We start from the raw sequence: 123,292 nt of genomic DNA on the forward strand, positions 1-123,292 counted from the left end.
TATTTATTTCGCCAAACAAACCCCAAACCACAAACCAAAAGCTGTTAATTGAAAAAGTGAACTTTGTATTGTTTGTGTATACTGAGATGTAAATAGAGTTCGTTTGAGGCGAGAAGATTTCAATTCCCAAGAGGTATCAGTGAAACAATTCGAATGCAAAAAATGGAAATGAGAATGACTGTTTATTTCTCATGTGTTCAACGACCACCTCATGTTCGACTTCTGTATCACAAAATGATTCTACGAAACACTTAAGCCGAATCTATATCAGTACCAAAGCAGCAGAACTGAATAGATGCGCAGAGTGACTCAGTTGAAAATGCCTCCCTCAATCCCTCAGGCACACAAACCTATAGTTGGGTCAAAACGACATAAAGCACGGACAGTTAGCACGGACGTAAGCGGTTGCGCTCGAACCGGTGCGGCGGAGCATAGCGGTTGGGATCGTGTAAGGATCCTCGCTACTGCCACTCATTCCTGTAGTTCGCCACGGTCCCGCCACGGTCCCACCGCGATTCCAACCACTGTATCCACTGTACCGCTTCGAACGCAGCCGCTCAGGGAAGTGTCCGTGATTCATGTCGTTTCGACCCTACTGTGTCGTCCCAACACGACCTATTCGAAGGATATACAATTTCAGATTTAAACAAAAAGAAATAAAGATTTATTTATTACACATTGAACGAAATAAAACATGACAAATAGCACCCGTAACTGTAAAGAATGACAACAGAGCACTTTGAAGTATCACTGCACATATAATACATAGCAAGTTAGTACATAACATCAAAAACGTACAAAAATGAGCTGTAGTCTCAGATTAACCGTTCTTCCGGGGGCAGTTTGATCATAGAGTTCATCTAAAGGAAAGAGATTCTGTTAGGATTACGGTTTTGCCTGGAAATAGGCGTATTAATGCAGCGCAGCTGGGGACAGACTGCGACCGCGAAGGTGGAGTAAAGGGAGGATCGTACCGCGCAAAAGTGTACTAGAAATCCGTCGAAAACGCAATACAGAATGCAGGATGGTGATCCCAGACTTCCAACTACGCTACGCATCTTGTTAGCTGCACCGTTCCAGTTTTAAAAAAAGCTACACGACTCACTTGTAGTCGAGCACCGTTCCGTTCTTGATGGCTGGGACTGTAGTGACCATGGAGAGCACGCTTGCCTCGAACGACAAACGCCAACAAAGTGCACCCGAGAATCATAAGCACTGTTAGTACTGCAACCATTGGTCCAAGGATGTAGCTCAATGACAGAACTTTGCGCTCGGAAACCTGGATGAAATTCAGAATTAGGTGCAGGGAATTATAAACACCATTCCCTAAGTATTGGTCTCATCGTGACAACAAAATCCAATGTTGCAGATGATATGCGAAACTACAGCGTTCCCACATATCAAACATAAAGCAACTGAACATGACAGCGACTAACAGCTGTAGTCACTGGAGAACTTTAAAGGATAAAGAGTCTGGCGTTGATCAATCCGCTTGGGATCCGCCACCACGTTCACTTCAATTCAGAATCGTTTGAGGTGTACGAACGTGTATCTGGCCCATACAATGACTTGCGGTGGCTAGCCGATGTGTCAAGTCAGTGCTTTTATCCTCCCAGACAAGTCTGGTACCAATTTATCGACCCCGGAGGGATGAAAGGCTTTGTGAGCGCTATGGCGGATTCGAACCTCCGATCGATCGTGCAGGAAGCGGAACCTCTAACCGCTACACTACACCCGCCCTTCATTGGAGAATAAAATCGTGAATTGCTGACGTCCTCTCTTTTGTAGGATAGAAGTATGGTAGAGTCGAAACGAGATGAAGCGCGGCGTAATTGCGTAAGTGGTTGCGCTCGAAGCGGTGTAGAGAGCAGTTAGAACTTAGGGGAGGAGGCAAGACTCTTGCTGACATATATCCTTCTATTCTACAAGAGAGGGGGGAAGGAAAGACCGCAATAGGATCAGAAAAAAAAACACCGTGAGTGAATAGTGCGTGAACTTAATACAGCTCTAAAACTGATTCTATACTCACCAGCGTTGAGCATTGTGGTCCTGTATATCCTCGATTGCATTTGCATTCGTGCGTGGAAGTCTCATAGCCAAAATGATCCGTCTGAAGCAATACGTACCAATAACAACACACTACAAAAAGAGCAGTCATCTCACCCACTAATTCTTAAAAGAGCCATAGGACACCCGATTTTATAAATTCCTAGAGCTCCGGTACATCGAAGCTCTTAAAATTACAATCCAAATGCCAGATATTTCGTTTTTCGTTCCTTCGCATTCCTTAAGATATCGGGAACACTAATCATTTCGTTCCTTCTATCTTCCATTTAACCTCATTTTCGACTCTACGAAAAAGCATCTCGGGTAGTGGTTGCGTTGAAAATGCTCACGGTCAATTTTTTGAGTAAAGAAGTCTTATTGAAGGACTTAGGTGTATTCAGTAAAGAAGTCTTATTGAAAGACTTAGGCGTATATCTAATAGCAGAAGCACTTGAGAATTTGTGTAAAAAATGATGATAAAAAGGAATGACTGTACAAGAAAATAATCAAGCTTGATGACGTAGGGAAAGAAATATGCAAAACAACGCATGGAATAACCATTATAAGGTATTTTAAAGCAAGGTCCAGATCACAGTCCGAGCGTCCACCGGACTGCATTTAAATTCTGGACCCTCCTTTTGTAACAGGCGTGATAATAATGGCGGTGATATTTTCCAGTGTGAGACGATGAGAGATCGAATCATGTGTTCTCATGCTTGTATTTTTGATAGCTACTTCACACCAATTAACTAGCAAGGAAATAAAGCTGAGTGAGAAGGAAACGTTACTGATCGTACCTTCACTCCTGGATTCGTACATTTTCCATGGACGCAGCTGTGTGTCGTTCTATTTAATGCATCTGGTTGACAAGGATCCCTAATAGAACACCGTCGACCAATATATCCTGAAAGTCACAGCGTCTTTGGTTGGTATTGAACGCAACGCACTAAGATGTTGGGATCTGCGCGTGAGTAGATAAGTGTAGAAGTGTAAATCATGGTATTTTCATGCCTTTAGTGGCAGAATATTACAAATTTGACGACGTCGAGATCTCTTCGCAAGTAAATAGGTGGTGTAGTTCACGAATATGAGCATGATGACCGCAAATTCCCCTTGGTACTGCAAACTGTGGGAATGGCTCTGTGTGTCTCAACGACGGAACTTATTACGTGATAGAACGCAAGCAACTCCGCCATATTCCCACGTCAGCGATCCAACTATTATGACCGAAATAAGCAGCAACAGCCCCGCCCACTCCGTAAACCCACATGCACAATGCCCGCGTTTCATCAAACGTAATAAATTGCATCGTTAGACACGAAATCACACAAGGCTATTTTTGTAATGTTTTTTCTAGATTACGAGAGAAAACTGAGCATCGTAACGCCCATATTCGTTAACTACCCCACTATCCTTGTCTATTTCTCGAGGAATAAAATCTGTTCTTGATACGCTGCCTGTACGACACCAGCTCAATGTTGCGCTACACGGCAGAAGCCGACAGCAATATTGTGGCGAGATGAAAGGTGCATCGAGGTACCACCTACCAAATTCACAGTCGCATCTGTATCCTCCTATAGTGTTCGTACATAAGCCATTTAAGCAGTTTGATAATGATGCACATTCGTTGATATCCACGGTGCAATTCTTCCCTGTAACCAATTTAAAGTTAGCATTTTCGACCAGTGCTTGCCAGGTTTACTTTCGTTATTCACCAGTGAATCCTGTGCCTTCGCAACTACACTCGTAGTCTGCAACTCGATCCCGACAAGTTGCCCCATTAGAGCAATAACCCAGTTGGCACTCGTCAATATCCGTCTCACAGTTCACACCTGCAAGAATATTTCTCATATATTCTACCTCATCGGAATAAAAAAAATCATATCTCCGAAAACACGTTGAGCTATTATCAGATAGTTCGAGTACTAGGTTTTTCTAATAACTTAAAGGCAGCACACCACCAATCTGAGGTGGTGCGGATTTCAGGTGGAGTATCCGTATACGGGGTCGTAGATTATGGAGACGGTAGACGTTCCGCTCATCTTTCCCTGTATCACTACAAACAGCTGCCTCCAGAATGCTGTTTTGTACAACGCCATCCCCAACGCTCCACCCCTTGCACCGCCTCCGCCCTGCGATTCGTCGAAAATCAATTCAGACTGCCCCGATAGGCAGTAAGGGACGCTACGCGTGCAAGGTTGGCGCGCTGCAGTAGAAGACATCTTACAAAACAGCATTCAGGGGCCGGCTGCTTGCAGTGATTCAGAGAAAGATGATCGGAATCACCTCGGTCTCCATAATTTACGACCCTATATATGGATACTCCCCCTGAAATCCGTACCACCCCAGATTCGTGGTATGCTGCCTTTAATCGGATTTGTTCCAAGCCCGAATGGGTCTAGTCTGTCTGGTTCAAGTATATTATTTTTCTATCATCTTCAATGATCTTTATATATTTCATTATCTTTATCTTTATATATTTCAACGCAAAATCGATTTGTACTTACCAGTGAAACCCGTGATACAATGGCATTTATGTTCTCCTAGCAAGGGTTCACATGTCCCACCGTTCAAGCAAGGGTTCTTTTGGCAGTAGTTTATACGAACCTTTAAAAAAAAGTTTTAAAAAAATCTCGGACGTGCTGGGCGAATATTTAGTTACATGCAAGTGGGAAGCGTTTCCACACCAACCATAACAGAAAGCGACAAAAAAAAAGCTGTCAGTAAAGGCGGCGTTTGGAGAGATTTTCGACTTTAGGAACTCTTTACCGGTAGTTGGAGGCCATATCGTGATTAACATATAGTTCACAGTAAAAATACGCAGGTTCCAAAAAAAAATCAGGATTTTGAGGCATAAGACTGCAGCCAAGTATGGTTGCGAAAACAAGCTCGACGAAATAATTTGTGCGCTTTCACAAAGTGAGGACGTGTACCTTGTTAGAGCGGTATCCAGAACTTCATCGTAACTTATATACCAGTTGTTGACTTTTATCACATGCTTAGAGAGATATAGTAGAAATTCGTAAACTCATGGGAATTTCTGGATACAGCCACTGGTTTATATTTGTTTGTGGCAAGAAAGAAATGTCATACTTCGCATCTGGTACCGTCATATCCCTTCGGACAGCTACAAGAATGGCTATCATGCGTGAGCTGGAGACATTCACCGCGTTCACAGGGATTCGTCAGGCAAGAACCGAGAACTTCACAGCGATCACCTAAGATCACATGAAGTAGTTGAAGTGGGACACCAACACCTCGAATTCCACTCACCCATATAGTATTTCAAACAATGGCATACAAATCCGTTTTCTCCAGATTCACATATACCATCATTATCGCATGGAATCTTCATACATTCATCAACCAACTGGTTGCAACTCGCACCTCGCCAACGCTAAAGAACTGTAGTAGTGCGACAAAAGGTAGTTTGCACTAGTTTTACCGTATAAAATGGGCGTAAATCACACAGCTTTGCAACGTAAGTCATCAACTTCTTCTTGTAATAAAAAGAAACAGTAAAGCAAAATTCACTTTGTTACAGGTACAGATTGTTGAATTCCATACTGGAGAACATTGTCCGTTGCCGTTGCACGAAGTTTTTGTGCACTTGTCAGTGATTTCAGTGCACGTTTTGCCAGAATATCCTAAATTAACAGATGCAGTTATTAGGAGTTCCAAAGCTGAGTCAAATCAGAAAAAAAGTACTTAAAACGAAAAATATGCCTTCCAAAGGAATTACGTCGCGAAAGTTCTGGAAAAACTATGGATCCAACAAAAAAAGTTTAGATTCGATGTGTAATCTGTGCATTACTCTTCATAAGGTTTGTTCCAACTCATGCAGACTGTGTAATCCTTCTACAATGGTCCCCTTATCGTTTCGAATTTCAGAATATTCAAATAAATTCTCCCCAGAATTGGGACTATGCAAAAGTTTCAGAACTGATGATTGAATGAATAATTTCACATGACTCCTTTTTGAATGTTTCTTATATAATCGTCCTGGAACAGATTAGTAAACAATGTCTCTCACCTTCTTCACACTCGCACTCAAATGATGTCGTCTTTGCTTTACAGTACCCGTGTGCACATGGTCTGTTTTCGCAAGGATTTTCAAGCTCATCACAGAAGCGCCCGGCAAACCCTGGTTGACATGAACACGCAGCACCGGAACCATTCTTGAATGAACGAACGATTGAATGATTATTAGATGACTAACATCAACTCTGATCCTCACATTTTCACAAGTTCCACCATTTCGACACATGTTTTCAGTGCATAGCGGCTCATCCTAGAAAATTCCGAGTTCGTTAAGAAAGTTTCGCAACAGGAATAACTTACTCACTTGGATTTCACAAGTCTTTCCTACCCATCCATTTTTGCATTCACATTCGAAGGTTCCGTTCAAAGAAGTACAAACGGCTCCGTTTTTACAAGGCATTGTAGCGCACATATCTATTTCAGCATCGCATGACTCGCCTGTGAACCCAGGATCGCAATGACATCTGAACAAGCATATTCTGGTCTCTCGTAAATGTTTCCTTCACCCGGAATCTTCGGAAGAAAAAACTCATCAACACCTTGATTTACCAACACCATCCACGCAATAGCCGCGTCCGCAATCCACCTTCACACAGTCGTCTACGTTAACTTCACACAGCGCTCCCTCAAATCCGGCTGGACAAATACATGCGTATGCGTTCCATAGGTCGCGACATTCTCCACGAATGCAAGGAGATGCGCTGCCACACTGTGGCGAAGACAGACATGTCGTAGCCACCTATTTGGAACAAATTAGGGAATCAGCAGACAATAACTTGAAACTATCCGGAATTTTCACTCACCTTTACGCGCTTCTCAACAGACCAGAACGTGACATTGCCCGGGTGTCCAGATTCTTCCTCTCTATAAAACGACAGCGGAGGCAAGTCGCCTACGGAGACATCTCTCAGACAACCTTCAAAGGATGGCACACCAGCTGAGCCGAAGCGAAGTGATCCTGACCAAATACGGTCCGGCAACTGGACTGCAGGTGGCAGACCTAAACACTAAAGCATCCTCGAAAACGTTTAAAAAAAGATCTCGGAAAAAAAGAACTGCATTTCATGACGGGATACTACTACAGACACATATTTAGATATAAAAAATGAGCCACAAATGAAATGAATAGCGCTGGTAAAACGCTTTATTCTGTTTGAAAGTGGCTTATTTGTTCTATGCGATATGCTAGAATGCCTCAGTCTTTTCTCTATTTACTTGGTATTTATATTTGATTTTTATAATAAGACCGAATGTCAAACAGGCAAAGCAGCGCATTTTCAGCAACATTTGATTTTCCATATAATCGAGGTGTTAAGGTGCCAAAGCAGCTTTAGAGATTTGCGCTCTTTATAGAGAGCATCCGAATGGGACATAAAATACAAAGAACTGGAAAAAAAACAAGCGTTATGGGGCATCGAAAAATGCGTTAAAAGATGGGAGGAAATCGCGAATAAGAGCGGAGAGCATATCACCCACGAAGTTCTCGTTGTTTTTTCCCTTTAAATAAATATGAAAAAGCTCTCATAAATTATTCTTCAACGCAATACTTTAGAAAAAAAGAGCGAAAAAAGAGAAGAAAAAAGAGTGAAAAGATGATGAGTTGCAGATTCTGCAGAAGCCAGTTCAAAGTAAGCTGAGTAGCTACAGTATAGCGTAAGGAAGAAATCAGCTAAAAGCACGTGGAAAAAGCGAGGTCAATACTCTTGGAGAATTTTTTTCGGAATAAGTTTGTTCTCCGGAAACACAAAAATAAATATCCTTATTTCATACAAACAAAGGCAATCGGCTTCGCCTGAAAAAAAAACGCGCAGCTTTTCTGGGAAAAGTGATGGTGGACCACACCATTGGCGCTCTCCACCTATGCGCTTTATCATCACGTCTCAGGATGCCTGAAGGAGGAGCCATAGTTAATTTTTAGGAGAAGCCTTAGTTAATTTTGCTCCACCCACTTCCGTCCCCATCTAAAAAAAAAAACCCTTTACATGCTATATCTTTTCTAATAAATTTCTAATAATAATAATTCTTCTAATTGCCTCATTCCAACTCACTTATTTGATTTTAACCGGTGTAGAATGAAAAAAGCGCCGTGGAGATTTCTGCGTCAAATTCCATTCTGCATCTCCTTATACTTTTCGTTTTTCGCCTCTTGGTCATGAAAAACTGTGGTCTTCAAAATGATAACATTCAAATTTTCATGCCGAACGTCAAATCTTAAATTCTCAGGGGTGACGAAACTTCTTGGAATCTGCTATACAGACATTAGTTCTATTCATTCCAATGCATTGCGAATTATGCCTCACTGCTTGGTGATTTTCTCTCTTAACAAAGATAGTCAACGATTATTTGAGGAAATTTCAGCAAGTAGCAAAACGCGCTCCAACTGCACATATGCGCCACACGTTCAAAGATAGATAGTTCGTAATTATTTTCTCACTCGGCATTTCTTTCCCTTGTATTATTGGATACAGGTGAAAGTGGTCACTTCGCCAATCCTCAAAAAGTGAAGGTAGTCGGTGATCTGGCTCCAACTCTATGCTTTAAAAAGCGTGTTGGAATACTTCAATGTTCTTCATTTCTTTGTGGATTTTTTAATATGAAGAAAAACCTCGTGGATTAGTCCTCGACTCAACAGACTTGAATGGATTTTGATTTCGGCAGGGAAATATAGCATATACAATGCGCCACGTCAACTAGCTTAGATTTCCGGCACAAGGTAACTCCGAGTGCCAGAATTTGCTAGCAATCTATGAATAATAGACTAGAAGATCCATGCGACGACCATACAAAAGCACTCCCTAAGTGACATATCTACATTGGGACCAAAGGAGGAGCAAATTGACGGATTCTGATTACAATCCGCAGTTCTATTTTTGTTTTTACGTAAACATGAAGCTCTGAGACTACACGCTGAACCGAAATGCCCTCCACAGTAGTTGAGAAATTTCAAATTAGACTTTAAAACATGTGAGGAAGAGTGATATTTTACCATAACTAGCTGAGTCGACGTAAATAACGCCTTTATTAAGCTCAACCGAATGCCACTGGCCATCCGCGACGGTTTTCCGAATCGGAATGGAGGCCGTACCGGCCACAGCCAGTTGTCCGTTTGCCAGCGTGAGTTTGACCAAAGTATTGTTCGTTTCCTGAAAGTCGTATATTTTCACTAAAGCTGCAAGTATTTACGAAAAAGAACCCCACCACTGTAAGCACGTGACCTTCTCGGGAGTGAGTTCTTATAGAGAACTTGACAACTGAACTGGTTTCATTGGGTTCGGACATTTTGAAGACCATTTCACTGTTTCTTTTCAATGTTAAAGGCGATGTACCTGAACGAAAAAAAGTGATGGGATGGAAGTGCAACACTGTATAAGCTGCACATGATTAGTCTGTAAAATCGTTAGCAAAAAGATGGAATGCCGCTACCGGTTTTCTTTTTTTTTTCACAAAAAAATAATAACTCACAAATGAAACCATCTCCGACGTTTTTGCACTCCCCAGTTAGAGGGCAGGGCGCACTAGAACAATAGTCCTTGCGTTCACACATTCTACCATAAAAGCCATTACTACAACGGCATTCAAAGTCATTAAAGGTATTGTGACACGTCCCATGAACACACTGGTTCCGTAGGCCACAGATATCATCCGAAATTGAACCCTAAATTCACAAATTCAACGACAAGAAAGGCAAATTTTGGAGATAAGAGAAACAAACTACTTTGAACTTATATGAACCTCGAGTATATTTTCTAGCTTTGCGACTCCACTCAATATATCAAGTTCGAAGGATGGTTGTTGATGGAGAACCACGGATCTATCGTTTATACGTATGTCTTGGAGAGATCCTAGACATCAAGAGATAAGTGCATGAGTAAAATTGAAAGAAATAGCTTTGATGATGCAGATAATAGCAGATAATTATGCGCAGGCTGCAAAAAATAGAGAATAAATCTGTGAATTCTAACTCTAAACCGTCCACAGGGAAAACTCATTTTTTTTCAAATGTCGTTACTTCCAGCTAAGATATTCCTGATTATCTTCACATTTTAAAAGATTTAAATCTTCGTAATACTCTAAAAGACTCAGCGGCTTTAATTCATCGCAATATGTAGAAAATTAGAAATTAGAGCAATTCAATCAGGATGAACCGGGAGAATATTCTTCTGAAAAAGCCGTTTTTGGAGCATGATACATATCGTGGCAGCACTGCTCATTTAGTGCAAGTCAAAAATGTGAACTACGTATTCACCGACCAATCTCTTAATAAGAATCTTTTAATGTGAATATAAGAAAAAAAAAACGGATCCTCGCACCTTTAAAATTATCATCAGTAATGAAAGCATCCTTTGGCACCCCTCGAGAGCTCCCAAGCTGCAGTTTTTCTGCAAACATCGGATGATCGAATCGTGACGGTATTGTCCCCTCCGAGTCAAGTTTCCCATCTATATCGAGCTTGAAAAGGTGATTTTTATGTAAAAGTTTGTAGATGCAAACGGATAAAGGATAAAACGTCCAGTGTTAATAATTCCGGTTGAGATGTCTATCGTTCGCTTCAGTTCAGAATCGTTTGAGGTTTACGAACGCGGGTCCCGCTCAGATACCCGATAGTCGGAGCCGGTACTCAGGTTCCTTAGATTAGGGTGGTTGGCAAAGTGCCCTCCTTCACCTAAGCTCTCCATTTACCACCAAAAGGAATAGAAGAGATAAAACAGTAAGGTGTTACAAGATCCACTAATGCGAAATAGGGGAGGAATATTTTGAAGGAGTCGTCTGACAACGGAGGAGGATGTGCAGTTAGGAAGTGCTTTTCACTGCTTGCGAAAATTTGCGGAATTAAACAGCTAATATCTCCGTTTAGAAGAAAAATCGCCATTCACTGAAGGGTGTGTGGAAATACACTCGAACCTGACAAGTTTCATCTCCCCCGAAAAACTGGAGCCCATTGAGCATGAAAAACTGAGTGGTTTAAGTTTTGAGCCCATAACTTTGCTGCGACAGAAGCTGACAAAAAAACAAGAACAGTGTACTGGGATAGAGGAGAAAATTTGCTAGTTCACGCTCTATTAGGAAGCATACAACATATATTTGAAATCCTTCTTCTTAATGGAGATGAAGGGGATAAATTCTTCTGCTAGACAGTCAGAGACAATAAGGAGAAAAAGTCGGAGTGGGAGCGCGCCAACGATAATGTGCTCTCATCCTCTCTTAAAAAAAAAAAAAGCTATGCATTTTTACAGGACAAGCGAGTTATTATTGTGAAGTATTGTATAGAGAGAAAAATCCTGGAGCGAAAACTTTTTTTTTTTACTTTACTGACAGTTTTTCAATCGAGCAAGCTATTTAGGAAAACCTATTTCCAAGGTGCAAAAAACAGCCATTTTTTGAATATTTTTTTGAAACACATTTTCCCAACCCAATCAAGTATTCTCTGTGAAGAATAAAGAAAGTTAAGATTATTATGTACCTTCCACTGTATTATTAGGTTTTCGAGGAACTGAGTTATCTAAGACGAAGCAGCTCTAGAATTTTATATAAAACATATGTTTGATTTATAACACATATATGTATATATTTATTTATTTATGACTTGACACAATGGGTAGCCCTCGTAAGTTAATGTAAGGCTGCACATGCGTTTATAAACTTCAAACAATTCTGAATTAAAGTCGAACGCGTAGGAGCATCCTCATAAAAATTGATCTACGGCGTACACCCCATCCTTTATCCTTTAAATGCTATCGCAGTTTCTAATGATCAGTTTAGCAGAGCGCTTACCCGAACTTGTCGTCGCTCTCGATACACCTGGATGATGTGGTCCTTGTTATCGTTCACGATTTTGTGAGACTCTAACTCATGGACTGACTTCCCTCCAGCACGAGAACGTACTGCAAACGACACCCTACGAAGATCATTCCAACATTTTCCTAGCACTTACCAAGAACGTGTCCGTCTCTTAGAGAGATTGAAGTGAAGGTCGATAATTCGTCCCCAGTTTCACCCAGAAACAAAACCGCACCATCTAGTCGATTTGAGCGCAGAATCATCTGGATTTTGGTGGAGAATCGCAGATTTTGGGAGACTTCGAAAGGGATCCTTAAATTTTTGGGAGTAATGACCAGAATTGAAATATTTGGATGTATGGATCCAATGATCTAATATGCAGACTTTAATTTTTGGTAGCGTGATAAGATAAATGCAGCACAGGAGATAGCAGTGACATAAGTTTAACCAATGCTTGAGAACTTTTGCTTTTGTTTTTCTTTTGCTCACCCAACGAGAGTGGATTTTTGGCACTCTTCACGCGTCCTTCAAAAACTCCCTTAACTCCTAAAACCAGTGGACGTAACACTATTCAGAAATAGACGGACAGAAATGAATTTCGACTGCTTGGAGTAGTAAAAATAACACCGAAAACGCATCTTTATGATGAACGAAAGAATGACCCCAGCAAATTTAAATGGTTTTGAACGCCGGCTATGCGATACATTAATTCTAAGCTTTTTGCAGAAATCTAGGGATTTTTGCGAATGCACGTATGTGGAAGGCACGAACTGCTTTGGTTGTTTGGTGAACAGTTTCTGTGTAATTTGCAAGCGTTAATAAATTGGTGTTGGAAGCGCAGAATCGAGATGTAGGAACTTACTGAATTTCAGCAAACGATGTCTGATTGTTATGTCCAAATGTACTGGGAGGCAGTGAGTGCATGCAGAAAGGAGGCAAGAATGGTGGCTGGCAGACACAAGACGAATGAGTCCAGAGATCCAAGCATGATCCACCGTTTAAGCATGGGTTTTTCGAGCAATGTTCTCTATGTTGGCAACCTAGAAACATAAGATCTCAAGAACATCGAGACCGAACTTGAACGAAAGGAAATTTGTGGACACGACCACATCAAAGACTCGAGAAGAAATCCTACCGTGCGCTATTCCAGTGCCTCGGCTAGATGTGGCAAGATCGATGTCACTGTCACCTATGATGAAATCAGCCGCACAGCCGACGAAGTACTCGGAGTCGGAAGTTTTGCCGAAACGTGTGGCGAAGACGTCGAAAGTCGTCTGTCGGGGTAGCGATTGTAGTACGAGTTGATAGCCGTCCTCGTTCACAGCAGAAATGACCACGTCCTTGAAAACAATTGAGGAAATAGTATACAAAAAACAGAAAGTTAAAGGGGTGATCGCTCCATTTGGAATGCGTCGTGTTCGAATTCAATTCAAAATCGTAGAGGTTTTATGAACGCGCATGCGGCTTACGCATGAATCGCAAGGGTCAATCGACAGATCAAGTTAGTTTCCTTACAATCTCGAACAACTTTGGTGCCAATTCATCGATTCAGGGGTTGAAAGCTTTGTTCGCCTCGAATGACGAAGGCTCATCACCGCGATTAACATATTCATCGCGTACGGTCGCTTACTACTGCGTTTCACTCGCTTACAGATAGTCTATACAGAAGCCAAGTAGTTACCGATAACTTCTAACCTCTTCGTTCTTCACCAGCCTCAAAGTATACCAGCTACCATCGTTGATTGTAAATGGAATAAGCTTTCTGTAAGCGATCCCCTGGATTGTGACGACAAGGTATCCCTTATTCAAAGTTATGGAGAACAGTCTCTGGCCAAATATATTCTCTCCTGAGACGATGTGTGCGGAAGGTACAGTAGTTTTCATGGAAAAACTGAGATTGTACGGTAGTGGACCGGATGAGGACCTAAAAGACATATGTGAAGAAGTCTTCTGATGCTCAATTATTTTTTCTTTTTTTACTAGAATTAAAAATTCGCCAACACCTACCCTATCATAACACTGGGACTTTGATGGATAAACAGACTGTTTTCATCAAATGACCCCACAGTACTCCGTTGGCATTCGCGACCAGTAAACCCTATATGACAATCACATCTCGTACGGATGTCTCCAATAGTAATTAACGGACGACATTTTAGTGAACGTGGACACATGACAGAATCGCACGGCTAAAATGGTACATTTAGTTACGAAAAAAAATTCCTCTTGCAGTAGAAGCAACCTTTGAAGAGGATGAGATAAGAAGACAAAAATACAGTGCAAATTATGCAGATTGAGTAAATACCTCCCCAGGCTGGTCGCAATGAGGTCCTTGATAACCAGAATGGCATACACAGATCGTACCTGATGATGATTCCACACATTTGTCAGAGTATACACACGAAGAACAAGAAGAGGCCTGAACATCGAGGGATAAGTTAGGGCAATGTGCATAGAGAATCTGATGAATTTGTCGGTCGAAGTTAGGAGACGAGCGTCTTTTGCATTTAGGGACAGCGCTGATGACAATTCGCCTTAGTCTTTACTGCTAGTGCTCATTCGATCGACAAAAATCCTCTTGTGCACAAACTCACCTGGGTTGTGTTGGAATTTGATGTTAGAGTCGTTGCTGCTGGTAGAGTAGTGACTTCTGTCACGTTCGTTACAGCATTTGTCAAATTTGTCACTGCCATCAACCTCGGAGATGAAGATGACGTGATTTCTTCCACATTGGACTCCCACTCAGAGAGCTGTGTTAGACATAGAATGCATAAGAACGCACACCAGAGTATTTTGAGGAAAAAGTACTAGCGAAAAGTCATACCGGATGCTCGCAAAAGTTTCCTTCAAATCCAGGGGCGCAGTTACATAACAACCTATCTTCTGGCAGATCTAAACTCAGCGATTAATCGCAACGACTTTACACGCGAAGAAATGGGAAGGCGTACCTTTAATAAGCTGACATTTGCCTCCATTCTTGCATGGATTTGGGTCACATGTGGGAAGCGTATCTTGGACTGCACATGTGTTTCCACTGAATCCTTTGAGGCATTTGCATATTGCAAAACTTCCATCGGCATGACATGTAGCTTAAAAAGGATGATTTTGAACGTTGGCTGTAACCCAGAGTAAGGAAATTGAAATGCTGTTTTGGCCAGCTCAACCGTTGCTTTTCTCGTCAGAGTCGCTGCCTTCATCTCTCTAAGCCTGTCCTTTGTCAATGTCCCATACCTAGCCTGCCCATTCCTCTTATAAATAAGGGAACTCAAAAGAAGCGACACGAACAATAAAAAAGACAAGGATTGAGAATGACAACAAATAAAGCTATGATAATTCTAGGAAAGGAAAGAACGACAGCAACTGGATAAATAACAAAATAATAGATGATATAATAATATAATAATAGATGATATAATAATATAATGATAATAATATAATACGATATGATATAAATAATATGATATAATAAATCATAATAAATGGTAAACCGATTGTGGGAGAAATAAGGGCTAGCCTGAATATCCGTAGACATATTACCTCCATTCAGACAGGGGTTCGGGTCGCAAGGTTCAGAAGTTGGTGTTACAAACGTTTGTTCGCAATGCCGTCCAGTAACGTTTCCATCGCATTCGCAATGATTCTCGGACAATCCACGAATGCAACGGCCACCATTGAGGCAAGGACTTCCTTAATATTCAAACGTGGATTCTATTCGTCACACACATTCTGCGATACTATAATTTGAAGTCTACTCAGCTAGTTTCAGCAATATTCTAGATTTCCAGAACATACCATCAACCAAGCACTGTATTGCAGTATCACAAATTTCTCCACCAAAATCAGGCGCACAGTAACAACGAAAGCCGCCAGGAACGTCCTGACACCGCCCTCCATTGCGACATGGCTTCGAATCGCACTCACGGACGATATCCGTACAGTTTGCACCCTGTAAAATACTTTTTCCTATTGGATAGATGTCCAGTAACATTGCCAAAAGACTTACAGTAAATCCTTGCGGGCAAGCACATGTTGGTTTACCATTCACTAACGCGCAAATATGAAAAGGGTTTTCACATTTGCATGCAGATGATGACTTCTAAAAATAGAACAGTGGGATAGTATACCTAGCCGAAAGATAGCATGTGAGATAACGAGAGCAATAATAATTTGGCCAAAATTGGCCATTCAAAGACTACTTGAACAATTCAATAAACATATCTTGAGTATTCGAATAAAGAGGTAATAGTGAGATAATTAATGCTACAAATGGGCGGGTGTAGCTCAGTCAGTAGGAGGTTCCGCTGTCTACACGATCCATCGGAGGTTCGAATCCGCCCTTCTGCTCACCAAGTCTTTCATCACTGCGGGGTCGATGAATTGGCACCAGTCTTGTCTGGGAGGATACAAACACTGACTTGACACATGGGCTGGCACCCGCAAGTCATTGTATAGGCCAACTACACATTCGTAAACCTCAAACGATTCTGAATTCAAGTGAACGTGGTGGCGCATCCCGAGCGGATTAATTAACGCCAGACACTTTATCCTTTACCCTTTACATCTGGAAATGCCAAGTACAACACATTCGGGCCCGCAGTAAACCCTCCAAGTAATTGTGGCACTTCAAACTAATAAACTCATTGCGATCTGAGTGTGCTACGTGTTGCGATACCAGTCATTGTTTGTCGCCATTTCCCTGAATTCGAGCGTGTCCAACGACCGATATACACACCGGTTAGCGAGGATCCGCCGATCGAGTAGGAGGTTCTGTCTGATCTGTGTCCAGAAAGCGAAGAATGGAAAATCTGGCGGAGATGATGGGATTAAAGCGGAAATGCTGGAACCTATTCCTTTGTCAGGAAATCGTAAGATGAAGAAGATCATTCATTCAATATGGTTTGACGAAAGAATACCTGACTCCTGGAGACACGCTATCATAATTTCTTTCACAGGATGTTCGCCCTTACGGAACCCATGAACTACTGAGGATTATCTTTGCTGCGTATAACGTACAAGGCTTTGGAGCAGATTATCCTCAATTGCATCAACAAACATTGCGAAGTAACGACCCGTGATGAACAACCAGGCTTTCGCCCTGGTCGATCTCTCTCGACCAGGTGTTCGTTGTTAGGAGAGTGATCGAAGTGTGGTAGCGGCACTCGAAGCCCGTGCAGTTAGTCGTCCCTGACTTCGAAACCGCTTTCGACTTTCCTCACCGAAAGCGTCTTTTCAACGCGCTTGGCGGCGAAGGTATTTCAAGAACGTTCGTTTGCCTAATCGAGAACATGAATCGAAGAACAACTGCTGCTGTTCGAACGCCAGCCGGATCTACCTAACCGTTCGAAGTGGAGACTGAAGCAAGACAAGGAGTTGTTGCACGACTTTCCTTGTTCAACTTTGCTGTCGATGACATCTTGCAAAGAACTATTGAGCTATGTCTGTGTTGATCAGGTTCTTGGAGGTCCATTTGGAGGTCAACCTAATCTCTTCCTTAGCCTGGAATTCGTAACAGGAAAAACAAGGAACAGGAAAACATCCCAAACCTTCTACAACGAATAATTTGTACATCATGAAATTTCTTCCGTTTTAATATCGATTGAAAAGCAATTGTAAACAATGTCTAAATCACACTGCTTCATTAAGAACATCTATCAACCTCGTTCTGACATGTTTTTCCTTCAAAACCATGAGGGCAGATGCAGTAGAAGCCATTTTGCGTGTCGATACATGTTCCCTGATTCAAGCATGGATTTGCAGCACAGGTCGCCACCTCATTTTCACATCGTAGTCCTCCAAAACCAAAAGATTTTTTTATATGACAAAATCTATTAGGCGTTTTGCTTACCGGTGAACCTCATCTCGCAGAGACATTCGAATGATCCTTCTATATTAATGCACGTACCACCATGCTGGCAAGGCATAAGTTCGCATTCATTCACATCAGTATCGCATAGTCTCCCAGCAAATCCAGGAGGACATAAGCATAGAAAAGAATCCTAGAAAATAAAAACAACCTTTGCGAAAGTTCCCTTTTAATGCTATTTCTTTTTGTTGCCGTATGATCGCAAACACCTAGCGTATGAGTTCCGCAATAATAATGACAACGTCCACGTTGCCATCTTATTAGCTGCTAATGAACAAACTTATGAAGAACAGCAGTCACAATTCCCCCATAAGTACGGCTTGAACGGCACTACATCTCTTCGAACGAGTTCGAAGGTTAGCAGAATGCGATTTTCGGACACCTGTGCTTTATTTGCTTAGTTAAACTTATGTATAATATTATAATAATTATATGTGTAGTTAAAATAAAAAAGAGAAATCAGAAGATACTTCGTATTGCGCTCGAAGTCATTTCTCCAGAAATTCCGCACAACAATGTATGTAAGTGTGATCTTGTTCTTGTAACACGAGAGTTTCATGGAAAAACGAAAAGGTGGATCAGTTGTGAAGGAAGCTTAGGTGCATATAAAAAGACGAGGATGAAACTCACTGCTTACCTTGGATCAACCACTATATTGCACATAAAACTTTTAGCTACAGGAATTTTAAGGAAAGTCTTAGTAGAATTTTCATTGCTAATATTGAGGGTTTGCGAAAATTATCTCGGGAAAAGTACTTTCCAAGAGGTAATGTTTGAGAGAAATAATGAAAATTGCTCGCGTTCTGCAGGATTCTGTTTCCGTTATATAAAGAATCCTGCAGAACGCGAGCAGCCGACAAAGAATGCAAAAGAACGAGTTTCAGGACGCTCTTTTCCTCTACATTCTTCCAGATGAGGTTTAGATGCAGAGAGATAGAGATATGTAATTATTAACAAAATCCTCTTTTAAACTCACATTGTCGGCTATACAAGTAGAGTTGTTCTTACAAGGTCGTGACTTGCATGGATCACCTGTACAAATCTTGAGGCCATGATCGTTCTCAACACACCTGGAGAAAGAATTTAATTCAAGGACGAGACTATAGGTGTATAGGTTCTTTATGAGATGAAATGCGCATAAAGCTTGCATGGCACTACCATTTACACATGTAACTTGGTAGAAGTAATAAAAAGTAGAAAGTTGAGGAGCAACCCACCGCAAAATATTTGCTCAAAAACTTGGGAAAAACTGGACGCGTGTGAAATGTACCAAGAGAAGAGATAAATTCGAAAGATGACGAGACGTAATTCAAAAGAAAACCTAATATAAGGATTTCTACCGTCTTGTATTGTTCTGGAGAATTGCCTCCTCATTATTAGTATATCTAATTATGGTCAATGGGAAGATTATAAAACAAATCATATTGCCTACAAATAATATCTAGGAGCTCAGAAATGATTCTGTCACCATATAAAGCAGAATTATTTGAAAGTAGCCACAAAACTTCAAAAATGCCATTGTACATCTGACGAATTGTGAATTCGAGGCACAATTCTACGCGATTACATAGGGACAGTCCTATCATCATGCTATCAACAAGTAGATCCTTCTATCCAATGTAACTTGACATAAGTAAAAACTATCTCAAAAAGATGCTACAGGGAAAAGAATATCACGCATATATTTTCACACATCTCATAATTTAACACACTACATGCCCTAAGTCTTCTATATAAACTAGCAGTGCATAAGTATGTTTGTCACGATGCCATTCAACGAATTCGTGTTCAACTTTCAACTCCAACAGCTATAATAACAGCAACTTTATGCGCTTATTACTTTGTATACATTCTTTAAACTCCCTTCTACATTTTACCATTTCAAAATTTCACTTAGATATAATGTCTATATAGAGCGCATGTCAAATATTTCAACATTTGCTTGTACGTTTTATATAGTTTTATATAATAGAACTTTGCATGATTCATCAAACTTCTTTCAACAGCGTTTTATCGCTTCATTTCTATCTATACACTACATAAAATCAATATGACGGGTTAGGTGTATTAGTGGCGAACAGAGACATCTGCATCTTCGAGATATACCTTTAGGTACAGTGTTTGTGCGCGAGGCATTATTCGCGCCTCGTTAATCGTTGGATGCCAGTTTTACCCATCTAAATAAACAAAAAGAAATCCTTAGAAAGCGAAAAAAGTAAAGAAGATAGCATAACACCGATCAGTGGGACATTTTTTGAAACATCTCTTGCATTCCCAGAGATGAATGACTGTTTTCCACCTAACAAGTCGACACAGGATATTTTCTTTTTCACTCGCATTTCTAAATGGCATATCACTTATACAAACCTTTTTCATTCTTTCCTTCTTTTATATTAACTTACAAGCACACTTTATGTAGACCTTCGAACAACATGTCATACTAGTTACTTTCCTTTTCGTTCGATTTTAACAGCGCATCATAAGAGCTGTAGGCGCGGTGAAAAAAAATCGTCGTAAGAGCGGCAGACGCGGCGAAATGGGAGGGGAGGGTGGCGTGGGCGGGGCGTCTTGAAGACGTAGCACAAGTGGAGCAACCAGGCTACTGTAACGATTATGACGGTATCAGGAGACGCGCGGTGCAATTAACGACGCTCATTAGCTTCCTGGATACGCGGCGGCACATCAGACGGTGTGTGTGATATAAAAAAAAAACGACATAAATAAGCATCACGTTTTGACACAATGTTTCGACAGGGGAACATAAAGGTTCGACATTGGCTGCTGAGGCAAATTTTCGCGAAAGAGGTAGAAACATGTTTTCAGTAGTGCAAACATGGATTTCATAGAATTTAATGGCCGAACAAGCCCAGAGTCTGTGCACACCCCTCGGTCATGAAGCTCGCAAATATAACTTCCTGACCCCTGTGCAATACTTTTGATGGTAATTTAAAGAAGAAGGTTTGCTTTACCAAATAGTCACGCCACTGTTTTATGGCATCTTTTCTTCTTATTATCAGGGAAACCTGCTAAAAACCCGTACAAGACTATATAGCCCTGAATAAAGTCTAATAATTTGTAGTAACTTAATGTTAAGTAATGAGCAAACAGCCATACACCAGGTCTATTTGAGAGAGCAACAGTCCGTTATCGTATGGAGCAATTTTGATGTTCGTTAGGAAAACCTAGCAGAGACTCTGTTAAAAAAAAAAAAAAACTCAAATTAAAAACTATTTGTACGATTCAACTCAGATGAAGATGCTCAATCGAGGTTGCGGAAAGTTTCTGATTTCGTGTAATGAGAGGAGTCCCTTCTGTGAAAATACAAATTATCGCACCTTCTATAGCAGTGGAAACGGGCGGTTTCGAACCAGAAGGTGGAAGTTTGCAAGTATTCTGCCACTGAGACGCTTATACCATCGGTACTTTCCCATAAATTGCAAGCTTACGAAGAGAAAGTCAGCTGTCACTCTCACGTCAACTCACACTCACCCTCACTCTCATTTTCCACTCTCAAAGCAACAACCAAAATCAGTTATCCGCAACATCTTCATAAGAATGAATGTTCTCAGCAATGCACTGGAAAAAAAAAAGTGACTGAAACACCGAGAATTGGTTCGCTCTACAAAGAAGGAATAATAGTAGTTTTCTTCAAAGGAACTGAAGCAGGAGATAACAAGACTGAAGTGTCATGTCGAGAAACATGTGGTGGCATTGCGCCTAATTTGGCGGGCGAGCAGCCCCGCCTGATTTCAAATCGATGCACGCATGCGTAGATCAAGAACAACTAATCAAAGTTAATGTCAACCTTCTACTCAAAATTGAAATCAGCCCTAATGTTCTGAACTCGGCTGAGGTCAGGACATAACCAACCGCAACCTGCAAACTTCAGGTCCCCTTGCATAGTTATTTCCAGTAGCTGACCTATCCAGAAGCAATGTCTGCACCCGTCGTTCCATAGATTTGATGTGTGATCTTTCAAACGAGACTCGATATTACATGGAGGTTGAACCTCCATCAAAAAGGTTTGGTATATTATTATATTATATATGATATATAATGTGGCATATATGGTTTATTATTAAATTATTATCACCTTATTTTAGACATCCACGATCTGTAGAATACTTGGGAAATTCACAGCCTGATCCTAATGACTATGCAAGAGTGAACACAAATTTTCTTAGCTTCTGTTCTTCTTCGGATAGCTATGTGGGAGAGCCGCAAAATTCTTCTTTAACATTTCATTATAAGTAATAGAAATATCATACAAGACCAGTTTCTGTCAAGCAGCCCGGCCAAAAAATCACGATTTATGGTGCGGTGTCGTTCAAATGGTAGCGTAGCGGTTGGGATCGTGTAAGGATCCTCGCCATCGTCACCCATCTCTGCAGTCCCATGATGATGATCCCACCTCAAATCCAACCGCTGTCTCCACCACACTGCTTCGAGAACAGCAGCATGCGCAACTGTCCGTGCTTCTTGTCGTTTCGACCCAACTATCATGCTATATAACAATGCTTTTAATCGGTGTGTGTGTGTGGGTGTGTGTTTGTCTGCGTGTCACGAAAATACTCCACAATGATGCAAAACTCTGCAATGATGAGGTGCCGAATCATCGCCATGCACCTGATAGGCGAGCACTCTACCTTTTCACCATGTAAGTTGGCTTTGATGAAGCAAGTTAGTTTCTTTCATATGTTAGTGATGGTAAATAAACTTTCATGTGAGTGTATACTCCCAAATTTGCTAGCTATCATGCTGTATAATAACGGGCTTATTCTGTCACATGGGTGCGTCTGTGTATGTGTGTGTGTCCCAGTCAAGAAATTCCAGAAAGAGAGGTAGATATCATGGCGTCGGGGTCGAAAGCGGGATTGAAATGGTGCGCGGGAACCCCAACGCAGTAAAATTGGTTTCTATGGTTCCTTCGCACATCTAATTCCCAGCATGTCTCCCTAACACTGCTAACATCCTTTTTCAAAAGGAGGAAGCACACGTGCGAGCGGTTGCCTAAATACAATACATAGTAGCCAACAGTTTACGCGATCTGACGTAGAACGTTATTTCTATCACTACGATAGTGATATTCACGTCATTTCATATTTGCACATCATTCTTTGCTATTAGTTGGAAACGGAGGAGACTCATACTTTGAATAATGCTTCCAAATTGCGGAGATTTGAAAGAAACATAGATGTAAAATCACGTTTGATTGTTTTCCAAGTGTAGAACTGACGCGCTCAGGGAAAAACCACATAGTCTTACATCCATGCCTAAATTTTTGGGTAAAAAAATGAAGAGAGCGTTGATAGAAAAAGCAATTCTAATTTTACAAAAAATGTCGCTGCTGTTATTTCATATCGATCGGTGAAGGCGAGGGAGGCAAACACCAAAAAAAGCCTGAAGCTGGGCTTTAGCCGGATGTTCAGGCTGGTAACAAAAAAGAAACTTCGGGAGCAATGACCACCTACCGTTCTCCAATACCACAATCTTCAGTTTTTATACATCCCTCCAACGACGATCCAGACACTTGGCACAACGCTCCAGACCAACCTACATAAATTTCAAAATCATGTCATTACTACCACATTCACCATCGCCTCTACTCACTCGACCTGAATGTTTTGGGCGATTTTATTCCATTGGTTTAAAGAGAAACCTGTCCTCTGGTCATTATAGCGGACGAGTTATGAACAAGGTAATCGCTCTAGCCAAGAACCATATGTAGCTGTTTTGGTGTACAACAAAACGTTTCATTTCGTCCTAGACAGATTAAAATGATGGAGCACAGGGGACTGGAAACACTGCAAGAAAGTACGAGTACCCTTTTTAGACAACTATGTAGGGGGAAAAGCCTATATTGTTAAAAAACCATATCTCATTAATGTTGTTTTCTCTCTTTACACATTTTTCCAGGTAGATTTTCGTATGCGGTAACCGACAGTACATTAACACCCATGGTAGCCGATCAAATGTTCATTGAATGCTCGACATTTCCAAGTGCCAAATGTTGTAGTCATGCTTTTTATCGGAAATTAGTTGTATTTATCTTGGTTCGTGTTTTTTTTTCTAGCAATGAATGCTCAAAAAATAAAATAAATGGCATTGAGGAGTCGTTGAATGTTTGAGAATGTAGGATCACTATCATTATCAGTAGTAGGGTGCTCAACTTTGCACATTTCTAAGTTGTCTCCTCTGTAATTATAGAGAAGTCTTTCCCATGCAAATAAGCTTTATTTTACGCAAGGTGTCCAAAAAAAGAAGTTATTTCCGATTTAGAGTACAGCTGAAAAATTGTTTAACCTAACACAAACCGTAAAAATGGCTAAATTACAGTGGTAAGAAAAAAACTCGGATACACTTAAGTAGGTTTTAGTCATCCTTTCCCTAGTCAGGAAGATAATAAACAAAAGTCACATCTTCCATAGGAAAATATGCACTGCAGAAGCATTCACATGTGGTCGTTTTTAGTAAAATAGCAATAGCAACTATTCAAAACCTCCTCTATCCTTCAGAAAATGGGGAACCAACGGATTTTTGTCTAGTTAAGCCGAAAAGAGACTTCTTGCTTGGACCACACATTATTTCTGGTTTGCGTTTGGATACAAGATTAATGTTAAGTTTTAGAGTCGAAGTTTCGTATTCGCTCAAATTCAAGATATTCACCTTTCAGAGGTAATCTCACTTGTAAGGAATGTCAGCAATGTGTCGGAAACAGACGACTATTAATGTATATAATAAAAGAATCAGTACGATTAATATTACTAACGCCGCTTTCACTGCTGAAAACGATATTCTCAGAAGGGATCTCGTTCAGTAGAACAAATAGAACGCTTTTTGGGGTTAAAGGTAGCAGTTGGGTCTAAACCACGATCTGTATAGCTACAAGACACATTAGCATGCTCCAACAACTCGTTATGGAGAAAGGATTTTTTGTAGATTATCCTCAAGAGCTTAGCCCTTGCAGAACTCTTACGCTCACATAGCAACTGCATGTTTTACCACCTTTGGCCTTTTACTGAAAAACATGTTCAAGGTAACTATGTTTCTGCTTTCCGCTGTCTTCATCTTAAGAATACGGGAGAAGTCAGATGACCAAAAGAAATTCGAAAATTTGTATCAGGTTGTGAATAAAGGTACTACGATCCTCGCTATTTTGGTTCTTAATGTTACATTTTCAAATTTGAGGCGTATTCCGCGCACTATTTCCGATAATAGTTTCATTCTAGACAAATTTTTAACCATTCTATAAGGAACTGAATCAAACATGGACAAAGCGAAACGAGGACAAACTCTTAATAGCGTGCCGAGTTTTTGCACCACTTCAAATATAAAATCACCATCAATCTTTTTTCAGAGAGCACAAAAACTACTGCCAGCAGTTTATTTTGATGAATATTCTTGTACATAGTCTGTTTGGAGAAATTCAATACCTTGTGTACATTGGCATTGATCCTTTCCGAACGCTCCTTTCACGCAAACACCATTCGCGCATTGGAGGTTGCACACTTCTTGACAAAGCGATCCAGAAAATCCAGGCAGACATCGACATGCGAATCGTCGCGTCACGTCGTCCACACGACACGACCCACCGTTCAGGCAGATATTGCTTGCACAGTCGCGCTCCTCGCAAAACGCTAAAAAAACGAAGGGTTTTGCATCATATCTGCAGCACGAAAGAATCGAACTAGGTTCAAACTTTCTCGTGTCTTGTAACGTAACATTTTTCTAATCAACCTCTCCCTATTTAAGACTACGAAAAAGGCGAAAAAGCCGGTGCATTAGACAAATAAAGGTTCCATCAAAAAGCCTCCAGGGGACACCAATAGAAAACAATCGAACTAGAATTGTCAAATATTGAATTATCAATGTGATAACAATATATGGCAGGGTAATCACAGTCGTTTGACTGAGAGAAATGCACACACACTTCTCAGAAGCGTAGTGCTCAAGAGCTGGAACCTAATACGTGACGTCCTTGTGTTCACCACTTTTGTCTGAGATCCACAGCAAAATGTACACATGTATGTCACTGAGGTTATTTTCACCTCTCCTGTGCAGAAGAAATCATCACTTCCGAATTATATTGCATTCAGAATTTATTTTTGCCATGCCGCAATGATCAGCTGAATAGAAGGAATCCCCTTTAACAATATTATTTGAGGCATTTCTTTTTACTACGTTTCCTGTTCCCAGGTACTGCTTTCGACTGTTGAAAGTCCTAAGAACTCCGGAAATATTTTCCTCAGTTGACTTGGTCGCGCTTACACGGTGAAGCACTTGAGATGCGGTCGAGAGGTCGGCCTTGTTCGTATACACAAGAAAGGCTGCAAATTCAGTTCACAGACGTCGTCTCTAACCATGGAAGGGAATGCGCAATGTTTTAGACTGTTAGGATGGAAACCACTAAACGATGCCTCTTTGAAGGACATTAGAGGCTAAATCGAGGACGAAGACGGGTGCGCCGATTAGAAAAAGCATCATTCTTGCAAACTTCTGGATAACTAGTGAAATCATACGAATGAATCCTCATATTTTCCTTCCACAATTGCTGTCACTCATAGCGCTGGAATAATCGACAGCCCACATAATAATTATCAATCGCGCGAAGGTCATGTACAAACATGCGACTGCGACGGATATTCCCTGGTGAGATTGTGGCAGATCGTCATCCTAACAACAGTCATCAATCGTGCACTTAGCTCAGAAAGAACACAACTTTCTGATCCCACAGTCCACTTCACTATCCTGGCATATTTAGGTCCTCTATTGTATTTCTGTGTGGCCAAACAGTAAGTAGTAGTGGCCAAACAAATAAGCTTACTCTTCTAGGAACTCGCTCGAAGTGTTAAACAGCTGCATACGAAATTCCAAAAGTCGAACATTTCCCAGAAAGCTAAGTTTGAATAAACCACCGTATGAAGGCAGCATATCTAAAATTGAAGATCGTAGGATCTCCACCAAAAATAGTTATGAGCCCTGTCACCCCAATTCCACTTAACTGCCGTGGAAAACGTACTTTCCTATGCAAATCCATAAGATCTGACGAAACGCAAAGATGTTAGACCCTAGTTCTACCACTAACAGTCGTGGATCATTGAAAAATGATATAATTGTTCTACTCTCTTCAATCACTTAATTTAATTCAATCTCCAGAACCGCGTCCAGCTTCGAAATGTTCTTGGAGAAATCGTTCGTTAAATTATTGATTGATATAAAAGGATGTGCCAATGCTGTTTTTAGCCGCTCTGTAAACACGGCGAGAAATGCAGAACTTGTTAGAAGTATGTAGCGCACATTTCCAAGTTATCTGACTAGTTATCGGTATGGCTATCAAATCGATGATCTCGACAGATACACGTTGTTCGCTCCCGGTTCAGAAATTTCACTTGGTCAAGTTGAGCACATGAACAGTAAACGACTTCGATCTCCAGCTCCAACTGTGGACATCTCCAACTATGCACATCCTAGTGCGAAGAAAACCAGACGGTCCATAATGACAAAAGAACAGTGACATTCTAATAGCGCTCACTAGCGCTCATCCTGGCTAAATACCGCCTTGTTTTTCGTTTCCGCTATGATACGGTGTGTCTTCACGACAGAAACAGGCACTTGAGACGGAGAACCGCTTTTCGGATGTCGCTTTGTTTTTTTTTCCGGAGACATGAAGTTCCTAGCATAAGACGTTAAGTGATCGGGTGCGGTGGCTACCTTTTCGAAGGGGTAAAAACGCAATGAGGCGTGTGCTGTTACGACTTACATCGACACATCTCTAAACCTGCAAATATCGCCTTGGGAATTGGAATTTGTTCGAACTAACGCCCAGATAGATACTAAGAGGAAGTATTGTCCATGTTGGTACCAAAATAAGAGCATTTTTAGAAAGAAGAATAAGGAAAACGCAGGAATTTGGAAGTAAAAGTGAGTTAGCTTGGAGAGATCGAATAGATTTGTGCGATGCGGTATATTATGCTAGTTTCAAAGAAAACAACCTAGGAATAAAGAAACACCATCGATCAACCATATCAATCAATAAGTTCAAATCATCTCACGAAATTTCATGAAGAATGAAGATGAAAGATACAGTGCATGATGTTGACCAATCCCTTTAGGATACGCCAATGCGATCGACTTCAATTCGGAATGATTTGAGGTTACTGAACGCGAGTTCATGACTTCCGGGAACCAGCCAATGCATCATGTCAGTGCTTTCATTCATAAATTGACCAGACCACTCTAGTCAATTTATCGATACCGGAGGAATGAGAGCCCCTTACCGATTGTGCTACACATCCGCGAATTTACTACACGAAGGAACTCGAGAATTTCTTGGCTGAAGAAGAGAACAACTCATCAAAAATCGTAAATAACTACTGTATGGAATTGGAGCACACTCAGGTGCTAGCCATGAAGGGTTGAAAAATATAAACTATATCTGAGTAACGTGCTTCAAGGAATAAAGTGATGTTCTCGTAAAAAAAGAGGAAAAGAGTGCTTGTGTACGAGTTGCAGAGAAAGAAGTGTGGAAAGGTTGTATTGCCTGGAAAACGTTGTCGAGCTCTATATAGTCCTTATCTTATTTTTATTTAAAAGGTCTGAAAGTTCTTATGTCTTAGCCTCTTAATGTTGAATAAAACCTAGCATGAACTATTTGAAGAATCATACAAAAAGAGCCTGTCAAAATGGGGATAAATCTGTTTAAAGATGTTAATATGCAGAAAATTTAGGTTGGAATTTACGAAGTGTAAAAACGAAAACAAAAACAGAACAGAAAAGAGAAGAAAAGAAAAGTCTCTCTGTAGAAAAGTGAAACAAAAAAATCGAACAGAACAATAAACTGTGTTTCTTGAAAGTAAATGAATGAGTAGCAAGAATTTTAATAAGGACTTGGAAAAAAATGATTGAAAGGTCATACAGTTGAAAAATGTAAATAATGACCACTATGTTCTCCTGAAACAGCCCACGTAGTAGCGTAGTACTTTTCCGAGAGAAAAAGTCTGTTCCCAATTTTTTTTTTGTAAAATAGTCATTTCTATTCGCACTTTCAAAACACTTCGATACTATCCATAAATTCAGTTCCGAAGGTGTTGTTCCAAAGACTACGGCTATTTCTGTGCAGTTCCATATAAGTTGTTTGCTTACGATCCACAATAGGCCCAGGAAAGTCCAACAAAATGGACTCAACATTGCCGTTTTGGTTTCCATGATGGGAACTAGATCACAATGATATTCAATACTTAAGTGTACGAATAACCGGATGGGATACAAAAACATCTGCGGTACTCCACAGCATAGGTATGAACAGGACGGTAATGAGATTGATTTGTTTCATAGATTCGAAGATTCGAAGGGTTTCATAGATTTCATAGATTCCTGAATTCGAGAAGATCAAACAGCTAATCTGTAGAGATCCTTTCAAGTGACGCACTCGACTGCTCGCATCTTTCTCAACACTATTTCACGTTGACCTTGCGACTTTTGATGAGAATATGTGCATTCCTGAACTTTTATTGCTGCGAATAACTTACACAATAGATACTTTTTGCTAGTAGGAAATTAATTCCTAGAACAATTTTTTGTAGGGAAATATTCTAGTGGGAAGATAGTTAACCATTAGGTTCATATAAAATTCGAAATATTCTTTTCTGAACGTTCCAGAGGACTATTACTGACACATTAACCTGCGCACAGTTCGGCATACCTGATCGCGCAACCTTTCGCGTTCACTACCGCAATGTTGTTCGCATTTGGATGATTGTTCGGAGATCGATGTGGAATTGATTGTGGAGACTGTGTTGGCCTTAATAGCCGCCACTATTTCTGACAACATCTGATGTCAAATTCGAAACGATGTGATTCATAATGATGAAGGAATATCGGCACAAACAATGGAACAAAGTCTGCATACATCCGTTCATGTGCGCTCATGTAGCATGGTGATTATTCGGCGGATTATCCTCACTAATTACGATTCCAATGATCCCGAGACACAATCCTTCTATTATCCGCCTATTCACATGGCAATCACCGCCAGGACACGGCATACGTTCATTTGTTTCGGGTCACCTGGATAGAGAAGGGGTTTTTAGCGGTTCGCCGTTTCATGGATACAATGGTGGATCGCAGAAGGAGCAGCTAAGTCCCTTTGACAGATAAATCGCAAGAAGATTGTTCCTTGAATCATACCTTGAATTTGCTAGAGAGATAGAGAGAAATATTGTCACCATATGCATGCGGAACCTACAGGAACAAAATGTCAGTTCATGGCATCGTAGCTAATTCTTCACCTACAAAGACGAATAGGCAATTAACCATCTGATTTTGTTGTTAGTAGGAATAGAGTCTATTCGGGTGGGCCAGTCCAAGGTTAACTGGAAAATAATCTGCTGATATTCAAACATCACTAACCTTTTCACCATTTCTTTCACCTTGACCACTTAGGGTCGAGGACAAGATATCCACTAAAACAAACAAAAACATCATAGGCGCTGTCTCATGGAGGTGACCATCTTGGTCCCTGATTTCCTGCCTTACAGTGCTGTGTCTTGAACAATAACAGCAGTATTGACTCAGAGTCATTAACCTTTTTGCGAGAGGTGAGATTGAGATCTTGTGACCTCTAGCGCCCAGCATAACAGCAAAGAATTCCGTGCGGACCGTATATGGTCGATTTGATTGATGTATACATCTTTATGGAAGAGGGACAACATTCTGGACCACTCACCTCTACTAATTAGCAGGCTGCTAACGATGAGGACTGATCGCATAGTAGTGCATAGGCGCTCCAGAACCACGGACTTAAGCCTGGTTTCCGAGCGGCCGCCAGAATAGGTAGCAGGTGCAACACGTCCTATAGACACCGCAGGTCAAATGCAGGTCAATCAGCAATCAATCAATTAGCAGTTTTCGGAGGACCTGCTTTTCCGGGTCAGGTTGTTGTAGTCGAGTGCAGCAAACAGTGAGCTTGAGTACCCGAATGAGCACACAGGGATTTCGGAAGCAATAATAGGACAAGGAATGGGCGGAGTCACTGGTTCGACTATGGTGATGGCTGGAGGTGCACACAGCTGGAGGGATCGTCGAGGTGCGAGAGGGCGTAGACCATTGTGGGGGCGGCGCATGAACGGCTAGATTACGCCAGAGATTATGACCATGCTGGAGACGTGTCTCATCGCGGTGTGCTCATAAAAAATAGCTAACGGTCGAAGTAGTGCACCTGCTGGACTTCGTCACTCTCTGTCCTCATGAAAATCGAATTCAATGGGCCGGTAATGGTCACTGCAAGGGCAGAATCGTCAAAACGAAATCTTAGTTCGGGTTCTACAGATCGCTGTTGATCCGGAAAGTGCAACAAGAACAAAGAACAACAACGAAGTATTTCTTTGGAAAAAAAACAGAAGCTTTAGTACGGATGATCAATTTTCAGCAACCAGTAAACCGTTGGAATACATGGCAAATAAAAAGGTTAGAAAAACATGAGTTCCTCGTTAAAAAAAAGACATATCCTCGTTCTCTACTATATTTTTAGAAACAGACCACTTATTTCACTGGTGATAGTCTATGATTGCGGAATGATTGAGTCCATAGTCAGTAAAAAACTTCTAGAAATATTCCGTGGCGGCTGAACGCGTATCTTTTCAAAGGAGTTTTATGTTGCATTTTACCGAAGATTCCTCTCATTATTTCACCTTCTTTGTCCGTGTTTTTACAAAAGTTTAATTTCATGAAGTAATTTTGACAAATTGAGAGAGTCATGTGGTCTCTTTTTTCAACACAAAAATCTTCTTCATTACCAGCAGCAGATCTACACCACTATGGATGAGCCTAGCCAGAATAAAAGAAAAACAATTTAAAGAAAGCTTCTGCTAATTCTGCATACAATGGTGGCGAAACGAGTTTACGAGTTCTACAATGTACAGACGACAGAATAACCGAATGAAAAACTCGAAAATCTTTTATAAAATGTAAAATTGTCAAAATTGCGCTACAACTCTTACTAGTCCTCATCCGTGGTTCATAATCGGAAGATTTTCATACTAGATCAGCTCGATAGTTTCCATTCATCCCAATTCCACTGATCACCATTTTTTCCCTCTTTTTGTGGGATTGGAACATCAAAAAACTAATCAGGAAAATAAGGAATGCAGGAATAGAGGACGAACAGAACGTAGAGTACGCAGTTTTAAATGTTTGCGTAGAATATTACTCATCTTATGCAGCTTCCGTACTATAAGGACGGAAGCTTCAAATATGAAAAGTGACCATCGAGTCATTGATGAAGCGGGATATACCGTTGCAAATGCAAAGAGGAAAGGATTTGCAATGCGCTGTTCAAAGAGCGTCTGCAGAAGTTCTTCTTTGTTGCTTTTAAAAATGCTCTTTTTTCTTCTGGCAGCAGTGAATAGACCTCTCCTACGAACAATTGTACGTTCCTTGTTGCGAATTCGCAGAAGTGCTGCTGCCATCGCGCTCGAACACCATTCGGAAACTATGCAAATTTTTTGAGGCCTTACTAAGAATATCCTTAAACTAATTCTCAAATGCGCACTATATATCTGTTTTTTTTTTTATCTTGCGCAGACGAAATGTCTCATATCTCTAGTTGCAGTTAGTTTCCGCTTTCGCTTAATGATTAAGAACAACCAGTAGTTGTAGAAATAAGAAGTTTCGACGTATTTCCTAACAGTTAAAGCCAAGCTACAGTTGTAGATCTTGTTCTTCCGAGATTCCTTCCTCTTGGAAAGGCACAAAATAGCTATTTACTTACCTCAAAAATTTCCTTTTGTATCCAATTGCGCTTTGCCAACTCTTTTTAATTCAACCTAAAAAAATTGCCATGCGCACAAAATAGGTCACAGAAAAGGGCAACTTGTTTCCAGCACTTCCATGTTAATAGAAAGCAGAAATTAAAAGTTGTAAGCAGTGCAAGATTTCTTCTGTGTGGTTAAGTTCAGCATTCTAACACTTCAGGAATAGAAAATCGGATTGTTCGTTACACGGGTGTTGACGTCCACATAACTCTCTCTCTCGAACTAACGATATATGGCGAAAGTGACTCAATAAGTAGTGTAATTGAAGGATGATACTTCTGGGAGTCTAATTAGAGAAAAACTAGGTCGTCTTAAGAACTGACTACATATAATCGCTCATAAACGCTCAAAGACGTTGTCGTAAATAGTAGTTTCACCCGTCTAATAGATAGGAAAGGCTATGAGCACCCTCACAATGGGTATCCTCACAACTATTGAGAGCTTTTACTCATAATTCAAAACATTACTCCTCTCTGCTATTAAAGAATCCCTGAGAAGTAGCATTAGTAACTGAAAAATGAAGGAAGGGAGCAGAAGTGGGTGTAGCCATTGACAAATGGGGTTGGCACTCGCTGTCTGTAGATTTTATCAGATAGAATCAAGAGATTTTTATTTTTTTTTTAAATTCAATAAAATCTGGTAACATCCGTAGTTCCCTCAATAACGGCTAGGATTCTGTGGGAGTTTTTCGCCTGGATAAAACTGATAAGTTAGTTCTTACACCTGCTTCACGTTCCAAATTTCGATCGACAACGGTGCAGTACTTGCTGCTGATAATATTCATTGGAATTCGGATGATTGCCGATAAACTGTACTTTTCCTGTGCTCCATGGTGACTCAAAGAGACTTAGAATACTTTGGTAACGTAGTAATTCGATATCTCTTACTGCTTTCTTTTTTAGAACCGAAGCTATTTCCTTAAACTTTTAGAAAGTATGGCACGCCTTTTCTCTTTGAGAAGGAATTTTGAGCTCAAAGATGGATTACGGTCCACCAATAGCTGTAGGTTGAGAGAAACATTGTTTTTTTTTCCATTTTTTTAGACAAGAAAAACTACTGTAAATGAATGAAGAACATACTCTCCGTTATTGTTTCTTCTATTATTCGTAATGTTTTTCAGCTATTCATCGATAGTATTTTCGATGCTTATTATTGTTATCCAAAATGTTTTTCTGATTGCTTTTTTGAGTATGAAAAAAAACGGCCACGATTTGTTCCTCAACCCAATAAGAAGTGACATTTATTTACATGTTTCGATGAGGTGAAGATGTCCAGTCGTGTCTCTTATGTTAGCGCACGCGGCCGGGTAGCATTTCCGAACGGTCCACAGCACGTACATATGCCTAATTGGTTGTGAGTAGCTCTTTTAGAGTGGGTAAACATGAGGAAATAATGTTGCGCATCACACTCAACACTCGAGAAGATGGTTTTCGGGGCTTCTTTGAATGGACAAGTAAGAGCAGTGGATAGTCAGGTTGACAGCCACTTCTGCTCGAATCTGGATCAACCCCCAAATAAAGTAGCAGTAAAGAGCAGTGGATAGTCAGATTGAGTAGTAATAATTTGCTTATCCTTTTATTCCTAGTGATATGAGATTCTCCAGATATTTAACACAAAATGAACACCCTCATTCTGCTAGTGGAAATATTCTGTAGTTTGAACGTTAGCTCCAAACTCTGCATTTTACTCAAAGTCAAGAAAACGTGGTATGGTGACGAAAATATTGGATGTAGGTTGCCCACCTATAATCTGCAGTTACAATTAAGTTCATTTAAATATCCTCGATCTGTACCTAACGTAACTTCATTTTAAAAAAAGATCTAAATAACATCCTCTTAATATAAACCACTTCTGTCCTATTTTGTAAAGTTGAGGTAGTGAGACTACCAGTGGTTCAATACATCTGAGTAGCAACTTGATTTTAATTGATTTTCTTGAGCTGTAGCCAAGATTGGTATTGATCATCTTTATTAAATAACAGCTAACGTTTCAACATGCCAAGATTCAAAGACATGAGCAATTTGATTATTTATATGTCACGGATATAATAATTGTTTTAAGATGATCGTTTTTTTTTGCAGTCGTTTCCGTTGGATTAAATCTTCGACTTGAGATTTGTATGCATTGTCGCTGCTTTTTATTAAAACTGGAGTGAGCGGCAAATGAGGGTGGCGTAGGTTCATGTAAGTTACACCTGTGCGTTCAAAGTACTGATAGTGCAGGTGACCTTGACGGGACAGAAGAAAACAATGCAACATTCCCTCTCTCCTTCTGTTTAAGTGCCAGTTCCGCATTACCCTCTTCAAGTCATCCTCGCCCTTCTTCAACTCACCATCACTGCCTGCTCCTCTGCTTCTCAAGTGTTTGAGGGAGGCGCTGTCCAAACACAAGTCATTCTATTCATTGACAATGATAGATGGTACACTATGCAGTAGAATTCAGAAAAAAAAACTGCTGAGGAGAGGTGTTTGCTGCAAATTTTCTTGCAAACATCCATTAACAACCACATAAGGTTTGGAGAGATAATCCAGTCCATTGCTCTACTAAAATCTCGAAACAAAATCATCTCTATTATCTTTCTAAAGGGTAAATAAGTAGAATTTCAAGGGAATCAACATTTCTGCCCTACATCTTGCACATTTCTGAGATTAAGTCACTCTAAACTTTTGCTTTCGGCTGTTATGTAAAACATGTATTTCCAAAAAAAAAAAACTCCTACTTCACACAAGGTGATTCACGAAAAAGTTGCACGCCTCCGCCGAGCAAATGAATGGTTTTTATTCATCTGAACAGAATTGATCAGCAAATGAATATACATATCTATTTACCACTGCACCTGCGTACCTTTAACGTTCAACAGTAATGAAGCCGGGTTACTTTTTTCTGGGTCAATCTGTAAAAAAAAAGGAGAAAGATACACACTTTGGAAACACTCAAAATAACGCGTCGGCACTGCACAAAAGTAGTAACAGAAGGGACTTATTTTCTATCATTGGCTGAGAAGATCCGAACCTAGCAGAAAAGTAGGTGCTCGGAACATTCAAAGTTAGGAGTTTACCAATCGATAAAGTTGTCAATTATTTCTGTGCTCCTTTCACGGACAAATTTTTTGAGTTCAGCAATCGATAACGTGGAAGTATCATATTTATTTTAAAATTGTGAAGTGCACAGAAATATTCCCTGCTCTTCAATCTAGGAACGCCGTTGCACCAAGTAATTTACAGGAAAAAAGGATAAAACACAAATTTTAGGCGAAGAGGAAAAGTATAGTAGCATAGTAAACAGGTACTATATAGAAAGCCGAATCCCAAAAACGCCGATCATTCGTGGTATATATTCAGCTCCACCAAGAGTTTCTTCAGGATAGCAACCTCTCCGCTGACCTCTAGCACCTTCAATGTGATATATTATTCAGTGTTCAGTTCGTCACATAAATGTTGCCAAAGGGGGAACAGGTCGCAATGCGGTAGTTTTACTAAATGTCGCTGACATGTACAATGAAAATTATGTACCACACTCACAAAACAGAAGAGTGGGTTTAAAAAGATTTTCATCAGAAGAAACTCACCTTTGATCTCAGCTCTTGATTTCTTTGAGTGAGTGAAACTATTTCACTTGTTTTCTTCTCTTTATCCAGCTTTTTCTTTTCACGATATCTGAGAGCGGCAGTACGGTTTTGAGCCTTTAAAATCTTGTTCTTCTACACAACAAAAGGAAGGGAAGACAAGAACCAAAAACACTTGAACTCTCACCACAATTCGAGAAGTACTAGAAAAGAAAAAAAGTAGGAAAATAGATGTTAATAATAGTATTGCACCTTTTTCTTTTCCCGCTTCTCCAGTTTCCACACTAATTGTGGTGGTGATTCAGGATCAGAAGAATACTGCGACTGAAACCAATAAATCATATTAAACCTGTTTCCTGCAAAGTAAAGAATATTCTTAATATAGAAAAAGAATAAAGAAAGAAGAATATAGTAAAGAAAGTTGAAAAAAAAAAACAAACGCTGGAAGCGGTCGAATTGGAAGGCGAAGATAACCAACGCTGTTCGATTTCGTGACATTCTCTCACTATCTCTTCGTAGATTTGCTGCTCCTAAAAAAGTTCATAACTAAGATATCTCCAGATTCTGTATCCAACTATTCTATTCTATTCAGAAGATTCTCCACTGCGTTAAAATCAGTAGGAGAACTAGTCCCTATATCTCAGTGAACTGATCATACAGCCTCTCTCCATCGTTACCGAGAAAATCGGCAGCCTAATCCAGCAACATCAGTATGGTAGTATTCATTCTGAGAACAGAGGAAAAAAAAGGATTTTACAAAGGCCTATCTATGTCTAAAACAAAATTTCAAAGGGTTGAATTTTTAATCTCAAATTACTTTTTTGCACTGTTAAAATATACAAAATATTTGGTTGTCTAACTTTCCATTCAAGCCAGAAAGTTTGATAAACCTTTAAGAAATTACAACACTTAGAGACAGGCGACTACTACAGAGCAGAATTGTATCCATAGCTATGCAATGTTTCAGTGGGCATCAAATTTTGAAAGAAACTCATGGGCAAAACGTTGTATAAAATCATAAGCGCAAGGATACTAGTTAAAGAAGTGCTTGGATCCGTTAGTAGAACTTAGAAAAACTATCATTTCAATGGGTGAATTCCATAAACGCAAAAAGTTGGAAGAAGGATTACGCTCAACAGCATACCACGTTGCGTACGGCTATGCATAACCTCGTGCGTATTTAGATAAAATTCAGTTTTTTTTTCTTCCTTTCTTTGGTTCTACAATGTAAAACAGAAAGAATGAGGGAAGAACAAATTGTTATGTAATAAAGTGTAATGCAAAAAAAGAAACCAATAACTGCAAGTTCTAAGAATGTCTTGAGGAAATACAAAATTTATAGTTACCTCAGGTCTTGCGCTCGAATCCCCATGCGAATCAGAGACAACGGGAGGAGGTGCTAAGCAAGGAGATTCATAGATGAAGCTTAATGGTGTTGTCGACGTATATAAAGTTGCGAATTCCGGTAGATTTATGGTAGTAGGATAGCAATATGGTTGGTCAAATGATGAATTGAATACGGGTTGATCATTTGTGGAAACGGTGTCCACGGCGTTCCCTGCAGGCTCAACAAACGCAACACCAGCATTCCTAGAAAAAAAGAAAGTTGACTCTCATTCAAAGACAGCAAAAAAAAAAGAACGAGAAGAGAAATTGAATGTTACTTTCGAAAGTGAGTGCAGAAATAGTGCAGTAAGTTGGTACAAATCTAGAGAAAGTCACTTACTGATGAGCTGGTCAGAGTGGACATTTCCTTCACATAGTTGTTCTCGGAATGTTCAGGAATTGCGGTAAAGTGTGTGGAGTACGGATGATGATGCATGACGTAGAAATGTGATCAATACGGCGATGCGGCTCTGCTGCGCCACGCCTTTATAACCAGCCGCGGAAAACTGCGATAAGCGGCCTTTTCGACTCTTTCGGTTCGACACATCCGACATATCCACGCAAAGAGCAGAACAGCGGTTTTTTTAATCGTCTGCCCAAGATCAGAAACGATATTCTGCGGACATATGTATGCTTCAGTAGTCATTTTAACTCAACGATTGTTTCTTTCCTGAAAACAAAAAGTTCCCTCCACTATGTAATGTTGTGTAACTAAACGACAATCAGATACATAGAAGTTAGCCAAAGATCGCAGTGGGCTAGATACTAATCGAGGGATTTATTTTCACTTTTCCTAAGATATACAGGGTATTTGAATCAGCAAACATCTGTAAGAACCATTCAGTAAATGAATGTCCGACTTACTGTTATTATTGACAACGGCTATAAAAGAACTCAGGACGATTTGTAATTGAACTGAGTGGAAAGTGGAAGAAAAACGAGTGAATGAATCAGATTGAGCAGAACTTCATGAAAAAAAAGAAACGCAGCAGGATTGGAACATTGATTGGGTTAATGAAAGAATGAATTCGTGAAAGAGGTTAAACAGGATTGAGTTAACAAACAAATAAATTCGGCATAAATTCGTCATATTGTGATAGTAAGAAGTAATTACACAAACACATTATCACCTGAAACATTACCAAAGCGACATAACTGTACTACCCAACAACTTCCCTGTAGTCATAGAAGACTAGACTATAGAGTACATATCATAGAAGACTCATAACCTATTTTTTCGACATCTTAATCTCTAAATTAGGATTTAGGAGAACATTCTTTAGACAGTGGCTCTAATATTCCGAACAGCTAGCTGTTCTTCCTTTTTCTTTTTGGAGCAGCAATAGCAACGGCGTTTGGTGGTGACTCGAGAGATATTTATCTTTAATGCAGCATTCATGCATTCCAAAGTCTCCCATTTCTATACATGTCCTCCTTAAGGGAACCAATCACCTCAAAGAAACGGATACATCGCGCAGCTGACTCACGACCTGAATCCTAGAGCGGTTGCGTAAGTAGGGTCAAGCGTGTAGTTGGGGAAAAAAACTCTCCTGAAAACGACTAGAATGCTAGACACCTAATAAATATCAAAATAAAATATTATAATGTAGTAATTATTAACAACAAATAGTGCTGTAATAAATACTAGTATATAATGCTATAGGTAAACTAAAATTATATAATATAATATAGACGTACCAGATAGCTCACTGCAATAATTAGAGAAGTGTGTTAGTACATATGTGCACATACAAATTCAAAACATGGAGATGTTCCTAAGGAAGCGAGCGACACAATTGATTGATTTCTTGATTTTTGCAGAACCACAAAAACAACTGAAAACGATGCAGGACACGTTCTAAGGCATTTCCATTTGTTGCTACTACTACTTGCATACAATTTTACTCCTTGACTGTAAATAGAGACGGTCAATACTTCGATCTCCGGCGGAATCTTGAATTATACAAACAGAGGGAAAACTAATTGAGAAATATCCTCCACTGGTAATTTTTTTCCAAAATTGCGATACCTACAGCATTTATGCTCCACTTGGAGAAGATTTTAGCGTTTAACATTAATCCTGACTGGAAATTAGTGCTGAGCTGATCATATTTTGTTTTTTGGACCATGTTATAAATGTTTGAAGTAAACATTTGTAACATGGTCCAAAAAAAAAACTTGGAAAGACAAGTAAGGATGATTTTATTAATTTAATTAAATCACAAATTACATTAATTAGAATTACAATTAACTTTTTAGAGAGCTTTTTTTTAAATAAAAGTTGATGGAGAAACACGAAAACTTAAAAAATAGAACGAATTCTGAATTTTAGAAAAAAAAAACGAAGAAACTTGGGAAAAGTCGGACCAACTTCTGGATAAGGACAATCCTTCTGTATAAAATACTTTAGACCATATGAATTTTTATAAAGTATGAGCTGAGTTTTTGGACATTGCTTGAAGTCACGCAGATTTTCACGTTAAGCCGATAATCCGAAATTAGCATCTTTCTTCGTCGCATGATTACGGTAGAGCAGTCGAAATATCCGCTGCCACATTTTGATAGAGCATAAAAAAAAACCTTGGTTTCGAATCTTGATCCTTGGAGGTCCTCTCAGAAGCGGGTCGAAAAAAAAAATCAAAAACAGGAGGATAAATTCATCTTTTTTCTCAATTAGGCTGCAAAAGAAACCAGGATAGTTCGAAACACCAAATGTCGATCAAATATAGACAAAATCTGTCCGCCTCGAAATTGTTTTTTTTTAAACAATTAATACGAAAATTTGTCATTGTCTGGATAGCAGATGTTCCCATCAAAGTCTTTTACGTTAAATGCAAAAAATTCCGTTTCTGTCAAAAACTGATTCCGGACCGTTTCGATAAAAACGGCTCTTTACCGTGCTGTTCGGTGGCATCACTGCGCCTCTCACCAAAGAACGTATAAAAAACACAAAGTACGTACTTGAACTCTACCCGCTCCTCCTTTCTTCTCTGTTCTTTTCATTTTTTCCCGAAACTAGTACAGTACAATAACACTCGACGTAACAGATCAAAATAAAAATAAAAAAAAACCAGGCGAGTTCTATCTTTCTGGTCTTCATGAGTTTTAACGAAATTCAGCAGCCCCCATTTAAAAAAAAAAACTGTAATATTCTAACGTACAGTACCAATGATAACTATTGAAATATCGCTGAAGTGTGTAGCTTAAGCATTCAACGAAACATAGGCATCTCCATTCCAGATAACTATAGTTAGTATAATAGGTAAAAGTGTTAAATAGGTTAAAGTGGTAAAAGTGCAAGATAGGACAGAATCAAAGCGCAATTCATGACGGCTACAAGTCTGAGGTAATAAGCAATCACCTTGTAGAAACAGAGTGGGTTCTGCGTATACGGGGTCATAAATTATGGGGAGCAGGGTGATTCCGTCCATTTCTTCCCAATTACCGTAAACGACGGCCCGGAAGATCGGCGTGTGCACACGGCTGGCGCGCTCCAATCGAACTCGTCGTAGAAAATGGCGCTCCATAACGCTCGAAGCCGTAAGGAAGAAATGAACGGAACCACCCACGTCCCCATAATCCACGACTCCGTATAGGGATAACCCACCTGAAACCGGCACCACCCCAGATTCGTGGGGTGATGCCTTTAAGCATACATTCTTTCCATCTCATCGATAGGTTGATGAGCGGATGCAGCTGAAGGCGGAATTGACAACAACATGTTGCCTGTGGCTTGGTTCTTTAATTTTGTATTTCCTGTCCAGAACTTCTCTTTTTTACATTTACTCAACTGAAAGACAATGCTTCTTCCTGAATAAATTTAAATAATTAAGTGCAAGACACATAAGGGGTAAAGTGTCGTTGGGGGACTCAGTGGCGCCCTTATCTCTTGAAGTAAATAATCAAATCAATCGGGGCCCTAAGGCCTAAGCATTAGCCTTAGAGGATCTATGACATGTAAAGTTAAGTTACTAAGAGAAAAAAAGTAAATTAGACGGGAAATAAGGGCGCCATTGAGTGCCTCCCCCCCTCCCAACGACATTTTCCCCCACATTGGTGGACTACAATATGGTAGAGTGCAAGAGGAATGATAAGAACGAAAGTATAAACAAATAGAAGATTGAGTGAATACACAGAGAAGGAATACAGACAATCTGTTTTCACGCCACCCTGAAAACGGTTATGGGTACAAAGGCGGCAGTGCCTAATCGATATTCATCCATGATCTACAATCGGGTCAAAACTACATGAAACCTTGTGCAAATGCTCTATCAACTGCGCTCGAAGAATGGAACCAGGTGTTTAAATCGAGGTGGGACCTTTACTTATCTCTGCTGTACTGTTGCAGTAGGTGAGGACCACTATCACAACCTCTGGCTGCACTGGGACGCTTCGAGCACGCTACCTTACACAACTACACCGAGCCTTAGATCTTTTCCCTAAAAGATGATGGATCTTCTTAGGAAGAAATTGTGTGGAAATGGTAGACTTTGGAATGCATGGATTTTTCATTAAAGTCCAGTAGTTCTCAGATTGCTATCCTCTATCATTGGTATTGCTTCAGGAAAAAAGGAATGGGTCGCTGTTAAGAATATTAGAACTGTCATCTGAAAAGTTTTCTTTTACATCGTGCACATTCTTAGGATTTTCGATGCCAGGAAATAAGTTGCGAATATACCAAAAATATTTGAATGGCTTGAAGTTATTTAGTAGTACAGTATGTCAGTTTTGGTGTTAATGTATGTGTATATGTGTGGATTTGTGTGTGGTATGTGTGTTTAGTACAACTGCAGAAAAAAGAGAAATAATCCTTTTAGATAGCCGCTGGAGACCTCACTCAGAGGGACTATAAACGCTACATTGTTGAATCACGTCAGATTCCTAAACACAGCATTTGCAAGCGGCAACGTGTTAGAAAAACCGTTGGGTTTGGAAAGTGCAGTCACTATTTTTATTTCAAAAAAAGGTGATAAATGATACAGTAAGATATTAAGTTGTGAAGTCTAAGAAGTGATCGTAAAGCACTGAGTTTTATCACAGTCATGCTAAGGTATTCTACTTTTTTCAAATTAAAAGTTTGGAGATTTTGTGCTGGTTGCTTTTTTGAATGCGGGTAAAGGATAAAGGATAAAGAGTCTGGCGTTGATCAATCCGCTTGGGATCCGCCACCACGTTCACTTCAATTCAGAATCGTTTGAGATTTACGAACTTGTAACTGGCCTATACAATGACTTGAGGGGGCTAGCCGATGTGTCAAGTCAGCGTTTTTATCCTCCCAGACAAGTCTGGCACCGATTTATCGACCCCGGAGGGATGAAAGGCTTGGTGAGCACTAGGGCAGATTCGAACCTCCAATCGATCGTGCAGTCGGCGGAACCTCTTACCGACTGTGCTACACCCGCCCCATGCAGATAGGCCCTAAATCTAATTTTTTCAACTTAGTTTTTGCTTCATTGACCTGGAATCTCGGAAAGATGCGCATAACAAAGGTAACATGACACAGAAACCCTGAAAAGAACGTGTTTTACTGTGGTTTTATCAACCGTTTTTTTAGAAATTGCATGGTGCCCTAGTTATCGGAGATCTTATCACAACTCCAAAGGCCAAATAGAAAAAATGGAGCAGTAGAGGATCCTGTGGAGTTGGCATTACATAGCAGGTCCTTGCTAGCAAATGCCTTTTCGGATTTCACCCACTTCAGTGTAAGCTACGGTTGCAAGTTATGTGATAAAAGTGGGTGTGGAACGTCATCCAGCATTAATATCACTGATCTAAAATAATGATAGGTTTGTAAGAATATGAATAGAGATTTGGATGTGATCTGTTCAAAGAACAAGCTGTTACTATAGCTCACATACGAGATGAATTGATTTGAAGCCTAGGGCGTATTTTGAATATGTTATAGTAAGTTCAAAGATTTGAGCTTGTTTGCTAATCTCGGGCAAGAAAATACCATCTCAAATCCAGTATCTGAAAACTTCTTATTAGTGTTAAAGCATGCCATCAAATATGTGCTCTTGAAATTAGGCACTTTATTGTTAGGAGCTAATAGAATTAATACCTCAGAGATTATTCCTGTGGCGTTCTGTAATTGTCAATCGAACACGGTCAGACAAAAATAAGTGTCATGTTTCATGTGCGCAAACAACCAACTAATAAGCTATTTATATGAAATAAAAAGACGGATTAAAAGCGCTCGAAATGCAAAGCATGATATCTTCAAGCGAATAGTTGGTGAATTGGCGAAAGATCTCCATATAAGATGAACTGCCATGGAGTGGTTGTCTTGTAAATCACCTAAGCGTTGCTTTGACGCTGAATGTGCGTTGCACGTTCCTGAAATTCGCGGAATTAGAGCGATCTCCAGGTAGGAAATTTGAACTCACTTCTCCCTCCTTGTTAAAGAGAATGGTCTGAACAGAATTGCCGGATCCGAATGTATCTTCACCATCATACACTAGTTGATCAGGTGGAGATGAGACACCTTGATTACGAGCGAAGATCTGTAACTCCCAGTCATTTCCATTTGGAGAAAACCAAAACGTTGATCACGTTCAAATTTTTGTGACATTTATTATTGTGGGTAAAAAATGTTCACCTTGACGCTTTTACCAGCACGCAGTACAAAGTCTTTCGGGAGAGTGTACACGATTTCGCGTTTTCCATCGATGCGACGCTTCAGCTTCCATTCACCGATCGACTTAAAAGGACAATGGCCTTGTTATCAGGTATAGAAACTGTAGCAACAATATGTGCAGTTGACTCACCTCGTCTTTGGCGCGGTGCGTGTTTTGAAGCACGATGAATTTGCCATCAGGCGAAGCTTCCTAAAAACACAAAGTTACGACAATTTTCCAAAAACAAAAACTGAGGCCGTTAAGGCAAGCTGAACTCACGTGGATGGATACGTTGCCTTTTGCCGATCTCTGGAACGATTGACGGGAAGCAGTCTCTCCCTTGACCACTCTCATGGTTTCTAGATAGAGTATCTAATTCTATTAATCTATTCGCAATATTTCCAAATAAACTCACCGGTGTCCGTCTCTTGAGTAATAGCATGGGTTTTGACGACCTGTTCGACCAACTGCTTGAGTCCAGCACGGTTCTCTTCTCCTTCCAGCATCTTACGATATATCGCGATTTCAGCGTCGAGGGTCTGAATGATAAGTGTTTAGGTATCATTCAAAAAAAGTTGAACGCTTAACATTCCTCGAGAGGGGCTTTGTAGACGCATTAAATTAGTGTTACCTAGAACTGCTGAATTATAGTAAACAAGTTGTGGACAAAAAGGAGAGGACGATTTCCTCAACTGATCGTCTGGTCTGCTATTGTAACAAACCTGTTTAGTGTCGAGAAGCATCTGCAATTCGACCATGAGAGCCTGGCATTCCTCGCGCATCTTACGGATTTGGGCATCACGATCATTGAGAGCGGATTCGTATGAACGTTGGTCGTCCTCGAGTTGGTAGTTGAGTTCTTGAATCTGCTTTTCGAGCAGTGAATTCTGAAAGGAATTTTCTTTTTGTGTAACGATATTTGACCAAGTAATGCTGCGGTAGACCGGGGACCTCACCCTACTCTCAAGATCAGCAAGCTTTCCACGAAGATCGCTGAGTTGCGTACGCAGACGCTTCACCTCCTCCTTCGCGTATCCATGTTCCATGCTCTTAAAAGGAATCTACGACTACATGTACATCAAAACAACTGTACTCAAATGCTACTTACCTGCCGGGCACTCTGGGTCTGGATCTCTTGCACTTTGAGGCGGTACCACGACTCCATGTCTGTCCGATGAACATTCGTGATCTGAAATTGAACCTTTCGCAGTACCTTCACTCATTTGTTGGGATTTACGCTGCTCCACCTGATCATATTCTTCTCGAATGTCCCGAATAGCAGACGAAAGTTCATTCTTGAAGAACTCCCGGTTCTCCGGTGTGGTGTCACGTGACGCCAGGGTCTAAATTAGCACTTATGTAACTTTTCAACAGCCACCTGCTTTAGTGGTTGGTGTGTGGGTACCTGAAGCTCCTTGATTTCGTTATCATGTACACGACGAAGGAAGTCAATCTCTTCCAGAAGAGTTTGCACTTGGTTCTGATAGTCAATGCGGTTGAGTGTCTCCTGATCGAGGTCCTAAGAAGAAGCGGTGATGAGTAGCTGTTACTCTTGTAGCTCTCTCCGTGTAGACGCATTACCGTGCGTGCACGCTGGAGCTCCGAAAGAAGGCGTTGGTTCTCCTGTTTGATACGTTTGACCTCATCTTCAAGTTGAGCGATGCGACGTTTGAGCAAGTTAATCTCGGCCTAAATTTACTAGAATTTGAGATTGGATGAAATCGTGGAATTTGTGGGATATAGCGCATGTCAATTAGAATTTTGCACGAAAATGTGAACAACTTTTTAGAAGCAGGTTTTGAGAATGATAGCAACTCCGACTGGTGAGGCCAATCACTTGTAATTCGATGAGTTGTACGAGAAACAACTTCGACTATATAAATGTAAAGATGATGTTGGTCGCCTGCTATGCGCAGGAAGAATAATAAGACTTTTTGAAGGATTTTGCTGGAGCAACATAAGGCTGCACTTTCTCAAATAGTTTGGTTGTTGAACGAGAGCAGATCCATATATTTGTTCGCAATTTAACGGGAAAAGTTTAAGCAAAGCAGCTCGCCTCCAAATTTGACAGGTGTACAAGAAGATCGTCAATCTTAGCACGATCAGTTTCTCGTCCGCGAACGGCGTCCTCATATCTGAACAGGGTAAAATTAATAGTAGTCCCTCAGCCATTTAATTGCTTTCGGTGGCTCTTCGCGCTTAGGTCGCATTCCAGACATTCAAGGAGCGCATGTGTCGATAAAACGACTAGGTGAGCAAATATATGCACTACGGTAGTGACGACTATTACCGTAATTTACGCGGTGCGCGCGGTTAAACAGAAAGGAACAATCAACATATGGAAGCTGGAAAAGATGATTGACAGGTTGGTGTTCTTACAAGCTGTTGTTGCTGCTAAAGTCATTCAGTCAAAGCCAGTTCTTCTAGAGACATGGCGGAGAAAATTGTTGGAGCTTCGAGAACTCACTTGCGTCGCAACTCGGCTAACTCGTCTTGCATCTTTTTGATTTGCACTTCCATCTCCTTGCGCTGTCGGTTTGTCTCATCGATGAGCTTTTGGGCATCCTGAAAGTGGTACTGATTTGAAACTCACGATGTGGTGTGAGGACAGAAGCCTTTTTACAAGCGAACATTCTAAAAAGTCTGTCTCCGATTTCTTGTGTCTATCTACACAAAAAATTTTGGGCTATGGTATATACATTCAATCCAAAATAATAATACGAAATTTTTGCTACTTCTACTTATTACTTATTTTATGAACAAAGCGCATACTACTTTGTTACACTAGACTAAGGCTGGATAATACAAAACCATGAACAAGGTAAAGAATTCATATTTTATTGGAATTCCGAGAAAGGCGCAAAAATGCAACAAATCTTCGAATCTTCTCGATCACTCAGTTCAACCGAGTAATCCGAAAATTGCAAATGCATCAAAAAAGTGTTTTCACGTTTCAGTGAAACCATTAAAACAGTTCTGCAAACGTAATCGTTATCACAGGTTCACAGAAAATGAGAATCAGCTGCTACTCACCGAGAGTTCGCCTTCGTACATGTTTCGGATGTTGTGGGTGTCCTTACCCCATTTGCTTCGAAGCGCATCAAGATCGGCTGCTAACTTACGATTCTGTGCTTCTAGGAAGCGGACCTAGAAAAGCACCTTATCGTTCTGGTCTCAGTGTTGTCGTTTTTGAAGACCATAACTACTGTGTATCTAAGCAAATAGAATCCTCATGATATTCCAAGAACAGAGGTAGCAGATCCTATCATACTGCGACATCAAACAACTTCAACGAACGGTAAATGTTGAAACTCTGACAAGATACAAACAGATGTCAGAGGTGCATTAGTGTTAGAGAGTTATAGGATCTCACAAAGCTTGAATGTGATGCAAGAATGTATCCAAACATCTACATGAAGATAAAACATGTTTGAAATGCAATTCCCAATGGAGCATTGGGAGCACCTACGTATCGTACCTCAGGAATCTTTTTCTTTTCATTAAGAACATATCTGTTGCCACTGGCTCAGAAATGTATGTCATGCCGCGTTCACATTGCATCCGAAAAGTCACCTTTTCAATGTAGCTAGCCAGGCGATCGTTCAAATCGCTCATTTCTTTCTTCTCACGTTCACGTGAATCTCGAATTGTGCTGGCAGCATTCTGGCCGAAAGGTGACAGTCCGGAACCTGCTCCCGACCTCATTTCTGTGACAATCTTCAACATGCGGTCTTGTGCTAAAAGAGTGCAACAGAACGCTATTTTCACATCCACCAAATTATGGAAACCTGTGTAGTCCTACTTACAGACGACATTTCCCGCTTGTCGTCCACCAAGTGGGGCACGTCCTCCTGGTTGTGTGGTACTGTATGACATCGCTGAAAACTGTGGATTTGGTATGTGGGCAAAAGTTAACACGTAATTATACAATTTCTTGAGAGAAATTGGACAACAGGGACAATGGAAGCTGTGCACAGGTATGTAAGGTGTGCATGAAATTTGACACTGCAGCTAAGGTGAAGTCGTGGGTGGGGCGGCACAGTTTGCAATACAGATTAGAGCTCGGACCGCTCTGCTCAAAGCTTCTCCCTCGTATTTTCGAGAAAATTCCCTGCCAAGAGTAAACAAGACGTAAAACCCTCTCCTCTAGATTTTGTTAATTTTCGAGAAGTTACAGAGGAGTTTTTTCCTCTAATAAAGTAGAAATCACTCAGTACCTTCTAAACTTACGAAAATATGAACAAACGAAATTAGTACCCTGAGCGTCGAAGCGAACCTGGCCAAAATGACGCACTCGTCACTCGGGATTTGCAGGTGTCATTGAGGTGTGCGAGTGTGGAGGTGACAATGCGCCCACAACCAGAATTCTCGACCTCCAATTGGCATATTCGATTTTATCGCCCCGAAACCCATACCCTCTCAGAGATTCTGTCCGAGTTTTTATGGATTACTAATTTTGTAGTCAGCTGTTGTTGAGTCTTGTTGACCCACTAATTATCCTACACAATCGAAACTTGCTCTTCATGAAAGTTACAATGGATGCCAACCATCATTTCCTGTTCACAAACTTTTTAGTAAACACAATTAGCCTTTTCAAAACTCCTAATAATTAACATAGGGTGCCTTTGATGTTCTGATCAAGACTATTGTTACTATTACTCCACTGCGAAGTCAAACATTTGAGACTTATAGATCCAAGACCCAGAAAATAATAAGTTAATAAAAAATGGAAAAAGGCGAAACAAAAGTGAGCTACAGGTGATTGTTTTTCTATTGAAAAATCACCCGATGAAAACCTATGGGATCCAAATAAAAATGGAATGCTTGAATCACTAAAATAGTTATAACAATTTGAACTATGTGACTAGAAATTTTTTTTGTTAATGCAGTAAAAAATATACAAAAGAGATGAAAATTGCTTGGCTAAGGAATCAGTGAAACTGCAGTCAAGTCCAATTTAGATGTGAAACGCTATAGAACTCCGTGTGAACGATACGCGAGGAGGTTTCTGGCACATTGAACCATCGTAATTGTCCTCCGCGTCCCTCAAAAGGTACGCGAATGTTTGTATACCCTGGCTGGTGTGTTTGTCAGGTTGTATGACCAGAATTCCAAACGAAAGCCTTTTATGACAACTGATTTTTGTGCTTCTTGGCCGTAAAAGTTTCCGAATATCCAAGGAAAAACGAGGTACGAAGAGCGATGTAAGAAATAAGAGTGTAGAAGAAACGGGGAATTGTTTTTCATACTCTGCATGACTGAAAAGATCAGTATAAAAGCGTTATCGCTACGTTATTGGAGGTATTGTCAATAACATCATTCGAAAGTTATGGACTTCTATTGAACGGTTTTATCGTCTCTTCACAAATGTATTGTTGAATAGCAGTTGGAATCGCCCTTCGCTTCTTACGTATTCAGTCAAGTTTGGCGCCGTTTTCATTCCAGCCGCGATTACGCATCTCATTGGTTTTGTATGAATACGATGAATGTATTAGTTTTTACTTTGGGAATCCTAGAAAACTATTGATCCCACCGTAACCATAGGAAAGATAACGGTTGTATTTGGATGCGAAGGAATAATTGCATCCGTGATTCCGTAATGCTTCAGAATATGTTCAATATACCAAATTATAATTGAAACTGACAACTAGAAGATAACCGGAGCATGAAGCGAAGCTGAGTTAGAGGCAAAAAGTAACACTGTATGATTATGTAACAAAATCGCTAATAAGACAGGCCTACTCAGGAAGTGCTATTGAGATCATTCAACCTGAAGCCAACCAATAGATTTGCTACGTTGGCCTCTCAGTCTCCCCTTTTTTATGGTTCTAATTAACGGGATGTAGCGTTCAAAAGAGTTTGAACCAGTTTTGAGAACTAAATTGGAAATATTGGGCTAAAAAATAGAAAATGGATTCTTTGTGATCGATTTACAGTGGCTCACTGTTACGGATAGAGCTCTAGTTGTGTTGTTCAATTAAGAAAGGAAATAGAAAACATTGCTATCTGCTTTTAACATATGAGCCTGAAAACAAACCCATTAAAGTCGGTTTCGAGCAATTCGAACTATTCGAGTTGTCTGTCCTAATTAAACGTTTCAGAGAATGCCTTACAAAGGAAGGGTTTAATCAAGATAATAAACCCATAAATCTCCATAGTGTATATGCAAGTGCAAAACCAAAACTACTTGCTAATCGTCATTAACGACATCAAAAAAGAATGTTAACATAAGCAACTACTCATCGGAGAGCGTTACAATTAATGGATCGCCGCACTGTGTCCCAATCAAGTCCCACTTATTTCTGCTTTACAAAATTTTACCAGTGTAGAGTTCGAAGTGTGCAAAACATTGCAATTAAATGGAAAGTCATACAGAAGTTCACGTAAATAAACTGCGGGTTCCAACATACACCTATTATTATTACGCTGCGTATTATTTTTTATACTCGCATACCCTTTACTTAATTAATTCACAGACTCTTAATTACACACTGATGATCATTCGTCGATCTATTCACCTTTATTGTCTGTCACAGTGTAGCATTTTGATGGGATAGTAACAATTCCCGGAAGCTGGGGAGCTGAGACTCAAAGAACAACTTAACAGCGGATTTGAAGCGCCGCCGTATGTTGCTTCGGGTATTTGCCGTTTGGCCCCTGCTTGCGAAACGATCCTCCATCCACTCTATTCCTCAGACGTCCCTCCATCAGACTACCACTCCTTCCGGTTCCGTAAGTACTCCCTGAGGCTGTTCAGTTCTAAAAAAGTTGCTCAGTTCTTTCGCTGACCTCAAGTCGGCTGTTGAATTGTTCGTTGAGTCTCAGCCCCTCGTCTTCTGGAAATTCTAGCAATTCCATAAAGTTAGAACACTGTGATAGACACTCATGTTGAGCACATCGTGGGTTGGTCACCGCGATGTGTAAAAAGCTATGAAATAAACTAAATATCTTGAGAAACTATGGAGTTGTAAAGAATATGCTTGCGTGAAAAAAATAGCCAACCTAATATCGCTGATTAAAATTAAGGAAGTTGACGGAATAGAAATTGGAGGGACGTTTCCTAGGACAATCTTGGACACAACTTCCTTGTTTTACCTTGTAATCAGATAAGCAGGGATTCAAATATAAAAAAAGAGAAGTTTAACGGTTTCGGTTCTCTGTCTCAAGATCACCTGATTGAATAAACGTCGTTCTTCTTAAAAAAAAAAAATAAAATATGAACACAAATTGTAGAATCTTGCCTTCTCTCAAGAAATGTTTTTTCAGTGAGTTTTCAAAGAAAATATCTCTAAACATCAATGGGAGTTCGCTGGGCTAATGTTTGGCTAATACTGTCATCCCAGTGTTAGCCAAACGCAGTTGTTTCAACGACTTTGATTCTGGCTCGACACTAACATGTGACTGTGTGAAATCTCCCCTTCTTCTTTTTGTGCAGAAATAGAACCACAACAGAAAAGTTTAATGGAATATAACTGGAAGCAACAAGAACGCATATGTAAAGCTTGGTTTTGTTTCCATCCGCGAAGCACAAGATGAACTCGACATTTGCGTAAACGCGGTGAAACGGTGCCTCTTTGAATCGTAAATCCTTCATTCTGCTGGAGTCTACTGCTTTCGTTGCGTACTTTGAGATTTAACCTTGGCGTTTTTGTGGCCTCCACCGGAGAACCTGACGTGCTTCAGAGTTGAGGTTCGGTTTGTGCAACGCGGACAAGTTGTGTGACTTCGTATTTGCTCAGCGTAGTCGCAGCCCACATGTTTGTGCAGAGTCGAAGGGGAGAAAATCGAGAGAGTATGAAGAAGCGGGGAAATTGCAAAGAACACATTGATGGAGGAGCATGCATAGACCGACTTACTTTCTCGCGTGATTTCCATCATTGTTGGTTGAGTACGGCTTTTTGCAGTCGAAAAAGCGAGCAAGCTTGATTCTCGGTGACTGAAATAGTGAATAAAGTTGGCTGAAAAGCAAGCAAAGACATGTCAATTCGGAACCAATCAAAAGTAGAGTGTGGTTCAAGGTGAACTGAAAACGACAAGTGATGCGTATATGTATGCCTGTATATGCGATGGATTGCATGTTTGAGGTTGAGGGATACTGAATGACGCGACGGAGATAATCCATGAACGTGTATAGTAAATCGCAGTCGGATGCTTTATAATTACTCGACGAAACCGGAATATTTAGAGCGAAATAAACAGGAGAAAAATGCGACGTAACGAAAACGCACACAGCCACCAGCCACATTCAGTTATCGTCAATCAACTGCACACTGAACGGAAATGAGGCATCCACATCCTCGAATGTCCCACGAACTAGTCCTGTACGGATGCAAAACCTTCTCGCGACTGCACCTCTCAACGAGAGACACGCGATTTTCTGATACACGGATGAACACTCACGAAATCCTATCCAGATAAAACACAACATCCTCAGAAGAACCGGAACACGTGCGCAAACATACACGGCCTGTGCAGGCTCCTTACTGAATGTTGGCTGCCTGCGGTGGTTCCACAAATTACATGATTGACCTTACGAGAGTTACAAAGAACTGTCTTTAGAACGTTCACAACCTGTACGAACTCGACAGACGACTGCAACACTCAGATTTTCTACAATTCAGTCATTCAAAAGTTACTTTATGCCTTTTTTGAAGTAAACGTACCATGAGGCGATCGGTTTCTGACTTAAAAGAGAAAACTCGATAAAACAACGAGTAATCTTTAGACAGGATTGCTCGTATTTTGTTGCGCTTCCATGAGGACTGAAGTTGTCCATAATATCGAAACGAAGAGAGAATCAATAAGAAAGAAACTAGGAACAGTCAAAAGAAGACGTTGAAGACTAAGAATATATTCTGGAACCCGAAATAAGAAAGTAGCTATGTGTTGTGGATTTGGGCAAAAATGACCAAGACTTCGGTAATTATCCATTTCTTACGCTGGTAAAATTGTTAAATTCTTCATGAGGAGACTGCACGGGCGAAACAGTGACTCAACTCTGTAGAATATGGAAAATCTAGGACTCTTTCCAAAAACTTGTCACACTTTAACGGAAAATCTCAGCATCTACCTACGAATTATGGGGAACTAAAAATCAAACATTGAAAGATATTGCGAAACAACAAATTTTTCCATTCTATTCTTAGAATCCAGAAGGTGTTTAGTAAACATAGGATAGTCGGCTATAACTGACAAGCATTTGGTGTATTGTCAATGCAAGAATAACGTCTAGAACTAACTGATTTTTCTTGGAACTCGCGCATAGGTAAACGTTAGAGAGATTGACATCTTTCGTCAAATGACTTGTACGCTTTGCATGGAGCACATACGTTTCATATAGTTTTCCTGATTTTTCAACTCATTATTGCAGCGAGCTGTGATCAAAATATGACGACTGTAAATACTGTGCTACTACAAGAAGGGCAGCGTTGCTACTATATTCTAGTGGAAAGTGTGTTCCTTTGCAATTACGTTCAGCGATAGAACCCTCGACTCCTTTTAGGGCCCTTCACCAGGTAGTAGATGATTTTTGCCATGCACATTTATTCTGTAATAGTGCAGTTTTTCTAGGTGAAAGGAGGAGCAAAGTTTATTTTAATGAAACAGTGCAGAGGACTAGCTTCTTGAATAACAAAAGATACCCAAAATTTGTATGGAACCATAGGAAAATAAAATAGTAGTAAAGCGATCGGCGCGCAGCGACGTTCACAAAGGACGTTTGTGAAAACGAATCAAGAATACTTTTTACGGAACTCTATGCTGAAGTGGTATGGACTGCTTTTTAGCAATAACAGCTCGTCACAAAGAAATATTTATTTTTGTTGAGCAACCGCATCACAAGTGGCATGAATGTAAGTGCTTATTACTTTTCAATGGTATCTACTTCAAGTATGTGACGTCCAGAAATGTGATTAAAGTGCTGAAGAAAGTGTAATTACGCGAGATGGTGGTGTTGAGTTCTGCACGTGTCTACATTTTTGCAAATTCACATATTTGAACTTGCAGGAATGTTACGATAACCTTGCGCTTAGTGTTTATAACCACTGAGAATCCTTGAACTAAAATTCGCACATGCGGAATATTGAATTTTCAAATGTTTCTGTTCCTTCATAGCGGAGAAGTATTATTGTAACCGGAGTAAGGCTTTAGAAAAATCCCAAAATATCAGGATCAATGAGAAGATCATTTTTGGCCTATTTTTAAATCAAGATCGAATACAAGAGTTTTCTTTTGTTTTTTTTTTTAACTTCACGTTCTACCTCCATATGAATGAAAAATCCTAGAAGTGGGTGCATTTTCGAGGAAAGGTCCCCTAGGATACAATAATATTTGACGGCAGCTAAACCACTGCTGCTTTCTAGCAGCGCCGATAACTACAAATGAACAGCGGAAACCCACGAAAAAGGGTTAATCTTTTATTTCTTGATGAAGCTGGTATATATAACTTGTTAATTCTTTGTGTCAAAAAATATTTCGTAGGTGGATGGGTTGTTGGACTTCTAATTATAGGCCTTTTAGACTAATTCTTGCTCCTAAATATTCGTCCCCGTTTGTTATTCATGTCTATGTTTCTGGATGCTTATTTCTTCAAGAATTCGTCTTGAGGGGTATGCAGGAGAATCGAGGAAATACTGAAGAAAACCGAGAGCTTACGACTCCTTGGTAATCTCTTTAACAACGCCTTTCTTCTTATCCTGACTTGCGCTTTACCAGCGTAGGCGCTTCTTAAGCATGAGGAAAATGCGCTCAGTGTGTTCAAAACGCTTCATCGAAAGGGTGATGTCCCGCTTCATGCAAGTCAAAAAGGCAATTTGAAGGTCAACCTTACGTGAACCTGGGAGAAGCTCATAAACGCTGTCGCGTTTCCCGAGTAGCGCAAGGTGAGCTGTTCACTTGATGCGCTCCAACGCTAAACGCTGAACAAGAGCTGTGAGCGACTTGATTCCGCGAAAGGAAAAACATGACACTGGAAGGCTGGAGATCTAATGGTCAGATTTGTTCACTAACTCCTCCACAAAAACATGACTTCGTCTTTCGTACTACCTGTGAGAGATGAACCACGAGTGATATCTTGCAAGTGATAGGAACAAATGGAAAAACACTGCTGTACGCTCACGCAAGTCGAACAACGACTTGGTGATGTATGTAGGATGTCTGAACAATTAACGGTCCTATACTAACATCTGTGACAAATAATTTTTATAATGAATAATGCCAAAATAATAATGCTAAAATGAAAACCACTGTAAAAGTAGGAAATCTTAAGGTGGAAGTAATACTATAACCATACTATAATGCAAAGGAAGCTAGTAATGAGTAGAGTGAGTAGGAATTCGGAGCCGAGTATGCGACTTGGTTATTAGGATAAGCGACTAACAAGCAAGAATGCTTCCAAAAGTGTGATCATAAAGCAGTTGTAAGTAACACTGAATGAGTATCAACTACTAACTGCGCAAATATGGGAAAAAGGATCAGGAGGGAAACGTTCCTGAGAATTGAAGTGCTCGTAAACCTTTCCAGCTGAGCGTCACGTAGAACAGAAACGAGGACCGTCTACCCACTTTTAAGGAGGGCGGGAGGGTGTTGTTGGCCACTCCCACGCAAAGTTTAGCTGTCTACAGGCTGACACAAGTGACTCAACGTCTAGTCATGGAAAATTCTCTGTAAAAGTGTTTTCTAGCATTGTTTGCTCTAGAGACGAGTGGATGAAGTGTTGTATATAACAGAGAAGCAAAGGCGATCGAGCTCTCGTACTTGGTGGTTAGAGGAAACGTGCGGTAAAAAATGAACTGAATAGGATTCTGAGGTAGAAGGTACACGGTACAGCCACGGCGATTGCTAACCACAGTCATACCCGAGGGGAGAGAAACTTGTCGGCATGAATCGCTTGCCTGATCCGTTCATCGATAATAATATCGCTGTTTCTGATCGCATGCTAACCTCATTTACAGCCAAACATTGTTGAGGTGCATAAAAGCCCTTTCTTTCATTGACTTCCTCATACATTCTTTCTCATTCTTATTTACGATGTATAACTACTAGCAATTTTGTGGAAAGCAAATGCGTGGACTAACATATACAATAAGAGTTGCCATTGTAGTAACTGGAATAGTCAGCTGGACAGGTTTTAAAGTGAGGTTCAAGAGGTTTTCAAGGTCGTTCCAAGCTATGTTGGGCAGCAGTTTGACAGTAAAAGAGCTCAAGATGTTCTGCTAACCGAGATCAACGAATCCGTGTCCAACGAGAAGTTAAGAAATAACATTTACAATTTTGCGAAACTCGTTGCTTCACGTTCATATATCAATTTACCAGGATTTATCCCCGGATATTCTCCAATTGGTGACTACAGCTATCTCTCCCACTATTTCATATATCATGTTGCAATTTTACACATGTTTTATTGTCTTCAATGAGAACCAAAATATGTAGACTTGTGTCTACAGCAAAACGTATTGTAGCACAACGATGCTACGCGTTCGCTGTGAAAACGTGCAGTGAGTTCCCTCCACGGTGTGCGGAAAACTCTCTGAACCTCTTTTCTCTTTGTCTATGAGGTTTCTCATTGTTTTTTTTTCATACATCAGAACATGAATAGGATTATATGGTCTTAAAGAAGTCCTTTTGCATTAGTTTCATTATTGTTGATTGTTTGTGCAGCAACGCACAATTCTCATCTTTTGTCGTCGTAACACGAAAACAGGACTTTTCCGCTACTTTAGAAGTTTGTCTTGAGTCCGGGGCATCTCCTCAAAGAACTCAGTTTCCAAGAATTGGAGTTCTACTCCAATTTTTGTTTAATCGTGCATAGCTAGCCTTTTTCGGGATTTCGCTGCAATTCCAGTTACAGCAAATGCTACGCACAATTCAGCAAAAAAAAACATAGGAAAGAAACTGAGCCCCTAGAGCTCAGAGGCATACTAGAATTAAAACAAGCGATACGATGGAAACAGATTTTATTAGGAAAGCATAAGCCTATTTATGCACTACTATACGGAAAAAATAGTTGAAAAACTACAACAAAAGCAAATAGAAAAGGGGTCCAGAAAATTTTCAGCACACAGAAAGACAGCTCGGTGCAAACCTTCACCGAGGACGCGATGCGTCGTCATGTTACAAAACGTTCTATGCCTACAGTGAGTTTCTTCTTCTATCAGAAGTAGTTTTGAATGCGCATTATCCAAGAAAGAACCTTTACAATTCATATGGGTCGTGACGAATTGGGGCAAAGTAGGGCTTCCTTGATGTTCTGGAATTCGATGGATTTGGGACAGGTGCATGCGTCATTCGCGAGAAGAGACGTCATTTATTACTCTGTGAAAGCCTTTAGAGAAATCAGTGAGTTCGTCTTGCACGTTGTGGCAGAGGAGGTTCTCGGCAGAAAGAATAAAGCCGACTATTTAGTGAAGCGTTAAAACACTTCCTTACCGCTTCCTTTCTACTTTCGCTAAATTCGCGTAATTCCTCTTATGATTTTAGCCATCATGTTCATCTGGGTGAGCGCAGCTTTTTTGGTTTCGCAGCAAATATAGCGTCATCAACCAGGCAAAAGATATGGAAACTACGTACCTATTCTGCGACAGATTATACCATGGTAGATGAAGATTGCTATCCACAAAATCCGAGTAGAAACCGTGAATGTCCTTGTCCATTTCGTGGTTCTTCGGGTAGCTATGTATCCGTCTGGATGTCACGAAGCAGTGATTCCAACCGCTAAGCCCAGCAAAAGTCACAACGGACTCTGCAGATACTTTTCTCAAGGTACAGTTTATTCCACTCTTTCTCTTTCGAGATTTTTGTTCACTTCTCTTTGCACAACTTGTCGAATCCGCACGTCGCTCGTGACATGCAGTAACTGTAAATTCGTGCTCGCATGTGGGCTTGGATATCTAGTTTCGCTGAGAGAAGTAAAAGAAGGTGATTTGAGGGATGTTGACATTATTGACTATTATTCTAAAGCCTTACTGATACGATCACTGGTCACTTTATTTTGAATTATGTATATTTTATTTATTTATATATTGATTCTTCCGGGGAAACAAAAGTTACAAGGCAGAGAAATCAACCTCTTTGGACTTTTAACTATTTTACTTTGCTACTTGTCGATATGTTGGCATGCGTTCGCTGCCAAGGAGGAACAATAACAAAACCTCGAAATTTTACTCTTTTATTTCCGCTCTTATTTGCCTCGAAAAAGAACGGGGAATTTGATGTGGGTGACGCCACCTTTTATTGGGTTGTCCTGTAAGTTCCCTGTTCTTTTCAACTTTTATTTAAAACTAAACCCTCAGAAAAATTAATCAAACTGTCCATTAACTATTGCTTACTGTTTCACGGCGTCCCGCTAGTTAGTTCAATTCCGTGCTTGAGAAATGCTACTAATTTTAATGAAAGAGCTAGTCGTCATCATTAAAAATTCCACCGCACAGCACACTGTAGAGACTGGAACAGCTGAAAGTCCCGTGGAACAAGGCCTGGAGAATGTGGAAGATGCGAAAGAACTTTCGAGAAGAGGCCATGTTTCGACAACTTTTCAACACGGGGCCGGACGTTATCATGCTGAAAATCAACCATACCTCTTCTTAAGCAGCTTTCAAACCGTGCTGTTAGCATCAAAGTTTTGTGATGAGTTTTGCTTAGTTTCTGAGAAGAGATTTGTCGTCAATAAAACCTTCGTTTTCTTTTTTTACTAGTTTGAAGAAATATGTGCTTTAGGAAACCATATAGGGTGGTGATTCAATACTTCAATTTACTCTTACTTTATCTTATTCAGAATGTTCGCACTGTTTGTATCGTCCCGCATCGCATGGTTGTACTTGGATTTAGAGTACTTTTATTGGACCAACTCAATCAAACATAAGGAGGATGGCATACGAAGAACAGATTGCTTGTTTACAATTCTACTCCGCACCGATCATCTTCATTGTGTTTTTGTTTCAGAGAGGGTGACTGGATAAATAGTGCATGCAGATCGAATAAGAAAGTTTTGCAGGGGTTCAGAAGAATGTGTGCTCGTCAGCTAGGGACGGATCCTATAGGACTTCTTTGATTACTAGGGCCATCTAAAACTTCAGAAACAAATTTCATGGCATCTTGCTTCATTCTGAAGTAAGTGGAAAATTGTATGCAACGTTGTTCAGTGCTAATACAAACACACATACTAAAATATATATATATATATATATATCCATAAGGCGGAACAACTGTGGGTAAATAAACAACTGTGGGTATATAAACAAATAAATATAAATGTATGCATGCTTCGTACACAAATCTCAGCGGATAGAGCAATTTTGATCAATTTTCGCACACAAACGCTTTGTCCTCTCGAACTGGTAATTTTTAATCATAGGTGCCAATGTGATAAAGCTATACGTGTTTAAAAAAACACGTAACAATCACACTACAGAATACGTCCACAATTTACTAAAAAAGGAATAAAAGGTCCTAATATTTTCTGAAAAAAGCGCCTTCTAAAAAAAGCGTCATCGCATGTTATATTCCTAATGTCATCAACTTGAGTCTGAGCCTCAACTCCTTCTACGAGTAATGAAAAAATGTCGAACCGTAATATTATCGTGGTGGTGCGGTCAAACCTCCGTGAAAACGTTCCAAGTTCAGGGTAATTAGGAATCGAACTTCACCACTGCTACCCCCATCACCTTGTATATGTTGGCAAATCCTTATTTATAAGTCCCTCTAATTTATCCAACTTGTCACACTATTATAATATCAGCCACATCAATGCCGTAGTTAGTATAATTACTGTTATAACAATAGACGAAAGCACACTTTTTCTAGGTATTTTATGTGGTCATCTTTGATAACAAAAGCGCGTTTTAGTTCTCCGACTTCGCTGCAAGAAAATCAGTTGGGAATCTAGAATATTCCAATATAATAATATTGGTAATATTCATAGCGCAATCGGTAAGAGATGCTGTGGCTGCACTATTTCAAGGTTCGAGCCTTCTCCCACTTCCACCCCCTACTGCCAACTGAGCCCCCATTTCTTCGGGGGTCGATAAATTAGTGAAAGACTTGTCTAGGAGAATAAAAGCACTTACTTGACACATCGGCTACCACAAGTTATTGTAGGGCTGCACGCACGTTTGTAAACCTCAGGCGAAGTCTGAGTTGAAGTCGAACGCGTAGGTGCATCCCCATCGGGATTGATCGAAGCCGCGCACTTCAATAGAGTAACATAATTGTTGAATCATAGCTGTTAAAAGTCCTGAGACATTGAGATTCAGTTTAATGTAGCCAAGATTGTAAAAAAAAAAATTCAAAATAACGAATAACACATTGTTGAAAGAGTTTTGGAAACATTAGCTCAAATAAGATTCAAAATAATAAAAGTTAACAAGTTCGGTCAAAAAGGAAAGAAGAGTAAGTAATGAGAGTAAATGAGAGAGATGATGAAAAATAAGGAGGAAAGGTGCGTGAAAGTTTGCAAGTATTCTGCCACTGAGACGCTTATACCATCGGTACTTTCCCATAAATTGCAAGCTTACGAAGAGAAAGTCAGCTGTCACTCTCACGTCAACTCACGGTCACCCTCACTCTCATTTTCCACTCTCAAAGCAACAACCAAAATCAGTTATCCGCAACATCTTCATAAGAATGAATGTTCTCAGCAACGCACTGGAAAAAAAAGTGAAATGTAATAGTGGTTGTCTGCAAAGGAACTGAAGCAGGAGATAACAAGAATGAAGTGTCATGTCGAGAAATATGTGGTGGCATTGCGCCTAATTTGGCGGGCGAGCAGCCCCGCCTGATTTCAAATCGATGCACGCATGCGTAGATCAAGAACAACTAATCAAAGTTAATGTCAACCTTCTACTCAAAATTGAAATCAGCCCTAATGTTCTGAACTCGGCTGTCAGGACATAATCAACCGCAACCTGCAAACTTCAAACCCCCTTGCATAGTGATTTCCAATAGCTGACCTATCCAGAAGCAAGGTCTGCACCCTTTGTTCCATAGATTTGATGTGTGATCGTTCAGACGAGACTCGAGATTGCATGGAGGTTGAACTTCGATCAAAAAGGTGTGGCATATTATTATATTTTATATTATATATAATGTGGTATATATGGTTTATTATTATATTATTATCACCTTATTTTAGACATCCACGATTTTTAGAATACTTGTGAAATTTACAGCCTGATCCTGATGACTATGCAAGGGTTGATGCAAATCTTCTTAGCTTCTGTTCTTCTTCGGATAGTTATGTGGAAGAGCTGCAAATTTCTTTTTTAACATGTCATTATCTAGTAATAGAAATATCATGCTAGACCAATTTCTCTCAAGCAGCCCGATCAAAAAATCACGTCTCATTTGAATGGTAGCGTAGCGGTTGGGATCGCGTAAGGATCCTCGCCACCGTCACCCATCTCTGCAGTTCGCCATGATCGCACCTCAAATCCAACCGCTGTCTCCACCACACTGCTTCAAACGCATTCGCATGCGCCAATGTCCGTGCTTCATGTCGTTTCGACCCGACTATACATCCATATACGCTGTGCACTGCGCCACAGACCTTTTGGTTTTCTCTCGCGCTGAAGCTGAGCGGAAGGCGTAGTGGCAGCGCAAATGGGTGACTTTTGCGTGTTCTGTAGTCTTCGTTCTTGCTACGAAACGACTCATCACATCCACCTCCTCCGAGGCTAGCTTTCAGTTCTTGAAGGAATATATATATATATATATATATATATATATATATATATATATATATATATATATATATATATATATATTATATATATATATATATATAAACCCGATAGTCTCGGAGATTTTGGAAAATGATTGCTTCTATCACTCGTCTGCGTCCTCGGCATGCTGTTGTGGAGCATGCTCACAGTAACCCTACATATGCAGGTTCAGCAGCATCGGAAAGATCCAATGAAAACGAAAACATTTTTAAAAAAAGCAAATAAAAAGTTAATGAAAATGTAAACCACAACTATTACTAGGACAAAAGCATCGTGAAAACTACAGACTATCAATACGACTCACGTTAACGTTTTCTCTGAAGATGGGGCACAAAACAATAGATGGCGGTGAATGTTCGCCAGCGTGTTTCGTTCCTGTATAGGCTCAGCCTATACGTACTGTTGAATGCCGCATCACAGTACTCACAGTTATAAACAGACTTCCCTGAAGTTGCAACTTTCCTGTTCTTTTTTTGAGCCTTGAATTCGGATATTTGCTCTTACGAATATCCATGGATGTCGTCGAGATACTTTTGGATTTTTTTGCCCTTGTCTTCATTGCAAACTGAGCATACATTCATTACGACACTACAATCAGAGCAATATAATTTGTACATGTAAGGAAAACAAAGTAGAAAAAAAGAATACTGACCTCCCGTTGGTCTTACACATTAAGCATGACCGTGGAGGAGTGACCCTTCTATAACCTTTTATGCTCTCAAGAACTTGCTGTCCGAGCTGGCGTTTTCAAAACCAGAGAAGAAATATAATGGTTGGATAAAATTAAAGTTCGACTCCTACATCATCGTCTGGATGGATAGTTTGAGATGATGTTGTGGGCTAATTCTAGTGAACAGGTGTCTGAGGAGAAGTCTGTAAAGTTCTGCATCAGGCGCAACTTGTTTGAACTAACCTTTTTTATTTTGTTATGTTTTAAATGACTCTTACAACTAAATAATAAGAGTTAGTTCCATGATCCACTGGGAAATCGTTCCTTCCAGCTGTATTTATTCATGAAGGAGGGTACAGACGTCGGAGTGATCGATAACGATGGTCTATGTAAGTGACCTTTTATCACTCCCCCTTTCTTTCTCTATATCTTGAATTCACAATTGCGCTGTTTTTTCGCACTTTTTGTGTTTGTAATTTACTCTGTTCTATTACTTATTCAGTTTATCACTTACTTTTCATTGTTCATGATGTTACAATAGATGTGTTGCTACAATAAAACATGTGTTCTGAGACATTTCAAATCACAACAGCGCGTAATGTAACAGGTACAATAGGTGTAACAGTAACAGTAAGAAAGCAAAATGGAATGTGTACAAATAGCAACAAGAAAAGGTAACAACTTATGTACAACAAGCAGCAAGTGTTTAGAGCTATGAGTGTGAGTAATACCTAGTAGTAATTGTGGTTAGTACCTACAGTATAACTGTAATAAGTGTGGTCAGTGAAAAATCTAATTATCCGTACAACATACTATGGTGCTCGTAGATCCTATCCCTTGCTAATTTCTTCGAGTTTGGTCCCTCCACACTCTCAGTAAGTTTTCAAGCGGTGTCAAAGCACCGTCAAATTAGGGCTACCTCTCCGCATTTCGCAGCGCATCTGTCCGACGGCCCATCAAATTGTGAAGAACCTAAAATACTTCATTTATAGGTATTTTAAGGAGTTCTCAATCATTACTATCATCATAGAGATGACCAGGCGAAAAGACTTCACCGGGTTTCATTCGATGGACCGCTGAGGAATGGCAAGCCACCGGCAGAGAATGCCAAAAGTGGATTCATTCTTCGGGCACTTGAAGAAAAAGTTAATGAACAAATGAAATAGACAATTTAGGTAAAGACTATGAAGAAACCCCGAATGCTTCGCGTTAAATCTCATTCGGCTTCTCGAACCATCTACTTGGTTAGGCTATGGTCTGAGAAGCCGAAAGTCCTGCCCGAATTAGTTAGAACAGAATTAAAACAGAACTAAATTTTGTGATTAAATTCCTAAACAAATTCTACAAACCTTTTCCTAGTTGAAGAATACGTTTCGGTATCGCCTCGATGACTTCATCAACTATCTCGGACATGGTTCTTTCACATTCAATTGATGAAGACGTCTCTGGCCCGTCGACCGTGGCTATCTCGACGGGACCGAGCGGCCGTATGGTTGAGGTTGGCCTTATAGGGTTTCATTGCAAAAGTTCTGCCGTCAAAAGATACTGACCCCCTGACCAACAGGTTTGCCACTTCCAGTCACTTCAAACTCCTATTGAATGACAATAATAACACTTTATTCGACCACCTGAACATTATTTTAGTTCTAGAACATTCAGTTCCCCTATAGTATGGACAACACTCTCTTCCCCTCTAAATATGAATCCTTGTGTTTCTCTTCGTTACTCTCTTCGTCTCTTTCTGCCCCAATCACTTTTCGTTGACTCATTGAAAGCATCAATGGCTCCGCTAACTCGTCCTTCTGCCGCTTTTTCGATGACTTCGTGTGTGACCCGTCGTGCTCTCCACCGTGAACGTTCAGTAACCATTTTGCGTATACACTTAGTTGATAAGAGGTCCATAACAAGTCCTTTCTTCGCTTATTGCAAAAATTTCATAGAAGAAAAAGAATATTCACCTTAGCATACCAAACGAAAAATGTAATTCACTCTCCGGAATATCTCCGAATGCCTTGCTTTTTCTTTCTACCTCTTGATCATTCTGGTAGTGTTTTCAAGCTTTCGAGTAGTAGTAATAGCATCATACAAGTAAGATCCCTGTGGTCATCTGATTCTCTTATTCTTATTTACGATTTTTTTCGAAGGATAGAACTTTTCACACTTAGAGCTGAATTTTGAGTGTGTACTTCTCGTAATTATTTCTTTTACACTATTCTCCGCACAACATTCCCTACGTTTTCCATTCATTTATTCTCTTCTTGACATTTTTATACAAATGCACAAGATCTCTTGTATGGGTTTCCAGAAAGAGATTAAATTAACTGAGTGGGTGGGAAACATCACCGTTGTATCTATCTAGACAAACTGAAGAAATACTGCCGTTCAATAGGAATCAGGGCATAGGTTTCGGCGGAAAACCTGCTGCTTCTGCTGAGGAATTGAAAAAACGGGCTGGTGAACTATGTGCTCGGTTCGGATCGAAAAACTACCTCTAGTTGGTAGATTCAGCCATTTAAGTTCGTCTTCACTTTTTACCTTTGCTGATTTTATTGTTTTTGCAATGACAGCATAACCGAGTTCTGTTTGTTGTTAGAAGTCGCTATTTTATTGTTTCTCATTTTCTCTGGGCATTTCTATAAGATAAGATAATTTTTATCTTTGAAGTTGATCTCATTCGCGAGCAATTAAGTACGAAACCGCTAAAACCTTTTAGGAGTCGGTTTTCAACCTCAAATGGCCGAAAATAAATCAAATAATCAAGAGATAGCATAAACAAAGTGATCCTATATTTTGATCGTACTTTTCCTTCGAAGGTACCGATCTCTAACACCTTCCCAACGAATATAAATTTTAAAAGCATGGTATGGGGGACACCTTCGAAAATCCAACAAAAAAATCGTACTTATGCAATGTATAAACTTTGTGTAGCACTCAAATCTGGTTAAAGTCAAGAAATCTGGTTATCAAATTTAATCTCACTTTGATGATAGAACACTCATATTTGCCAACGTTGTTAGTTGAGCTGAATTTTTTTTCTGAACCTCAATTCTGAATGCTAGAACACAATCCTTTTCTAGTCATAATTTCTCGATCATTTCAAAATATGAAAGCTTGTAGAAGAACCGAAAAACTTACGCGTCAAATTAACAATAGAATGAGTAGTTCTTTTTCGCATTTTGCACTGTTTCTCTATATTCAAGCAATTTATGCTGCCGAAATGTCTAGGGTAAAAATTTCGTAGGCTAGTACAATGCATTTCTATCAGCTGCCAATCCGAAATCATTCTAGGTTGTTGAGGTTGATCACCTCACTGCGAAAAGTAATCAAATGTCAAAATGAATAATCAAACGGATATTCTGCACATTTGGGTTGGGTTCTCAAGAAATCGATAAGATTTGATCGCACATGACCCCATGTGTACACCGTTCACACAGAGCAACGTCAAAGATTTGCTACTCTCTTTCGGCTAGTTATTTGATACGAAATTTGGCCAACAATGTTTATTGCAATGTGATGTGATGTTTAGAAGTTTTTAGTTCACAGCTTCTGTATCAGTGCATCAGAAGAACCAAACATCTAACAGGGGGTCCGGAAAAAAACCGCTAAGTAGACGGTCCGTTTCACAAGTCCAGACGACTTCTTACGTATCCTTGCCCCTTAACGAAGTGTGGATGGAAAATTGTTTGATTTCCGTTTCACTGAGTGCGATGTAGGAGCTGTGGTAGTGGAATGAACAGGATATCACTTTAGCGCGCAGAGGGGAGCGACGAGGACAATAACTACGATGTCAGGAACCATGTTGGACAATTATCAACGTTTCTGATTTTCCTGGATATCTGATGACGCAAAATAAGTATCTCTGGACCCTCTCCACATTGCAGTGCTTCTAGAAGCTTTTCAGGAGATATTTTGTATTGTTTCCTACGTTCCTCAACTTCACATTTAGCAATATGCTCCTCTTTGTTACATTCGTTGCTAACACTTTCTCGGATGTCTTTCTCTGTCACATTCGCTACCACCACTTTCATGTGTGTCATTTTCCGCGACTAGCTTCGCACCTATGATTGCAGCACGAAAATTACGGCAGTGAACATGGTCAATGGTAAAAAATCGGTTACGTTAAACTCTCCTTTCATTACGCGGAACTATCAGACCGGGACTCTTAACCTAGCAGGACGAATGGATTTATTCTGTGTGAGCTCTTGCCACTGATTAAGCCAAAGTAAGCCAATATGCGTTTAACCGGATATTGATAATTAGCATCCACGAACACATTATCCTATTCATTCATTAAAATATCCTGTTTCTTGAAAAGAACACATGTAACTAGCAAATAGTCTGTAAATAACCTGTATAGACCGAAATACTGAGAAAAAGAAAGACTAAGCCATGACCTCGAACGACTGACCAGTACTTAACGAGTACATAGGAAAAATAGAAAAAAGGCAAAGAAACCTGACACATTCATATAGTACGAAACAAAGACCGACTATTTTTTTGCGTGCAAATGTGGAGCAGAAACACGACAACCGGTAGGAATGTTTGCCCAGGTTTTGTCATCAGAAGCGATGGCACGGATGAACTCACGTTCGCGCACCTCGGTGTTCTTCATCCGCTAAAATTCAAGAGTTGATATGGATAATCTTTAATAACATTACTTTAATCAGATTATTGAAGAGAAAACAAACAAACCAGAAACAGATCGATGGCCGTTTTACCAGCTTTGCCTTTTTTGGTGGAACCGGGCGTTAGCTTCACCTTGTACTTGAAATTTTGAAAAACCTAGATAACCTAGATTAGAAATGTTACGGAATTAAAATATATTGCACAACAGTTCAGGTCAAAAAGTGTGTTCTTCCTTCAACGAAGACTGGTCTCACTGAACAATAGGGGAGTCAGGACGAGGAGAATCTACTCAGCACGAGACAAAATGACTTAGAAATGACTAGATGACCGGCTTCTTTCGTACACCAAGCGATCGCATGAGAGCATACCTGATAGGGGCCGACCATTGGTACAGCATAAATGATGATATCATCAGAGTCCGGATTCGAGATTAGTTGAGTTATGAGAGCTTAATATAACTCATCATACATTAGTATAATCAATAGCAGACTGAAGTTTTGCTACAACAACACACACTTTCAGTTCCTTCATCTCCCGTGGACTCCTTAAACTCCTCCTCATAATCTTCGTTTACATTCTGCACTACGTCTAACACACGACCGGAAGGGGACGTTTCCTTGTCTTCAAATGGTTCCTGAAATGGTTTCTTCCTTTGCTTCTTCTTCGATTCGTCAAATGTTTCCAAATGTAACAGCCGGAGCGCATCAGCGTCTATGAAAACACGTTAAACAAGATTGCTTGCGCAGCCTCAAATGGCCGACGGAAACGAACGCACCACTTCCCAAAAATTTTCAGAGACGTTTCACAATTACTCCCGAAATATACCATGATAGCTGGCTGGCTTAACCTTGATTCTTCTTCGAAAATGATTACAGTCCCAAGTCAAATAGAGAAAAAGGAAATAAACCTTATAAACAGTTGTATCCAAATTTGCTTCTACATCGCTCTTACATCCATCAGTCGATGTACCAACACTAATGAGTTCTTCTTGAATGTTTCCTTGAAGACCAATCATATTGCTAGGTTCAGCATCGCTATCTTTCTTGACTGTTGATTCCTCTAATGGTCGGTTTAGTTCTGCCTTGTCCAGTTCTACAGCAAATGATAAGACATCTTTGGGTATGTCATCCTTTTCAAGTGCACTTTCTTCCTCCACAGGTTTTTTCCTGTTTCCCTGTTCTCCAAGTGCACGATTTTCTACAAGTGGAGTTTCCTTCTCCACTCGCATTTCCAGTTTTTCGTCATTTTGTTTGTTTTCCTGAGTGCGTTCCTTGAGCTTTGTTGCTCCAGTAGTGTGCTTGGCACTAGTAAATGGATTTTCTTCTGCGCTTTTTTGTTTACCTGAAACTATTTCTTGAGAATTGAAGGAAGAATGAAGCGCATCATCAAATGCTACCTCGAGATCCCAATAAATTCATTCGCATCTCTCGTTCTTCTTCGTCTTGGTCGCGATATTTCCTACGAATTTTCTCCATCTTATGTTTCTCTCGTTTCCCACCTTTCTTTAAAATCGCAGCCTGTAACTGAATACGGCCATGTGATCCATGCTAAACTACAAAAATAGAGCTCTATTGAAAAAAAACCTTGCGCTCCTCTTCAACCTTCTTTTCCAAATATTGCTTAGTTTCGAGCTCCGTAGTGGGGACGTTTTGTCTCTTTGTTCGACCTTTGGGAGTGAAATTAATCACAGAATAGTCATCGAGGCTATCGTCTTCGTTTTGTAGACGAACAGTAGCAACTTCAAGCTGCGAAACACGAGTTAAGACGACCACTGTAAGCGTAGAAACAGCTCACCTTAATGTCAGGATATTCATATTCTTCCAAAAGTTCGTTGGTTTTTGCGACATGATTTGCAACTGGTAAGGCATTCTCATCAGAACCGCGATTGCATTCTTCACCTTCTTCAACGATTTCCGAGGGGCAAGCATTGGAAAACTGTTTCTGAACTCAATATTCAAACGTTCGAAAAAAATCCCGTGTACTTTTTAAAACGTAGAAATTATAAGGCGCTGAGAGGAGGAGCTGTGTAATGGTTAAAGGTGATGCGGAAATGAAATTGAGGTAAATGCGAGGGCGTTTGCGATTAGTAAGAATCTCTAAACGTTAATGCATTCAACAGAAGTCAAGTGAGTGGAAGAAATTTGACTGAATAGGATAAAGTATGATCTTTCGTGCCAGTAAAACCAAGATTCAAGGTATGCAAATGTTTCGTTGTTCCGCTCTTTGTCTCTTTGTTTCGAGGCGCTTGTTCAACAAAAATACAACATTCCAGCATTACCTGCATTTTCTCCTGGTGTTTCTGAGCACTGATTTCATCAACGCGAAACAAAATGCCGAAACCAAGGACTAGAGGACATATCGGCATGAAATTCTTCATCCCTCTTATAACAAAGCTACCTTTTGTTAAGTACTCCCCAGATTTGGCAATCTTTGAGACCTGGAACAGTCTTGAATATTACACTGCAAGCAACAAAAACAAAATCGACTATTTCTGAAAGCAGCACTCACTTGCCACGCGTACACCCACCAAGCAGATGATGATATGTGCGACCCCCAAGCTTTGGTACAGCAAGTTGCCATTTGAGCTGCTTCTGTTAACGTTTTTGGTGGAATTTCACCTCCTCCTTCTTTGTTACTAAATACTAAGTTGCATAGCAGAGAAAAAACACAAAGTAATCTTTAATTTTAGCAAAAAATAACCGAATTATGACGGATGCAGCGCCGTAAGCGTCGGCATGTACGTAGATGTCTTGGGTGCGAAGATACCTTTAAAAAGGATATAAAGTAGTATAAAAAATCCAGTGGAGAATCCATATAGCTAGTTTAATGATTCACTCCAAAGGCATTATACTAACACCAATAGATGGGTCAAAACGACATGAAGCACAGTGCAGTAGCTTAAGCGGCTGCGCACGAAGCGGTACGGCGAAGCGTAGCGGAATCGAGGTGGGACCGTCGCGAACTACAGCTAGGAATGGTGTCAGTAAAGGTCCCTTCTAGATTCTAACCTCTACGCTCTGCCGCACCGCTTAGAGCGCAGTCACTTACGCAACTGCACCATAGTTCGTGTCGTTTTGACCCTATTGTAAATATTGTTTAGGATTGGAATTGGCTGGAATTTTAGATAAAATCGTGCAGAATGGAACAAGAACAGAATTAGATCCACACTAGTAAACATGTCACTCAAAACTACAATCCTAATAAGTCGTAGCGTTGACTTTGGAACAGTAAGTTCCATGTAAGATATTAGGTTGTTCGGAAATTAATACAAGTTTTTGATCAATATCTTCAGGACAAATTTTCTCATCATAGAATAAACTTTGTCAATCAAAATAGAAACCAATGGAATCAAGAGGTTTTTGCGGTTTTTTGCTGGTTTACGACGTACTTCTTGTCCAAGAAGTTGGTTAAATGTTTGAAAAAGTGGCAGTTTGTTGACAAAATGTCCGAGTAGTATGATAGATGAGGTAGAGTTTCGTAGCCCAGCTCGTTCAACTTCTGCAGCGTCGAGTGTGCAACGTAAGGCCGCGCGTTGCCATGAAGCAGAATTGCATCTTTTCGACTGCCCAATGCATACGTTGCAACTTCTGGTGCGTTTCTTCGATACGCTGAACATACTTCGCTGCTGTAATTGTCTCATAAGATTCAAGGATCTATAGTTGTTATACCAGCAGCAGGCCACCAAACAGTAAGCATCTTCCATCTTCCAGAGTGAAGACCCCCAGACGGAAATTTTGGAATCAACGCCGCACTGTGGTTTTGTTAACACTGTTCGGGCCTCACACTTCATTGATGTTCCGAGTAGCCTTAGTAGCACTACGTGCAACTTTGAACTCTTAAAAATAAATCTGGCGGAACTGCTTTCCAGATGCTTAAACTCCTAGCTCACAAAACCTATTTCAAAAAAATAATCTGACTTAGTCAAAATTAGATGAAACGATAGAACAGAAAAAAAAAGCTTCTATCTAGTATATAACAGCTATGCAATCAATTTAAAAAAAAATAACAAGCCTGCATTAATTTCCGAACACTTTAATATTTTGGCAGAAATTGTATCTTTAAAACAGATTATGGAGATTTCTTAATTTTTAAACGCAATCAGCACCTCTTAACTAGGAGTTCGTTTTGTGCAGCATCGCGTCCAGCTATTATCATGTATTTTTCCGATGATACAAACCAAATAAACTTCTCAAACCACATTTGTTTTCGAGTTTTGATCGAATTGACATCAACATTAACCTGGAACACATGGTTGCATGTACTTAAAATCGCACAATAGAGAGCAAAAGCTCGAATAACTGCTGACAACATCACTTTTTTGATGGTCGCATTCGCCTTGTCTTCAGCATTTTTGATCGCTTTCTGTGCAGCAGCTTCTGTCCGCAAAGCCTAGAATCAAAATTTAGAAGAACGGGAAACTAAACGCAACATGAAACTCTACACCAACTTTTTCTGCTGCAGCCTTCATACCATGATATAATTTACAAGCGTTGCCATAAGCAGTTGTATCAATGCTTATAGGGACATCTTTTCTGAAAGTAACTGCTAATAACAGTGCTGAAATATTATCTCTACATAAAAATCCGGCCTCTGTAGGAAACTTACGATGGGATACCTTCTAGCTCTTCACTTAATCGCATTATAATCATATTGTTCTTCAAATCCAGCTTCACAATCGCTCTACAATAAACGGGTGACAAAATGTGGAAAATGCCAGAACGATAAGTATTCACTCAAATGAAATCCAAAAGTACGCAGACTACGGTTACGACGTTTGAGCAAGGTGGTTCTTGGAAACTATACACTTATATTCTGGACATAGCAACTATAAAAATCTAAGAAATTCTTGTACAGAAACAAATCTTGTATCTAGCTTAAGAAATCGTATGCCGTGTTCTGTGGTTCGTTTTCGAAAATGCATACAATAGCAGCCGATGTGAGAGAATACCACTACAAAACAACATTTCCTCTCTTCCCTTTCTCCACAATGTTAGAAGAGAAAAAAAGCGAAAGGCTCTGAGTTCTCCAACTCAAACAGGAAAATGATCCACACTACAAGGAATAAGAACAACCTTGCAACTGAATCTCCCTTGCTAACAGCGTCCATATGCATTTTTTCCACGTTTTCCCAGCTGGTTTTAAGTGCCAGAGCACTGCATATCACTTGAATAGCGCTATCCACAAGTGTCTGTAACACGTAAGTAAAATCCATGTCTTAAACGAACTGTAGAATTGTTGGGCGAGAGACAACGCCCCATTTCTACAAAATCAATATGATTTGCCGTGCTTTAGTCACGCACTTCACGCAGTCGCATTTGAACATTTGATCTAATGCAAGTTTAAATTCTTGAGACCAAAACACAATTCTTTCAAATGCCCCGCGCCAGGAAATTGACGATGCTGGGATCTCTCCACGAAACGATGGCATTAATAGTGTAGACTACGAGTATGAGTGCGATCGCGCTCAATTCCCCCCAATTGTCTTGAAAAACGTCATGGAGAACGGCAATGTCGATCGAATTTTCCCTCGATGCATCTTATGACGCGGAACTTCTGTGTAACCTCTGCGTCTCTGAGCGAGCGGACGAAGTTCAGTGAAGTTCCATCAGCACCTTATTCAAGTGCAACCAATGAATAGGTTGTTGAATGAAAAGGCCCGTACACAAAGTCGTCGCGTTAGAAGGCGCGTCGTAGGCGGATTCGATTGACAAAACGTTTCCCACGCAATGTCTAAGGATAGTTAGGGAGAATTGAACATGATCATGCTCACACTCGTCACTCTAGCCATACTTTTTCGTAGAGAAATGAAAACATCACAAATCACGTTGTATACTGCCTTTATCACGAGGATAAATGGGGGTATAGTTTACGAGAATGAATGCGGCTAGTTCGCTCAATTTCTGCTTGGTAAGGAAAAGGGCATCTCAAACAACCTCACATGATTCCTTCACTCCAACAATGCAGCCTATTACTGATAATAGGACGAGAGCGATCTGCAACGCGTCTAAGATTGGGGTAGCTTCTTCTGTTTATCTGATTTATATTAGTCGGATTTCGAATACTGAATAATAATGGAGCTGCACAAGTTCTATCGCGAAATAAGTTGCATCATTGGACGAGATCATAATAGGGCCGGTTCACACATCTTTTTCTGGATTACTAGGAGGATTGAGTGTGGTCATACATAAACTAAAACTCTACTTACACATATGCGTGGATAGATACAAGCACAGTCAATTTCCTGCTAGGCTGTCTTTAACATTTTTTTCCTCACCTGATTGTGAATGATAAGGTCGGCCATCAGCATCTTCTCCTCGCGACTGTATTCCAGCTCCAAAATACGACGATGTTGGTCCTTCCTCACGTTATCAAGTCTTTTCATTGCTTCTTTTTCAACTTTGACGACAGCCTGCTGCTGAAAACAACTATCACACAACTATCTTATAAAGATAAGGAACAGGTAGATGAGTACATGTCTCTGCGCATCAATAACTGCATAGTATTCATCAACTGCTTCAGAAAATGTTCCAAATAAACGATGGCGACAACGTTCAAGTTGAACGAAAAGATAAGGATGGTATTCCTGAAAGAAACCTCTGGGTTTGGAAACATGAACAACGAGCAATTCGATATCAAAGCAATAACTCACGAGAAAAACATCGACTTCAGAACCATCGATGCGAGTTTGCGTCGTATAAAACAAGTATCCTGCTGTTTTACCATCGCGGATTTCGAAAACAATCCTCTTCGCTTCATTTAGTGCCTTTACAACCTGCACTGCACAAAAATCCTTCTCCTCTACTGCACAGACCTAAATACGAATGCTAGCGTACTACTGAATATATATATATATATATATATATATATATATATATATATATATATATAGTCAAGTCAAAAGAATATGAAGCATGGGTGCAGTTGCGTAAGCGGCTGCGTTCGAAGCGGCGCGGTGGAGATGGAGGTTGAAATAGATGTGGGACCATCGTGGACTGCAACGATGAGCAGTGCTACACTCCCCTACCCTAGCCGCTACGGTACATCGTGCCGCTTCGAGTCGCCTACGTAACTGTACAGTGCTTCATGTCGTTTTGACCCTACTATACATTTGTATGCCATGACTATTTAATTGGCGGCCAGTTACTGTGCGAGAGCGCAAACGTTTCAGTGATTTTACGGTCGCGTCCACTCACACCGATTATTCAACCTCGGGATGAATCAAATCTCAAAATAACTCTATGATCAAGTTATACCACCTAAAGTAAAAAAGGAAATAACAAGCAGCACGGCACATCTGAATTCTTTCTCCGCCTTTACCTGCATATTCGGAGAAATGGAGTTCACAAGCAATGAGTGCTCAATCAGTGCTCCGCTGAGAAGCCCAGGAACAGATAAGGCTTTCTTCAATGGCATTTTCTGGTCACAGTTACTACAACAGATAAAGGTATAAATCGCCAAGAAAAAATCCCTTGACATATAAACACTTTACTGAAGCAGATGGTTGATTTGTTCAACAGTGGGCAACTCAGGAAACTCAGTACTGGAAGGCAACGGATATCTGAAAAGAGTAAGTATTCGCACTATCTTCCCATCAAGTAGAACTGTTACTTAAGTCTTCACGCAACTTTGATTCACAGAAAATTTCACGTCTTTATCCTTGTCTGCACGTTGACGAAGAATGTTAAGAATAATGTAAGACGAGTCGGTAAGCACAATATTCCCCCTGTAAATAATCACAGCTCACCCAACCGGAGCAGAACAAAAGACTGAACATACTTGTCATACAGCTCAACGATTACGTGTACGCAGCGTTCACCCTCATCGATTTGCAAGTCTACAATGCGATCCATCGCTACCTGGTTGACCTTAGTGAGCCTGAATAGTGTTCTGTAGGTTGCAGCAAGAGTAATAAATGTTTCCCAAAATAGCTTATTTCAGGAATATAAAACACATCTATTAACCAGAAACGGTGACGACTAAAAGGCTTGTCAAAAGCAAACAAATACATGCAGCTGAATGCTTTAGACTGTACAGAAACATTTCTCGAAAGCTTACATCTGGATTCTTTGGAAAACTATGTCACTAAAACAAAGTAGGGAGCGTCAATACACCAAAGAAATAACCAGCTTGTTTGGTTTTACTTCTACCTATCAAGCTTTTCAAAGTTATCCTCTTTTAAGGAAGGTCACACCATTTGCTGAGAGCTCTTCTCAAAGAACTTTCTGTCACTGATATATTATATATGGCAGACGAACGAGGGGTAACACGTGGATGCAAAGGCGGCATGTAGATGCAGCCCGAGGGCAGATATAAGCACCCATGAACGTAAAGAAGAAGTTCCAGTCACCTGCGATTGTTCAAATGTTTGCGGAGCTTGATGCTGAAGTTCGAGGGGAAGGAAGCTTTCTCGCATTCGTGGTAAGCACGATGGATGCGAATCCCAGACTCGAATAGAATGAAGAACTTATTGGGCCCCCTGAATAACATAATTTAGATGAAGTCAAGGCAAACCATACAATTGCTCTACTCACGAGGACATCTTGATAATGTAGGTCTTGTGGTCCACATCGTAAACATTGACGATACGGAATCCTTCCATAAATTTGAGGTCATTCACGGCAGCCGTGACATCAATAGTGGAGAAGCGCGTTTTCATAGCTGTACTAATGAAACTGACACTCACTATATTCGCGAAGGTGGATATATACTGATGGAAACTCTTATGCAGTGAGAAAACATCATGTAAACACCGTTTAACGGTCCAAAGTAGAGTACAAAACACAAAACTTTGATAAAGACATCTAGACACGGGAAATCCGGACAGAAAACTGGACAATTATTGGAAGGCACAAAAGAAAACCGAAACAAAAAAGACGGAAGAGAACACTATAAGGAACATTTCCTTCATTTATTAAAGCCAGTGAAATAGAAGTGAGGGCGCAAATCAAGTAGGTGTGCTCTGGTGCGAATCAGAACAGTTTCCTAGCGTTTCCCCTCCGAGCGCGCTAGTGTGCTCACATGGATTTTCGGGAAGAGCTCACACATTTTTGAGTAGCAGATTGCTGAGTAGGTCGTCCTTGTTAGAGACACCTCAACCGGAACGTAATAGATGAACTTTGTCGCAAAATAATATCTTCCGATTTGGAATAGTTGTAAATGGTGCGCACTTGTGCTATATTTCTAGGCACCAAGTGTATTCTGCAGTTCTTTTTTTTTAACCTTCCAACAGCACTTTTTACCTCAGCATTAAATTGAGCAAAAGTTGTTCTAAAAGTCCCGACAGTCAACTAGAATAATCCAATGAATATTATGTGTCCAGCACTGTCGCGCTACACCTTGCACAGGTCATATTGGCTCGTTGCCAAAGTGCAAGCGGACGAAAGCGCGTTTGATAAGTATTCTGTGTTCTTTTAAATTAGTTTTCATTATTTTCCTGTGTAATAGTCATGAATAGGTTTATATAGTCTTTGTAAAGTCCTTTATTGTCCATTAGTTTCATTGTTTGTTTGGCTCAAAGGATGCATCTAAGATCGTAGTTTGTAAAAATCCAATTTCTGTACTTTTTTTTGCGTGATTGTGCGAGATTAGCGCTTGTTACAATTACAACTAGGAAAAATGTAGTTGGGGGCTCTTATTTCTGGAAGTTCTATCCTCCTTTCTCTCCATGTGGCTTTAGCCTACATTTCATAGATCCTCTAAGACTAATGTTTCGGTTTTAGGGCGGGAAGTTATTCACTTCTGGAGATGAAAGCGCAGCTGAGTGGCCTCCCCCAACTACATTTTAGCCCAAACCCATAGTAAAATCCCAAGATTCGCACTAGGATAACGCTAGCTATACACCGTTATACAGAAAGAGGATCAGAAGTGCAACTTCTGCGAACTGAAGTCTATGAGAATCAGAAAAAACATAAGCACTAATGAAAAGGTGTTTTCTTTGTATTACGACCACGTGAATTACTGGGAAAGAAATTATGTCCTCACAAACTAAGATCTTGGAGGCTTCCTAGGAGCAAAACAAATTATTAAACTAATGGAAAAAGATTTCGTCAAGATTACGTAAGCATATACATGTACTCTTATACGAAGAAAAAATAGCGAGAAACTGTAAAAAAGCAAAAAGAAAAGAGGTCCGGTGAATTTGCCGCGTGCTGTACAAAGAGGTGCGTGGAAACCTTCATCCAGGACGCGTCGCGTCGTCATGTTACCAAAACGTTATGGGCCGACTCCATACACCTCCTTCTGGTGGTATTCGGACGAATAAGAATTCGTACACGTAGTAACTCCTCAAAGGCAAAGCACCAACACTTACATCTGGCTTTGGCTAAGCGTGGCTGAATGTTATTGAGTGTTAACAATTCTAAGCACTCATCTTACCCATTCATCACTCGCCTGGATTCCATTTCCCAAAATAACGAATTTAAATGTTGACTTCTTGTACTTAACCACATCGCAATAATTTATTCAGGAACAGTGACGGTATTTAATGTTTGCTTGAACTTAAATTTGTGTACTTTTACATTAACCACAATTCTGTTGTGGTGCATATTTTTTAGCCCTGTTTTCACAAAGCTCTTTTCTTTGCTACCAAATGAAACTGATTCTATTCTGTCCACAAACAGTGGTGTAAAGTCCAGTGAGGTGAACTTCGGTGCAGTTACGTAAGCAACTGCGCTCTAAGCACTGCGGTGGAGCGTAGCGGGTGTGATCGAGGAATTGGCCTTGCTAGCACCACTCATCGCTGCAGTTCGCGATAGTTCCACATCGATTCCAATCGCTGGCTCCACCACGCCGCTTGGAGTGCAGCCGCTTACACAACTGCGTCGTGCTTCACGTCATTTTGGCCCGTTTCTTTACTTATGGTTGCAACCCTTCAGACTACGGCTTTTACTAGGGCTGCCCTCATAGATATGATGACGAAGGAGATTAGACAGGAAGCTACAAATAGAACAATCTATCACTATCTCACGAAGCTCGACTTGACATGTCTGAAAGACGATGAATGCACGAAGAAGTTCCGCCAACGGATGTTTATCAATATTGGATTACGAATCAAGAAAGGAGTGGTTGAAGAAGAGAGTTATGTTAATTGAGTTAGTTGGAGGATGAAGTCTTTGGAGTGTGGGAGTGGTATTTGATGCCATGCCTCTACAGTTAGATTTTCTGGGCCGATAGAGTTCCAGGAAAATTCCTACGCCTAATAAACGACATGAATAGAAGAACAACTGCTGCAGTTCGAACACCAGCTGGATGTAATATACAACTCGAAATGGAAACTAGAGTGAAATAAGAGGCCATGGCGGGACTCTTTCTGCTCAACACTGCCCTCGATGATGATAATGTCTGAACATCCCTTGGTGGATCTCGAGGACGGGAACAATGTAGTAATATGCAACAGTTACAACATGTATCTAACCTTGCGTCGAAATTAGCTGCAGCCTACGGACTGCAACTCCACGCTGATAAATGCAAGCATATGTGGGTCTCCTCGAGACCTTCAACGGGAATCAGAGTGGACGAACAACCGATCGAAATCGTCGATGAATTCTGTAAGCTGAAGAAAAACAGGGAGCTACGAGAAATATATTCAGCAAATATGATGGCGCTAAAGCTAATTCGACATCCTACATATTGACCAAGTGCCTGTGGTCAACTCCCATCACCAACGAAGTCAAGCAGCGAGTCTACCTATCCGCAATTCACCCTATCATGATCGGATTGGAGACTTGGGCAGCGCCGTCGACGATGATGGAAAAGCTTGACTGTATGGAGAGAAAGCTGGTTAGAAGACTACCAGACTACTTTTCGTGTGCCATAACTAAGAACGTTGCACAAAAGTGGATGTGGTTTAGGGCGGATGACACGTGGAAAACACCAGTATCTTGCCTGGCCTTCTGAAGTAGTAACAAAAAATAGTCTCCGCTTCTTTGGCCACGTTATAAGGAGGTCGCCTGATCTCATTGTCAAGTTGTCCTGAGGATGCTCTCAGACCCATAGTGAAAAATTTCTCACGGTCGTAAAACAAAGTTCTGGACGGAGGCGGTAAAAGAAGATCTGAGGACACTTGACGTTGACAAGTAGTTCAATCGAGACTTAAAGTTCCGCCGTTTATTATTGAATCATCGTCTCGAAAAAGACGCAACATTCGTAGGGAATCATTGCCGCTGAATGAATATGAAATGTCTGCTGGTTCATGTTAAATGTCGGAGTTGTGCAAAGAACAAATAACTTAGCGTTATAACATCTGCGCTAACAATCATAAGATCAACACCTTATACGGTCAAGCAATTTTTGCTAAATCGCTCTCTGTCGAAGGATACGAAAGGATAGATGTATACAACATATTTATGATATGAAACAATAACAGAACAATGTTTAGGCTTCAATTTTCTTGGCGTGCTTCTTCGTCTTGGGTTGTTGTGAACGAACAATAGCAGCAGCACGTCTCTGAGCGAGCTGAAACAGTGAATAAATTTCTGAATACTCCACAACAAAGTAAAGAAGACAAGTATACACAAAACAAACATACTTTGTAGAATGGAGTGAGTCCCTGATTCTTAGCGATTGATTTCACCGATTTCAACATTTTATCACGGTTACGGAGCGTAATAGTATTGATACTTTTGGCTGGACGACCAACCTTGCCTACAAACGAAGTTTTAGGAAAGCATCACCCAATAAATCTAGTTATATTCATTTAAACTGAATAAAGGAACTAGAAATGAGTCAATGAAATTGTGCTAGCTGTGAACGGTCTGAATAAAAAATGATGATGACACAAATGCAAAGATTTTTTTTGCTTAGAAAGTTGATTTCACTCAACATTTCACGAAAGTTCTGGCTCCAAGAGATCGAGAGGTAGACTGGTTCCTTAGAATAGTGAGGCAAATGCATTTTCATCATTTGCTAGGATGCGATTTTTCATACAGCTCCCTAAGAACACACAGCACTCTTGGGATTCAATAGATAACAAGAAACAGAGTCCTGCAAAAGCAAAAGTGCTTTGAAGAAATATTTTACAACCTGAATTGAAACTTGAAGCATTAAACCTCGTTTTAGAATTAAAAAGTGGAAAGAGAATCTAGGATAGGCGAAATGCGGAAGTAAAATAATGTGCAACTTTTCAATTCTTGGAAGAACAGGCCATTTCTACCATATCTGACACAAGAAATGGCTATGAACATTCCATTTTATGTATTACAAGAAACAACAAGGGAACCGGCAAATGTATGTAGGAATAATTGTTTCCTTTAGTAGAGCCGTATGTAGGAATAGGTTCAGGTATTAGACAAAAAGAAAACCGCAGAGATGGTGCTAATTTATAGACAGCGTTCGAACAGGAGAGCTCAGAAAACCATGAAAACACATTTATGCGCTCTCATTTTGAGATCCCGATGTCAAAAATTCCTGCGAACCCGTTCTTATTGAACTAGATATACGAACCCCAGGTCTACTTCAGTACGAAAGCCTTAAAGGCGTGCTCTGCAACAATTCCCGAAAGGAGGAAGCGGAGGATAATTATGGATCAAATATTCTACTCTGAAAAAGTCGGGAAATCCCCACGAATAAGAGAAAATTTTGATAGAAAAAGTGCATCTTGCTCCAACCCTGCAATTTCTCCGAAAATCCAATCGTAACTACAGGCCGAAGTTCTTAGTGAAAAAGAATTGAATGACGCTACTGAAGAAAATAACTTATATAAAACAATTATATCGAATGAAGTGAGTACAAAACATATTTTCATAAAATGAAATCTCATGAAGTGAAAAAGTTCCAATTTGAAAAGAAGATCTGTTCTTACCACAGAGATCAACGTCAAGATTAACCCTAATATCAACGAATACTTGACGGTGCAAAGATGGTCTGGGGATGCTCAACACTGTTCTAATCGAGCTTAGAGCGCAAAGAATGATTGATAATAGCTGACAAATGGCTTCCCCCATTTGAGAAAGCGATAGTTTACAAACCTCAGACCATCGCTGGAAGTGAATAGTTAACTAAATTCGGAGCCCTAAAACCTAAGTGTTAGTCTTCGAGCATCCATGACATGTAGGCCAAAGCTACTAAGAAAAAATGAAGATAAAGCTAGAACTTCTAATACTTTAACTTTACCAAACTCTTCATACAGGCTTACTAGAAGTGAATGTCTATGTCATATCATGTAGTACCTTCAACGATAAAAAGTAAGCGAAAATGACCTGAAAGATGGTTTTTCTGCTATTCGTTATTTCTCTTGACAATTAAGAACGATTTTTGTGCTCTAGGAACGTCCTTTTCTTTGCGTTCTAAATGCGGTGCGAGTACATTTCTATCACAACAGTGTTGAATGTTCCCAACTCTAACTAACTAAATAACTCTGACTAAATAAGTATATAAAATAATTTTGAAAAGGAAGATTTAGAAGTGATACCTGGAACCTTCAGTGAAACAATGACGCCCTTTCCGTCCTTCGCTGGTGTAATGTCCATAGCCTTCTTGCTGATGAGTCCATTGAAACGGGGACTGTTCAAACCGCGGAGATTGAATGGTTCCACAGAAAAATGCTTGTGAATCCCTTTCTGTCTGCGGATGAAGCAGCTGTTCTTACGAATGATTTGCCAGGTAAGATCAGCGGACATTATTACCTGAACCATCACTTGATTCATTCTAGCTGAGCTTCCGTTGATTGATCACGACAAATGATCTGTACGCAAGGGCGAAGGTATGGCGGCATTTTGAATGGTGAAAGAAGAGCAAGGTGGAACAATATTTCGGTGAAATGTTGAGCAAAGACCACACAACTAACCTCAACAGTATATGCAAGAAGATTCGAAGAGTGTGGAACTTTGAAAAAACAGCAATTCGAACGCTAACTAAGACTTCTTTATGTCTGGCCCTTGAATCAATGTCCCACCAATACGGAATGCACAGCAACACAAATAAACTGGAGAGATAGTGCGCACATATGCAGACTAGGAAAAAACCAAAAGAGGCAGGAGTGAACTTGTCTCCATCATGCGGATTAAAATCCATAAATGATGAACAGTTCAGTAAGACCTCGAAGCCAAGAGAACAAAACTTTGGTACGACCAATAGATCATAACCTACATCCCTAACATAGTGATTTTGGGATTTTTGCCGAAAATGGCGGAGGGTGACACTGTATTTATCGTTCTGAGACCATCGACATCGGACGCAAAATTGCGGACACAGCGCGAGCAGTTCCGATGACTTATGGATTTACGTTAACATTTACCCGCGTTCACCAGATTTTTAGTTCCTAGGGATTCCCTGAAGCTTGTGAACTTTTCTTTTTTTAATGAAGCTGTTGGAGTATTGTAATTTAAGCATGGCTTAATTCCTTAGGGGACTGGAGTAGCGTAGAAGCGAGACTTCGGTGTGGTTAGGTGGTCCTGTCTTTCTTTTTATACATACTTTCGTTGGCAGTTTGAAGTGGGAGTTTTTCGTTTAGGTTTTTTTTAAAGTTTTTGGGTTGAATGGTGCTGATTCTCATTGTATCGGACTGCCGTTTTGGCGAGAATAAGTTTCATAGTTTTATTTTCGTTTTTGTGTTGGTCCCGCTCTGAAGTCTTGTGTATAATTGTTTGGATCATTTTCGTTACTTGTATTATCAGTAGTTGTTGATTTGGCGTATTGCTTCATTACTTCACGTCGTCTTTTTCTAAGATCTGAGTTCGTTCATTCAAGTTTTCTGCAAGTTTTTATTATTTGAAAAAAAAAAAAAACTAAGCTAGCTGGTGCCAGTGGCAACGCGAGCTTCACCGGAAGTAGAAACTATCTACCTATCTTACTCACCTCAGTAGGCCCAGTGAGAATTAAGGTTGCAGCATTGGTGCGATAAAGAGGAGCCGGACCCTCCTCAGGTGAAGCAGGTATAGCTCATGGGATGTAGACCAAGTAATGAGGATCCCTTCACCAACCGTCCAAAATTGAAGGGGTATCTTTGCCAACCGTCCAAAAGTGAAAGGAGTCCCTTCGCCAGCAAGTTCCTATGCCAACTGTCCAGACTTGAAAGTGATAGGAAGACCTCCTGCACTTTGCTCTCTCGGTATGCAATACTCTTAAGTTCCTTACTGTTAATGCAACGACAGTGAAAAGATTTCCTTGCCATGCCTATTTCGTGTATCCGCACGATTCGCACCACATTTTATTCGTAGTTGCTCAACATCGCTCATTTTCTGGCTAGGTTTTTTGTATCTTCGTATTTGTGGCCCAATATTGCTAGTAGTGGTGTACCCAACTCGTGTCTGATTTGTAATTGTGTGAAATCAATGTCTTTAGAGCTCTCCGTCTGTTTCTCCGTCCGTAATCTGTTTATTTGCCAATTTAATTGCTTACAGAACTAATGGGTAGAAGGCGAAGTGGTCGAAAAAGTGTGAGGTCTGCCGAATGCCTTCCCAAAGATCAGAATGCAAACTTCTCCGTAGCCACAAACATCTGCGATGAAAAGGTTGTTTCAGTTCAGATACTTTGTTTCGTGACCAGACACAGTATTTGGTCTATATTCGTCTTTTTATTATTTTATATGTGATTGTTTTTGATTATTTCATGTCTAGTGCTTGATTGTCCCAAAATACTCCTATTTTTCGGCTTGACGCACACTCTGCTTTCAATTGCGTTGCCCCATTCTAAAGCAGAGGTGGTGTAACGCAATCGGTAAGAGCTTCCGCTGTGGCTACAATCGATCGGAGGTTCGAATCCGCCCTAGTCCCATCCAAGCCTTTCATCCCTCCGGGGTCGTTAAATAGGTACCATGCTTGTATGAGAGTATTAAAACATTCAAAACAAACAACAGGAACGTCCACTATGGACTATCAACTGGAAGTGTAGGTAAAATAAGTGCATAGTCGCACTCCGAGGTCCGAGGTGCTGAATAACGATTTTCACTGGAAATTTTAGTTCTGCAATTTTCCAGAATTGTAGAGACAGGTTGTTTACATATTTGTGCAAAATTTGGAGTTTCTATCTGTCCTGGTTTTTTGAAGTTAGTCGAAAATAGTGGTTTGTTTTTCTTTCAGGATAGATTAGATAACTAGATTTAGAGAGAACCAAGGCTCGTACAAAAAAAAAGAAGTTGCAGTTAATGGCTTTCTTTGATGCTTTTTAAAAATATGGCGGTGTATTTCATATGCTTGGGATTGAACCGTCATATGCATCTCTAGGTTTTTGGCAGTAAGTTTAAATGTTTGTTTCAACCTACTCATATACGCAGCAGTCCTACTTTCAATCCCAATCAGTGTCATCGCTAAAATTAGCTCCAAAACGCGTGGAAATGCCCTAAATTTATTTTCTTTCGTCCGTATTTATTTTTCTTATAGTTCATTGTATTTTTTTTATTTTTGGCCTTAATTTGTTCAACATTTTGCACTTTTTTAAAAGAGATTTTTTCATTATATTTAATTTTTAGCTGGTCCGTAAACGACTATATTAGAGAGAATGTCGCAACTACAAGCTTGCCCCTGTGATAAGACGTTTGTCCTTCCTCACAATCATTATCATTTAAAATCATTGTCATCCTTTCGGACTCTGTAAAGGCAAACTTGCCGAAACCTTAAAGGCATCACCCCACGAATCTGGGGTGGTGCCGTTTTCAGGTGGGTTATGCCTATACGGAGTCGTAGATTATGGAGAGAAGGGTGATTTCGTCTATTTCTTCCTAATTGTCGTGAAAAAGCGGCCCAAAAGGTGCGACTTCGAGCGTTCCGGCGCGCTTTTTTCCGCAACGAGTTCGATTGGAGCGCGCCAGCCTTGTGCATGCGCCGCATCTTCCGGGCCGCTTTTTTACTGCAATTAGGAAGAAATGGACGGAATCACCCTCCTCTCCATGATCTACGGCCCCGTATAGGAACTCTCCACGTGAAATCCGCACCACCCCAGATTCGTGGGGTGATGCCTTTAAAATAAAGAGAAAAAGGACATAAGAATCTCGTGTGCGGCTGGATTTAAAGAAGCATATAGTGAATTATCCACATACTAACATTTATTGAAGTGGAACATGGCGTCGAATACTTTATCTTTGCTTTAGTTGTAATTTTTTTCACTACTAAAGGATGCTCTCGGTTCTTGTCCTGCAGAAAATGACTTCATGTCGTTTTCACCCGACTACATATTGTTTTACTGGTGTTGTTGTATGTTTGCTTTGTAGTTTCGAGTGCTTTTTATGGACATAATACTTCAGATACTTCCCGATAACAATCATTCAAGCGCTACGTCTGATTCTTCTTGCACTCTCATAGACTCAGCAGAAGATGTGAAGTTTTCTCCTTTTGTACTTTCAAATTTGTCTCAGTATTTCCATTAACTCCTATATTCCAGAATTATTTGAGCAAATGTGCCCATTTGGATCTCATTGGGAAAGTGTCCCGCGAAAAAATCCACTCAGCTGTGCAGGTGTCTTTTTTGGCAACGCGGGTTGTATTTTACTGCCCTTTTCTCTCTTGTATTGCACTAAATATTTGATATAGTTTTCCAATTAAGCTGCAATGTTGCAAGTGTGCATGTAATGACGCGGAAGTGGCCGCACGGTGGTTATGTCTTCATGATGAATGCTTTTCTAACATCAAACTGACTACTTTGTGCGGTTCCAAACCAGGAGAGCATTGCCATGCGACGGCTCATTATGAGGTACAAATCTCTTTAAAGCATGCATCTCAGCAGTGAGTACTGAGTGCGTGCCAACGATCCATGCATTTAGGCTAATCCTGCTCACTGCATTTTATGGAACCTGCGGAACAGTCGGTTGTACTGCATGCATTGCGCAGCCGAAGTTTATAAGGACGCAAACTATCCTCCACTTGATGTTGAGGTACGGTGTTGGTTTTGTAGTTGTAAACTGTTTTACGGTTCATTCGTATGTGGACAAATGAAAAATCTTGGCTGTCTGTAGTTTCAGTTTTTGCGCTATTAAAAAATGAGACAATGTGATCATCTCGGGGGCGGTTGTAGCGCAGTAATATGAGACACGTGATTTCAATTATTCGTTCTTAAAGCTTCAGTCTTATGCTTCGTGTCTAGATCTTTCCCTATAGGTTCGACGAGCACTGATGCCTTTGAAGAGAAATCACTGCCAGTTGTCGAATACCCCTCATCAGATAGTTGACGAAAAAGAGATTTCTCGTCGTAGATCGGTTTGTTGTGACTTCTATGTTTGCTTGTTTGAAATAATTTTTTTTTTCAAATTGAAGAACTCTGCCGCGTACGCTTATGAATTTCATTGTTTAAGGAGGCTGCGGAAACTCGTGGTCGATGTATCGAAAGTTTTGCAGTTGTAAATCGGCCACTCGCGAAGGATATGGACGATGGATTCGACTTCGACTTCCCAAAAGGTTCGGATTTTTGAGGTGTGATTTCTTCGAATCTCAGGCATTATTGGGTGCCCATTTAAGGCTTGACTGGTTTGTTCAATTTGGGCAATACATGCTATTTCAATGCTGCTATCCAGGTCTTGTCGAACTGTCCACCATTTTCGGATTATTTTCGCGATAAGGTTGTTTCGTAACTTTCATTTAGCATCAATCAATTTACTTTTATCTAATTAAGGGCGACCTTCGTCCGTACGCCACTAGAGAACCCCTGGTATCAAACACGATGGCGTTGCTCATCCAGAAGCTGTGGAGCTCAAAACGTGAACCTGCTGTTTTTCCGAAGGCTTTACTCATTGTTAGTAGCAGCTCAATTCGGTTCATAGCCTATTTTTTTTCTATTAAGATACGAAGGAATAACAAGTATATATCATCTAAAAAATGGAGTGGGAACGTTCAAGCAGGAGAATTTTCATGTTACCTCTGAAATTATGTTTCCTGCAGATGTGCACAAAGTGTTTCCATTGTGAAGATCACTTAAATGACAATGTCACTAGTCCCTGGTTTAACTGTTTCTTCAGCGCGTAAGAGATAATTTCCCCCAGTTTCGTGGGTGGAATCAGCAGGACGCGCAGGAGTTAATAAGATGCCTTCTCGAATTAATTCACAGGTGATATTTGTGATATATAAGAAATGAGCCCTCTATTTCGTTACTATTTCAGTGAACTAGGGCAGCCCGTTTATCCCTACGAGAACTATGCCACATTGGTGCTAAAGAATCTGAAGAGACACAGCTCGACGAGCTCGAACGGCAGTGACCAGTAAGCAGTAGTACTAGTAAGAGCAAATTTCATCACTCTGTGATTCATAATGCAGTGCAGTATATATTATATATATGTATACATATGTGATATATATATATTGCACTGCATTATGCAGTATATACACATATATATATATATATATATATATATATATATATATAGTGGCGGATAGAATTTTAGCAACTTTCTTCCCTTCAAGCTTTCCCCTTGATTTTTCATTTTCTTTTGGCTAAATTAAGCAATGTAATTAAAATTTAATTGAAAGTGATGTAAGAAATGCATTCCGCTTCAAAAATGAAAAATTGCAGAGAAAAATTTGCATTTTTAGATTTGTTGAATATTGCTAGCTCAGTAATTTTTCTCTTTTTGTATTTTTTGCATTAGTTTTGCCTTCTTTTGTTCCTCTTTTGTCACATTCTACACTTTCTTAATATGATATATATTTATTGAGAGAGAGGTGAAAAGTAAGATGTTGCTCCAAACGTGCAAGAAGCAATTATCAAAGTCGTTTCTTCGGGTGCACAGAAGAAAAAATTGCTGCTGTTTATGATGTTCTTCCAAGTACTGTTACTAGAATTTGTCACTGTTCCGAGAAGAAGAAAGTTGTCGTGAAGATCTCCAAAGAAAGAGAGGATAACTGCGAAACGATATGATATCAAAATTCTTAAAGAAGTTCAGAGCGACCAACACTTAACCCATCGATGTTCAAAAAAAGATCTGACTAGGTTTTCAAAGATCTCCGCGTATCTCTCAGAACCGTCCAACGTCGTTCATGTACTGACGGACTCTTCGGTAGAAGACCATGTAAGAAGTCGTTGTTTTCTGTGAGGAACAGGATGACGTGAGTAGCATTTGCAAAAACCGCACGTGATCCGAACGGAGCAGAACTAGGCACCTGTGCTATCTAGTGATTAGTCGAAGTTTGTATTGTTCGGTAGTGATGGACATATATGTGATCGATGTCTAATCAACACTAAATTCAATCCTAAAGGTGAAATTGCTGCTGTGATTGAACCCTTTCGCGTGGCTTTTGAAAAAAAAGTCTGAAATATTTGAAAATTTTGCTGGCTCTCCTTGAGCATCGACTGGTTAGACGTGGTTGCTGCAAAACTATTTGAGAATCATGATGTCAATTCTCTTCGTAGTTTTCTTCTGTCTTTCTTTAAGGAATCTTCGCGGCAGCTTCCTGTAGTAAAGTCAAAACGACATGAAGCGAGGTGCAGTTGCGTAAGCGGCTGTGCCCAAAGCAACGCGGTGGAGAAAACGGTTGGAATCAAAGATCGAACAGAAAAAATTGCTAGACTTTTGTCCGCCATTGTGTATATTATTATTTCCATTTATTTTATTTTTTTCATTCATTTTGTTTTTTAAATTTGTTTTATTATTTTACGTACTTTTTTTACACATTGGAAAAAAATTGACTTTTGAAAGCTAAGACACGTCTGTCATCCTGGTGGCTCAGGTAGAAGTTAGGTGGCTCCTGAAGCTTCCTACCCTTCCTATATAAGAACGCCGTCAACATCATGGCGTTGGGGACCACTAACCACGCTACAGTCAGCCACTAGTTCTGTCGCTTTGACCGGTCACAACCGAATAAAAACCAGCGGTGGGTTCTCTTCCGCTACTTATGGGACCCGAGGGGAATGCTGTGGTGGGAACTGCTGCCCGACAACAAAAAGGTGGACACCCGCAATCAGAGAAAGGTGGCCGCGAATCACAGCCGTAAATCTCCTCTAAGACAGTGTATGGCCGCATGTCGCTTCGGCCATTCGCCGAAAACTGTAGGCTCTGGGTTGCGGAAAAGTTTGGGGGTTGAGAAACGGTCCTCCTTATGGGACCCGAAGGGAATGCGGTGGTGGGAACTGCTGCCCGACAGCTGAAGGGTCCACTCTATTCCCTAGACCACTTGTTCCGGGGCCGGAAATATTCCGTGAAGCAAAAGCTGTTCAGGTCTTTCACTGGCCTCAATTCTGCTGTTGAGTTGTTCTTTGAGTTGCAGCTCCAGCTTGTAGGAATTGTAGCCTTTCTACAAGGATGGAACATTGTGATATTCTTTCACTTATGAGCACATCGACGGATGATCACCAATGTGTGATTAAGAAACTATGGAATTGTAGAGGGTAGGCGTGCACAACAAAAAAGAAACAAGTTACCAATTTTATACATATGCATATATTCGTGAATATGAATTATTCGACTTGAGCGACTAGCAGATGCGTAACACAGCTATCTACACCTTCTCCAAGGTGAATCATCCCTAAACACATTGATCTCATTCTGCTAGATCTTCTACTTGTTCATTCCCCTCCCCTCTCCACAGCGTTAAGTCTCGCTTGAACTGCCTCTCATGGACTTGAAGGCAAGTTTCCCCAGATTTTCCATCACCACTTTCGTGCAGAACTTTCTTTTATTTCCAGGTGGATTTTTCACTTTGGGTCTAGGATCAATCTCCAGACAGCTTGGACAAGGCGATATTAGAGCTTCCTTATGATGCGACCAAGAATGCGAAGCCGGCTCTCTGCGACTGCCTTAGAGGGCAGGGCAAGATGTTAGTGTTTTCCTCGCGTCATCCGCCGGTACGCCATATCCGCTATGCCGTAGGGAAGAATTCTTGAGAAAAGTTCTTCGTTATAGCACACCATTGACCAAGAGTAGCCAAGCATCCGACTAAGTAGCTTTCTGTCAATGCAGTCAAGTTATTCTATCGCCGTTGAGAGTGCTGCCCAGGTCCTCGACCAGTACATCATGAAAGAGCCAATCAGGGATAGAGGTAGATTCGCATCTTGACTTCGTTGGCGATGATAGTCGACCAAAGGGAGTTCATTATGGCGTTGAATGCCGAAGTGGGCTTAGTGCATCTTTGCTGAATACCTCTCGTAGCGCCGTTGGTTTCCGAATGCAGTCCAAATTACAAAAATTGTCTACGAGTCCAAATAGGTTCTGCTTTCTCCCAGATACCAGCTGAGGGTCTTGCAGAGACTCTGTTTACATTTAGCAGTGCGAAAGCGGAAACCGTAGGCTGCAGCTGGTTTGAATATAAATTCGATGACACGTTTCAGCACAGAGTCGCTTGAAGCGAATATTACAACACCGTCGGCTCTTATCGAGGTCGACCAAGGGATATCCAAATGGTGTATGAACTACACAAACAATACTCAACTAATCTTCGCATGATATCATCGTCTGAAAGGCTGAATTGTAAAGGGTCCTTTGTCTTACTCCAATTTCCAATTCGAAATACATCCTAATCGTGTTCAAACAGCACTAGTTGTTCTTTGATTTATGTCCACGAACGTTTCTGGGACACCTTCGACGCGATGCGCGTTGAAAAGACTGCCTCGATGAGGAGAGTCGAAAGTAGGAGAAGGCCAACTGCATAGGCTTCGATTGCCGCTGACACACTTCGATCACACTTCTGATGATCTGGATAGACCAGGACGAAAACTGGCTTCACGCAGCAATGATATTCCTTGGTAATTGTTGTTTTGGTTGGTTCCTTGGTAACATTCCTTGGTTGGGTTCCACGATAGTTAGTTTCTTGTGGAGAGGAAAACGATAGCGTGTCTCCATGAGTCAAGTATGCTTTCGTTCATGCATATTCAAGAAATATTTTTACTAGTCCCAGTCCCGAAGGAAGAGATTTCAGCTTTTCCGTTTTAACGACGCTCGACATTCGACGCTGGAACGTCTTCTGATGCGTGTTTCTTGCAATGCGGCAGCAGATATCGTAGCAATCCGGACAAAGCAGCTTGCTATAGTTTACACGATAGCGACCGACAGTTCAAAGTAATGAAGGTGTTTGTAGTCAAAGATTCCATATTCCCTCTAGGCATTGGACCTATGGTGGCATAGGTAGGCTTTGTCAGTGTGCTGGGCGGTAGCACCTTCATACAAAGTTCGGGAAATTTGCGTCATATGATGATGTAAGTTATATGGATCCCAAGACGTACACTCAGATGCCTAATTCTGCTTGGTGAATGCAAGTGGAGACTTGTATACGGCTTGTAGACGATAAGACTTGTATACGTATACATATTTGTATATGTATACGCAGCCTTGATTTGTGTTTTATTTCGTACTTGTATTGTAAATGTAGATTTAATTCGTAAATCTTGCATATTGTACGTATGAACGTAAGAGATCAAATGTGTGTACTCTCTCAAAAGTAGAAAACGCAACGTAAGCGTTCGTCGACGACCTTTTATCATATTGGAACTGAGCAAGTTCGTTTAAGTGTCGTTGTCTATGCACATTGAGTGTGTAGGATTTGCAAGTGGGTGGTATCTCGCCAATCACGGTATGCAAAAAATGGAGCGCTTTATACACATTTTCAGTATAATTGAATACCGTGAATAACATCACTTATAATAATATAAGTGCATGTGATATATTCCATGTTCGATTTTTATGAAGGGATCAGACACTGGTCTCTTGAAATTTGCCATCATATAGTTCGTTAATTAAGGTTTGAGACGGCAGATAGTGGGTGGAGTTCGGACGGTGATACAACATGTACCTCGACGGACTCTAGTCGTAGCTGTGCGGAGAAGACTGAAAAACGTACGCCGTTTGGAAGAAAAAACTGATACGTTTTCATGTTCACTGCGTAAGCTGTGGTCCCGTAATGAACGTTAACGTTATCAGTTTGGTCACCAACTCTTTAATTGCTCTGTGGTTGTGTGTATATCGTGCAGTGACCAATAGTTCGATTCACTCATTTTCATTTCTCAGTAAATCCATGTGTTGTGCCAGTGCGGTGGCGATCCATTGTCACCGATGTTTTCGACGGATCGATTGAAAGTAGCGTCACTTGCCTGACATGTAGAACTGTTTCGACCACAACTGAAACTTTCCAGGTGCGTTGAACACATGATAAATGACTATTTTGACTTCTTCGATAAGATTTTACTCGTTTGTAGGACTTGTCCTTACCAATTCCCTCTGCTGAGCACTTGTGTCGGATTCATTCTTCATGTGACATCGGAGAGGAAGATACCGGAGGCAACGAATCGGCTGGAGGATATGGGGTGCGTGTTGTATTATTTAGTTCACAGCTTTGTAATCGCCTTCTAATATATTTTTCACAAAGTAGATTTCGATGTACATTTCGTTTCATTTATTGGATGGATATATTTTTAGTGGATACCTTGGCTTTCATGGTTGCGGTCTTTAAGCAGCGTGTTTGTGACACCATCTGTATCACTGGAGGATTGCATTTCAGCCTTTTTTTCACCGGATCGCCTTGTTGGTGATGACATGTATTCGTGTGATCGGTGTAAGAAGTTAGTTCTAGATTCCATTCATGAACATCCTTTCGTCAAGCAAATCGTAGTTGTGAGAGTTTGTTGCGAATAGAAAAATCGAGTGGAGGCGTAGGTCGTGGAAACATGTAGACATATTTGTAAGTTACTGCATTCACATCGCACAGCTATAGTCGAGTCGAAACGACATGAAGCACGGACGGTTGCGCACGCGCCTGCGCTCGAAGCGGGCGGTAGAGACAACGGTTGGATTTGAGGTGGGACAATGGCGAACTGCAGAGATGGGTGACGGTAGCGAGGATCCTTACACGATCCACAGAGCTACGCTACCATTCGAATGACATCGCACCATAAATAGTGATTTTTTTGATAGGATGCTTGACAAAAACTGGTCTAGTATGATTTTTCTATTACTAGATAATGACATGTTAAAGAAGAAATTTGCGGCTCTTCCACATAACTATCCGAAGAAGAACAGAAGCTAAGAAAATTTGTGTTAACTCTTGCGTAGTCATTAGGATCAGGGTGTGAATTTCCCAAGAATTCTACAGATCGTGGATGTCTAAAATAAGGTGATAATAATATAATAATAAACCATATATACCACATCGTATATCATATATAATATAATATTATACCAAACCTTTTTGATGGAGGTTCAACCCCCATCTCCATGTAATCTCGAGTCTCGTCTGAATGATCACACATCAAATCTATGGAACGACGGGTGCAAACATTGCTCCTGGATAGGTCAGCTACTGGAAATAACTATGCAAGTAGACCTGAAGTTTGTAGGTTGCGGCTGGTTATGTCCTGACCTCAGCCAAGTTCAGAACATTAGGGCTGATTTCAATTTTGAGTAGAAGATTGACATTAACTTTGATTAGTTGTTATTGATCTACGGATGCGTGCATCGATTTGAAATCAGGCGGGGCTGCTCGCCCGCCAAATTACGCGCAATGCCACCACATCCTTCTCGACAAGACACTTCAGTCTTGTTACCTCCTGCTTCAGTTCCTTTGCCGACAACCACTATCATTCCTTCTTTGTAGAGCTTCGTTTACCAACTCTCGGTGTTTCAGTCACTTTTTTTCCAGTGCATTGCTGAGAACATTCATTCTTACGAAAATGTTGCAGATAACTGATTTTGGTGTTGCTTTGAGAGTGGAGAGTGAGAGTTAGGGTGAGTGTGAATTAGCGTGAGAGTGGCAGCCGACTTTCTTTCCAGTTCGCGATGGTCCGACGTCTATTTCAACTTCCATCCCCACCGCGCCGCTTCGAACGCAGCCGCTTGCGCAACTGTTCGTGTTTCATGTCGTTTTGACCCAACTATACTTGTAATAAGATCAAAACGACATGAAGCACGGTGCAGTTGCGTAAGCAGCTGCGTCCGAAGTGGCGCGATGGATCTAAGCGGTTAGGATCGAGGGAGAACTCTTGCTAGCATCATCTATCGTTGCAGTTCGCGATGGTCCCACCTCGATTCCAGCCGCTAGCTCCGCCGCGCCGCTTCCAAAGCAGCCGGTTACGCATCTGCACCGTGCTTCATATCATTTTGACCCTACTTTACGTACAACTTTACTGATCTTTCTTCCCTGGGATCTCGATTTTTTTCCGTAAATATTGTCCAAGGAAGGTTCTTGTTTTCCTCACTACCGCATCTTTGCTTTCTGATCCTGTCTTTCTTCTTTTTTTTTGCTCTTACTGGTCATCACTTCCTAGTTTTTATTTAGTGTTAGTCCTTCTAATTTTCTAGTTTAGTTGAAATCAGTTTTTAAGTATTGCATTTACACACTTCAGGTTGCGAAATGGTGTGAAAACTTGCCGCATCAGCCGACTTCCTGAAGTTTTGTGCATCCATATCAAGAGATTTAGGCACGACTCATACTGCAGTTCGAAAGTAGTGTTATTGATAATCATCTTATGGCTTCCCTTATAATAAATATTTATTTTGTAGGTATCCACTAGAGTTTCGTTTCCTCTCGTTGAACTAGACTTGTCACCGTTCTCATCGACGTCTGAGAATGTCCCACTTTATGACCTTACGGGTTTCATCACCCATGAGGGAAGTGGAGCGGACAGTGGGCATTATTTAGCTTACTGTCGTAATGAAGTGGATGGAAACTGGTAAGTTTATGTTATGTCTTGGAGGCTTTTGTTACAAGAAAAGTTGTGGCGTCTGTTTAATGTGCTGAACCAAAAGTTATTGATTTTTCTCTCTAATGTTCCTAGGCTTGTTCATATAGGCGCAGTGGTTAGATATGTGGCATAACAATGTGAAGATCAATTTGCAAACAGATTGTACACAGGTCTCTTTAATCAAAATGGGCCAGAAACGGTGACCTTGAAACTGAAAACGGAATCCGCTGCAAGTTGTTCATGACACGACTTTGCTTCTAAGCATTAGGCGCATATCGATGGCAATGGCTTTGCGCATGTCCCTCGGCTGCGCTGCACATTGCAGTGCCTTCTGACCTTTCGTAGATTGAACAATATTTGAGTGAGTATGGGACAGAAAGAAAAAGCGATAGTTGGACCATGGTGGAGAGCACAGAACTGTACATGGTAAGTGCAGAAAAGACTTCGAAGTATCTTTTAAAACAAAAAGTTAGCTGTCAGTAATATTTCCCCTATAAACATGTTCGAAAGGATTGCTTAGAGTTTGACGACCGCTTTTCCCAGTTCCACAATTTCACATAGTGTGGCCTATCTTTGCGCATTTGAAGAAGTCTTGCATTGATAAAATTCTCCTTGTTATGTTTTTTTTTGTTTTCTGCATATGATTTTGTTCTTAAGTCGGTTCTTAAGTCCACTCGCAAAGTTGATGGCTTCACGACAAATAATAGCGTTTAGCAAAGTGACCATCAGTAATGGGCTAAGGTATTAATAAATCGACACACTAACACACAAAGGCTTATGTTGTTATGTGTTGTCTTTTTTTCTTAACGTATTTAAAGAAATCATTCAGTGAAGAATAAAGTTTTACTTATGCAGCTCAGATATCAATTTTCTCTTTAAGGTACGAGTATGACGATAGTACGTTGACGAAGCTAGACTCAGCTCATGTGCTTACTAAAGAGGCATATGTGCTTTTGTACCAGAAAAGGCCGTCACTATCCGTTGAAGTTGCTCGAAGCAAAACGATGGAAATGATATCCTCAGAGGAAATTGTGAAGGTAACTTATCGTCAAGTATGAGATCATAGGTGCGATAGGGAGAAGCCGGACCCTCCTCAGGTGAAGGGGGTTCAGCTCATGGGGTGCAGCTCAAGTGAAGGGAGTCCTTTCGATAGCTGTCCAAAAGTGGAAGGGATAATTTTGCCAACCGTTTAAATGTGAAGGGGTCAGAGCACGGCTCCGACTATCGCATCTATGTATGAGATTTCAAATAAGTCGATTAGTAACAAAATGTGTCTACAGAAAAAGCTTTTAGTCGCAGTCCAAGTCTCAGCTTTATATATCCTCTGAGTGGTTGCTGAAACTAAGCACTTTCTCTGATCCTGGACCAGTGACGAACTACTCGTTTCTGTGTCGTCATGGTCACCTTCTACCTCGACGAGCGGATCACATTTCCAGCCTATGCACTCCAGTTCCAGCGGTGCTTGGACACTATTTGCTCAACAAGTATGCTTTAATGATAGGTGAACTTATGTGGAAGTTACTTCGTGTTTTCCAGACGTTTGCAGATGTCATTGTTTTTTTTTTTAAATTTAGATTAAAATCTATTTCATCGATCTTTTTTAAATTCGAATGCTTGGCGAAGTGCTTTCCTTCACTCAGATCGGATTCTTCATTCACTTGAGAAATATAAGAACAAAAAGATCAATGAAATATTTAGAAAATAAGATAAATTTATTCTTATGCAAGCATTGAGAGGAACAAAGGAAGTGAACTAGTAATGTGGAAGACAGGAATGGTTTTTAACCCGTTGGGGTAAAGTTCACGAGTATGAGGGTGATTACCTTCATTACTCTTTTACTATTCATTTAAAAAAGGGCGGGGAACGGTCTTCTAGCACTGGATCCCCCATACGAGACGCCTAAGAACGTGCCACGTCTTCGAGCACGGGGATACGTACGCCACCTCTGCAAGGGACAGAGAGTATCGCTGCTGACATTTCTCCCCTTCCCTCTCCCGTTCGTTGGAATAAACTTATATCTCCTTTAAGAAAAGTGACACGTTGATAGGCACCTCGTAGAAGGATTCGATGCGAAATTGTTGCTTCTTGTGTCCCTTTCCTATATTGTTAGGGGGAATCGGACGTGATAGCGCTGCTCTTTAACTACACATGTAACCCTGTCTATTCGTGAAGAGATCCCAACACCTTCGGTTTAATAATTTGGTGGTTATTCCGTGCTCTCTGGCTTGGGATTCACTCCGTTCATCATGCTCATTTCCCCACCTAATCAATCACATATATTTCATTCGGATATTTTCGTTTCGTTTAACATAAATGGACACTAGAGGTCCATCCTTTTTTCACGGATATCGTCCTTCACAGGATGACCTGATGACCGACGTTTTACATGTTTCATCAAATTTAGCCGGCATTCGTTACTCCTGGCGTATGCTGGGTGTATCTCATGATGGCGTTACTATCGGCTATCTTTAAAGGTATCACCCACCGAATCTGAGGTGGTGCAGATTTCAGGTGGAGTATTCGTATACGAGATGGGAGACTACGGAGAGGGAGGTGATTCCGTCCATTTCTTGCTAATTGCCGTAAAAAACGGCCCGGAAGATGCGGCGCCGCACAAGACTGGCGCGCTCCAATCGAACCTCTTGTACAAAATGGTGCGCCAAAACAAATGAAGCCGTATCTTCCGGGCCGTTTTTTACGGCAATTAGGAAGAAATGGATGGAATCACCCCCCTCTCCATAGTCTCCCATCCTGTATACGAATACTCCACCTGAAATCTGCACCACCTCAGATTCGTCGGGTGATGCCTTTAAAGGTCTGACATCATTCAGATCTCAAAGTAGGCATCTAATTTGGGTGACCACTCACTCGAAGGAGTCGGTGTTTATTGCCACACTCGTGTTGAGAAAAAGGACTCCACAAACCCCTTTCTGCCATCGCATGATCATGCACTGTTCTTCTCCCCTGCTATATACAGCATTCAGTAGGTGATGTCGTGTGTCAATCCGATAACGTTGCAGTTGATGTTCTTGGCTGATAAACTCATCAACAATCAGCCCCAATACTTGTACAGATCGTCACCCTACTACCCTTTGTTTGTCGTTTGCACGGGATAGTAATGGTCACGGCGGTCTCAGAACTCAGGGATGTTTTGCCGTTCCTTTCGAAGTGGACTAGAATGAAACTTCTTTTTTTGGAATGGGATCTGACTTCCTTGGACCTTAGGATCGCTGAATTGCAGGCTTTTGGACCGACGGACTTGTGGGATACTCTCTGTACGTAGACGAACCCATCCACACACAAATACAAATGGGCCTTTACTTACGCCGAACTTGTGAGCCAATTCGGCGCATTGGAAACAACTAGGCAGTTAGGAGTGCTAATCTCTGAAGCTTAAAGGACGAAATGTTAGGATCTCTGTGGGCAAGTATAAAATCCGGGGTTTAAATCACGAGGATGAACGTGGCTCCGCTTAATTCCCCCTAATCATCTTGAAAAACGGCGTTTGTTCCTACGAGGTACGTGAAAACGCGCCACCCTTGTGCTCGCGCTGCATCCACGAGCGAGCGACCGAAAATGAATTAGATCTCCTCAGCAGCCTATTCAAGTAATGAATGGAGCGGAGCGTGTATTAGGGTGGTGCGTTACAATTTACCTCGTAGAAGCAAAGGTGGTTCCCACACCGTTTCCCTGGACGATAAGGGGAATTGAGCAGGGCCAGTCGTATTCTACACCACGAAATCTATATTCGCCACAGAGACGACATCATCACCAGTTTTGTGACGCTACCTTTAATGCACCAACAATTCACTGTTACAGAAATAAATGTGAATGTGGTGTGAAGATCCAGCAGGCTCGTTATGAACATGAGTCTTTAGTGCGATTCCTTCACTTGAAAGATCAGGCTCTATCAGAATTTTGCTGTCCTAAACAAAAGTTTTTGCGTTCTACATTCTTGTTTAGTGCTGCGCTTTTCATTTTTATTTTGTTGCGAAGTTTTGTCTGAGTGGAGAGCTGATCTCCACTGCTGTTTTTCCAAAGCTGGGGCATGAGAAATTTTAACGTCAATGTTTTTATTGTTCTAAAGATTTTGTCTATAGATGCCACTACTTGGATTTGCTATGGCGAGCGTGACGCAAATTTGACTCAGGGAGTGTGTATCAAGCAGAAAAATGCGTGAGTTGAAGAGACGCGTCGCACTCGCCCGGACCAAAACAAGTACTGCGTCTGTATGTTTCAGCTCTCTGTGAAGAAGCGCGTATTTCTCTTTTTGTTACTTTATTTTACTTTCAATGCGAAATTGGTGGTGGTATATACCTGATTTAAGGTTTGGAGGAGGTCCCGCTGTTAGTGAACTACACTACTGTTTGGTTTGCGATAAACACTTTCGCTGGATTCAAGAAAAGAGAGCTGTGGAACAGGCAAGATTCCGACAGCTAGAAGATGCTGTGAGTCAAGAAACTCCGGGTGAAGTTTGGGACTTATTTCAGCTGTACTTTTTCTCTTTCAGATTCGTGCAACACTTTTCGCTGGTGCTGTTGATGCACTATATTCTGGACATTTGCCACCATCACTCATCAGCAGGACATGGTTTCAATCATGGGAAAAATTCATCACTCAGCCGTGCAGTGGTACGTTTTGTTTCGATCAGCTATATTCAAAAAGATGACGGATGGGTTGCATAACCTTATGTCATGTGTTCACTGGAAAAGTGTGGAAAAGAGTAAATCCAGATCTGGTCGCTCCAAATAGTTGTGGTTTTGCTCCAGTTTCCTTTGTCTACTCTTGAAATTTACATGTTACACGGTGCCTTAGAGCCGCCGGGTCCAATCGACAACAGTGTTTTACTCTACAAGGCTTCCGATGGAACAGAACGTTTGAAGCCACGTTCAAACTTCATGCGCATTGAGAGAGAACTTTATCTGTTTCTGCGGACGATCTATGGAGGTGGACCGGAGGTTGGTTGTGTAAATTTTTTGATTAAGATGCCACTTAATATTCCGATATCCGAACTCTAGCTTCGCTAGTGAGATTGGTGGGACGAGTGTAAAAAGGGTTAGCGGGCACCGCTCGGAATGGAAATATTCAGAGGTCTTTCCTTTTCCACATCTTGCTTAAATTGAATGTAGCCGAATTTGTCTGCAAATTGACAAAAAATTAAGTTTTTTTTTTTGCCCGCAGATCGGGCTGTAGAAAAAACATTCATATGGCATGTAGTTGCTAGATCCCACCCGGTCAGTAAAAGTTTTGTGAACATTCATGAATAGATGGTGTATGATCCAGGGTCGTATGTGAAGATCTACAATAATGTGTGATGTTCGCAGTCGTGAGCTTTGCATTGCGAACTTTCCGTCGAATTGTCTTATGCTTGCTAAAAATTAAGATGCAACTCTAGAACCCGTCTGTTTGCTATCTATTGTTTGTGACGCATGCATCTACAGTGCCTCTAAGTTGGTTCTGTTAGTCTGCTTGCAGAGTTCAGGGCCGCGCGGGCACGTGGTTTGGCGCCTCTGTGGTTTTGGTGGTTGACTATTCACAACAGTGTGCTCAATAACCACCAAAACCACAGAACCAAAACCCCCAAACCGCGCGCCCGCGCGGCTCTGAACTCTGCGGGCAGTTTTACAGTACAGTAGCTAGCGATAGTTCAACTTCAGTCGCCGCTTTGAGCAACGCTTCAGATCGTTTTGGCTGACCACGTTATCGATCTTTTCAGGCTTAGAAATCATATTTGTACTTTTTCAGCCAGAAAACGCGTTAACTTGTGCAACCGTGTGCTGTGAAGGTTAGTTCTACCCTTGGCTTGCTACTGGGCCTCTCCTGCGCTAGAGAAACATGAGATCATTTCTTGACAGTGATTTTCATAGCAGTTTTCATTGTAGATTTTTGAGATGAACTGATATTTGGCATGCAATATGCTACACGCAGACGCATCGGGCGCATACATATGTTAACGCCCCAATGAAAATTATGAAAAACTCTGGTTGCTCCTCTACCCCTTCAAGATCACCCCGGTGAGGGAAATCCGCTGTTTCGATTCAGTCGAGCTGTTTATTTTAATGACTCAGAGTTTCTCTTGATGATTTGTGATAATTTGAACGACTTATTCTGTGTCATTTGTTCAACACGTAGAAGAGAAAGTAACAAAACAATTAAACTACTCTTACCTTTTGCTCATTAGTGAGCAAATAACGATTTTCGTCTTCGAAATAATTGTATTGTTACATGTATTGTTACGTTGGAGATAGAGCAAAAATTTAAAATTTCTCAGCAAAAACTCGATTCTGTACTATTGTCTGTAGAGTTGCAGAGAATTCTTGTGGTAAATTATATAGCCAGTCGTTCACTGCAAGTTATCGGAACATGAGCTTCGATATCATTGCGAAAACCAGTGAGTGTCAACACATTGTGCACCACTATGTTAACTGAGAGTGTGACTTTCCGAGTAATTTTTCTTCCAAGAGAGAATAAGAACCACTCTCCTTTGTTAAAAACACTACTTTCAGGTCTTTCTAACTGACCAACCTCAATGGACGGAAACAGAGCTTCGTAACGTGCTGAGCTCGGTCGAGGAGAAGTTGTGGGCAGCAAATGCCAAATTAAAGAAACAAGTTACGGGCAGTATGTTATAGTGAATTTCGCACTCAGTTGCACTCGCGTAACTACCAATTCCTATGGAGAAGATAGTAGGGATGTATTCTCAATGCTTTATTTTTCTGTTTCTATAAGGTGGATCTTCATTACCTCAAATTTGTAGTCGTTATACTCTGAACTGTGATTCTTTTTTGTCTTTAAGGTCAATTTATTTATGTAGAGTAACTGTAGTTACCCGAAATGGAGGTGCCTGTGTTCCATTAAATGCCTAAGCCATACACTTCCGCAATGTTGTGGTTTTTAATGGTTGTACTTATTACTGTGAACTATTGTGATAGAATTCTGCGATTTTTTAATGGGAGCTACTGAATTTGTTTAGAACTTGAGAAGGGCAAGAAGATTGCTCGAAAAAACGTGGCCATAACTTGCCTGCTTTTTATTTCGATGTGCAACGTTGACTGCTATTGTTTTAGAAATATAATCTGGTCAAGACGACCATTGGCACGTTGCAATTATCCGCAAGCGGCTGATCTTTAAGTGGCGCAATGAGCTGCGGCTGAGATGGGGAATCACTACTGCAGTCCGATTGCGGTCCCTCTTCGAACGCAACCGCTGGTTTTACCGTGCTGCTTCGATCGCCGCTGCTTTTGTAAATGCAACACGCTTCAGATCGTTTTGACCCTTATATAGCGCACACATATCACGCCGTAATGCTTTGCACTTACGCTGCAAATTCGATCCCTTGTTCTTCTCATGGTGTGTATTTTCTTCTGTAGGCCAGTCTTACCGGAGTTGCCGTTGGACTGACATCGATCACAGGTTTTGATAGAAAATATTGTATGTGCCTGTGTTGTTTTTATTTGCGCTTCATTGATTGTGAATTAACTGAGGAAATCAATTTATTTGTTCTCGTTTTAAATATGTCTATGGCTGTTTCTCCATATTGTTAGAAGGCAAAACATGTCTTTTTCATTTGTTCCACTTCCGAATATAGTGGGAACTCGGTTAAGAGGCCTCACTAACGGAGAACTACGGTAACGAGTTACATTTGGAAGAAGAATATCTGCGGCTTTTTCCGGTGAGCAGCGTTTCCAATTCCCACTTATCCGTGCATTTTCACGTGGAGATTCATCAGTACAGGTGCATAAATAGCTACTTTTTAAGATCAGAAATCCCATTTCATCTAGATGAACTTCCTTTTTCATTAGGTATTTTAATCGTTGCTCCTATGCTCTACTAATGTCAGTGGTGTTGCATCGAATTACCAGTTTGTGTTTATGTGTTTTCTTTTAATGTTAACGGAATGCATACATAAGTAGTGTTAATGGTAGTCAGTATTGATTGTTTTATTCCTGCTTAAATGATAGGATCATGTTGGTGCGAGCGTACCGAACGGGAATACAATAGAGGTGTCCAGATAATCTCACTTATTCGTATGCCTCAAATGTTGACAGTACTCGCGGTCAGCCAGAAATTCCGGGCGTTCTTTGCTTGACACAGTTTCCTCTTTCCCTCTCTGTAGGCTAATCGAAGGCACAGCATTCACCGCTCACCAGGACGAACAATGAACTCCGACTACATTTGTACCGACGACGTCTACAATAACAGTAGAACCACGGATGCGCTAGATGTATTATTACCTTATCACGTCGTGGATGCTAGAAACACTTGTTAACTACAAATTCAGTTGCAACTACCCGTCCTGACCATGACCCAGATCTATTGTTAGTGAATGACAGAGAACCAATAAACTTTATTGAAAAACGGTGAATAATTCTGAAATTACTAGGAAGAAACCCGTGAATCAAATTTGAAAGAGGAGCTCTTTAGATAGTATTCAGAGAGTGTTAGGTCTTAGAAACCAGTACTTCACGTAAACAGCAAGTTCGACGCAATCCACCACCACTGCGAAATATGACATTAGTGAACGTTAAAAAAGTAAAATTAATGCGAATGTGCAACAAAGAAGGTAACATACAGCTCAATGCAGCAACTACTGTTATGACCACATCAATATCGGCGAAGATTTTTGCCCAATTAGTGAATTTTATACCACTTGGTATAGGTTCCGGTGTGCCAAACGCTTGTGAGTACCAGCTGTAAGAGCCATATATGTGTAACACTAGCCATATATTTAAGCCTAAAAAACACGTAAAGTGAGTGGGATAGAAAGCTCCAGATAATGATGTATGGATCCCCACAGCAAGGCTCGGAACGTAGTTCACAAATGTCACTGTGAGTAGGCGTAACTGGTTCTTTGTGTGCAAATTGATTATCTCAATGCAGATCTGGATACGCATTGTTGCTGCTATGATTACGGTCATTACTATCATTGTCAACATTATTGCTTTCTACTGATCGCTCTAAGTAGAGGTATCTCGCCTGCTTAGTTGCGAGGCGACGTGGAGCGTCTTTCGTGGTGCATAGGGGGGTGAACGCGAACCCAAAGCGACATTGTTCATGTGCCGAAACTCAAGCGTACTCAAGGGGAAAACTCCTTATCTCTTCTGTGCCAGGGTTGAATCTTAATAGCCGTGCATTTTCAAGTCATTCCACCCAAAGGGCTGCAATCAAGTGACAGGGAGATGCAGAGGAGGCGATTTGGAGCATAGGTGCGATATGGAGAAGCCAGACCCTTCTCAGGTGAAGAGGGTTTAGTCCATTGGGTGCAGCTCAAGTGAAGGGGTACCTTTCGCCAGCCGTCCAAAAGTAAAGAGGGTAATTTCGCCAATCGTTTAAAAGTGAAGGAGGTCTTTTCTCCAACCGTTCAAAAGTGGAGCGGGTCAGAGCACCGGCTACGACTATCGCATGTATGATTTGGAGTCGTCCATAACGAAAAAGACCCATCTGTCCATGCCGAGGGAACTCTGTTCCATTGGTTTAGAGGCTACCAACATGCCTATGGGCTATGAAATAGTCACTAAATACCGTAAAAGGAAAGTTTCCCGCCAAAAACGGAAGCCCTGGAGCGGATCATCTAGGCTGCCGAAGCGGAAAAGTACTAGGATGACAATCTGTACATACAACGCACGTAGGGTTGTATCGGAAGCGGCCATAAAAGAAATGAGGGGTAAGTCAAGAAAATGCCTACTTTGCTTACTTAGCCTTCTTCTAGGGCAGATTCAGGGATTTGACAATGATTCCGAGCAGAATATACAGCTGTCATGCACAATTATGTCCGAGAAATGGGACAAAATCAAATCCTAACGAACTAAGATCTCAGAGGCATCCTTTTAGCAAAGAAAAGAACAATAAAACTGGTGGAAGAGGACTTCGTTCGACGGCCTAAGCTTATTTGTACACTAGTATACGAAAAAAAATACTGAGAAATATAAAAAGGAGAAAAAAAGAGGTCAATGGAGTTTTCCGCACACTGTATAGGAAGTCCCGTGCACGTCTTCACTGAGGACGTCTCATGTCGACATGTTGTTTTACGACGACTATATATAATATATTAAGCTGGACAGAAAGCCTTGTCACTCATCTTTCTAAATTCCAGAACTTTCCATTTTTGGGCGGAACCCATGTTGCACCATGTTGTAGTTGTAGAACGTTCTCGAAGTTTCTCTACAATAGGTACATATAGCCGGGGACCTGCCTTAACTTTGATCACGATGTCAATTACGCAACAGCAACTTCGAGCTATCATCTTCTATAAACGGCGTGGCGGGATTGGAGGAACGACAGCAGCCTGCAACATTGAAGCAGATTGGGCGAGGGCACCAGTACAGTCAGGACGTTCAAGCGCTGGTTCGCTCGCTTCGTAAGCGGAGACACTTCGAAGATAAGCCCCGGTCGGGACCCTCGAACGCTGTCGAAGACTCCACCGCTCTCGACGCTGTCAAGGAGGATCCGGAGATCAACACCCCCAGCCTTGCGACGAGACTCGGGTGTAGCCATTAACAGTCGTCAGCCGCCTTCAGGCCCTCAGCTACAGAAAAATGCTATTTCAATGGATCCCTCACACCTCGGATGGCACCTAGTTTATCCGGATATCCATCTGTCCATCTCTCCTTCTTCGCCCGCATCGAAAGGAGTCTCGAAAGGTTTCTCGAACATCTTATTACTGGAGATGAGAGTTGGGTCCTCTACGAATCTCTTTGCGCACCGTGTCTTGTGGCTCCCTCGAGGAGAAGACCCGCCAACGCAAGCCACATCCGACCGCCGCCACAAAAAGTGTATCCTTTGTTGCTTCTGGGATTCGAGGGGAATGGTGATTTATGAGCTGCTCTCAAAAGGCCACACAGTCACCGGTTCCATATACGTTAGACAGCTCCAGAAGCTCGCACTGGCCGTTCGAGAAAAACAGCTGAGACGAGCTTCGGCGCACCTCCACGATAACGCTAGTCCCCATGTAGCTAAGGAGACCCACGAAAAGCTGGAGGAGTTAGGCTGGGACGCGGTCCCCCATCCCCCTCTTCTGACCTGCCCCTTCAGACTACCACTTATTCCGGTCCCTCAAAGCTTTCCTACCTAAGAAAATCTTCACCAAGTTTGAAGAAGTCGGACGGGCGCTGAGCGACTTCTTCGACTGCCACTCTGCCCAGTTCTGGGAGAAAGATATCGCTGACCTGCCCATTAGGTGGGACACTGTTGTAATTAATGATGGTGATTATATTATTGAATTATATTATATATTATGATTATATTATATTGATTATATTATTATTTAAATTATATATATATATATATATATATATATATATATACCAGTTGAACGACCGTCTAATGCCGGACGTCAGGCTTTTTTGTGATTTCATTGTTTTCCTCCGAAGTACGTCAGTACTAAATTTGGAGTGTATTCAAACTTGATTTTATCTGTATTCTTTTTATGTCTTTACAATTTGAAAATGGTTCCAATTTTTGTGCCGTCGCTCCGGTCCTATACCATGGAGTCCTACTCCGCGCATTATGGTGCCGGAGCACCAATTCAACGTCGTGGAACACGTCCCACCCCAATTTAGAGCCTTGCGATGCGGGTGCACCTACTCGGCGCCGTGGGATCCGTGATATATTCAGTTCAAAGAACTGTATCGTGGAGTTCTCTTAACATGGAAACTAAGCTAAAGGTTTTGAATGTCGCAGTGACGGAATGATGAGGACGCCGACTTCATTATTAGAACGCTAGGGAGAAAAATGTATTGCAGGCTCACAACGATATGAAGCATGGTGAAGCTGCGCAAGCGGCTGCGCTCGAGTGTGGCGGAGCGTAGTGTTAGATTATGGTGAGATCCCTGCTGACACAATGCTTCGCTGTAGTTCGTGATGGTCCCACCTCGATTACAACGCTATCTCCACCGCGCTGTTTCGAGCGCAGCAGCTCACCCCATTACACGTTTTGACATGTTGTTTTGACCCTACTATATGTACATTATCATGAGACTTACTCGTTAGCATCCGCACAAGAAACCACCGTAATCACTGTAAGAGACCAAATAGCTAGGAACAATGTGACCACATGGATAAGAGGAGGCCAACTCATATGCAGTGCTCTAACTGCAATGAGGCCAGCAAATGAGGACACCTACAACAATTTCGGTTCAGGAAACAAAAATAAGAACTAGTTAGGAACGTTTAAGATTCCAATCTCATATTCTAGTTGTATTGTAGAAGAAACAAGGACTAATTTATTAGGCAAATGTACTTACCACATTTAAAAAGGGCATAAACAGGTCTACACCGTTGCTGCAGCTTACTTCATTGTACAAGACTGAATGAACCATACCAAGGCAAAAGCACACAATTCCAGACACCTGGATCTCTCTGTGTATTGAAGCAAAGTAAAGGCAGCGTATCACGACTTTGACGTGGTGTGTAATCCACAGCAAAGCGTAGAGTTCGGTTGGATAAGATTTCTAGCATGGTTCCACCCATCATTCCTAATCGCAGTAAAAAGTGGGGTGGAAGGCGTCTTCTTTTACAATTTAGCCGCAACGCGTCACCTTTGGCTACGCGCTGCATCCATGTGCGGCGGTCGTTGATCAATGATGTCTTCTCACCAGATTATTCAAGTGAGACAAGTGAATACGGTGCTGAGGGGACTGGAACGTGTACATAGATGCGCGTTTTAACGTAGCTCGTAGGAACTAAAGCGATTCCCACGCTGTTTTTACGACGATTAGGAAATGAAGGGCGGAACCATGCTGGTTTCCACAATCTACTATCCGAACTTTACGCTTTCGGTACCACGCCAAAATCGTGATATACTGCCTTTAAGTTGTGTGACAAGTGGATGCGTCTACTGAACGAAACACTAGCTGTCACAACTTTGATTAGACTTACACATAGACAAATAGAGAGCACAATGTGAACGTACACTAGTACTGAAAACAACTTCCATTGTTTTTCGGGGACGTTTAGCAATGATCTCGCTTCAATAAACTGGAAATAGTGTAGGATTAATTTAAAAAATAGTTTAAGTCAAACAAACAACTGGTCAGCAGTCCGTCCTTACCGTTGCAACAGAGAGAGAAAATGTTGTGAACTTGTTATTAATTTCCTTATACAAAGCATAAGCAGTACGACGAGGCATTGAAAATCAAATTTAAAGTGGACCTAAAGTAAATAAAGTGGTGTATCGTCCAAAGGTGGAGTTGAAATTAGGAAAAATGAACGTTCTCTCGCAGAAAATTAGAGTAATTTAACCTGCTATCTATGACGAAGTGTTCCTTACTGCAGCAGATGGAAAAGACGGAGAGAAACGAGATTTAAACGGAGGAAGCAGAAGAACAAAGATACAGCTTCTCATATCGTTTTACGTTTGAGCATTTAAGAGTGTTTACAGGAATTGTTATCGATACGTCCGAAAAGAGAACTCTCCACTGATAAGCGCTTCTGGATAACAGTGAACGCTCAAATAAGAAAGACAGATAATTTATATGGATAGAATTCTTTTTTCTAAACTATCAGTCTAGATTGTCACTGAATAGAAAATCAAAGGAAGTTTACTCTTTAACTTCAATCTTCACCTTCCTGGAATCTTCAATTCCTCATATTTTTAGTTTAGAAGAATCTGAACCAAATAAACTGAGCGCATCAGTAAATCAAAGAGTAATAAGACCTTTCGAGTAGAAAACTTTGAAATTCACGTGCTTTTCGAGCTGTAGTCACATGCATTCATCAACGTCCGATTTCGTAATCCTATTTCAGGATATTACTATACTGAGCGAGAAAAACAAGCCGTCCACGTGATGCTTTTCAACGACAACCATTGGAAACGAGCCGTAACTGACTGCTATAAAGAATTCCACCTGATAGAAAATGCACAACAGGAAGACTACCGAACCGATAGTCAGATCTTCTCACTATGACCTTTTAAGGAGAATTATGCTGTTCTTCAAGCCCTTTATAACAGGAGAAACCGATAGGTGAATAATAGGAACGAATTTTACTCCATGTCCGGCAATTCGAGGAGCAACGAGAGCACACGTGACAAAGGTGAGGATACATAAACGTTGTTAACTTGGGTCTTTGTATGTACTTGAGTACTGGACTACAGGACTTGGAGTTGAGGATCCGGTAATAATTCCTTCTAATGATAACATTCCAGGAGGTCTGCGCCAACATCATAAGTTTGTTCTGGCGCATACAGCGCTGTGGTGGGCAGCAAAAAGGTGATTTTGTTTAGATTGTTGGGTTCAAATGTGCAGTGATCACTGGTGTCGTTGGGAACTAATTCTAGCAATTTTGCCGACGATGCCTCCCTCCATCTATCTTATTTCGGGTTCCAGTGCATCAAAACACTTGTGAATTTCTATGAAATGTGTATGCATAGTGTATCTGCGACCAGAAGAAGATGACACTAAATGCTTTTGAGTCGTCAAGTCGATTTGTATCACATGTAGTTGTTAACACTGATACATTCGAATAGACTGAAATGAAAAGCATTGGCATCAGACACTGCCTCATAATCAAACCAACGCATATGCAAACGGAACTGAAAAAAAACTCCCGAGTCCCTTAGTCTCGCTGGATCCTGGGAGATACAAAGTCATCAACCAAAGTGAGTTGTGAGGTGTGGGGAGAATGTTTCGGAGCAGCTCGAAAATCCTAGAACACCTCAAAAATGTCGCATTCAACAATCATCTGCACTTCTGTTTCGAGTTGTAGGAGGTCTGTAGAGAGAAATACATCGTTTGAAAAAAATGTTTTCCAACAAAACTATTCTTCAAGGATGTAATCAAATGGCATAGGACTTTCTTTCAAGCGATATCACTAATATATGAAGAAGACGCAATCAAAAGCATAATGTTAGAGTCACTCGGAAAGCAAAATCGATCAGCTGCAAAGGAAAACCGCTGAAACATGTACATGAGCGAGATGTAACCTGTGCTGAGCTAACACAACAGTCCACGAATTCCTATGGTGGACACAACCCTAGAGGCCGAACTGTCAGAAATGTTACGGACGCTTATTAGGCCGAGACGCTTTCAATGCCGTGTGAATCAGCTAACAATGACGTATTCATGGTAATATGAAAATGGAACTGATATAGTTGGCGCTTGTCTCAAATCTTTGATGCACAGAGCTTCGACGAAATGAAAAGCCTCCTGGACAGCTTCCGTAGCTATTGCAAAGGCTCGTTGGCCCTAATCTTTTCTGTAGGAACTGAAGACGCAGTCACTCAAGGAATTTGGCTCCAGTGAGTCCGCAAAAGTTTGATAAACTAGGAACCTCTCCCTCATGTCTGTCGTCGTGTGACCCCCGCGGGAGCTAACGATAATACCTCATTCGCTCATTCAATAGAATTGAATGGAACTGAGGAACCCGGTCATCGAGTAATATTTGATTGTCAATATTTGCTGTTATGAGCATGTAGCAGATAAGATTGTCTTCAGCGAATGTCAAATATGCCGAGTTTATCTGGTTCATTCTGTTCATTCTCACGAACAGAATCTTTACCTGGCTGGCTCTGAACGCGCTTCCGGATGTTAGTAATCTCCACTGATCTTCTCCGTGACTCTAGTTGTCGGGGTTGAGCCGACTTTTTTGTGTGTGAAGTGTCAACTGCTTTTTTTCCAATATCCAACCTAAGGACTCAGTTCCGAAAAGTTTCATCAAAGCCGCAGCAACAAGAGAACGAATTCCTGCCATTCCTTTCCAAAACACAAGTCGACCTGGCGGCGCATCACTCGAAGATGTACTGAAAATCGAAGCGCTGCGAAAGCCGGTTTTTTGGAAACTTCCCTTCCATTCCTCGTTTCCTCCATTTCACTAGCTGCTGCGAACTTCTTCCGATACCCATCATTGCTAAAGAGACGTACTCTTAACTCTTAGTCTCAACTCTACCTCCCTATCCTCCTCTTCTCCTATGTCCTAGAAGAAACATTTTGAGAGTGTGTTTTCTTTTCGCAAGAATATCGCGATATCTTTTCTCAGATGCCTTATTTCTCGAGAAATGCACTGTATCACCTCCATCCCCTCTTCCCACTCTATAATATTCTGGTACTCCCCCACAAGCTTCTGGTACTGTGTGGTGATAAACATCTACTGAATGCATCTACTAAAACCCCAGTGTTAAAACTTGCTCTGAAATTAGAAAGAAAGTGCGTAAGATGAACAAATCAATGGGATCGATATATTTCCACACCACACAAAGTGATATCACATTTCTAATGAACATCTAATGTCCTTTCTTCACCAACACAAAATCAGTTCTGTTGGAATCACACGAATAATCATGTGGCACCGAAAGAGCAAACTAAGTTCCGTTTCTGTAAAGAGACTATCCGCTCATCTGTCCTTCCATGCTCAGGGCTTAACAAACCAAGTTACTTCGACAGTAAGGAAGCACTTCAGAGTAATTTCGGAGTTAAAATCAAAGCTAACCATATCTTCAGTACTTTTGCTAGCAAAATTGAAGAGTAGACATGTATCTACAACTAAAATCACTCCCAACGTACCCAGTCGTTTTCTATCGTTCAAGACACAGAGACCATAGCGTACGACCGTTAGGGTTCCCACGCAGTGTGCGCTCCAGCAAGTTTGCTCGGACTAACAGGGCGCCGCGACGCAGCCGCTGCGCCGGAGAAAGTTGCTCCACAAGCAGAACCTGACGTACGGTAGTCGCTGCTGGTAGTGTTTCTGCGGTCAGGATTTTCTTGTTTTCAGCACTGAGATCATGAGTGACCCTTCATCTGAGACCCAGCCTACAAGAGATGCTTCTGAAAAAGAAGGCTCCAGACCCTCCATAACTTTAGGAGAATACTGCGAGCAGCTTCGAAAATGGGTCAGAACACTATACATCTTTCTTTTGTTTGTTATAACCTATCTACTCATTTCAGTTATATTAGGTGGTAATTTGTAGAGGTTTATTGCATTGTTTTGAGTTCAGATGGACGAAGTGAATTGCTGGCAAGCTTTCCACCAGTACAATACGGTTATGATGGCTTACCAGGATCAGCTTCACACGCGGCAAGGACAGAGCGACAGGGCAGATGGTGGTCTTCGCCGAAGGCGTCAGGAACCTGTGAGTTAGCTGTAATAGGGATATTTCGGTGCTCTACCACAGACATCTTAGTCTGAGATTAAGGGAAGAAAGAAGTAAGAGTGCTACTGAGTGCCCCTCAACTACACTTTACCCGACTCCCCGAAATTAGTTTCCGATCTCGATATGAAGATTTCTTGATCTCCCACTTTCTATACAGGTTCGGATGTGCCGAATTAGTCCTGTCGATTCGTTACCGTTTGTTTAAATTGCGTTATCATGAACTTGAGATAGACTTCAGCGTAATTGTATTCTTTTTTCCTGCTATTAGTGATTGCTGGGAAAAAGAATGCAGAACATTTTACACCTTTAAGGAATAACGACTATAAATAATTCCATACAGTTTTTGTCGACCTAAGGAATCGTAGTTGGTCAGACTTCTCAAGGGTACCTAGTGTTCGTGGGTGTGGGTGGTGCTGCCTATTTCGTACTTTTAAGTCCAAGCAATCCTATTTATAATTCCCGCGATAATATATTCATAGTAATAGTAGCAACGGTACTTTTGTAATGAAGTACGATATTCGTTAATTCCTGGTCTATTCTCAGTTCTTCATCAAGGATTCAGGAAGTTGATTTTGTCGAACAGAACGATGGTGGAGAGGTCCGTCGCGACCCTGTGTTAGTGCTTCCAGTGCCTCCTAGTGCTCGTGACGTCGCTGTTATCCACAATCCGAATGGACCAGATCTGTTGGCTGCTCAGTTCACGTAGGCTGCTGCTCATTTTGTTGTTCGATTTATTTCTCGTCTTCTATCACGATTGCTCCAACAAACATAGCTAGATAGATGTAATCCGTACAAGGTTTAGTGCATTACGATTGCAGTGCGAGGACTTTTTCACTTGACATTAACTCGGGTAGTCAGTCGTATCCTTCAGTCCTATTGCGTTTTTCTGTACTACAACAACTAGCTACCAAATCAGCTTTATCGGTAAATCTGATAGTGGTCATGCTGAAATGGCTACTAAACCTTCCAATGACCATACACATGATGTGGAATAGGTGAACTAAAGAAACTCTGGGTTCTCCGATTTTTTGTGGGGATAATTGTGCCCATTTGGTCTTATCTACTTTGGGGATTTTGTTTTATTTATGCAAATAGTCTGTAGCTAACTAAATCCATATGTTTTAAAAGACTTGGCTTCGAGTTTTTTCTTATTCTTCCAATTACAAAACACACCTACTTCTTTGTTACTTCAAGTCGAACGTTTCATTGGCAGCTATCCTTCAAACTTCATGCATCGAAGGCTTCTAAATATGTCTCTTAGTTTTGATTGCTATCTCTGCGTTATTAGACTTTACCGCAGGCTTTTTTATATCTCAGAATTTTAGGGTTGCTTCGTATCTACGTCGCTTCTTTGCTGAAGTAATCGACTTTGTCTTCGCATTCTTCATTAAGCTGCTGCTCGTGTACTACCTTGTGGAATTGGAGCTAGTGTGAGCCTCTATGTAATCATTCTATTTTTGGGAAAGAGCAGAAATTAAGTGAAAACTTTGCGGGGTTCCGCTTTGGGATGTACAAGCCTACTCTCTTGTTTTCAGTAACTCGTTGTAGATTTTGATGATCCTGTAGCTTCCTGCTAGCACAATATGACACGTTAAATGTTATAGGACGCTTAGAGTTGCTTTGTACGTTCTTCCGTTGCTTTTGTTTGAAGAAGGTTACTGCAAGTTAGCTATCAAATTTAGAGAAAAATCTCACACAATTCTTTTATTTTTCGACTTCTGAGATACTGTGATGCTATCGTGCTATTTTGACCATATTTTTTCTCTGCATTATGTAGGTTTTTTTCTGTTTCGTACCACCAACTGTTCAGGGATCTCAGCCGTTTTGACAAACTGCTCAGCAATGAAGCAGACCTCCAAACCCTTGTGGACATCACTCAGGAGTTGTTCCCACTTGAATTGTTGGGTAAACTCGCATGCAGTTTGCTTGAGGTTCGTTTATGATCATGTTTTCTGAGCGCTACCTATTACAACATTTTTGGAGTAGACTCACCTTATTGTTCCATTTGCTAATCAATACAGTATGTTACCATTCGGAATATAGCCGACATAGGCATGAATGTTCATACAACAGTCTTTGTGCAGCCTGCTGGTCTTTGTTTATCTCATTGTCTACCTCTTAATCCATAAAGAATACACAACTTTTCATCTTTACTAGGCTTCGCTTGAGGATATTCATTCTGAAATGGTACAGATTAAACTGTTCCTCGCCGTAGTAAGTTCAGAAGAAAAATTATCAGCAGGGGCAATTTCTATTGTATACGAGGAAATCTCTTTTCTTTTAGAACTGTGGTTGCGGCTAGACTTTTCCAAGACAGAGCCACGACTTCATCTGCAGTTAACTTTTCTTCTTCGCTGCATCATGTCCACTTCAGGCTCTATGCCTGTCGCAATCGCTGTTTGCTCGTTTTTCCGGGCAAACTCCTGGGAAATATGTGATGGGAGTTCGCGTGATCGAGTGCGGAAGTGTGACTCACGTTGTTGGAGCGCCGGCGAATGTTGTTCGCGTCACTGGATCAGTGTTGATTCCATTCAAGGCGTGGGTTTCCAATTTTCGATTGTATTTGCACTAACAAATATCGTTTCTGTGTGGTATGTAACGTACGGGCGGATAAATTCTGAGAAGTAACACTTCTTCTATTTAAAAATGAGGGCTGATTGCGATTTTTCTGATTCGGAAGAATGATCAGTTGAGCCAATTTTTGCAGTGGATTGTTGTTGCTCTCGTTGTTTTAATCGAGGAGTGTACATTCCAAATTCCCTCTTTCTCTCTCTCTTTCTCTCTCTCTCTCTCTCCTCACGCACACCCAAAGTGCATATCTTTCGATTAACAACAATCAACCGTTATTAAAATCTTTTTTGTATGCTAGAAGTTCACATTCAATCTGGTTCACAATTGAATCAATTGCACGTTTTCCATTTTAATGGGGAACTCAGGGAGTGGGTGCCGGGGATCGATTTACAGAGTTTTTATGTGACATCTTAAATAGAGTTTCTAGTTTTTATTTTCGCGATCTTTGGTTGAATCCTGACGTGCTATTTAGCTCACGTTTTATAGTACTGTAACAGAACGTAATGTGTTTGATTTCTCAGTATCCTAATCTGTTTGCGTTTTACTTGCCTTCCCAGTTGAGAAAAAATTCATCGCTTTGTGTGTTGGATTGTGTTGTGCGCTTAGATCATCTATAATCGATAGCTGTGACACCCCCAACAGTGGCGCTAACTCTGATGATACATGTTGTTGTAATTTGTGAAAGTGTTCCGCTTTTCAAAATTTGCGATCACTCATTGAACGATGTGGAACGAAATGAACGAAAGATTAAAGGCAGTGTTTCCAGAAATTCCCGTTGTTGTGCTTCTCTTAACTAGCAGATTAGAGTTCAGAGTGTAAGTGACTTTGGAATTACCACTGGCTCTGTACAATCCAGGCGATAGATGCTGCACGGGCTTCAACTTACCTACCTCTCACGAGTAATGAAATGAAACCGTGACGTGAGCCTCATCACTCACGCGTCAAAACCTGTGAAACCGAAGACCCTACTAGACTTTCGATTTCGAACGTTTTGAGCACTGAACGTGAACAGACGCATAATGTTTTCAAACCTTATGTGGTTAAAAATGGTTGACGAAAGCTTCGTGGTTCAGCCCTCCTCTACAAAGTTTGTTTTGAATGTACAAGATCTGCAAAATATCCTATGCATGCCTAATCCAAGCACATTCAGCGTAATAAATGCACCTATTTTTTCTTCTTTCTTTCTGCTTTAAGACGTAGCTGTTATCATAAATAATGAGATATGCGAATATTTTTTTTCGAATAATATTTATAGTGTTATATTACACGAAATCTAAGCATTTAGCACTTGACTTTTCGTATGACTGAGGCCCTTTTGCTATTACTACTACTGCTTTGGTGTAAGAAACTGCGCTCGTTTTAACTTGTAATGACATTAGTAGAAGTATTCCGTGGAAATAACTACGAACTGTTGGGTGAGGCGCGTAAAAAGTAACGGAGCAATATTTTATTCTTCCTTATTTCCAGAACTTTAAATGTGGCCAGAAACCAAGAAATCAATGGCGAGCATTTTTTTTTTATTTTTCGAGATACTCTTTATAGAATACTCTTTTCTGCAGCTTATCCAAGAAGTGCTGCAAAAGGTCTGAGTGTGACCTACATAATAACTACGGACGAATTAGTAGCCTCTTTTCTCAAATTCCTGTTCCGGGGGTACTCATAGTGGGCTTGTAAGTAACATTCGCCCATTGTCAAATTTCTTTTGTTAAATTCTATCCAGTTGTAGACACATTTAGTAGATAAGAAGCGGTCATAACCTTTCCAGTGAAATCCATTTTACAGGGCAGTTTTGCGTTCGCTGTTGAAGAACATCCTCATCAATTCCTTGGTTCCATTCAGTACGGTTGCGTTCGCCTTCAACTTTAATCGTGCGATCTACGACATCGTGGCGAGGACGATCGTTGTTCTCGATTGAATAACCATCTCTGTTCATGCTTGTTTGAAGCTGAGATAGGAAAATTTTCTTCTGTGTATAGCGGAAAGGACTCTGCGAGAAAAGTTCAATCTTTAGATATATAGTATTCTCACTTCTTCTGGGCTGAAATGATGTGAAATTTTGAGGTAGAGTGACATAGGTCATCTTCCTGCAGAAATTCGTGCAATTTTTGCTTTTTCAATGGATCAATATGTTAGATTTTTGCAGCTCTTTGCCTATGATATGTTGTAGTTAACAAAACATTTGAGCCCATGGAGAAGGGATAATCGCAAACCATTCCTTTCTTCTTTTTTAAACGTTTTTGTAGTGTAGGCGAAGCAAAAGCATACTATCATACCTGAAAATAATATTTTTTTGCCCCCAAACATAGTATCCAGATGGAACGGAATTCGACTCAAATGCAGATACTTGATGATACGCGTGTTTTCGTTTGTTCCGAAGGCTGCATTGTGTTTTTTAGGTTTTATTTGGTCGTGTACATTCTAATTTTTTCGTTTTATGGTGTTCACTTGGTTGCTCATAGTCTGTATGAAGAAGACGAGGAGCTGTTAATTTGTGCATGTGGAGGCAGATCTGTCTGTGCGAATATTTAGGGATTAGCATTCATAGCTAAACTGGTGATGTACACTATGCGCGTTACGCATTTCTATAACCGTATACGTATATCTGTATGGATGTCTATAACTTGAATATAAGATGTATTTGTGCCGGTTTCCCTCATCTCTCACTTATCCACGTCTTATCGTTTGCTCTTACTGAGGTTACCTAGAATTTCGTTCATTGACTACTTCCGTTTGTTGGTAATTGCAGGTGTGATGCAGCTAAAGGTATATATATTTATTTTATTTAAATGACATCAGGATTAATATTTGCCTGTGAGATTATTTTTATAAAAACTATCTATCTTTGTGGGTCGTAGGTTAATATTCGTGTAGAAATGTTCCGTACGTGTATATGTGTATAACTTATCTGGTTCGGTGTTTGATCTTTTGTTTGATTCCATGTATTGTTTGGTTCAAAATATTCCTGTCCTCTCCTGTGTATGCCGGATACAGTTTGCACCGCAATTCCTTGTTTTTTTTTTCCAAATCTATACCCACTACAAGAGAGAGGTAGCGTTATTTTTAATTGCATTAGAATGCTCCGTAATAAATCTTTTCTACTTACCGCGATTTTTTTTCTGCAGTAGGGAATATTAGCTTGAGTTATAAACAACTATCGTTTTGTTTTCCATACATTTCTTCAAGTGTAGGCAAACAGTTGTATGTGATGTATGGAGCTTCTCTGCTGACCCTGTAGCTGTTTCACGTGGATTTTAGCGACCCCCCACTCTAGTTCGTCGCCTAAGGTAACATCTCCAGGACCGAATCTGACAAACCAATTTCTGTCCCCCGATCGGTTACCACTCCTCTATGTACAGTGCACATTTTTTGAGCCGTAGCGCAGCACTATTACCTTGTTTAAAGGCAGCATAGCAGAAATCTGATGTGAAGAGGGAATCCACGAGAAATGCTGGAGATGTGGGTGTGGATTGCGGGATCCATAGTGATTCCACTCATCGCTCCCTTAATCGTTGTAAAAAAAAAAAGGTGTGGAAGACACCGTTTTTTGAAACGATTACGACGATTTCAATTGCAACGCGCTGCATCCACGTGCGAGCGGCCGAAGATTAATGAGGTCTCCTCATTAGCAAATTTAAGTAAAACTAATGAATAGGCTGTTAAGGGGAGCGTAATGTGTACATAGAGGAGTATTTTAACGTACCTAGTAGGAACTAAAGCAGTTTTCATGCTGTTTTTTTACGACGATTAGGGAAAAATGAGCGAAATCACCCTGAAACCCGCAAACTGCAACCTCATCTCTAGTTTTTCCCGTGGATTCCTTCACAACGTCAGACTTATGGTATTCTGCCTTTAAATTCCCAAAGTATCACATGGGGTGGTATATTTTTTATTCTCCATTTTCAAGGTGAACAAAAAAGTAACGTGCACAGTTCTAGTCTGGTGTCCAAAGTTCTGCCCGTGTTTCGATAACAAAAATTCCCTGTTTGGATGACCTATTATATGCGCAAACTATAACAATAAGTACCTTTTTCAAATTTGTGGTATTTCTAATGGTTGTACAAATGACATTCGTAAGGAAACAGAAGAAGAAACGTAGAAGTTCAAAAATGGTTCACGTTTCCTCTTGCAAAACAACTGAAGGCGATGTGGCTTTTCATTATCATATTCGCGTCGAATTCACTATAAACCTGCTGAAGTGCTTCAGCTCTTCGTCTCAATATATGTTCGGTCCGTCATCCTTGATAGAACCTGTATCACTTTCCTGTAAATGTGTAATGTAGAACAGTGAGTGTAACAATCAGAAATTTTCAGACATTAGTATCGTTTACACAGGAGCAAAAGCGCTTGAAAGTTTTTCAAAAATGCTAAAGAGTTTATATATGTACATATACGAATACATTAGACAGTATAATCTTGCCGTTTTGGGAAATTTTCAAATGTTCTACTTTCCGAATGATCGAAAACAGCTTGAATCATCTGACTTATTAAATAATCATTCGATTCGTTCCTTGGTGTAGAGGGCACTACGTTAACTTTATTACATTGGTTTTGACTGTTTCGAGTCAAATATAACTCTTAAGGTTATGAGAAGATTTCGAGAACGACACCAGAAAGGACTTTCAGACGAGCACAAGCACAACTCTCTTCTCTGTGAGTCCGAGATTCTTAACTTTCCACTGACGATCGTAATTTCAACAATGGCAGATCTGTCGATTCGGATGAGGTGTGGATCAATCTCAAAACCACGTTCATAAATACAAGTTCAATAGTGGTGGCCGTGACGATACGAGGAAACCTCGGTTAGATACGAACCGACCGTATTCATTATTAGTTTCATCCAGTATCACATTAGGTTCGTCCATGCGTGGATTCATTACTTTTATCTAATCCCCCTCATACTTTAGCTCGGCTTAGACTCCAATGTTGTGTAATGGTGGCCTATTGACGATATATGTACGTATATGAACATTCGAGGATTTTTTTTATTACATGTCGTGTGTTCCTGTTTCCGTCTTCAGTTCAGGTGGTTGCGTAGTAGTATTTATTATTGTACTATGTACTGCTGGAAAATCTCTTAGATTTGTGAGCTGTATTCGACACATCTATTTGTCCTGTGATGCTGGATGCAGGGAGTGGCGGTGGTGCTTTCACGAGACCAGTCCCGCTGCCTTCCCTTCCACCTACTGCAGGGTAAATTAAGACATTTGCGAGCGTCATTTAGAAATGCTGAAAGGGACGTCGGTTATCAGTGAGGGAGGAACCGCAGTTGGTTAACGTTGGGGTAGCGGGGCGATGGCGAGAGTAGCACACCAACGCAGCCATCTGAAGGTCATACGGCCCCGGTTGTGCGATCCTTGGAGAGAAAAAGTGTACGAAACGCGCAGACATTTGTGACCGCGTTAAACGCGGTTTTGATTGTGATTGCGAAGCCAGTCTTGCTTCGATATCAGTAGCTAGTCTTCGTGATACTTCTCCGCATTCAACAGTTCCAGCTTGCTTTGTTTTTCTTCATTTCACCATAGCTGAGTCACACATGACCACATGTTTCCACTGATTTGCGTCTTTGGCATGTTTTGGACAAGTTTCTCACGTTATCCACTCACTATATTATGCGGTAAGGTAAAGTCCATAATTTTCCTACGATATCGAACGTCATGAGGTGTATAATAGAGCATTATAATCTTGAAGGGCTAGTTATTTTTGCTCCTCATTTTGCAAGTCCTCATCAAATTTTTGATTCTTCCCAAAAGAGCTCAGAGATCTCAAAAATCTGCCACCGTTGCAGTTTTTGCTTAGCGTGACTTCTAAATATTTTCCCCGATCCATCTGTGCACAGTACGTCTTCGCTCTTGGGCAGCGCGTATCGTTCTACACATAAAACTGCAGGTCCGAGAAGGGTTCTTGAAAATGGTTGAGACGATTAGAATGCTTTTGTTTTTGTGGTGTTTATTTTACTGCAGCACATGTTTTTGCTTTTCGTTCAATGCGTTTTCACGAATATTCGTGTTTATTTAAGGCATGAGCTACTTTATGGAAGTAATGAAATTTCATATTTACTTCAAAGCAATGAAATTCTAACCTATTTCATCGTTTATAGCATTACTTTTCATTTCTGGAAACTTTTATGTTCAACAAAAGAGCGAGTGCCTCCTTCGCTGGTGACTGATTTCCAAAGCGTTCCACTGGCTAGTAGCTTAGAAATGACAGAATAAGAAATGTGCCCAAATAAAGTTTATGGGCCTACCATAGAAGATTAAAGGACAATTAATGGTATCGAACTCTTTGTGATGTTCAACACTAACAAGGTCCCTGTTGAGGTACACTCAACCTTCTGACTGTCCTCTGGTATTCTTGAAATGTGAGTAATAGGGTGTAACATAAAATTTGATTGCAAAACGATGGGGAACTCAAGCTTAGAAACATAACATTAGTCTTCTAGGACCACCAATTTCAACAATCGGATGCATATGAGGATGTATTTCCTGCGTTATTCGTCACTAGTCCTGCGGGGATTTCAACACAGTTATATAGCATATTTATTATTGTGCTATTCTAAACCATATGTTATGCGAAAAAGATTTGATCATGTTGATTTGAAATTGTGAAGATCGTACAAATGATATTCAGAAGTGCTCTTTTTGACACAAATTACATCTTGGCCCTGAAGAAATCCTATACTACGTTTGCCCGTTTAACCACGGCGTTCAAGGACGTTTTTGGCTGCTACTTATCGTGATTCTCTCAAGTACGCCAGCTGTCCACCTGAGAATCTACCTACACACACACACACACACGCATTCCTACCGTACTTTCGCTCACAACGTTCTTGAACACGTGCAGCGTTTTTGAGTTAGAAAGAAACTGCATGATCATGTCCCACGTTCGGATCAACCTGGTCGATCATCGTTAAAAGCACAAGAGTGTTTTTGCGATTATCCATGATTTTGGTAATTGTTCTTATCGTATTACCGAGTCGTACACACAAATCAATGTATATCCTGCTATGTTGGAAATTTTTTCTTGATTTTTTAACATTGTATCCTGGAATACTAGTATTTAACTGATAATGAAAGCTGCTGCAATTCCAACCATTACAATGCGTACACAATTTGTTACCTTATTCTTTACTTATCGATTTTGTTTGTATATTAAGTGTTTTCTAGATGCGCTGGTACATGTAATTACCATATAAATCAGTTACCTTCCCAACCCCAATACTATTCTCGTTCTCACAATCATATTTTGTAGTGTGCGTAAAGGCAGCATTTGAAATTTTCGATGTTCTGAATCCCCTCCAGCGGTAAGTAGTTTCTGCAGTTGAGAGTGACATGATTTGCAAGTATCACAGTGAAAACATAAAATATCCCGTATGAATTTAGAAAATAGAGGGATCAGGAGCAGCAGAATGAGGAACCTAGCCGACGAAGCGACTTATTGCTCCTATTGGATGAGTGAAACCGTGTGAAGTGGATTAGAAGTGAGATCTTACGATAAAAGCAGTGCTTTACACCTGAATTTCGTGAATGAATAATAAAGTCCATTTTACGCGGTTTCATTTCGTCAATCTTAAGGATGTAAGCAGTTGTTTCTCGAGATGAAGTGATAAGTTCGGTAGTCCCGATACATCTGTTTTCTACATTCGTAGAGTACATTTCACATTTTTGTAGTGATACTTACAAATTGCTTCACTGCAAACTACAAACGCTTCTTATCCAGTGAATCTGAGTATCAACCACAGGTTATCAACCATAGTCGGAGCCGGTGCTCGGACCCGTTACACTTTTGGACGGTTGGCAAAAGGATCGCCTTCATTTTGGACGGTTTTTGAAGGGACCTCCTTCACTTTTGAACAGTTGCTCCGTAAACGGACTCGGCTGGTGGGATTTGAGTAGGAGCTTGATCATTTCTTTCCTGTGGTAGGTATGAAAGCTTGTACCCTGGTAGGGAAACAGTAGTTAATTTTTATCCTTGAGGGGTTTCATTATGTTAAAAAGCGTCCCACATATTCAAAAAAAGTCGACTGAAGGGAAGTTTACGAACGTTTCTGTGACCTATACAACAACCTGAGGGGCCAACCGATGCACCAAGTCAGTGTTTTCATCCTCTCAGACGAGTTTGGAACGAATTTATCGCTCAGAAATGGATGAAAGGCTTGGTTGGCATAAGATGGTTTCGAACAATCGACCGTGCGGGGGCAGTGGAACCTCTCGTCACTGTGCAACACTCATTCTTGTCGCCCATACTGCTGGAAAAAAATAGCTACGGTAGGAATACTTCTGACATGCACCGAGAAAAGTAGAAAAACTCTTGCCGAAGTCTATGGGAGAGTAAGAAAAGTGCAGCTAATTTTTCCCACCTGGAGACGGTGTCCAGCGTCGAAATGAGTGTTTTGCAGCAAAGCAAACTTTCGAATTTTTCTCTTAATCATGTATTTTTTAACAATGCCAGCCTTATAATCCGCTATGGACACATTTCAGACGCTTTTCCACGCTTATCTGATCCATACGCGACTGAGGTGCAGGATTGTAATGAGCCCACTTTCAATTTTAATTTGTAAGAGGGTATAAGAAACTGAAGCTTCAGGAATTCTGTGGGCATTGGCATATATCGCTGTGACGTTTGACCAGCGCTCTCTGGAACAGGTTTTGTTCCCAGTGTTCTTATTTTTTCACCAATTTTGCCAAAGTGACTTCTGAAAGAACTATTTTAACTGGAAGCATTCTAACGACAGCGTATCAAGAAATTTTCGATTTTGCATTACAGTACGAGTAAATAATGGTAGAGGGATCAGTTTTCGTCTTCTAATTGTGCACTTATTTAGGCGATAGAGCGCATCACTTCCGTCATCCTCCAGCGTTAGCAATCCAACTATTTAATAGAAGTCAAATAAGCAGTAGAAGCTCACCCATCCGCATAATGGCGGACTTGTTAGATTTGTTGATTGTTGTATCATCCGTAATAGGCAGCGTCGCTGTGGAGATGAAAACACACGACACTACT

At 40.7% G+C, this 123,292-nt stretch overlaps 11 protein-coding genes across 23 annotated transcripts; 4 read left to right on the forward strand and 7 right to left on the reverse strand.

The window, feature by feature from the left end:
* Window positions 1–815: 815 nt before the first annotated feature.
* RB195_021092 (uncharacterized protein) lies at window positions 816–30,495 on the reverse strand (the record flags this gene model as incomplete). The annotated part of the gene is made up of 39 exons (XM_064207653.1): window positions 816–860; window positions 1,106–1,279; window positions 2,030–2,110; window positions 2,844–2,950; window positions 3,594–3,698; window positions 3,762–3,878; window positions 4,554–4,653; window positions 5,140–5,264; window positions 5,320–5,443; window positions 5,581–5,693; window positions 6,080–6,224; window positions 6,284–6,337; window positions 6,392–6,551; window positions 6,627–6,826; window positions 6,891–7,087; window positions 9,074–9,230; window positions 9,286–9,413; window positions 9,550–9,742; window positions 9,820–9,929; window positions 10,398–10,536; window positions 11,860–11,969; window positions 12,020–12,177; window positions 12,728–12,905; window positions 13,001–13,205; window positions 13,561–13,789; window positions 13,873–14,054; window positions 14,171–14,284; window positions 14,460–14,615; window positions 14,690–14,757; window positions 14,814–14,954; window positions 15,403–15,552; window positions 15,658–15,811; window positions 15,869–15,961; window positions 17,522–17,655; window positions 17,711–17,861; window positions 18,705–18,798; window positions 23,200–23,281; window positions 25,162–25,365; window positions 30,453–30,495. The coding sequence occupies 39 exons, from the start codon at window positions 30,493–30,495 to the stop codon at window positions 816–818; spliced, it is 5,220 nt and encodes a 1,739-aa protein (XP_064063534.1).
* Window positions 30,496–30,526: 31 nt separating this feature from the next.
* RB195_021093 (uncharacterized protein) lies at window positions 30,527–30,849 on the reverse strand (the record flags this gene model as incomplete). Its single annotated transcript, XM_064207654.1, has 2 exons — window positions 30,527–30,578; window positions 30,644–30,849. 2 exons carry the CDS (start codon window positions 30,847–30,849, stop codon window positions 30,527–30,529), a joined length of 258 nt encoding a protein of 85 aa, XP_064063535.1.
* Window positions 30,850–35,315: 4,466 nt separating this feature from the next.
* On the reverse strand, window positions 35,316–41,210 carry RB195_021094 (uncharacterized protein; the record flags this gene model as incomplete). 2 transcript variants are annotated; one of them, XM_064207656.1, is made up of 9 exons in its annotated part: window positions 35,316–35,323; window positions 35,383–35,431; window positions 35,886–35,930; window positions 36,107–36,220; window positions 36,356–36,427; window positions 36,544–36,633; window positions 37,450–37,693; window positions 37,830–37,836; window positions 37,983–38,043. In XM_064207656.1, the coding sequence occupies 9 exons, from the start codon at window positions 38,041–38,043 to the stop codon at window positions 35,316–35,318; spliced, it is 690 nt and encodes a 229-aa protein (XP_064063536.1). The 2 variants fall into 2 exon arrangements, with proteins under 2 accessions (XP_064063536.1, XP_064063537.1); XM_064207655.1 differs by lacking the exons at window positions 35,316–35,323; window positions 35,383–35,431; window positions 37,830–37,836; window positions 37,983–38,043 and adding an exon at window positions 41,146–41,210 and having other exon boundaries at window positions 35,859–35,930.
* A 2,576-nt stretch (window positions 41,211–43,786) lies between these two features.
* On the reverse strand, window positions 43,787–64,359 carry RB195_021095 (uncharacterized protein; the record flags this gene model as incomplete). Of its 4 annotated transcripts, XM_064207660.1 has the most annotated exons (22): window positions 43,787–43,825; window positions 43,876–43,992; window positions 44,088–44,189; window positions 44,257–44,316; window positions 44,386–44,465; window positions 44,522–44,645; window positions 44,829–44,993; window positions 45,063–45,155; window positions 45,215–45,295; window positions 45,354–45,449; window positions 45,512–45,625; window positions 45,688–45,795; window positions 46,163–46,241; window positions 46,574–46,671; window positions 47,140–47,253; window positions 47,680–47,843; window positions 47,913–47,984; window positions 51,963–52,042; window positions 60,168–60,289; window positions 63,410–63,462; window positions 63,840–63,994; window positions 64,217–64,359. In XM_064207660.1, the coding sequence occupies 22 exons, from the start codon at window positions 64,357–64,359 to the stop codon at window positions 43,787–43,789; spliced, it is 2,259 nt and encodes a 752-aa protein (XP_064063538.1). The 4 variants fall into 4 exon arrangements, with proteins under 4 accessions (XP_064063538.1, XP_064063539.1, XP_064063540.1 ...); XM_064207659.1 differs by lacking the exons at window positions 63,840–63,994; window positions 64,217–64,359 and adding an exon at window positions 63,546–63,555; XM_064207658.1 differs by lacking the exons at window positions 60,168–60,289; window positions 63,410–63,462; window positions 63,840–63,994; window positions 64,217–64,359 and adding an exon at window positions 57,673–57,755.
* A 2,620-nt stretch (window positions 64,360–66,979) lies between these two features.
* RB195_021096 (uncharacterized protein) lies at window positions 66,980–75,772 on the reverse strand (the record flags this gene model as incomplete). 5 transcript variants are annotated; one of them, XM_064207661.1, is made up of 20 exons in its annotated part: window positions 66,980–67,105; window positions 67,183–67,272; window positions 67,485–67,564; window positions 67,633–67,750; window positions 68,024–68,457; window positions 68,513–68,633; window positions 68,700–68,861; window positions 68,911–69,057; window positions 69,395–69,553; window positions 69,625–69,751; window positions 69,817–69,882; window positions 71,222–71,355; window positions 71,431–71,505; window positions 71,564–71,648; window positions 71,722–71,796; window positions 72,189–72,304; window positions 73,391–73,531; window positions 73,589–73,699; window positions 73,766–73,927; window positions 74,434–74,529. In XM_064207661.1, 20 exons carry the CDS (start codon window positions 74,527–74,529, stop codon window positions 66,980–66,982), a joined length of 2,625 nt encoding a protein of 874 aa, XP_064063542.1. The 5 variants fall into 5 exon arrangements, with proteins under 5 accessions (XP_064063542.1, XP_064063543.1, XP_064063544.1 ...); XM_064207663.1 differs by having other exon boundaries at window positions 74,434–74,439; XM_064207662.1 differs by having other exon boundaries at window positions 68,513–68,639; window positions 74,434–74,439.
* Window positions 75,773–77,972: 2,200 nt separating this feature from the next.
* On the forward strand, window positions 77,973–78,206 carry RB195_021097 (uncharacterized protein; the record flags this gene model as incomplete). Its single annotated transcript, XM_064207665.1, has 1 exon — window positions 77,973–78,206. One exon carries the CDS (start codon window positions 77,973–77,975, stop codon window positions 78,204–78,206), a length of 234 nt encoding a protein of 77 aa, XP_064063546.1.
* Window positions 78,207–79,488: 1,282 nt separating this feature from the next.
* On the reverse strand, window positions 79,489–82,125 carry RB195_021098 (uncharacterized protein; the record flags this gene model as incomplete). Of its 2 annotated transcripts, XM_013449416.2 has the most annotated exons (5): window positions 79,489–79,569; window positions 79,643–79,758; window positions 81,524–81,737; window positions 81,899–81,936; window positions 82,077–82,125. In XM_013449416.2, the coding sequence occupies 5 exons, from the start codon at window positions 82,123–82,125 to the stop codon at window positions 79,489–79,491; spliced, it is 498 nt and encodes a 165-aa protein (XP_013304870.2). The 2 variants fall into 2 exon arrangements, with proteins under 2 accessions (XP_013304870.2, XP_064063547.1); XM_064207666.1 differs by lacking the exons at window positions 81,899–81,936; window positions 82,077–82,125 and having other exon boundaries at window positions 81,524–81,731.
* A 1,333-nt stretch (window positions 82,126–83,458) lies between these two features.
* Window positions 83,459–101,270, forward strand: RB195_021099 (uncharacterized protein; the record flags this gene model as incomplete). The annotated part of the gene is made up of 23 exons (XM_064207667.1): window positions 83,459–83,563; window positions 85,292–85,363; window positions 85,429–85,503; window positions 85,591–85,737; window positions 85,808–85,918; window positions 86,142–86,240; window positions 86,336–86,438; window positions 86,499–86,599; window positions 86,653–86,772; window positions 86,996–87,084; window positions 87,137–87,235; window positions 91,704–91,798; window positions 91,970–92,094; window positions 92,158–92,265; window positions 92,378–92,520; window positions 94,300–94,399; window positions 94,457–94,626; window positions 95,519–95,675; window positions 95,932–96,122; window positions 98,966–99,086; window positions 99,149–99,269; window positions 99,454–99,596; window positions 101,145–101,270. 23 exons carry the CDS (start codon window positions 83,459–83,461, stop codon window positions 101,268–101,270), a joined length of 2,721 nt encoding a protein of 906 aa, XP_064063548.1.
* Window positions 101,271–103,069: 1,799 nt separating this feature from the next.
* RB195_021100 (uncharacterized protein) lies at window positions 103,070–107,764 on the reverse strand (the record flags this gene model as incomplete). Of its 3 annotated transcripts, XM_064207670.1 has the most annotated exons (7): window positions 103,080–103,137; window positions 103,211–103,228; window positions 103,286–103,372; window positions 106,620–106,756; window positions 106,881–106,985; window positions 107,515–107,613; window positions 107,687–107,764. In XM_064207670.1, 7 exons carry the CDS (start codon window positions 107,762–107,764, stop codon window positions 103,080–103,082), a joined length of 582 nt encoding a protein of 193 aa, XP_064063551.1. The 3 variants fall into 3 exon arrangements, with proteins under 3 accessions (XP_064063549.1, XP_064063550.1, XP_064063551.1); XM_064207669.1 differs by having other exon boundaries at window positions 103,070–103,137; window positions 103,211–103,329; window positions 106,881–106,995; window positions 107,549–107,613; XM_064207668.1 differs by having other exon boundaries at window positions 103,070–103,137; window positions 103,211–103,329.
* An 862-nt stretch (window positions 107,765–108,626) lies between these two features.
* On the forward strand, window positions 108,627–116,207 carry RB195_021101 (uncharacterized protein; the record flags this gene model as incomplete). 2 transcript variants are annotated; one of them, XM_064207671.1, is made up of 9 exons in its annotated part: window positions 108,627–108,669; window positions 108,731–108,845; window positions 111,343–111,460; window positions 111,566–111,700; window positions 112,284–112,423; window positions 113,047–113,151; window positions 113,532–113,652; window positions 114,096–114,259; window positions 116,075–116,207. In XM_064207671.1, the coding sequence occupies 9 exons, from the start codon at window positions 108,627–108,629 to the stop codon at window positions 116,205–116,207; spliced, it is 1,074 nt and encodes a 357-aa protein (XP_064063552.1). The 2 variants fall into 2 exon arrangements, with proteins under 2 accessions (XP_064063552.1, XP_064063553.1); XM_064207672.1 differs by having other exon boundaries at window positions 108,782–108,845.
* Window positions 116,208–118,398: 2,191 nt separating this feature from the next.
* Window positions 118,399–121,678, forward strand: RB195_021102 (uncharacterized protein; the record flags this gene model as incomplete). Its single annotated transcript, XM_064207673.1, has 7 exons — window positions 118,399–118,519; window positions 118,873–118,942; window positions 118,997–119,091; window positions 119,422–119,482; window positions 120,610–120,650; window positions 121,541–121,592; window positions 121,672–121,678. The coding sequence occupies 7 exons, from the start codon at window positions 118,399–118,401 to the stop codon at window positions 121,676–121,678; spliced, it is 447 nt and encodes a 148-aa protein (XP_064063554.1).
* Between the last annotated feature and the right edge of the window lie 1,614 nt (window positions 121,679–123,292).

Source organism: Necator americanus, chromosome X (genome assembly GCF_031761385.1).
Source record: "Necator americanus strain Aroian chromosome X, whole genome shotgun sequence".
Lineage (NCBI taxonomy): Eukaryota > Metazoa > Nematoda > Chromadorea > Rhabditida > Ancylostomatidae > Necator > Necator americanus.